At 50.0% G+C, this 136,553-nt stretch overlaps 10 protein-coding genes and 1 non-coding gene across 24 annotated transcripts; 7 read left to right on the top strand and 4 right to left on the bottom strand.

Moving 5' to 3' along the window:
- The first annotated feature begins 11,449 nt into the window (after positions 1 to 11,449).
- CTDSP2 (CTD small phosphatase 2) lies at positions 11,450 to 32,913 on the top strand. The gene is given in 8 exon segments (NM_001244547.1): positions 11,450 to 12,014; positions 25,994 to 26,142; positions 28,371 to 28,409; positions 28,818 to 28,919; positions 29,572 to 29,628; positions 31,832 to 31,924; positions 32,068 to 32,253; positions 32,461 to 32,913. Coding segments are annotated over 8 exon segments (816 nt in total). The 5' UTR covers positions 11,450 to 11,950; the 3' UTR covers positions 32,587 to 32,913.
- MIR26A (microRNA mir-26a) lies at positions 31,451 to 31,534 on the top strand. The gene has a single exon (NR_049165.1). It is a non-coding gene; the product is annotated as a microRNA mir-26a (primary transcript).
- Positions 32,914 to 36,944: 4,031 nt separating the features above from the next.
- On the top strand, positions 36,945 to 56,337 carry AVIL (advillin). Of its 5 annotated transcripts, XM_005658862.4 has the most exons (20): positions 36,945 to 37,065; positions 39,503 to 39,587; positions 41,263 to 41,337; positions 42,036 to 42,232; positions 44,230 to 44,338; positions 44,429 to 44,539; positions 44,807 to 45,009; positions 45,472 to 45,550; positions 45,679 to 45,777; positions 46,719 to 46,872; positions 46,975 to 47,075; positions 47,563 to 47,700; positions 47,806 to 47,964; positions 48,734 to 48,913; positions 50,584 to 50,729; positions 50,837 to 50,981; positions 52,440 to 52,628; positions 53,147 to 53,215; positions 54,255 to 54,371; positions 55,757 to 56,337. In XM_005658862.4, exons 2-20 carry the CDS (start codon positions 39,522 to 39,524, stop codon positions 55,868 to 55,870), a joined length of 2,451 nt encoding a protein of 816 aa, XP_005658919.2. In that variant the 5' UTR covers positions 36,945 to 37,065; positions 39,503 to 39,521; the 3' UTR covers positions 55,871 to 56,337. The 5 variants fall into 5 exon arrangements, 3 of the variants coding, with proteins under 3 accessions (XP_005658919.2, XP_020947556.2, XP_013847609.2); XR_014803430.1 differs by lacking the exon at positions 50,584 to 50,729; XM_021091897.2 differs by lacking the exon at positions 36,945 to 37,065 and having other exon boundaries at positions 39,500 to 39,725.
- Positions 56,338 to 57,273: 936 nt separating this feature from the next.
- On the bottom strand, positions 57,274 to 71,485 carry TSFM (Ts translation elongation factor, mitochondrial). Its single transcript, XM_021091898.2, has 6 exons — positions 71,361 to 71,485; positions 70,979 to 71,149; positions 69,815 to 69,943; positions 68,238 to 68,360; positions 59,933 to 60,020; positions 57,274 to 57,853 (listed from the first exon to the last, which is right to left on the bottom strand). The coding sequence occupies exons 1-6, from the start codon at positions 71,457 to 71,459 to the stop codon at positions 57,447 to 57,449; spliced, it is 1,017 nt and encodes a 338-aa protein (XP_020947557.1). The 5' UTR covers positions 71,460 to 71,485; the 3' UTR covers positions 57,274 to 57,446.
- A 256-nt stretch (positions 71,486 to 71,741) lies between these two features.
- On the bottom strand, positions 71,742 to 81,511 carry EEF1AKMT3 (EEF1A lysine methyltransferase 3). 4 transcript variants are annotated; one of them, XM_084956221.1, is made up of 4 exons: positions 81,467 to 81,511; positions 80,834 to 81,257; positions 80,610 to 80,721; positions 71,742 to 73,832 (listed from the first exon to the last, which is right to left on the bottom strand). In XM_084956221.1, the coding sequence occupies exons 2-4, from the start codon at positions 81,008 to 81,010 to the stop codon at positions 73,441 to 73,443; spliced, it is 681 nt and encodes a 226-aa protein (XP_084812347.1). In that variant the 5' UTR covers positions 81,011 to 81,257; positions 81,467 to 81,511; the 3' UTR covers positions 71,742 to 73,440. The 4 variants fall into 4 exon arrangements, with proteins under 4 accessions (XP_084812347.1, XP_084812346.1, XP_084812345.1 ...); XM_084956220.1 differs by having other exon boundaries at positions 81,376 to 81,485; XM_084956219.1 differs by having other exon boundaries at positions 80,834 to 81,485.
- Positions 81,512 to 81,611: 100 nt separating this feature from the next.
- Positions 81,612 to 85,600, top strand: METTL1 (methyltransferase 1, tRNA methylguanosine). The gene is made up of 6 exons (XM_003360738.5): positions 81,612 to 81,746; positions 82,604 to 82,767; positions 83,665 to 83,849; positions 83,942 to 84,055; positions 84,213 to 84,314; positions 84,463 to 85,600. The coding sequence occupies exons 1-6, from the start codon at positions 81,634 to 81,636 to the stop codon at positions 84,616 to 84,618; spliced, it is 834 nt and encodes a 277-aa protein (XP_003360786.3). The 5' UTR covers positions 81,612 to 81,633; the 3' UTR covers positions 84,619 to 85,600.
- A 528-nt stretch (positions 85,601 to 86,128) lies between these two features.
- On the top strand, positions 86,129 to 91,483 carry CYP27B1 (cytochrome P450 family 27 subfamily B member 1). Of its 2 annotated transcripts, NM_213995.1 has the most exons (9): positions 86,131 to 86,348; positions 86,979 to 87,169; positions 87,664 to 87,866; positions 87,948 to 88,148; positions 88,232 to 88,404; positions 88,598 to 88,770; positions 88,975 to 89,053; positions 89,340 to 89,537; positions 89,849 to 90,711. In NM_213995.1, the coding sequence occupies exons 1-9, from the start codon at positions 86,166 to 86,168 to the stop codon at positions 89,960 to 89,962; spliced, it is 1,515 nt and encodes a 504-aa protein (NP_999160.1). In that variant the 5' UTR covers positions 86,131 to 86,165; the 3' UTR covers positions 89,963 to 90,711. The 2 variants fall into 2 exon arrangements, 1 of the variants encoding a protein (NP_999160.1); XR_014845311.1 differs by lacking the exon at positions 88,598 to 88,770 and having other exon boundaries at positions 86,129 to 86,348; positions 89,849 to 91,483.
- Positions 91,484 to 93,563: 2,080 nt separating this feature from the next.
- On the bottom strand, positions 93,564 to 98,195 carry MARCHF9 (membrane associated ring-CH-type finger 9). Its single transcript, XM_021091899.2, has 4 exons — positions 97,696 to 98,195; positions 96,493 to 96,648; positions 95,630 to 95,822; positions 93,564 to 95,375 (listed from the first exon to the last, which is right to left on the bottom strand). Exons 1-4 carry the CDS (start codon positions 98,050 to 98,052, stop codon positions 95,041 to 95,043), a joined length of 1,041 nt encoding a protein of 346 aa, XP_020947558.2. The 5' UTR covers positions 98,053 to 98,195; the 3' UTR covers positions 93,564 to 95,040.
- Positions 98,196 to 102,653: 4,458 nt separating this feature from the next.
- CDK4 (cyclin dependent kinase 4) lies at positions 102,654 to 105,407 on the top strand. The gene is given in 8 exon segments (NM_001123097.1): positions 102,654 to 102,720; positions 103,166 to 103,402; positions 103,562 to 103,697; positions 103,815 to 103,982; positions 104,148 to 104,257; positions 104,506 to 104,556; positions 104,697 to 104,832; positions 105,072 to 105,407. Coding segments are annotated over 7 exon segments (912 nt in total). The 5' UTR covers positions 102,654 to 102,720; positions 103,166 to 103,184; the 3' UTR covers positions 105,165 to 105,407.
- Positions 105,408 to 105,640: 233 nt separating this feature from the next.
- Positions 105,641 to 108,271, bottom strand: TSPAN31 (tetraspanin 31). Its single transcript, NM_001444499.1, has 6 exons — positions 108,117 to 108,271; positions 107,434 to 107,601; positions 107,131 to 107,211; positions 106,680 to 106,811; positions 106,276 to 106,389; positions 105,641 to 106,174 (listed from the first exon to the last, which is right to left on the bottom strand). Exons 1-6 carry the CDS (start codon positions 108,177 to 108,179, stop codon positions 106,100 to 106,102), a joined length of 633 nt encoding a protein of 210 aa, NP_001431428.1. The 5' UTR covers positions 108,180 to 108,271; the 3' UTR covers positions 105,641 to 106,099.
- Positions 108,272 to 108,458: 187 nt separating this feature from the next.
- On the top strand, positions 108,459 to 128,837 carry AGAP2 (ArfGAP with GTPase domain, ankyrin repeat and PH domain 2). Of its 6 annotated transcripts, none has more exons than XM_021091895.2 (19): positions 108,459 to 108,801; positions 117,881 to 117,939; positions 118,577 to 118,664; positions 118,865 to 118,950; positions 119,098 to 119,245; positions 120,868 to 121,002; positions 121,329 to 121,438; positions 121,869 to 122,027; positions 122,167 to 122,253; positions 122,854 to 122,958; positions 123,381 to 123,543; positions 123,728 to 123,847; positions 124,588 to 124,716; positions 125,642 to 125,701; positions 125,933 to 126,081; positions 126,183 to 126,273; positions 126,390 to 126,612; positions 126,740 to 126,998; positions 127,177 to 128,837. In XM_021091895.2, the coding sequence occupies exons 4-19, from the start codon at positions 118,885 to 118,887 to the stop codon at positions 127,435 to 127,437; spliced, it is 2,265 nt and encodes a 754-aa protein (XP_020947554.1). In that variant the 5' UTR covers positions 108,459 to 108,801; positions 117,881 to 117,939; positions 118,577 to 118,664; positions 118,865 to 118,884; the 3' UTR covers positions 127,438 to 128,837. The 6 variants fall into 6 exon arrangements, with proteins under 6 accessions (XP_020947554.1, XP_084812317.1, XP_020947552.1 ...); XM_021091893.2 differs by lacking the exon at positions 108,459 to 108,801 and adding an exon at positions 111,126 to 111,375; XM_021091890.2 differs by lacking the exon at positions 108,459 to 108,801 and adding an exon at positions 114,673 to 116,251.
- Positions 128,838 to 136,553: the final 7,716 nt, after the last annotated feature.

Below are 136,553 nucleotides of genomic sequence, written 5' to 3'. Positions count from 1 at the left end.
GAACATGAAACCATTCAGAAAAGCAAAGGAAAAACAGAGAACATGAAAACACTCTTAAAAATTAAAAGAAACAAAGAAAGAAAAGAGGTCATAATAACATATTTAGTAAATAGATGGGGATATAACATCTCCCAAAATCCAGAAGAAAGAGATGGTCAATAAGAGAGAAATAATAAGAAAATTAGAGATCAGTCTTCTTGGATTGTATCCTCTTGTCCAGGATCCAAATCATAAGAGCTGTAAAAATTTGAAAAAAATAATAAAAAAAATTCCCAGAACTAAAGGATATAAATGTTACAATGCTTAAATATTAGCACGCGTCAGAATATGCAGAGGATTTGTTAAATTTTAGCAAATTATTACAACACATATGCACACACATAGAATATTATTCAGCCACAAAAAGAAGGAAATCTTGCCATCTGTGACAACATGAGTGGACCTCAAAGGCATAATGTTAAGTGAAATAAATCAGACAGAACAAGACAAATTCTGTACAATCGCACTTATACATGGACTCTACGAAACAAAAACAAAACAAAAACCCAAGCTCATACAGAGACTCAATTGGTAGTTGCTAGAGGCTGGGGGTAGAGGAGTGGCAGAAATGGAGAGAGGGGGTCAAAATGTAGAAATTTCCAGTTATAAAATAGTGATGGGGGGAGTTCCTGTTGTGGCTCCGCAGTAATGAATCCAACTAGTATCCATGAGGGTGCAGGTTCAATCCCCGGCCTTGCTCAGTGGGTTAATGATCTGGCATTGCTGTGAGCTTGGTGTGGGTGGCAGAAATGGCTTGGATCCCATGTTGCTGTGGCTGTGGCTGTGGTATAGGCTGGCAGCTGCAGCTCTGATTCGACCCCTGGCCTGGGAACTTCCATAGCCTGCCGGTGCTGCCCTGAAAAGCAAAATTAATTAAGTAATTAATTAAAATAGTGATGGGGATATAACATACAGCATGGTGACCGTAGTTATTAATACTGTGTTGCATATTTGAAAGTGACTGAGTCAATCTTTCTTTTTTTTTTTTTGTCTTTTGTCTTTTGAGGGCCACACCTGCGGCACACGGAGGTTCCCAGGCTAGGAGTCTAATCAGAGCTACAGCTGCCGGCCTATACCAGAGCCACAGCAACGCCAGATCCGAGCTGTGTCTGCGACCTACACCACAGCTCAGTGCAACGCCAGATCCTCAACTCACTGAGTGAGGCCAGGATCGAACCCGAAACCTCATGGTTCCTAGTTGGATTTGTTTCCGCTACACCACAACAGGAACGCCAGTCTTAAAAGTTCTCATCCAAGAAAAATAATCTGTAACTATGCATGGTGACTGATATTAACTAGACTCATTGTGGTGATCATTTCACAATGTATACAAATATTCAATCTTTATGTTGTACACTTGAAACTAATATAATGTTATATGTCAATTATACCTCAATAAAAACAACAACAATACACAGATTGCTGGGACCTATCACCAGAGTTTCTGATTCAGTAGATGTGAGGCGGAGCTCTGAATTTGCATTGCTAACATATTCTCACAGGTGATGCTGATGGTGCTGGTTTGGGGACCACACTTAGAAAACCACTGTTAGATTAAAAAGTCTTTTTTTTTTTTTTTTTTTTGTCTTTTTGCCATTTCTAGGGCCACTCCCACGGCATATGGAGGTTCCCAGGCTAGGGGTCTAATTGGATCTGTAGCTGCCGGCCCACACCAGAGCCTCAGCAACTCGGGATCCGGAGCCGCATCTGGCAACACCGGATCCTTAACCCACTGAGCAAGGCCAGGGATCAAACCTGCAACCTCATGGTTCCTAATCGGATTCATTAACTACTGAGCCACGACGGGAACTCCTAGATTTAAAAGTCTTAAGTGGATAAAAAATGATCCATGCTGATATATATTTTAATAAATCAGGGATAACAAAGAAAGTGCTAAAAGTGAGGGCAGGGGGAGGTGAACTCAAAGTCTCAGGAATCAAAACAGCAACTCCAAAATCAGAATCCGCAAGAAAAAGAAGCGATATTTTCAAAATTCTGAAGAAAAATGCTTTTCAATCTACATCCCCAGCCAAAACTATTCACCAAGAGTGAGGGTGGGATAAAGGCATTTGGGGTAGGCAAAAGTCTCTAAAATGCTACCTCCTAGTCATTCTTTCTCAGGAAGCTACTGGAGGATGTGCTTCATCCAAACAAGGAAATAAACTGAGAAAGAAGATGACACTGGGCCCCTGAAAGAGGAAAAAGGCCAAAGGGAATTCTTAATTGCTGGCCATGGGAAGTCCGAGGATGACAGGTGTGCCCATGAGCAATGCATCCAGAAGAAAGTAGGATAGAGCGCCCAGGACAAATGATTCCAAGAAAAACCAAAACAGAACCAATAAGATTATATGAGAGGTTTGGCCATATGCAAAATTGTACTGAGAAGGCGTTTTACAGAACTGTTGAAGGGTGTGGGAAGACAGAGCCAGAGATTCAAAGGAAACCGAGCAAATGAAAAATGAGGCAATTAACTCCAGGAAAAACAAAAAAGTTGTACAAGAAAGGAAATGTAAACAGAGCATACAACAAAAAGTTATATTAGAAAAGGAAATGGAACCAGCATACTTGCCTCAAAAGTAAACAATATTTTCAAAGTCAATAACGAGATCACTGAACGTGGATTTAACCATAAATTATGATATAAACATAATGGGGGAGGGGACTGGGGAAGAGGCAAGGAAGAGAATCAAAATCCTCATCTACCAAGACAAAAAAAAAAAATTCAACAAATTGGATAGAGGAACCCAGGATGGCAGCACATACATTTTTCAAAAGGAAGGAAGGAAATACCAGAAGAAATAGCTGAACGAGTTGAAAGTGGTTGCCCCAGGGGAGTAAGCTAAAGATTGGGAGAAAGGCCAGTGGGACTTCTGTTTTTATTACAAACCCTTTAGAACGATTTGATTTGTAAGCTATGTGGATGTATTAGCTTGATAAAAATAAATATTAATTTTATAAAGCAACTATAAAAGGAAGAGTCACATCCCCCACCACAGAATGCCTGTGGGACTCTGTGTGGACTCAATGGAGCAGGGGTCTCCCCACTCTCATCCCCTCCCAGTGGGCATTACTCATCATCAGCCCTCTTCTCCCAAATGCACTCTCTCCCCTCCTGTTTTGTCAGCCATCCACGGGTGGCTGTACTCCAGTCTTGTCAGTGTCCAGAATGTGCTTCTGGGACTTTGCATGCACTGTGCCCTCTGCCTGGAAGGCTATTCTTTTCTCTTCCATGCTCACTCCAACTGGTTAAGGATAGTTTATACTTCAGGCCTCAGCTTAGATAACACTTCCTCCATAGCCATCCTCCTTCCCAACTGTTGGGCTGCACTCCACAGGCCTACAAGGCCTGCAATTGCCCAGTTTTAAGACTGAAGAAAGAGCCCAGGGTGAGCAACTAGAATCAATGGTTAAATGCATGGGGGAAGCTTACATGTCTGAAGCAAGGGCCTGGAGCAACACCCCATCGTGTGCGGCTGAAGGTGGGCAGGACATGGTGGTAGCCTTTGCTCCCAGCAGTAAGGGGAGATGGCCAGTTATATGGGGAATTGACATCAGGTTGGCTCATTAGTTACCAAGGAAACCAGCAGAGGGGCACGCCCCCACAGCCCCGTTGACCAGGCACTAGCTGGGGCCTGGGGCCAGTATGTAGGAAGGTCTGTCAGGTGAGTAGGGTGTAGGTGAAGCAGGCACTGGTTGAGCAAGGGATGTACGGGGAGCAGGACAATAGCCATCTTGAGTGGCGTGACTATACACCAACCTAATCTGGGCGAAGTGCTCCTCCTCTGTTTTCCTACAGTTGTGCTTCCCCACTGTCTCTCTCTTAGCACGCAGACTGTAAATGCGCCTCACTTGTTTAACTTTGCCACTAGACTGTGAGCTTTATGAAGACAGGAACTCAGCCTCAGGCCTGTGCCTGCTAAAACAGTCAATGATCCTGCAAATGGCTGAACACAGGACTCACATTAAATAAGGGCTCAATAAAAAATAAAAATTAAAAATGAGGGTCAGGAGTTCCCATCGTTGGGCTCATTGGTAAGGAACTCGACTAGTATCCACAAAGAGGCAGGTTTGATCCCTGGCCTCGATCATTGGGTTAAGGATCAGGCGTTTCGGTGAGCTGTGGTGTAGGTACAGACGCGACTTGGATCTAGTATTGCTGTGGCATAGGCCAGCTGCTGCAGCTCCAATCAACCCCTGGCCTGGGAACTTCCATATGCCTCAGGTATAGCCCTAAAAAAAAAAAAAAAAAAGAGGGCTCAATAAATGTTTGAAAGAGTTAATAAATACTCAAACACAGACCTCCTCCTCCATCCAAGATAGGCCTCCCTTCTATCGTCTCCATTCTACCTTTACTCTCTCTGTTCTACAAGGTCACACTTCTCAAGCAAGTTGGCTGGGGCCAGTGCGTGCCTCTCACTCCTGCCTTGACTCCATGAAGTAGCCAAGACCTCTGCATGTGGCCAGGTTCAGCTTCAGTATAGGGCTTTCTGAGTTCACACTAGACTAGAATGAGCAGCTTAGGGACTATCTGACCAGCCCGGAAGAAATCAATCCCCTCTTAGTTTCCATGTCCCAAAGCCCAAAGTACAGCTCTGAGGTCTGGGACCAAGGCTAAACAGACCTGACTTTAGCCTGACTAACAAGAATCTGTTTGGAATAAATTTAGCGACTAATTTTACCCAGGCTTCTCACTTCTCTGGCCATTCTGCAGGGATTCTAGCTCTTGGAGCTGGCCTGCCTGGGTGACTCCCGGCCAGGGTCTTCCAATGAAAAAGGTATGCGGGCCCCTGCCCCGGTGCAGGGAGCGCGGGAGGTAAGAAGCGTGAGTGCTCACAGGCACACAGTAGGCTCTGGAGGGTAAAAATCCGCCTTGCATCACTCCCAAAACGAAGCTGGACTCCGCGAGGTCTGGGAAAAAGGCACCAGAATCTTCAGCACTGGAAAGCCTCTAGGTCGCCAGCCTGGGTCAGGGGCGTACTGCTGCCCCACCCCCATCGCGCCACGTGACCCCAAATTGCTGCCCGGGGTTTGGAATGCGGCGACCTGAGCATGGCCCCCAGAGGGGCCGGCGGAGCAGCGGTGGAGGAAAGGCGGGAGGGAGGAGGACTGGGCCGCAACTGGGCTGGGAGGACTGGAGGGGTGGGGGTGGGGCGCAGGAGAGGGGCCCTTCTTTCCTCTCCCCACTGCGCGCGCAGGGGGGAGCGAGGGGAGGTGGTTTGGCTTCGTCCAGGAAACCTGTAAATACGGGCGGCGAAGAAACTCGATCTGCTCCTGTCGCTTCCCTATTTAGGAGAAGGGACAGAGCCAGGCGATTAGTGGCTCCGAAGAGGACCAAGTTGGGGGAGGGGGAGGCTGTGCTCCCACGCTATCGGGATCGAGGGAGGCGAGGAGGCCGTCCAGCAAGGAATCGCAGGCCCGGCGGCCCCCCAGCCCAAATAGTTCCACTTATTCTTATCTTACAGGCTTGCACATTGATCGTAGGGTGGGAAAGTCGAGGGTCTGCCTTGCTGTGGGTTTGCCAACCCCACGCGCCCCTTATGAATGCCTGGGCGAGGTGTGTCTGTCGGTTTCACCAAGCCTCAAGGCTCTGGCCTTGTTTCCAAAGCCCGGGTTAGATGCAACAGGGTTCCCGAGTCCCAGATTCCTGTGCCTGTGAGGGCCATCAGGGTCCCAGGCTCCACTCCAGGTCTGAGTGGTGGAGAAAGTGTCTAGGAGGGTGGCATCTTGCCTGAGGGCTTCCCTGGCTCAGTGGCCTGAGAGATGGGCCCAACCCGGGAGGAAAGTCCCCGTTCCCCCCACCCCTCACCCACCGGCTTCCAACAGAGCCTACAGTGTGCCAGTCTCTGTGGGCATGAGAGGCTTGCATTGGAGTAGGGGGTAAAGCAGAATGAAAATACAAGAGTACAGAGAAGCATCTGACTATGGCCAGAATCCTGAGGATCTGAGGATGAGGTGGCACTTAAATTGTGTTTTAAAGGAAGAGGAGTCCTTACACGGGGAGGGGGCGGGGTATCCATGCAGAAGGAAGGGGACTGTGCAAAAGCTAGAACCACATGGTGCTAAAGACTCACAGGTGCCTAGTTCCTCTGGACAAAAACAAGGGGGCGAGTGTGGGGTGGTGTGGGAGACAGGGCGGGTAAGCCACCAGGAGCCAGAGCTAGGCATCTGAGCTTGTTCTGAAAGTTGTGGGGAACTGCTGAATCATTCCATATAGCCAGGATCAGATTTGCATCTTCTAGGAGAGCTGGGGATGGATTTGGATTTGGGCCCTAGAGAAGGAAAGAGGTTGATTAGGAGTCTGTTGCCAGCCTCCCCTGAGATAGTGGCAGTGGGAATGGAAAGAATGAAAGGGGCTAACAAATATTTGTAAGGGGAAGAGCCCCTTGGCTTCAGGATGGATTGGGGAATGAGTATGAGCGGGGAGGAAGGTCTTTTCCCTTGGGGACATGGGCAGCTGATGGATGCAGAAGCCAAGGTTGATGATGATGAGAGTAATATTTATTGAGCATCTCCAGTGTTTCAGGCACTCGGCATTTCACATATGATCTCATTTAATCCTTACGATAACCTGTGAAGTAGGTCCTATTGTTATCCCCATCTTAAGATGAGGAAACTAAATCAAGAGGTTTAATAACCTGTGGTGGTTATTTAATAACCCAAGTGATAGGGTTGGGATGATGAACATGCCTGCAGCTTGCCGAATGCATCATCCCACATCTAAAGCTTCAATGAATCCTGCCATATAGCACAGGGAACTATATCTAAGCACTTGTGATGGAACATGACAGAGGACAATATGAGAAAAAGAATGTATGTATAGGTATAAAACTGGGTCGCTTTGCCGTACAACAGAAATTGACAGAAAATTTTAAATCAACTATAATAAGAAAAGAATTTAAAATAAATAAATAAAGCTCCAAGGAGGTTTCCCAGGCTACTCTCAGAGAAGCTATACTCATCACCACGAGCTCCTCCTTTCCTCCCCATCTGGCACCCCTACATCTGTTCAGTCACCATCACCAGGTCTCTCTCTTTCAACCCACCCCACCTTACCCCCTGAACAGACAGGACAGGACCGCAGAAGCCTCGTGTTAGGAAGGCACAGAGGCTCCAGAAGCCTGGTGCTGAGACCTCGCCTTCTCAGTTACGATGCAAAATGGAACTGCGACTCTGCACAAACAACCAGAGAAAGCAAGAAAATGGATGTGTTCCCTTTGTAATAAAACATTTTAAGGAGTTCTCTGGTGGCCTAGTGGTTAAGGATCTGACATTGTCACTGCTGTGGCGTGGGTTTGATCCTTGGCCTGGGAACTTTGGCATGCCGTGGGTATGGCCAAAATAATCTTTAGGAGTTCCCGTCGTGGCTCTGTGGTTAATGAATCTGACTAGGAACCATGAGGTTGTGGGTTCGATCCCTGGCTCAGTGGGTTAAGGATCCGGCGTTGCTGTGAGCTGTGGTGTAGGCCAGCAGCTACAGCTCCGATTCAACCCCTAGTCTGGGAACCTCCATGTGCCATGGGTGTGACCCTAGAAAAGACAATAATAATAATAAATTTTCTAATTTTTAATAAAAAAATTTTAATGGAACATGTCAATGATGTCAGAGCATCGTGAAAAGTCTCCCTTGGCCCAAGGGAGACTGTGGGAAAAGGGGCAGGTTTCCAGAGCAAGTGTGTACCTCCCAGAGAGGAAGCTCCTGCAGCTCTGTTTTCCCTTCCCCAAACCTTGGCTCAGGAATACCCAGTCCAACCTGAGGAGCCATGGGAGACAGCAGGGATGGCTACTCCTTTGAGCCCCACCCTCACTACCTCATTGCTCGCCTTGGGCTCGGAATAGGGGCAGGAAGGTGCTATTGTTCCCAAAGTGCCTCTCACCAACCTTCCCACGGAGGTAAAGATGAGATAAAGGGGTGGAATGCGTAGGTGACTAGAGAGCCCATAAGCTTTCTCTTAGGAGAGTTGTTAGCCCTAGAGAGCCCTGGCTTCAGCTGTCACCCTTGAACCTAATGACGTGGGGCTGAACCAAAGTCACTCAGCCAGCAACTGACCCAGGGTCTGGAGGCGGGAGGTTATTTTCAAGGCTGCTTGAGGCAGAAGTTAGACTTCCCATCTCTGCCACCCCCCTTAACTGTAGGGAAGAGGCCTTTCATGACCCCAGAGAGCTTTCTGGAGTAGAGACCTGTAATCCGGAGAAAGAGCAATGAGAAGCCCATGGCATCAAGTCCAGCCCCTGCCTGTCTGTGTTTCAGGCCCCAGTGAAGCAGCCCCTGCCTTCATATTTTCTGGAGGCACAAAGGTTCTCACCAGGGCTCTCAAGGACCTTCCCTCATCTAACCCTTCTGCCCTGGGTTCTGTTTGCACCCTTGTGCCTCTGGTCCTGGAAGGATTTCTGTATGGTTTCTTATCAATGAACCCTTCTTTGACCTCAAAGCAAGAGGTACTTGAGGGCCATCTCCTCTGTATTTTTTAGGGACAGCTAGAGCCCTACATATAGAAAGTGTCCCCAGCATACAGAGGTGAAAATAGTGTGGTTCCAACCATCACAGTCAGCATCTTAAAAAAGTGAAATAGAATACAAGACACAGAAAGTATCAGAGTGCATGCACATAGCAAGGATAAATATTGTCCCATGAAACTTTTGTTTCATTTATCTCACAAGACAAAATGAGTTTCTTGCTGTGGGTCACTGAACCCCTGGTTCAGAACACTGGTTAAGACATAGAGTCAAGACGCATACAGCAAATACGTAAAGGAATGCTGCCTGTTCTGCATCAGGCACTATGCTAGATCCAAAATGAATAATATAGTCTCCATCCATTTCTGGTTAGGGAGCCAACACACAAACTATCTGCAAGACATGGTGCTCAGTGCTCCAAGAGAGTACGTAGAAGGCTATAAAGCCCTGATGTGAGAGTGGGTAGGTATCTGGGAGGGCTTCCCAAAGCAAGTGGTGCAGTCAGAGTTCTTCGCAAGAAAAGACCGTGGGAGTTCCCGTTGTGGCACAGCGGAAACGAATCTGACTAGTAACCATGAGGATGTGGGTTTGATCCCAGGCCTTGCTCAGTGGGTCGGGGATCCAGCATTGCCATGAGCTGTGGTGTAGTCGCAGACATGGCTTGGATCCCTCGTTGCTGTGAATGTGGCATAGGCCAGCAGCTCTGATTCAACCCCCAGTCTGGGAACTTCCATATGCCACGGGTGTGGCCCTAAAAGGCAAAAAAAAGAAAAGTTTGTGACTGGGTTCTAGTATCTCTTCCATCCTATAGATAGGAAAGGAACTACAGTAAAGTGTCAAGATTTAAGTCATAAAGTCTAAATACAATTCTAGTCTTCTTAACAGGCTGTGACCGAAAAAAATAATCATCATTATCATCAGGAGGTCCTGTTGTGGCTCAGCGAGTTACAAACCCTACTAGTAAACAAGAGGACGAAGGTTCAATCCCTGGCCCTGCTCAGTGGGTCCGGAATCCTGCGTTGCCGTGATCTGTGGTGTAGGCCAGCAGATGCAGCTCCCATTTGACCCCTAGCCTAAGAACTTCCATATGCCACAGGGCAGCCCTAAAAAGCAAAACAAACAAACAAACGAACAAACAAAAAAACAAGCTGTGAGACCTCAGGTGAGTCAGTTAATCTCTCTAGACTGTTTCTTCTTGTATAAAATGGGCATATCTGCTCTGTCAACCTTAAAGCAGTAAGAGAGCAAATGAGACAGAAAATGTATGTGAAAGTACTTTGTAAATTATCAAACAGAGAGGGATTGTCTTCATGGATGAAGACAGTGTGGAGAGGTGAGGTGTCCTGCCCAACACTGCAGAGCCGAGGAAGCAGGTACCCTCAATGCTTAGTCCTCAGCTCCTGCATCACTCCTCCTCCCACTGCAGTTGAACTACCTTTCAAGAGGGTGGGGGCAGGGCCCCCAAAGGCCCCCCAGCAACCTGACTCTGGAAGACTTACCTTAAGGAATCTTTTGGTTCCATGTTCTTTTGTCAATGATGGAAGGTAAGTACGTGAGAACGCCTCCCTTTCCCCTTCCGTTAGTGAATTAGGATCTACCCCAACTCAGTGTTTAAAGTTACATAAGCATCATTCAGATCTGTAACTGCTTTCATTTTGGAAAAACTGCACTTCCATTAAAAACGGTATTATATAAAAAGGTTTTCTGCATGTATGTGTAGGAACAGAAGGAACAGGTACGCATGAGCACTGTTACAGCATTCAGGAACGTACACATCACACCTCACCTGTCCCCTTGTCCTCATCTGATAGGGTGTATGTTTGGCAATGGGGACTGCAGCAGGAAGGTCATCAGCTGCCCCTGACTCCCACTCCAGGGACTAGAGAAGTCCTGACCTTCCTGAAAGTTCCTTCCTCAGCAGGATGAGTTCCATTGAATTACAGACTATTGGGGAGTCACCAACTGCAGTCGCACTGGACCTTACTCTCATCAGCCTTGACTTGAACAGCTCCCTTCCTCCCAATGCAGCTCATGTCACCTGTGGACAGACATAGCCAACTAGAAAAGACCCTATAGTGAGCTGAAACTTGCCTTTCTCCAGCTTCCACTTCTTGGCAAGAAATGTGTATCCCTCACCTATAATTTTGAGCAGGAGGCTCACGAATGTCCAGGAGCCATAGCCAGTGGATGGTGCCTGGGGCCCAAAAGCAAGGAGGGAAGGCAGCAAGAGTCCACAGAGCTGACGCTCTACCCTCAGAGACCTCTATCCATCTTAACACCTGGGCCTGTGGGGAAGGGGGAGGGGGAGGAGGAGGGAAGCCCTGAATGGAAATGAGTGGCTTTGAGCAAAGTCTGGCTTCTCATGTTTTATTTGAAGTATGGGGGTCACACCATCCCAAGGTCAGCTCCAGCTCTGATACTCAGGAGTCCTGAGTCCGCCTACACGCACACACACAGATCCCTTTCAGGGTTCGATGGTTGTACTCTTATTGTGAAACAGTGGGTCCAAGATTCGAGGGCCAAGCAGGAAGTAAGACAACTCCCCAAATCCTCTTTCAGCCTAGCCGGATTTGGGTTAGGCTTCACGGCTTGTGCTGGTTACCCGAAACGCGGAACCATTCCACCTTACCCAAATACAGCTACAGAGAAAGGAACACCCCAACACTGAGTAGGAAAACGTGAGCTTTGGAGTGTCCTTTTAAGTAGTTGGGGAGGGGGTGTGGCCGAGGGGCCTGGGCGGCCGCAGCCAGGCAAGGGGGGAGTGGCCAGGGGGCGTGGCCGTAGCGACTGGAATGTTGTTGGGTCCTCGGACCGCATAGTAAGGAGGGGCCACGCCCCTTTTCTCGGAGAGGGCCAATCGTAACGCCGGAGCTGTTTCAAGTCTCCCCCCGCCAGCCTGCCCGCCCGCCACCCCACCCCCCTCGGGGATTCGCTTTTTCCGTAACAAAATAGCAAAGCTCCGGATGTTCCGCAGCTCCGGCGGCTCGCAGGTGGAGGGCCCTGGAGCCTAGGACCGTGCTCCTGAGTAGGAGGCTGTAGAAAGTCCGGGTCCAGAACCCGGAGGCGCGCGGGGGTGGGCGCTGCTGCCGCGGGTTGTTTATCTGGAGTACGGAGGGGAGGGGGGAGCCTGGAAACCGCCCCGTGTCCCATTTCCTCCTCTTGTTTTCGCTCCGGATTCTCCATGTTGGACCCAAACTGAGGAGCCCGGAGCTGCCGCCGGGGGATCGGGGCCGGGGGCACCCGGGGGAGCCGCTGCCGGGGCCGCCCGCTCTCGGTACAGGCCGCCTCCCTTCCCGGCCCAGGGAGGGAACAAGAGCAGGCATGTGAACAGCAGTGGGAGTCGGAGTCTCGGGAGCCGGAGCCGGAGCGGGCCCCCGCCCAGGCCCCCCAGCCCAGCACAAGCCTGTGCGCCCGCGCGTCCTCCCGCCCAGCCAGCCCGGGCCCGTGGGATTGTTAGATGGAACACGGCTCCATCATCACCCAGGCGCGGAGGGAAGACGCCCTGGTGCTCACCAAGCAAGGTAAGGGCAGCAACTTCCCAAAACTTTGCGTCGCCCCCAGGCGGGAAGGGGGCTAGCACAGCCCCGAACCCGAGTCGCGGCCCCTGTCTTCTCTGGGCTCAGAGTGGGCGATTCCGACCAGACCCACTACTTCATCCGCCCCGGGTCTGGGTGAGCACTCAGACCCCTGTGAGGGTTGCGCGGGCCCGGGCTCCCAGCGGCGGAGGGGGAGGGGCGTCATCCGCGCAGCTGTCACCCTGTCCTGCACTCCCTCCCCCGCCCCGGGCCGAAAGACCAAGGGGTAAGCGCCTGAAGCGCGTGTCCACCCGCGGCGGTCCTCTCCAGAGTTGGGGGGTGGGGTCGTCACTTTCCCACACCACAGCGCGCGACTGCCCCAGGACCGTGGGGAGGGGAGGGGGGCAGAGGGGTCCCGGGCGGTCCTGAGCTGGAATGGAACCGAGACTAGAGTCCAGCGCTTCCCAGGCCCCACCTCCCCTCCTCCTCCCCCCCACCCCCGCCCAGCCCGAGGTCGCTTCGGCGGCGGGCGGTGACGCCGTCCGGCGGGACTTGGGACCAAGTTCACCGCCCGGAGGCGGGGGCGGCCGCGGTGGGGGAGGGGCCGAGCCCTGGCGGACCCAACCTGGCCGGCCGGCGGACCTGCACTGGGCCCAGGACCTGGGCGCGCCGGGCTCTCGCTGGGCTGCCTCCTGCTGTTTCCTTTAAGCCAACAAGCGCGACCCCGAGGCCCGGCCGGAGCCCCTCCTTGCCCCGGTACGCTTCCCCGGGGCCGCCACTGCACACACAGAGCCGCGTTTGTTTAGCCCGAGAACGGTGTCCCTGGTTACATAATTCGCCGGATGGCATCAGACCCGGCGTGTTTCTGAATCGCGCTGCGAAAAAGTGCGAGTTCTCCGTGGGCAGCGGCTCGCGGCCCCCGCCTTCCTGCGGGTCAGGTGGAGACACGAGGGGGATCGTAGGCTCTTTTTGGGGTGGGCTTGGGATCGGGATCGGGATGAGGTCGAGGCCTATGGGGGAGGGGGGCAGCAGGGAAAAGGTTGGGGTCCGAGGATGGGCTCTCTGAGTTTGGTCTCGGCCGAGGCCCCGAAACTCCCCCTCCCCCACGTTCCTCTTCGAGCCTTGAGGAATGTGTCTAAAATAGCAGGCAGAATTTCCGCGGAGAGTAAGGACTAGCGTCGTTTTGGTTTTTTTTTTTATTGGAGAACTTCCCGGACTGGGCCACCTGGCCTAAGGCTGGGGAGATCGCGCACTTGGGACAAAATTGGGAGTGTTCCAGCCCTTCCCTCGACCCCCTACTACAGGAGAAAAAGGGCCAGCACAGCAGTTGAACATATTGAGGCCTAGAGCCACGGTGTAGCCCCACATCCCCCTACTTAGCAACATTAGTCAGCAGATCACTTATTTCTGGGGTTTGTTGTCCCAAGAAGCTCCCCTAACTTGTGTAGGGGCAAAGAAACCAGGCTGGTGGTTTCAGCCATTCCTTAATTCCCGTGGTGGAAGGGGCTGCAGTGTGTGTGCTTCTTGCATCACTGGCCCTACTTTTAATAAGCCTTGCCTACCCAGAACCCAACCCCCGCCCCCAAGCCCCTGATTCCCTTCTCTCCTGGCTGCATACTAACCAGGCTGCAACTTCGCCCATCTGCTGGCTGCTCAGCCGTGTTGAGGACTGACGAGGGGAGGCTTTCTGTGTTTATAACTTCACTCCTGATTCTTCCCGCTCTCTTCTTAACCTCATCCCAGGCAAGTGCTAGCCAGAAATGAAGAAATGTGGATGTGGAAAGATTCCAGAGGGGGCAGTGTTGATGAGAGGGGGAAGGAATAGCCCTGAGCTTCCCCACTCTGGTCCTCTCCTCCTCTAGGGGCTCAGGAGGTACCTTCCCCTGCCCTCTCAAGGACCACACCAGGAGTGAGGGAGAGTTGGACTGCTGCAGGGACAGCTTACAAATCAGAGCTGAAAGTTTCATCTACCAGGGCAAGTGGCAGGGAACAGAATAGATGACAACAGAAGGCAAGCAGCTGACTTCCTGACAGTGTTGGTTGGATTTTCTTGGAGTTAATGTTTTTTTGGTTTTTTGTGTGGTTTTGTCCTTCAAACTTAATCTTCGAGGAATCGAAATTCTCAAACCTTCACTGGTGGGTCTCTCTCTCCCCATGTAATTTGACTACATTCCAGAGAAGACATTCTTTCTGGGCTGCTTGGGCACCCAGCAAGCCAACTTTCTGAGTCCCTCATCACTTACACACAAATCCTGCATTTTAAAAAAAAAGTGGAGGTGGGGAGCAGATGTTTTATTTACTCCTTTAGGAGTTCCATGCCCTTCCCTCTTCTCCACAGTGTCCCATCTCCAGGCTCTGCCTCCCTTTGGAGAAAGGGGAAGGAGGATTGAGGCTGTTGATTAATCCGTAAATTTCTGGAAAAATACAAATTGCTCCTAGCTTGGGTAGTCTTTTTAGTGAAGTTGTTTGCCATTGCAGGTTTGTTTGTTTGTTTTCCCCCCCTTTCTGTTCTCCGAGCTTTAAGCTTGGCTGGGTGTGTTGATGATTCAAAAGTAATTACAGTATGGGAAGTAGAACAAAGTTGCTGAAAGCATTGATGATAAAAGGACCAAAATTGGATCATCTTCCCAGACAGATGGATGAAATGGCTTCCTCGTACAGCAAAGACAGGGTTGTATGTAATATCCAAAGTAAAAAAGAAAAGTTAATATCAGCTTGGCCAGAAAATGGCCATTTATTGCAGCCCCCTATGAGGGTGTTACCCCATTGCTGGGAGATTGTGCCTTGGCTTTGAGGTTAGATGGGGAGAAGCCAAGGAAGCAAACCCACACTAACCTCCCATTGTAAAACAAGAGGTTGAAGGCATTCTTTTCCAGAGCCTGAGTGACCCACAGCCCCTTTAGGGGAGTTGGGACCTTTTTTACTTTGTTTTGTGAGACCTCACACCCCTTCCTTTCAGGGAGTGGATGATGCTGCCTTTGGTTGTCTCTTCATACACGGAACTGAACAACAGATTCTGGTCACTGACCATCCCTGAGGATTAGGATGGTGGCAGGTTTTTCTAGCTCTTACTTTCTCCCCATCAGGGAGAAATGTTGCCTTATCCTCTCATGTAAAAGCTCAGACACCTTTCACTTGAAAAGTTGTAGCTAAACCCTTAACTTGAAAAGCTTAGACCAAGACTCAGTGTCTCTGGGGCCTCCTTCATTCCTTAGCTTGCTCTGTGTGCGTCCAGGGGTTGTGTTCATAGCTGGCTTCTCCAGCCCCACTGGTTCTTCTTCCCTCCTTGCCCAGTCTCAGCCTTGGCCCCTGTGTGGCTGCTGAGGCTTGCTGCTGTGTCTCCTTTGGGATTGTTCCCCCATCTTGGAGTGAGGAAGGCTTAAGCCTGGTGGTGACTTAAGCTTGTGTTTGCTCTCTCCTAAAGGAACCTAGGGAGCCCTGCTAACTCAGCAATAAGATTTGAAAATGCCCACCACCCCGGGGCTAGGAGTTTGCAGTTCTGCTGCTGAGTTTGACTTGCAGAGCTTATAATGGAGCAGGACTCAGAAATTGCTTTGAAAAAACCCCTCTAGAGACAGCAGAGGTGGTGGTGTCCGTGACTCCTATCTCTCCCCCTTCTCAACTATAGGGGGTCTTAAAGAAACTGAGTGGAGGAGAGGTCCCTTTCGTCCTCTTGGTGGGACCTCCCAAATCCCTTATGATCACAGACTTTGTTAAAATGGTAAATACAATAGAAGGCGCATTTCTAGCCAAGGTGAGTTGATGCTTTCAGCCTGTCTATGTAGAGTTAATACTTGTGTTTGTGGCTAAGCATGGGAAAGAAAGACAACATGTATTTATAGACAAATACATATCCTTTCCTCTTCTCAACTCTCTTCCTCCTAGCATTTGGGTAAGTTGGGTTATTGTCTTTTATCCATCTTGGGAAAGTTCATCTCTAGGGATGGTAGTGGGGAGGCAGAGACTGCAGTTAAAGAGTTCATAAGAATTGCTCCCGGAGCAAAATTGGTTGCTTCAGGCCTGGATGCGCATCCCTGCTTACCCCCTTTTCACAGTGAGACTTAACAAATCACTTTTTGTATTCTGAATGACTTAATCTTTAAAATAGGGGTATTGGTCTCTACACTTCCATAATGCTCGGTACTCAGTAGATAATTGATCATTTCTTTTTTAGATAGCTAGACCACCACTCTGGCTCTCCTCCATTCTCCACGGACACAGTACAAACAGCACACAGTCATGTGGGTTTTATTGTTAAAGACAGGTGGCCAGGGGTCAGAGGGCACACTGATGTGGGGGCTTAGGCCTTCTGGAAGGATCAAACTCTGAGGCTTACAAACGGCCTTGCTGCACAGACCCCTTCTTTGTGCCCCTGTGACATGGCATGGGATTTTATCTGCACTAGTGTGAGAGTAGCATGTGCCTTGAGGCTTTTGCCATTCTGCCTGGTGCCTGAGCATCTGGGATGGGAGATGGCCAGGGAACCACACACCTTCTGTGAAGAGTCTCTGAAGTCTAAACCTTTTGCGCAGTTGCTCTGCCTCGCACAAGTGGATATAATGAAGACTTGAGACAACTGTGCGCTGCATTCTCTTACCCTCTGCATTTGCTTTGAGAATTAAGGGGGCCCAGGGAGATTCGTATTACTTTTAGGGAATTCTAGTTACAAGGGGAGAAAAAGAAACTGGATTTTTGAAGAGGAAAGATATCCTTAAGCTATATCTTTGCTGCCGTGGTTTTGGGGTACAACCTGAGAAAGCACAAAAGCAGCATTAAACTGCTGTTCTCCCTGTGTCAGGCTGGCCAGCTCAGGAAGCACAGAATTAACTCACTTTTCTTGGGGACGTGGAATTGGGTGTGGCCCTGTCATGATTCCCTCACTCCTCTGAAATGGAAGAATAGTTTTCAGCTGGGATGCAGATGAGTGTTTTAGCATGCAAATCTTATGAAGGAATTCAAAAATCCAAGCGGAGAAGGTGACTTAGAACTGGAAGCCTCTGTGGACCAGAGGCCAACTAGAACAGAGTTTCTTTGTCTGGCAAAGTGCCTGGTGCTTCAGGTCTGAGTGTGCCTGTACCAGGTCTGTTATTGGGTACCCTGAGCACATGGCCTCCTGGGCAGGAGGTACAAGTATGTTCTGTTTTATTTGTCAGCTATTCTAGGGGTTAGCCTTGAACCTGATCTCTCAGTGGACCTGCTGACATTTTCCTTCCCTTTCCAGGTGCTCCTAGTCCTCCCCTCCTACCCACCCTTCACCCCAAATCAGACTTTGCTCTTATTTACTCTTTTTATTCAATACCTTCTTTTTGTCTCTTGACATATGAATTCTGCATTCTGTAGGATTTGCTCTTTCCCACCAGCACAGTTCTCAGGGGACAAATGTGGCCCTAACCCCAGTGAGAGCCCAGCAGATTCATGGGAAAGCTAAAAGCACATACCACAGGCGTGCGGAAGCGCCTTCCCAGGACTGTGGATCCTGGCTCTTCTATCTCCATAGCAGAACAGGGCTAGGGCCCCTCCATCCCGGGAGTAGGGATCTGCAGGAAGAGACAGCGGGCTTCGGTCTTTTGACTCTGAGAGTAGAGCAAGTGCCCCTAGGAAGGAGAATCAGACTCTGGGGCACAAGTTCCCTGAGACCTGCAGAGACACTGAACCAGTGAGATGTGGTAGGGAAAAAGGGCCAGGGGGACTCTGGCTGAAATCACCCTCCAGTCCTGGAAGGGTTAGTCAAGGACCACTGGCAGCCTTTAGACATCAGCTCTCAGCCAGGGACATGCATCAGAATCTCCTGTGACACTTACTAAAAATACAGGCCCCACCTGGGTCCGACTGAATCAGAGCATGAGCAGGTGGGCCGGGTATACGTGTGTTCCAAATGCTCCCTGTGATTCTGACAGGTGTCCCTGGAGAAGAGCCAGATGAGCACAGCAGTGGCCCCAACTGCCTGTTTAGCCCTGAGCAGAAAGAGTCCCTGGAGGGATCCAGTTTTGCTGTTTGTTGAAGATCTTATGGCCCCTAAAGGGGAGTCCAAAAGTTTTCTGAGTGTCAGTGGACAGAGTAATGATCCCCTCTTACCAGTAATGATCACAGATGATATTTATAGAGCACTTACCTGGGGCAGGTACTATCCTAGCATTTTATATCTAGTATCTCACTTAAGCCTCCCAGTGACCTTGAGAGATGGCAATGATCCCTACTTGTCAGGTAAGGTAAACCTCCACTGAGAAACCCCAAGCACCTTGTCCATGGGAACATGGCTGGTTCCTGTCAGCCAGGGCTGGCTCAGAGTCAAGCCTAAACCTGACCTGCACTGCCTCGCATTTGCATTGTGCATTCCATCTGTTCAAGCTTCAGATGACTGGAAACCAGCTTGTAAGGGATCATGCAGTGTAGACCTTTCCTGACTGGCCTGCAAGGAAATTGAATGCAGAGTGGTATAGCGCCTTAGGTAAGATCACCAGGCTATTTGAGAGGCTGAAGCAGGTGGGGCAAGAGCCAGATTTCCTGACGTCCAGCTCAGTACTCTCTCGGTGGACACACCTATACTGGTGGGCTGGTCCCTGGTGCAGCCTGGGATGTGGGAGGAGCAGGTGAGTAACCCTGAAGGTGGAACAGACTCCTTGGCAGACTCCCAGCCCTTCTGCAGAGGCCAGCTATGAGAGGAAGGAAGGAAGGAACTGGTTGGCTAACCTCAATGAATATGTGTATGTGTGTGTGTGACTGACGGATTGCTTTTGGTGGAGTCCCGGGAAAGGCCATTTCCCAGGGTTGGCCCTACTCCTACCTCTGTGTGACCTCTCGAATGGGAAGAAATCTCTGTGGTCTCTTTCACTGTGAACTTTTTGAGGTTGAGATTGAGATAAGGGTATGGAAGTGCTTTGTACCAGATGACCAGCAGCCAAGACTTACTGAGCATTTTACTAGGGCCAGGACACATCCTGAGTGCCCTGTAATTCTCCAGCTGTATGAAATGGGAAGTGTTAGTCTTCCCATTTTAGAGATGGAGAAAGTGAGGTCCAGGGCCACATAGCTTGTACCTGGCAGAGCCAGGATTTAAGCCCAAGTCCATGGCGCCTGTGTAACCACTGTGTTGTTCACTGGTCAGAGGAGAGACGGTTGAGGGCCCCTTGCTTTGTCCTGGGCCTTTGTTCCTCTTTTTCTGTCTCACGCTCATGAAGATGTCATCTAAAGCAGACTCCATAGCTGGAGGGGAAGGAGGCAGTAGGTTCTTCAAGTTCTTCACCAAATCCAAGCATTCTAGAAATCATACAAAGAGCCAAGATAGGGGCTGAAACAGCCACTAAGAGGGTGCTTGTGTCCTGTTGGCAAGTTTCTTTTAGCCTCCCAGCTTCCCATAAGAGCTTGCTCAGCACCTCCTTAGGGGGAGAGGAGGCTTGAGGTAGGTAAGTGTGGCTCCCGGCCTCCCACAATGACATCTCTGCTGAAGCGGGCACTGCATACAATAAAAGTGGGGTAGGGTCCAGCCCTTTGGGTTTTCCTGGATGGCATCTCAGTTCCATCCCTGCTGCTGCTGTGGGTCATCACATCACTTCCTGACATCCACCAAGAGCACTCTGCCAAGGGGCTGGGGGCTGAGCCTGCTGCTGACACTTCTGTTAGGAAATCGCTCTGGTCCAGGACCTGTTGCTTCTTCTGGAAACTCTTACCACAACCCCAGTATATTTTAAGGTATGTTAGAGCTGCCCAGGAGGGTGTTTAGCCAGTAACTTTTAAAGGCTGATTCTGAAATTGACGAGTATCTTGATCCTGTTTCCAGAAGTCTCCTGCTCCCAAAACTGAGTCCTTATGTTGAGAAAGGAGCAGGGAAAAGGCAGGCAAGGTAGCAGGTGAACTGGGTCCCCCTACTCTCACCCCACAGTTGGCATCACAGACCCAGGACTGAGAGAAGTCCTCCTTAGAGAGGGAGAGGCAGGGAGCCCTCCCGCCTGGGGAAGGGGAATTCATGGAAAAGGCTGCTTAGGTAGGACAGCCTGGTTGCTGGCTTCGGGGAGGGCACTGGTGTAGATAGAACATGCTGGTATGAGCCAAACAGCATGGCTTAAACTACTTTTTTTTCCCTTTTCCATTTTTTTTGAAGGGGGGGGCTGCCCCCACAGCATGTGGAAGTGCCCTGAGCCAGGGATCGAACCTGTCCCACAACGGTGACCCCAGACAGAGCAGTGACAATGCCAGATCCTTAACATACTGAGCCACTGGGGAGCTCCTAAAACTACTATTTAAAAGTCTCTGTCATCAGCTTCACAGCTGCTCTTTGGAACTTTGGGAACTGGTGCTGAGCTAGGTGAGGCCCTCCTGCCTTGTCACCTGAAGAGAGCAGTGTCAGCAGGTGAGCACTGTGGAAACTGGTACACCCTCCCTATTGTTTCCAGTCTTTTCTGTGTGGGAGATGTCTAGGCATCTCTTACCTTCTTGTTCCCCTGCCAGCTCACCTGATGGTCTAAGAACCCTTCCGTCCACCTGGCACTCGAGGGCCAGTCTTTAGCCAAGGCACGGATGCCCCTTACCGAGGACCTGGGAAGACTCCTCTCCATGGGGAGCCCCACTCAGATGCATCTTGGCTGCAAGGCCCAGGCAGCCGGCCAAGAAAGGCCGGAAATGCTCCAAATACTCTCCTTCCTCCAATAGCTAAGGGGAGGGAGGCCCCTCCGAGAGGCCATTTTATAGTGATAGCCAGGCTAAATCCTTTGCTGTGGGGGGATAAGAGATGGTGGAGAAGCAAGTACTTTTGAGGGATGAACCAAGAAAGCATCCTTCTACATGAATGGGCTTGTTAAAATCCGACAGCCCAAGAGTTTGCCTTCTGCAAAATCCCAGGTGGATGTGTAAGGAGTTTCTTTGCTGGGACACGAAGCTATGTTGTTGGCAATGGTGATATCTGAACCTGACCTTCAGAAGATGGTTAAAAATAGTGTTGCCCTGGCAGAGCCAGTCTTCACCTGCACATGCGCGTGCGTGTGTGTGTACACACACTTGCACGTATGTACACAAGCTTCTTAAGAGGCAGAGGTAAACAGGCAAATAGTGTCCCCACCTGGTGCTTCTTGAGGGCAGTGGTGGTGGACATAGGGGAGAGGGCATTGTGTGTCGAAGGGAACAGCCTCCCCTGCTTTCCTGTTATTTGAAGATACCAGCCAGGGAGACTGTAACTAGAAAACAACTTTTGTAGTGAGTTTGGGAGAAAGTGTAGGGGTAGTTTTGACTTTTCAAAGTCTGCTCATGATTGGAGTTCCTCTGGCACCTTTCTCTTCTCTTCTTGAGTTTCAGCCACGTGCTAGGGGTGAGAGAGCTCCTGATCTCCTGTTCCTTCCCTCCTGGAATGGGGTCCACAGTGTTGCCAAGGAGTGGTCACCTCCCCTTAGATAGCTTACTATAACAAATGCGGCATTTAGTGTTAGTCCACACAGCGCATTGCTGTGCTTAGTAAGTTTCGTTTTCCTCTCAGTCAGGAGAGGGGTCTTGCTGTTAGCCCAGTTAATGGATGAGGAAACTTGGGCTCAAAGAGGCTGTGTGGCTAAGTCAGTAACTGGCAGAGCCTGGACCCCAGCCCAGATGATCCTGGGAGTGGGGGAGGGGTGATGCCTCTCGTGTCCCCCCTTCTCTTCACACCCTGCCCCAGTGAGAAGCCTCTCAGCAGTGAGCTGGAGGGGTTGCCTGGCTTCCCTGTTCTCAGCCACCTATGCACTTTCACAGACCCTGTTAGGTCTGTGCTCATCCTCTTTGACAATCAGCCCCAAACCAGATGTTTGGAGCAAGGAGAGGAGTGCACATTAGCAATTAGGAAGGAGAGAAGGGCTGGGTGTTCACAAAGTGCAGGAGGATTAAAGAGGAAGAAGAGGAGTTCCCGTCATGGTGCAGTGGTTAATGAATCCGACTAGGAACCATGAGGTTGCGGGTTCGGTCCCTGCCCTTGCTCAGTGGGTTAACGACCCGGCGTTGCCGTGAGCTGTGGTGTAGGTCGCAGACGCGGCTCGGATCCTGCGTTGCTGTGGCTCTGGTGTAGGCTGGTGGCTGCAGCTCCGATTCAACCCCTAGCCTGGGAACCTCCATATGCCGTGAAAGTGGCCCAAGAAAATAGCAAAAAGACAAAAAAATAAATAAATAAATAAAAATAAAGAGGAAGAAGAGCAGCTGGTTATGGGGCTACATGACACCCACTGGAGTCCTGCCCTCCCTCGTTGGATAACTGTGCAATGCAGTTCTCACTGCCCTGTAAATCTTGCACCAGGAGAGCAGAGCCAGTGTCCCTTCCAGCCTGCACCTGGCTGTCAGGGACACAACGCTGAGTGCTGGCTGAAAAGAATCCTTTGAAAGACACTCTGACACGAGTCTCTGATCCCACTCTGCTATGTGTTTCCCCTCACCCTTAAACCTGCTCAACAGTGGATCTTGGACCAAAGCTCCTGGCTTTACCTCCTCCTCCCGCCTCATTGTTCTTTTGATCTCCTAGAGGTATCTGCTGGTCAGAGCAGGTGCAGGGCCGGGGAGGGGGTGCTGAAGTGGGCCCTGGAGTGTAGTCCCAGAGCCTTGTATTATTTTACCCCTTGCACCTTTCATGGACTGCCCAAGAGGACAGCAAAGAAGGGAGGCTGGACCCCAAACCGATGCTTTACAGCGCAGCCTAGGGAGGGTTAGAGCAAACACTTAAGAGATACCAAGAGTACCCCACCACCTCCCAGTTGTTGGAGGAGTAAACGCACATGATCCCACCCAAGTTGTTGGGGACCCTGTAGAGGAGTTGTTAAGAGCCCTGGCTCTGAATACAAATCCTGGCTCTGCTGTCTTACTTCCTCTGTAACCTTGAGCAGGTTCCTTAACCTCTCTGTGCCTCAGTTTCCCTTCTGTAAAATGGGGGATGGGATTAGTGCCTACGAATGGGTTTGTAGTGAGGATTAAATGAAACGATGATGTCAAGTGTTCTAACACAGGCCTGGCCTATCATCAGTGCTCAGTAAACATGCCAGTGGCCTAGAAATACCAATTGGTTTGTCTCAGGTGCTCAGCCCCTTAGAGCCCACCTCATAAGTGTGCCTTTTCTGTTTCTCACTCCTCTGGGCAGTTGCAAACCAGTGAAGGGTTCCACAGGTTCTGGCTCTGTAGAAGTGACAAAGGTCCTGGAGGGCCCTGGAGTTATTCATTCAGCCAAAGCTACTGAGCACCTACTACTCAGCAGGCTGGAGGCCGATGAACATACCCAGCTGAGGCCATTGCAGGCCCTGCCAGGAGGCAGCCATGTTGGGGGCAGGCCAAGGAGGCTCTGATATGTTTTCAGTGGCAGTGCTTGTAAAGGTAAGGAGGACAGACAGCCTGGAGAAGGGCTGAGGGCAGTAGGGCCTCATTAGGGGAGGAGATGGTGAGGGATGTTTGGGGTATTGACCTTGCTGTTGTGGTTCTGGGGTACCTTCCCCAGGCGCTGCAGCTCTGCTCTGCTCTGCTCAGAGCGCCTGCCCCTGAGGTCAAGGCATTTGTGATCTCTGAGGGCCAGGGGCTGCCTGGTCACATTGTCTTCTTGAGAAGACCCTCATCCCCTGCAGAGTCCAAACCCAGCTTGAGCAGCCCCCACCCCCTCCCCACCAAGCTCCCTGTCTGAGACCAAAGCGCTTCTGCCTGTTGGGCCTCCCGCAGTGGGCTCCAGCGAGTCCTCTCCGTGGCCCCAGCCAGCTGCCCCTTTCACCCCCCTGCCTCTCAGGATTACTCAGCCTTCACAGCGTCTGTCACTAAGATGCAGAGTGCGTTCATGATGGCCTCTCTTCAGGAAAAGCTTGGGCTGTATGGCCTTTTAAGAAAGGCTCAGTCCCCGGGGTTAAGCCTCTGATTGTGGTTCTGCGTGAAGAAACCATAAACCAAAGGAAAAGCGATGGTTCAGCTTTGGTCTTGGAGCTTTGTGTCAGCGTCTCCTTGAGTCCCTAGGCTTGGAATTGAATGTGGGCCATACAGGCAGGTGGAGAAGCTGTCCTTTCCCGCCAGTTTCTGCATAGATTATTCAGGGAAGAAAAAAATCCAAGGACCCTCTCATCTTTCTGTTTTTAAGTGCTGGGCTCTGCTCTTGTCTGTCTTCTGGACTCAGGGGCCTTGGGCAAGTTCTCCAATGAAACTTCTTCCTTCAGGGCAAAATCCCCAGTCTCTGGAAATCTTGTTTCCTCCACCAGGGCCTGAAACTTGAGAATGATATCCAGGTTTTTAGGCTAATTGTTGGGGAAGTATGAACATTTTCTAAAAGGTTTCTAATGGTCTCTCCTCCCTGAGACGAAGGATCTGCGTGGAGGCGGGGGGGAGGGGGGGGGTGCTGGTCTTGACCTGCCAGGGGGCCCTCAACCTTTCTCTTGAGCCAGAGCTTAGTCCGTTGTCCTGGGGCGGTGCTGACTGCCACTTGACTGGCGGTCAGCAGCCATTTCCTTACCCTTGGTTCTGGGGAACAGAGTTTGGTTTTTCTCTCCTTTCCAGGGGCTCAGGCAGCCTAGTAACTGGGTGTTAAATGGCTCTCCCATCACCTCTTCTGCAGAAGCCACCTCTGTGCAGGTGCAGTGTGTGCTCTAAGGACTGTGCCGAGGGAGTTTGGCCTTGCTTTGGGGGGTGGGGGTACCACATTGCCACTTCTTTACTTTCTCAAACCCAGTAACAGTTCTCCTCAGGGCCACGTTCTGTTGTCTTCACCACCACCCCACCCCCAAAGATAGGCGTTTCCTGCGCTTATTTTCCTGCAGAGTAGAGTGGGGTAGATTTCATCCTAAGGCCAGTCTCCCACCCTGGTGCCAGGAGAGGAGACCTGTGGCTGAGGACCATTCTGGTAGCAGTTGTGTGGCGCCACCTCCTGGCCACAGTACCCATCCTGGCTTCCTACTCTTGCTCATCAACAGTTGCCAGTTCACCTAAAATAAAAGCTTGAAAAAGATATTCCAAAGTCCATTTCTGATTGATCCTGTAATGCCCATAGATCTTTTTTTTTTTTTTGTCTTTTTGTCTTTCCAGGGCCACACTCGCAGCATGTGGAGGTTCCTAGGTTAGGGGTCTAATTGGAGCTGTAGCCGCTGGCCTACGCCACAGCCACAGCAATGCCAGATTCAAGCCGCATCTGCAAACTACAACACAACTCACAGCAACCCACTGAGCAAGGCCAGGGATCAAACCCACAACCTTGTGGTTCCTAATCGGATTTGTTTCCGCTGTGCCACCACAGAAACTCTGCCCATGGCTTTTTGTATCATCTTGGCCTTTCTGGAGCTGCTTTTCCAAGTCTCCTATTAAAATGGCTTTGTATTTCCAAAACCCAAATTGTCAAGGTGGGACTTAGCAGCTGTAGCCTGGAAGCAGGGGCGTCAACTCAGAACCCAACACTGGAGGTGTGTGTCCCAAGAGTAATATGCCTTTGGTTTTTGAGGGAAAAGAGTGTTAAGGTGAGTGGCTGGAGTGGGGAGGACAAACGGGTGTGAACGAAGCATGTAGCTTCTTCTTGGGGCTGAAGCTCTTCCATTTCCTAGTCTGTTTTAGTCTGGGCTCAGTGGTACCACTGATCCAGAATTGAAGAAAGCCGACTCCAGAACAAGACTGCAGCTCCACAAACTTGAAAGGGTCTAGCCTGCTCCCTTCTCTAGAATGGATAGTGTTCTGGGAACTAGTGGTAGGGAGGATTTTTGTTTTTGTGAACTAATTGGAGGATTCCCTCAGTGTGCTACCAGAGTGGATTCTATACCTGGCCTGTCGTTCAGTGCCCCTCTCCCACCATGGAATAAAGAGCATATTTTCTGCAGCATATTTCCCAAACCAGGGACTGGGGATTCCTGCTGTTTCTTCTTTATAGAGAAAATGTTGGAATAAACAAGTACGTTTCACCGTTGACTGTATTTAGTTGTTCGCCAAGCATGTGCCATGTGCCCTGATAGAGCGTACAGACTAGTGGGGATATGGCACATGGGTACCTGTAGACAGATACCCTGTAGCTAATGCCTGTGTCATTCCCTCCACTCTAGGCCTGGTCTCCAAGTCCTCTCCTAAGAAGCCTCGTGGACGTAATATCTTCAAGGCCCTTTTCTGCTGTTTCGGAGCCCAGCATGTTGGCCAGTCCAGCTCCTCCACTGAGCTCTCCGCGTATAAGGAGGAAGCCAACACCATTGCTAAGGTAGCTGGATTCAGGCTGGTGTCATGCAAGGATGGGACTGCTAATGGGCAAGTGGGGGTCCCTACGACCATAGCAGTTGGGCAAGTCAGCCTTGGCTTGAGTCAGAAGATCTCTGGCCCAGAGGAGGCCCTTTTCTGTCCTTCCCATGGTCCATCTTCTTCCTATTGATTCCCATTTGTGTTGTTGGCCATCCAGATGTCCCTGTGGTTTCTGAGGGCCTCTTCCGTCCAGATCCTTCCAGGTTCTGGGAACTGTGCAGGTGCTTTGCACATGTTGTCTCATGTGACCCTCAGCAGTCCTGCAAGGAGAGTCACAGGATTCCTACTCACAGACATGGAAACTGAGACCCAGAAGGTTAATGAAGAGTTAATGGTTAATAAATGGTAGTACAGGAGTTTGAACTCAGATCTCTATGGCTGTAAGTCCTATGATTGTTGTGGGGTGGGGTTTTGATTTGTTTAGTTTTGTTTAGACTCTGCAAAAAATCCTTCTAAGTTACTTGGCTTTTAAGGAACCAAAGAAGTGAAATTCTATCACACTTTTTTTTTTCTCTTTTTTCTTTTTTGGCCACCCTGTGGCACACAGAGTTCCCAGGCCAGGGATCAGATCTGAGCTGCAGTTACGGCCTTTGCCACAACTGTGGCAATGCCAGGCCCTTGACCCACTGTGCCGGGCTGGGGATCGAACCTGCATCCCAGCGTTCCCAAGATGCCACCAATCCCATCATGCCACAGCAGCAACTCCAGAATTCTCTCACACTCTTGATACTCCTTCCAGCACTGTACCTATGAGAGACATCTGGAAATGTGTGCATGTCTTTGATTCTCACAATGACCAAAAAAATGCTCTGGCGTTTCAAAGGTGGAGACAGAAATCATTCTTTCCCCAATGCAACTGGTGGTACTCTCTAAAATACCAAGGGTTAGCTATCCTTCCTCTCTTTTAAAGCCAAGCTAAAGACATGCACATCAGTGAAAATCACTTCATTATCCAAAAGGAGGAAATGGTTAAATGAGGTATAACATGGCAGTGTTATCATTCCTCTGCGTATAAGGAGGAAGCCAACACCATTGCTAAGGTAGCTGGATTCAGGCTAGTGTCATGCAAGGATGGAACCGCTATGGGCAAGTGGGGGTCCCTACAACCACAGCAGTTGGGCAAGTCAGCCTTGGCTTGAGTCAGAAGATCTCTGGCCCAGAGGAGGCCAGAGACGGGGGAAAGATTGTCTTTTTAGGGCCACACCCATGGCATATTAAAGTTCCCAGGCTAGGGGTTGAATCGGAGTTGTAGCTGCTGGCCTACGCCACAGAGACACCAGAACCAAGCCATGTCTGTGACCTATACCACAGCTCATAGCAACGCCAGATCCTTAACCCACTGAGTATAGCAGGGATTGAACCCCCATCCTCATGGATACTAGTCAGATTCTTAACCTGCAGAGCCACAACAGGAACTCCTGAACTAAGAGCTCACAATGATGTAAAAAAGTATTGACTTACAACATTAAGTCAAAAAGCAAAATAAAAAATTATGTATCTTGGAGGGTGGAGAAGACTGCTAAAACAAGCTTGAAGGAAAGGCCCTAAAATGCCAACGTTATGTTCTTCTGAGTGCTAGGATATTAATTTTTCTTCAGGATTTTCATTAAGATCACTTATGTTTTATAACAGTAACATTTTTATTATTAGCAAAAGGTGGGAAACGCCTTTCTGATCTGTCTGCACTCCACCTCCCCTCGCGTTTCAGGGCCCATAATGTGAGTTCATGTTGGCTTACTTAGGTTTTGTAGGGGCTCAGCACCCACCCCATCCAATGTATCCTCCCAAGGAGGATGTAGAAAACACATTTAAAGAGAAGCCTGGTTTCTAGGACTAAACAAGAGGCTAAACACAGGGAGGAGTTCCAATTTGGTTCTGCCTCTGACTCTGCATCCCGCATCAGTTCCTGTTCCTCAGGGGAGCTGAGAAGCTGTGGCAGCTGAGAGCCAGGATGCTGCCTTCTCCCTCCTTCATAAGGCCTAGTGTGGAAAGGAGGCTTTGGTCTTTTCCCTTTCCTGCCTAGCTCTTAAGGAATGCCACTTTTGTCATATCAGGGCATTCCAGGATGCTGGGGTTTGGGGGAGAGAGTATCCGCCCACCATCCCCCGCCCCGCCCCCGCTTGAGTGGGCTTTAGACAGCTAGGAAAGGCTTTGCTGGGTTGGTGCTAACTGCCTCCTTTTCTCCCGCAGTCGGATCTGCTCCAGTGTCTCCAGTACCAGTTTTATCAGGTATGTGAATCTGACAGGATATGTGCTCAGAAGCCCCAAGACCCAGTGATCCCTCCTAATAACTGTATGCCACAATACCTTCATTCCTCTGTCTGACTGGCTGCCCTGGGAAGGTACTTGTCCCAGATACTTGTTGATGGCCCAGAACATGCAAGGCATTGTTGAAGGGACGGCTAGCTGGCCTCCATCCCTAATATCCGGATCACTTCATGGTCCCAGTGGGAGGCTGAAGCGAGGAGCCAACTCTGTCTCTTCTTTCTCTACCTACTTGGCCTTCAAGTGTGCCTCTCTTGGGTTAAGGGGGGGGGGTGCCTTCCATCTCCTTGATGCGCCCAGCTCTTCCCAGAGTTCTGCTAAGAGAATTAGGCTTCCTTGGTGGCAGATTTAGCAGTCTGGCTCTGCTTTTAGATCCCAGGGACCTGCCTGCTCCCAGAGGTGACAGAGGAAGATCAAGGAAGAATCTGTGTGGTCATTGACTTGGATGAAACTCTTGTGCATAGCTCCTTTAAGGTAACTTGACATCTGGAGCCCTCCTACACCCATCTTGAGCTGTCTTGGGCACCTGACAGGCATGGTGGGCATGGGCAGGTGCATGAAGCGGTCTAAAATTGATGATGGAAAAGAGATCAGAAGGGGCAGGGCCAGCCTCTGGCATTTGGCCACACTGACATCACAGATATCTGGAGAGCCCACCAGAGCACTCCCCAGTCACTGCCAAAAGGCTTCAGCCGCACACCACTCCCCAGTCACTGCCAAAAGGCTTCAGCCGCACACCACACCCCACACAAGCCCCCCACCCCGCCCTGTCATGCAGCACAGGAGCCACCAGGGCTCTGTAGAGGGCCCCACAAGAGGGGTTGAGTTAGCCTGGTGCCATGCCCCTGTCCATTTTATCAGAATGTTGTTAACTAAGAAAACCCAGAAACTCTCTCAGTTCAGGTATTATTTGGGGGTGGTAGTAAGTAGGGAGAACTAGAAGGAGTGTCACACCCTAGGGTGGGGTTAGAACCATTTAGTGGGGTGGCACAAGCTTTCTGGAACCTCTGAGATCTGTCGCTCCTCACCCCTCCCAGGGGATGGGGCAGTAGCCATGGCAGGGACTGGGGTGTGGCCAGGCTTGTCCCTTTCTACGAGCTGACTCATTAACTCCTCTGCCTTCCAGCCGATCAACAACGCTGACTTCATAGTGCCTGTAGAGATCGAGGGGACCACTCACCAGGTGAGCTGCCTGCCAGGCCACGCCCAGCCCAGAGGCCCTGGGCTCATCTGCCCCATGGGGCTTGCATCCCATTAGTTGATCCTTCCCTGTAACTTCAGCATCTCCATTTTAATCTGTACCTTTCACACTTGAGGCTTTTTCATCTTAAAAAATTCAACCCCTCATCCCCCTCTAGCTGTTACCTTTTTTCTCTCTGCAGCCAAGCTGTTTAAAATTAAATGTTATTTAATAATATAATAGCTATTGTTTCTCTCCCCCACCTCCACTGAATGTGGCCAGCATTGTTGTATGATATATTACATTTTCTCTAATCCTGAGGAATTGGTGTTTCTACCTGTTCCAGGCAAGGAAGCGAGTACTAGCTTTTCTCTCCTCCCCTGCCCACCTCTTCCATCTAGCTGGTGAATTTCTTCCTCCCAGCTCAGGCATCTCCTCCTCTATAAAGCTTTCTCTAATTGCCCTCCCCTTGGAGTCCCAACACTGGATTCTGCCACAATAACTGCTCCATATGCATCTCTCAAAGAGCACTTGAGGAGTTTCCGTCGTGGCCCCATGGAAACGAATCTGACTAGTATCCATGAGGACGCAGGTTCGATCCCTGGCCTCACTCAGTAGGTTGACATGAGCTGAGGTGTGGGTCGAAGATGTGGCTCGGATCCAGTTTTGCTGTGGCTACAATGTAGGCTGCAGCTATAGCTCCGATTCAGCCCCTACCCTGGGAAACTGTGCTGCAGGTGCAACCTTAAAAAAAAAAAAAAAAAAAGAGCACTTGAATCTAAGATTGGGCTCTGGCTTCATATAACCTGCTCAGGTTAAGGATCCTGTGGTGTTGATCATGAAGAATCATTTACTCCAATGCTTGCCCAGAGGCCTGCAAACTGGCCGGAGAGTCAGGGGCCATCAGGAACAATGTCCTGGTAATCCTGATGCTTGTTTGCATGTCCTGGTCAAACAGAAGAGTTACTGGTAGGGAAGTGGGGTTTGAGGCTTCTGTGGGTGGTCAGCACTATCCCAGCAGAGGTGCCCTGCCAGGCCCAGTGCCGGCCTCTGCACAGCAGCCCTTTATGCTCTGGTTGAGGGTATACAGATGTACAGAACCCACAGGGAAAAGACAAAGGCACGACTTCAAACAGGCAAATTTCACAGTATGTTTCGGTGAAACCTGGTTAACAAGGAGAGGTGTGAATAACGGAAAAGGGATGAGATTAAAATGAGCGATGGGGGGAGTGTCTGTCTGCAGAAGGTGGGTTTTCTGCAAAGAATGATGAGAGGATGCCAAGTTGATGAATAGCCAGGAAGAGGGAAGGGCTTCTTGAAGGTTGTGGTTCCTACTGCAGAGCTGGGAGGGGTCTAGTGAATAGATGGCCAATCCAGGCCCCCTCCAGGAGGAGGGTCATGGCAGCATGTGCTCTTTGAGCAGGGAGTAACCTGGATAAAAAGAAGGAATGGTTCTGGTAGCACCTGTGCAGACTGGATGAGAGGGGAACACCTGGTTGGAGACAGGGACGGAGTAGACAGCAGACCCACAAGGGACAGGCAGCCAGTGAACTTTCTAGGTCTTAATGTGCAAGGTTATGAAAGGTGGACGTAAGTGATGGGGTGGCTGGCAGGAGCAAGCACAAAATGGGTGGGGATCACTAGAGCAAGATGCTGCAGGGTGTCTGCAGCATCTTGGCGGTCATTGAGGGGAAAATGTCACTTTCCCCTGGTGCCTTTCAGAGCTCTGTGAGGACATGAGGTTTCAGGAAGTATCTGCGACCTTGCCTGATGGGGACTTGGACTGACTGTCCTGCCAGAGCCAAGGACAGGAAACACCCACAGAGGCTGTGGCTGGATTCAAGTAATCCAGGATAGGCTGTTTCCATCTGTGAGGCCTATTCTTGATTACTTGTTTCTGGAGGCAGCTAAATGGTTCACCGCCGGAAACAGAGATGGCTCCTGAGACATAGGTGTTTTGTGTTTCTTCCTGAGCTGGGTCAAGGTTGGGGCCACTGAGCCAGCAAAAGCCTGGTGAGGAGGTGATCCTAGTGCCCTAGTCTGTGGGGCAGAAGCCTTCCACCCAGGTGGTCCCAGAGGCTGGGGCGTGAGAGTCTGCACAGAGTAAGGTCTGAACCTGCTTGCTGTGTAAGTGCTTCGGTAAGTGAGTGATGCTGTGATGATTCACCATAGGGATGCCTCCAACAAGCTCTCTGCCTTTCCTCAGGTGTATGTGCTCAAGAGGCCTTATGTGGATGAGTTCCTGAGACGAATGGGGGAACTCTTTGAATGTGTTCTCTTCACTGCCAGCCTGGCCAAGGTACCTGGGGGCAGGAGGGGAGTAAAGAACTGGGAGCAGGCGTGGCAGCTACAGGAGTGGTCCAGCAGCTCCTTGCTGGTCCACAGGATGCCAAAGGGAAACCAGAACTGCATCCAAACAAAAAGCATCTTCTCTTCTCGCAGTATGCCGACCCTGTGACAGATCTGCTGGACAGGTGTGGGGTATTCCGGGCCCGCCTGTTCCGTGAGTCCTGCGTGTTTCACCAGGGCTGCTATGTCAAGGACCTCAGCCGCCTGGGAAGGGACCTGAGGAAAACCCTCATTCTGGACAACTCGCCTGCTTCTTATATCTTCCACCCAGAGAATGCAGTGAGTGGCCCAGATAGGCCCACAGTGCAGGGATGGATCGGGAGTCCCTGCCTTGGGAGGGAGGAGGAGAGGGTGGTGGGAGCACGGGCTTGACCAGAGGAGCGTACCATCCCCGGGTGGACGCAGCCAGCCTCCACGGGCTCTGGGGCAGGGGAGGGGAGAACTGGAAAAGGTGGGGAAGACTTACACGACCTTTTCCTGCCCCAGGTGCCTGTGCAGTCTTGGTTTGATGACATGGCGGACACTGAGCTGCTGAACCTGATCCCAATCTTTGAGGAGCTGAGCGGAGCAGAGGATGTCTACACCAGCCTTGGGCAGCTGCGGGCCCCTTAGCTTTTTCCCTGCTGCCAAGCAACGGCCATCCCAGTAGGGGACTTTCCTACACTGTGCCTTTATGATCAGCCTGACAGAGTAGAAGCTGGAGCATCTCACCAGATGAGGCCTGGAAATAGAAGTGATTGGAAAGAGCTTTAGGACAGGTTAGATGCCAAGTGGGCAAGTACCAGACCAGCGATACCCAGAGCTGCCTGCTCCCTGAGACGGGTTCCCGAGGTTTGTGTGTGCGTGTGTCTATGTGTGTGTGTCTTGCCTTGACCTGTGGTCCTGGGATATAAGTGTTTCAGGTTCGGGGAGAAGCTGAATGATCAAAACTCTTCCCAAGTTGGTCTCCTCTCCTGTCACGCTGAACGCCATCGCTCTCTGTAGGGATGAAGACTTGGAGGTCCTATTGCCAACCCCTTGGCCTCTCCTCAGTGTTGTAAGGCTTATGCCAAGGAGAAAGGAAGGGTCAGAGGCTGCCTTCAGGTGCCCCTGGCACACACCTTTCTGAAACCTTTCTCCAGCCAGCTGCTGCAGACAGAAGACATCTCTGGGAAGATGAAAGAAAGCTTGTTTCCAGAACTGGTAGCCCAAGCACTGCGCTTGCCTCCAGCCAAGGAGTGCCTGGCGCAGGCCCTTTCTATATCTCCCCAAGGCTTGGGCAGTGGGCCTGCCTTCCTCACCACCTAGCCATAGTCTTGAACCTGTGTGGAAGGAGGTCTTCTCCCTGTCCTGGAAGAGGACAGATAACTGGTTTCCGTTCTTTTGACTCTTTTAAAATTCTCTTTCTAAGTATGGCGTGTTGGGCCTGTTTTGTTTCTTGCAATCCTGGGCCTGAGATGAATGTGGGAGGCCCTGGAGGTGCAGGGAAGACGAAAATCCGCGAAGCATGAATGTGTGTGTCCCCTTGGCTGTGTCCCTGAGTCTGCTCTTTACGGATTCTCTGCTGGTGCTGGCACATGGGCTTTGTTCCCAAGTTTAGGAAGAGTGCTCTGGTCCCATCCTCCTGTCTCTAGGGCAGGGCTCTTTCCTCTTGTCTTCCCCCAGGGCCTGGCCTGGCTGAGCACACTCTTCATCCTTCCTGACTGTTGCTTTTTCTCCCCAGGGCCTCAGGCACTCCTGCATTTCCTGGGCTGAGGGGTAGGTGTTCTCAACGTTTAGTTTGCCAGCCTAACGCACATGCTCCCTGCTGATGGTAACAGGTGTGAGTGAGCCCTTCACACACCTGCGCTTTGTGTGTGTGTCTCTGCTCTCAGTTTCTTAATAGTGAATGCTGTTAAAAATAGGCACAAAATGGAAGTTTCCCCAGGATGGAAAACAAAAGGGGAAGTGCTCCTGTAATTGGGAGCACAGGGGGCCCCGCCAGAAGGACCCCCGCCTCAGCATCACTGCCTTAACCATGGCCTCCCCTCCCTCTCTCTGGGGTGGGAGGGAGTTCCTATCCCCATCTTTGTTTTCCCTGGAGGCAGGTGTCACAAAGCATCAGTAAACTGCTTCAGGTGCGAGAACACCACCCACTCAGGAGTGACCCCTGTTATCCTTTTCAATTTCCACCCACTAGCCAGTTTGCTTACACCAGGTGGTGAGGCAGCAGCTTGGTGTTCTGACGGGCTAGCATCTTTCCCTGGTATTGTGACACCACCTCCCTTCCTTGTCCCAAGGTTGTGAGGCCTTGTCTTTACCTTTGGTGTCACATGAGTGGAACAGGGTCCGCAAAGCCCAGTGTGGTCATTTCCCCGACATCATTCCCTGGTGCCTGCGGGATCCTGCCGCACGCAGGTGGGGCCAGGGGTCTTGCCAAGAACAATGTCTCCAGAAGGAAAATGGGAGCTTCTGATTCGAAGGCCCTGGCAGCTAGGCCTCTCTCCCAAACCACACCCTGAGGGTTAGCCCTTGGGCCAAACCATCTGCCATGGAGTCCAGCCAAGCTTTTCTGGCTAAATAAGCAATAAGAGGCTCTAAGCTGATTCAGTTCCTAGGACCCTTTCTGTCTTCCTTTGACTCTCCTTGTCTCCAGGTGAAGGAAGAGCCTGTGCCACCCGCTTTCCTATTAGGCTTGTCCAAGTGTTCCAAGGGACTCATGTCCAGAGCCCAGGGTAATGTGGTGGGAATGTCCCCGCTGCTTCTGCATGAAGCCCTGCTCTACAGGCCTGGTTTCTGCCAGAACCCTGCCCCCTGCCCCCTGCACTTCCTCACCAGAAATGCCACATTCCCTCTCACTCCCTCCTCTCTTCCCCAGAGAAGCAGCTCAGCCAAATAAGTCTAAGCAGGGTCCATCCTTGTGGACCAGAGCCAGCCTGGAGTCATTAAGTGCTTTCTGGTCTCCAGTTTCGGCGTGTGTTAGGGGCAGGAGGTGACTGCAAAACTTGTTCCGTAGAGGAATCAGGCCAGACTCAATTTTGGAGGAGGGTGAGATTGAGAGGGAACCAGTTCACCCCAGGTTCTGTTCTGGGGTTTCCCACCAACCCTTCCTGTTTGAGGCTGGTCTCTGGGAAGCAGTAGGCCACCGTGCCTGGTCAGCCCCAATTCAAGCCATGCCAGGAATCTGCCCACCTGCCAGGTTCAGTTCTATAAGGTGCCTCTTCAGGGACACAGTGTGTCTCTCTGATTGGGCTTCTAAATCAAAAGCCTGATGTTCGTGTCCCTCTCATAGGGGGAGCTTTGGACACAGGACCAGTTTGGACAGGGTCAAGGAAGAGTTTCCACTCTGCACATTGTAGAGAGGACACTCTGTAGGCCCATGGGTCCCTTACTATAGAGGTTGAGTAAACTTGCCTTCAGTTAACCTGGGACCTCCTGTTTATTTCTCTTTTGCCTCCCAAAGATTTTGACCATTTTATAAGTGTATGAATTCACCTCTGTTAACAGTGGCCTAGAAGCTTCTTTGTGCTAGAAGCATGGGTAATCTAAAGGCATTCCCGTGGAAATGGAGCTTATTCTATTTTGCTACCCTTAACCCTGTTCCTGAGGCCTCACTCAGTAAGGCAACCCCCTTGGAAGGCTGTCCTGCATCCCAAGTCCCAGCCAGGTCAAGTGTCTGAGGAAGGTAAGCCTGTTTGCCCCTTCAGGTCCTCAGCTGGTTACTTACCACTGTTGTCCTTCAGTTACCTTTTTTGTAAAATGGGGTTTTAAGTTTTGTCCTTTTTTTTTTTAATGCTGGTAAGTACTTGCATTCAAGCAGGGGAGGGGAAGCGGAGGTCTGGCCCCTACCCCATTCCTTTAATGCTGTGGGGACCTGCCTCTTGAGCTGACCCTTCTCTTTGAGCCCCAGGAACTTCTTTGCTTGTAGTTTCTCCAGCCTGACATGTCCCATGTCGTGCCACTTTCAAGATGCCGCTTGGAGGGTGGGGGAGATCTACTTCCCTCTGTGACTGGGCTATGGGGTTCTGACTACCTTGCTTACAGATTCATGGTTTGATAAATTTGTTGTATTCAAAAACTTGAAATATAGGACGCCATTAAGTGTCTGTTTATATTTTTGGAATATTTGTATTACTTACAATTAATTAATAAAAGTGGGTTTAAAAAACCCATCCATGAATGAGAGCTGCCTCCTGATCCTGCTGTTGTTCATTTGGGCACTTAACCCCTTCTTCCCTCAAAAGCCCTCTGTGGTGATGAATGATGAAGCCAGAGCGCCCAGGCTGGGAGGCCAGCTACGGACTCAGCACAGGGGTTGTGCTCCAGGTTACAGAAGTCTGGCTATGTTAGCTCTTCCCTGGCCTCCATGTGGAACCAAGCCCAGTGCCATCCAGGTGCTTAATAAGCATATGCTTGGGGTCTTAACTGACTTCTAGGGAGGAACCAGAAGCCCCAAGGGACTTGGACTCTTCTTTCTTCTGTGCTCCTCACTGATTTTCCCAAACTAGGAGCCCTGAAACTCAGCCCAGGGTAGTTCCTGGTACTTAGTAGGCACTGAGATACTGATTGGATGGTTTTGCCCAAGGGGCAAAACAGGATGATGTAATAACATACTCCTGGCCCCTCTCCCAGACTGCCCCTCCGAGAAATGCCCAGCTGGGAGGGGCTTGCCAGCCTGGACATCCCAGGTGCTCAGGGGGCAGCCCCAGCCCCTGCCTCCTGTCATCAGTGTAATGTGTCTACATCTCCAATATGGCAAATTTCATATCCTCCCACCCTCTTTCTGCATTATTGATGGCCTGTGCACTTTTAAAAAAATCAATTAGATCAGGGCGTGGAGCTGGAGTTAAAAGAAGCCTTTAAAAGTCTGCACTTCTTGTTTTGCTGTTTTGAATAGGAACAGATAAAGCTTTCCCTCTGGTTTGAATAAGTCAAGCCCAGGGCTAGGTTGGCTGTGATTGGTCAGGACTAAGAAAATGCGGTTAAGATGCAAACCCAAGCAAATATAACCCAGTGTCTGAGCAGCCATTACTGAGCTAAGGCAGCAGGACCGGAAGCCTCCCGCTTTTGGGTGGTTCCTCAACACTAATTATCCGCCAAAAAACTGGGAAGACTGGTGAGAGAGAAAACAAGGTAAGGTCTTTTTGGTTTATGGGTGCATGTCAGTAGAGCAGTTTTACTGAATGAGGAAGAAAAGAGGAGATGAAAATTTCCTTAGCTTTGTCTTCTTCGATGAAGCTTTTAAAGGGTTGAACCAGGAGTTTGTGACGAGGTTTACAAACTTCATGCTGAGAATCCGAGGTGGTTTTTAGAGACCGCTAAACATTAGGACACATTTTCAAAACAAAGATGGGAAAGACCCCCTCCACCCATCTCAGAAAGATTGTATGGGGCAAGGCAAAAGTTAAAGCCAGCTTCCTCTGCTTGGCGTCTGTTCATAGACATATTGGTAAGAATTAAGAGCCACTGACTTTTAACCTGGGATTTCAAAACTGCACCCCACCCCAGGGGCTTGTGCTGTGGTCTCAAAAGGAGGAGGGAGGGAGAGACTGAGCTTTGGGGCCTTGGGTGTCACAGACGGAATCACATTTTCTGGGTGTTCTGGTATGGCAGAGTCCCTTCTTTGAGCATGTCCTTTGCTGCATTTCGAGGACCCTCACCCAATGAGTGTCTCGACTGCTAGTTCCTGCTGGGAACTGGGACTGCTTTTGGCCTCTGGACTCAGTACTAATTAGTGCCAATCAGTTTGACTTTTACCAGGTTAATACTTCTCCATTTCCAAGGAATGAGTTCATTGGCCCTTGTCCCCTTCCCCTAGCTGGGTCATGGCATTTTCTTTTAATACCTGGAATTCAGGGTCTGAGGAAAACCTGAATAAGTATTTCCTGGCAACTCTGAGCAGCACAGGGTGGGGCACCAGTTATCAAATTAAATCCTCAAACACCGGCTGCGCTGCCTCACTGCTCTGCTTTAGTCCTGCTATAGCAGTTACACAAAGGCAGTTTTTTGTTTGTCTTTTGTGGGGTTTTTGCCAATGTCCATGCTAGATAATGGCACACATTCTCCAAACCTAGCATCATCCACCAAGCCTCAAGGAAAGAATGGCCAGACATGCTCTTCTTAACAAGCACAATATGCCTCCAAAGAGCAATAACCCTCCCTCTTTAAAAAAAAAAAACAAACAAAAAACTTATGCAAATCTATCAAGCCCATCCTTTGCCTCTTGAGAAGAAAACTCAGTGACGGGTATCATCAGCTTGCAAGCCCCTTGAAAGCAAGAACCAGGTGGGCATTTTCATTATATAAAGCCTGTGTGGCCATGGACGTGTGAGGGGCTTGACAACCCCGACACACCTCAAACAGAGATAGGGCACAATCCACACTTCTCTTTACCTCCTCCTCCCTCTCCCCACCCTGCCTTGAGGGCAGCCACAGCACTGCTGGCTGGGTCTGTGAGAGGGGGTGTGGAAGGCCGTCCGCCCATAGGCCCCGACCAAGCCATGCCCACCTGCCCCAGCTGGCACCCTGAACACTTTGTCCCAGTTCCACCCCTGCCACTGTACTTTCCCTTTAATCCAGTCAGGCACAGGGAGTATATTAGTCATATGACAAAAGCAGGATGGGTAGTCTTGAGGTTTAGGATAGTTAAAGTCTGGAAAGTAAAAGCTCAAGGAGTTGACTGTGAAAGGACCTGGCAAGCAGGGAGTCTGGAGAGAGTCAGAGGGAACGAGCAGGAGAAAAAGAAACCCAGTTTAGAAATATTATGATGTAACGTTTTCAGCTGCATGCACCACTGAATTTAGGTAAGTTAGGAAGGATTGCAGACGTCAGAGTAACTGAGTAACTCAAAAAGAGCACAGGTTTTAAGATCAGACACGGATTTCATTCTAATGTGTGATACAGAGCAAATTATTTAACCTCTCTGCACCTCAATTTTCCCACAATGTAAGATGAAGAAAATGGGGAGTTCCTGTTGCAGCATAGCAGTAACAAACCCGCATGGGATTCGGATTTGATCCCTGACCTCACTTAGTGGGTTAAGGATCCGGCATTGCTGTGAGCTGTGGTGTAGGTCGCAGGCATGGCTCCGATCCCGCACTGCTGTGGCAGTGGCATAGGCCAGAGGCTACAGCTCCAATTTGACCCCTAGCCTGGGACCCTCCATATACCATGGGTGTGCCCCTAAAAAGCAGGAAAAAGAAAGAAAGAAAGAAAGAAAGAAAATGTACTCAGCTCATAAGAAAGAAATGAGATACCTAAAGTGAATCAACACAGGGCTTAACATACTTGTCATCCCTTCAGTAAATAATCATGGCTGTCACCAGAGCTCTTAACAAGGGAAGTGGCAAGTGGAAAGCAGAATTTCCTGTGGGGACACCCAGGCGAGCCAGGCTTACAGCGTGAGGTTGGACAAGTCATTTCCCTCATCACTGTGAGACAGTGTAGGGATGCACCACAAGGATGTGGTAGGAAGGCTGACAAGAGATTGGGAAGTGACTTAGGAGGAAAGCTGGCTGCATATCTGCTGCAAGAGAGGCATCATCTCTCCACTCGCTCTGTGATGTTTCAGTCCTGGGAAGACAAGCACCATGTCTCTGAGCAGCGCCTTTCGGGCTGTGGGCAACGACCCTGGAATCATCACCTGGAGGATAGAGGTGAGCTGGGCTGGATGGGGGCAGACTCCCATCTGCTGAATGAAGGCACTTCACGCTCCTTAGTCTCCTGCCTGCGGTTCGGCAACACCAGAGAGCATGTTTTCCTATCCTTGACCCCTCCTGGGTGGCTCAGAGCAGGTGGGTGACAGGTGAAGGAAATGTCCTTTGCCTTGGGGAGCAGGGTTCCAAGCAAAAATACGCTTCCCCATTATCCAGCCATCTGGTCAGTGAACCTGCACTTCCAGTAAATACCCTGGAGAGATGGGTGGGGCCTGAGCTTCCACAGGGCACTCTGGCTCCCGCAAAGTGGTAGGGAGGGTTGGAGGGTTTTGCATAGATGGGGCCCTGCTGATCTATTCTCCCACTCAGGCTTGAGCCCCTCTGGCTGACCTCGAGCTCCAGCAGTCCATAGCTGGGAATCACCCTGGCCTGGGCAGTACTACCTGCCAGATATGAGGACCCTCAGCCCCACCCCCACCTCCCCGCTTTAGGCCCAGTGAGTGGCTGCCCCAGAAAACCCAGAGGTGATGCCCCACCTCACCATCCTCCATCAGGAAGGGAGCCATAGCTCTCTAGCAAGCCGCTCAGAGCTTGTGAGGGTACAGGTCACTCCCACTGTTTTAAGGCTCCCAGTTCATTTGAAAACTAGGAAGTACTGGAGTTCCTGTCATGGCTCAGTGGAAATGAATCTGACTAGCATCCATGAGGATGCAGGTTCGATCCCTAGTCTCACTCTGGATTAAGAATCTGGCGTGGCCATGAGCTGTGGTGGTGTAGGTGGCACACGCAACTCGGATCCTGCGTTGCTGTGGCTGTGGTATAGGCCAGCAACTGCAGCTCCGATCCCTAGCCTGGGAACCTCCATATGCCGTGGGTACGGCCCTAAAAAAAAAAAAAAGAAAAAAGAAAAAAAAGAAAACTAGTAAGTACTAAAAGAGTTATGCAGGGGCACAGTCTTTAAGGCATTAGCCTGCTGTGGCCTCCTTTGCCTAGCAAAGCAATAAAGTTTTTTCTCCTTCACCCCCCACCCCAAAAAAAGTGTTATGCAAATTGTGAGATATTTAACATACATATTTTATACAGAATACACTCAAATATGACTGCAGATGTACCTAATTGGAGACAGTTATGAAAGTCCACATCTGAGGCCACATGAATGGCCCTCCTGGAACAAGCCAGACACGCAGGTGACAGACACATCAGGGCTCTAACCCAGACTCTAGAAATATGGACCCCTCAGCATGGAGCCCCACACACTGCTGGCATGCACCCCCCACCCCCAAGCCCCACAGAACCCCGGCACGCTGTTCTTTCAGAACTCGGCCAGCACTGGGTGGCTGGAGTCAGCGCTGGAGGCACTGGTACAGTGGCTCAGAGGCAGCACTCTTGTCCCTGCAAAGGACTGAGGTGGCTCCTAAGACTCCTCAGGGTAGCAAGATGACACCAAGCAGGGAGTGGGAGGGGAACGGGGTGAGGAGAGGCACACAGACTCACATCCACAGCAGAAGCCAGAGGGATGGCTGTGCTAATCCTGTGGCTGGCTGCTGTGCCCCATGGGGTCATCTCCCCACCTCTCTCAGCTGCCGGTGCCAGTGATGGAGAGGAGAGGAGGCTTGGTGGAGGATGGAGAGGAGGGAGGGAATGCAGCCTATATACACACTCCTTGTCCTTCCAGAAAATGGAGCTGGCGCTGGTGCCCCTGAGCGCCCATGGCAACTTCTATGAGGGGGATTGCTACGTCATCCTATCGGTGAGCACCACCTCCCCCATTTCCATGAGCCCCTCCCCTGAAAGCCAGTTCTGGGGCTCCACTGGGAGATCTCATGAGGTTAATCAGGACCTTGGTATCTGTCTTGACAACTTCCCCAGTGTTACATGGAACAGGTCTCCAGTTTGACTATCAAAGGCCATTCTTAGGCCCGGGTTTTAATTTAACTTTTGCACCAGAGGGTAGGGGTGTGGCCCTCAGCCTGAATCTCAGCAAGGATCCCAAATAGCACTTCTCCCTCCTGGGCCCAGACCCCAGCTCTAAGCTTCGGAGGAAAGCCAAATAGATACAAGGCTGCCTGTGGCCTCAAAGTGCCCACACTAGGTGAGGAAACCATCTCCCACGTGGACAGTGCTGACAGTGCTGCCGATGGACGGCAGCTACACCAGCTGTGTAAATGCAGGGGCACAAAGGAGTGCCAAGAAAAGTCTGCGGTCCCATCTAGAAAAGATCCCTGCTGGGGCCCATTTATTTTGGGAACAATAAACTGTCAACATCCCCCAAATGTGGGGAAGGATTTGGGCTGCTAGGCCTTAAGCCATGGAGCAGGTCTGCACAGGGCACCACAAGGAGGGACACGACATAAGCCACAGTGGGCCACATTCTTCCCACACCAGAAGGGCCAGCAGTGAAGGGGAGGCAAGCTAGCCCCTAACCTGACCCCTCTGGCTATCTCCCAGACCCGGAGAGCGGGCAGTCTCCTCTCCCAGGACATCCACTTCTGGATTGGGAAGGACTCCTCCCAGGACGAGCAGAGCTGCGCGGCCATCTACACCACGCAGCTGGATGACTACCTGGGGGGCAGCCCTGTGCAGCACCGGGAGGTCCAGTACCACGAGTCCGACACCTTCCGCGGCTACTTCAAGCAGGGCATCATGTGAGTAGCTATGCACAGAGCAAGGATGCAAACGCAGTTTACTGAAGGGGAAACCCCCAGCAGGACCAATACATATATGGAGAAACTAGTCAGAGAAATGCAAATCAAAACAAAGCTATCATTTCCTCCTACCAGAGCAGCATCAATTAGAGCCGAGTGGTACCAAGCGATGGCGCAGGTTGTGGGGAGACAGCTGCCCTCGTGCCCTGCTGGCGGGAGTCAGGACTGGCCTGGCACTCCCAAGAGTAGTCTGCTGCCACTGAGGCACATCCCACCTCTGGGGTAGAACCCAAAGGAATTCTCACCTTCCCAGGAGGTCCACAAGGGCACAGGAACCAGAAAGTTCACAGCAGTATCATTAGTGACGGTGGGAAGCTGCGGGCAATGTGGAGTGCCTACCGCAGGGAGACTGGACAGGAAAAATACTCCATGCTACCAACAAGTACTATGCCACAGCTGGAAGCAACAGATCAGACCCACATCTGACATGTGGACAGACCTTAAAAACATGGGGCTTAGGGAACACAGCAAGAAACAGGCTTGAAATATAGAACAGAATGCCAATTTCTGTTTAAAAAAATACACAAATACAAAACAACGGACCACAGTTCACTAGGATAAAAACTACAAGAGAGATGTTAAACTGTTAGGATGGGACATTTCCTTGTGGCACAGCAGGTTAAAGAGCTGGCATGGCCACAAGAACTAGCCCAGGAACTTCCACCTGCCAAGGGCACAGCAGCAAATAAATAAATATATACCACTGTTAGGATGGATGCCTTTGGCAGGGAGAGGAAGCAGAGTAGCATATACATATAAAAGGGAATACATTCTTACTACAAGAGAGGGGTCTCATAAAGGCCAATGATAACTTTCCCTGGATTAAGGAGCTTGATTACCTCAAAACTTTGCACTTGAGATTGAAAACAAAAGAAATTCCACTGAGGAGGAGGGTTCTGAGGCTGGCCCAAGGCCAGTTTTTTGCAGGTCAGCAGTCCCCACTGACTGAGGACCTACTGGGCACAGAGCACCATACTGAGTCACCAGGGAGCCCAGAGACAAAGGCCCTCTGCTCTCAGTGGCTTTCTGTGCACCCTTCATGTGCCAGATGCCTGGAGGATGCTGGGCTGGGGTGAGTGCCAGGGGTGAGACAGCTGATTCCTGGACTGAGTTGGTCTTGAGGCACGGTGTCATTAATGCTTCTGTTCCTGCCTGACTTGTGCTCCTCTCCCCATCACATATGATACACAGTTCGTAGAACAAAACAAGTTCTTCTGTGCTGCAGGGACTTTATCACTGATACATCCTCTATCTGAAGAACTAGTCCTCCGATTGCTGGTTCCTACTCTTTAATATCTCAGCTCAAATGTCACTCCTTCAGAGAAGACTGCCCTGACCACTCTCAAAAAGCACGTCACTGAGTCCACCTCTGTGGCCGTGGTGACCACCAACTATATTTACCTTGCTCATTTACTGTTGTCACCTACATAGGCAGAGGCTGCATCTGTATAATCCACAACTGTCTTCCTAATACCTGGCGCACAGCAGGTGCTCAATAAATAACCAAATGGGAGTTCCCTGATGGCTCAGCAGATTAAGGATCTGGCAGAGTTCCCATCGTGGCGCAGTGGTTAACGAATCTGACTAGGAACCATGAGGTTGCAGGTTCGATCCCTGGCCTTGCTCAGTGGGCTAAAGATCCGGCGTTGCCGTGAGTTGTGGTGTAGGTCGCAGATATGGCTCGGATCTGGCGTTGCTATGGCTGTGGCATAGGCCGGTGGCTACAGTTCCGATTAGACCCCTAGCATGGGAACCTCCATATGCTGAGGGAGGGGACCTAGAAAAGGCAAAAAGACCAAAAAAAAAAAAGGAAGGATCTGGCATTGTCATTGCAGTGGCTCAGGTCGCTGCTGTGGCGCAGGTTTGATCCACACGCAGCAAGTGTGGCCAGAAAAGAAAGAATGAATGAGTGAATAACCAAATGGATGTTCCCTCAGCTACAAGAAGGGGGGCGTGGCCTCTGGGATGAAGCACGTGGAGACCAACACCTATGATGTGAAGCGGCTGCTACACGTGAAGGGGAAGAGAAACATCAGGGCCACTGAGGTAAGTCTTGCCCCATCTGCCCTGGGCCCAGGGCCTCTCTGCCTGGCACCTAAGAATTCCTCCTGAACAACGTCTGTCTCTCATCTGCAGGTGGAAGTGAGCTGGGACAGCTTTAACCAGGGTGATGTCTTCTTGCTGGACCTTGGGAAGGTCATCATCCAGTGGAACGGCCCGGAGAGCAGCAGCGGGGAGCGCCTAAAGGTGCAGCTGAAGGGGCTCAGCGCTCCCTCCTCTCCCCCAGCCTCAGGGGCTTGTGCTCCCGCAGGTGCCCTTTCCTCCTTCCTTCCTCACTGGCTCTTCCCTGCCCTTCAAACCAGACGCCTGCCTTTGAGCGGCATCTGTTTCAGAGACAGGCCATGTGTGCGAGGCTGGGACTCAGCCCGGACTCTTCAGCATTGGGGTAACTCCTGTGTCTGGGATCCAGGCTGCTTCTCCTGAAGCTGAGAGCTTCCTCGGGCTTCTCTACAGGCTATGCTTCTGGCAAAGGATATTCGGGACAGGGAGCGAGGGGGCCGTGCTGAAATAGGAGTGATCGAGGGTGACAAGGAGGCAGCCAGCCCAGAGCTGATGAAGGTCCTTCAGGACACCCTTGGCCGACGCTCCATTATCAAGCCTGCCATCCCTGATGAGATCACAGATCAGCAGCAGAAATCAAATATCACGTTGTATCAGTGAGTAGCTAAGCCTGACTACTAGTTGGAAGCTGGGGAAGGGGAAGGTATCCCCTAGAAACGGAGGCACTTCTGCTCTGCTCCTCTACTGGGGTGCAGGAGCCTGGCTTTTTTTCAGTCTTTTGCACATGCAGCTTTTACAAGGAGCTCCCTGTTCCCTGAGCAGCTACCATCTGCTCTTGTTAGCAACTCTTTCTTCCTGGTCTCTGGGGGCGACTGTTCCTTTATTCTGGTCTATATGTGCCCAAGGGTAGGGATGGATAACGTTCGGGAGAAAGATGCACAGAAGTCTCCTCCAGGGAACAGAGTGCATCACATTCTTCTCTGCATTCAAGCTGTGCCTGTCACAGGAAGTCAAACTCTACCCAGGACCTCCATAAGACAGAGCCAGGAAATACTGAATTGACCATACGATGCTTTGAAGAAGAGAAGGCACAGGTTAATCTCTCTCTTTTTCTCTAGTGTCTCAGACTCAGCTGGGCAACTGGCAGTCACAGAGGTAGCAACAAGGCCTCTAGTCCAGGAGTTACTGAACCATGATGTAAGTAGAGCTTGGATGGGCTTGGCTTGGGGTACCCAGACCTGGCTTTAGAGGCAGACCCTGAAGAAAGGTTTTCCTTGTGGTTTGTCTCAGTAGTAACCACTTTTATCCCCATCTATCTGCTTCAGGACTGCTACATCCTGGACCAAAGTGGAACCAAGATCTATGTGTGGAAAGGAAGAGGAGCCACAAAGGTTGAGAAACAGATGGCCATGTCTAAAGCCCTGGTAGGAGCTACGGTCACGCAATGTTGTTCAAAAAAAATTTTATCCGTAACACCTCAGATGTGCTCAGAGAGCCATACTAGGCACTAGAACACAGAACACTGCAGTTATATACACAGACTTGGAAGTCAAATCAGGGTTCAAATCCAGGTTGGTTTTTTTTCAGGACCACACCATGGCATATGGAGGTTCCCAGGCTAGCGGTTGAATTGGAGCTATAGTTGCTGGCCTATGCCACAGCCACAGCAATGCCAGGTCCAAGCCACACTGGCGACCTATACCACAGCTCATGGCAACGCCGGATCCCCGACCCACTGAGCAAGGCCAGGGATCAAGCCTGCGTCCTCATGGTTACTAGTCAGATTCATTTCCACTAAGCCATGACGGGAACCTCCAAATCCAGGTTTAATGCCATCTCATGGGGTCGTTAAGAGGATTAAATAACATGTGTAATGCACTCAGAACAGTACCAGGTACACACATCTGCTCAATAAAAGGTGGCTATTATTCTTGAAGGAGATATCACATATCAAGGTCAAGGACTGTGTCCTCAAGGAGCTTATGATATTGTGCAAACCCACGCAGCTGAAACAAACAGGATGTACTTATAAAGCAAAAAATGTGCAAGCGAAGGTGGTACAAAGTCAGCAGAGTATGAGAGTGCTGGAAGAACACAGTATAGAGGATCTTGCAAAAAAAAAAAGAAAAATCGGTAACAATCTTGACAGGCTAATGAAGAGATGTCAAACTGTTCCGCTCAGTCCTTCCCTTAAGGCAGGTGACTTGGTCCCTAGGCAGAAATGAGTTAGAATTGGACTCTGATTCCCAGAAGGGTGCAGTCCTACTAACTGGCCTCTCCAGGGTACATCACGGCCAACAGAACCCAGTGCATTCCCTGACTGATCTGCCCTTGGGTTCGGGGGGGGGGGGGCTGGTTTCTGCAGAATTTCATCAAGATGAAGGGCTACCCTAGCAGCACCAACGTGGAGACGGTCAACGATGGTGCCGAGTCGGCCATGTTCAAGCAGCTGTTCCAGAAGTGGTCGGTGAAGGAACAGACCGTGGGCCTGGGGAAAACGTTCAGCATTGGTAAAATTGGTGAGATTGCCCCCCAGATCGTCTTCTCACTGCTGGGACTCTAGGAATGCAAGCACAGATGCCTTTCACTCACTTGGCTTCTCCCGACCCTTTTCTGTGCAGCTCAAGTTTTCCAGGATAAATTTGATGTGACTCTGCTGCACACCAAACCAGAGATAGCGGCCCAGGAAAGAATGGTCGATGACGGCAATGGAAAAGTTGAGGTAAGCCCAGTGATTCACATCTCAGGGCGGGCAGGCAGCACTGGCCCTCTGGGCTGCTCTGCTGTAAAGGAGAGGGCAGGTGATTCTGTATCTGCTTCGCTGTCTTTTTCTTTCGCTGTCTCTGGTGCCTTGGAAGTATTCTCTAAGAGGTGTCTGAGTTTTCCCACAATTCTTCAGGGAAGTGCAAGGTAGATTCCCCAGTGTGTTGAAAACAACTCACTTCGCAGATATATTCAAATCATCTCTGAGCATGATGAGGATGCAGCTGATTAGGGATGGTCCAGTTCTCGGGATTCAAATCATGCAAATGTGATAAGGCCTCACCACTGGGAAAGAGGCACCAGAGGGGGAAGGGGTACTCTCAGTGGATGTTAGCGCCTCACCCAGCTGGAATCTGCTAAGCATGGCCCAGTTCCCTTCAGGTAGCTAGCTGTCTCTTCAAAGAGGACTCCCATCTCTGGGGAATTTTGTCTCCTTTTATGCCCAGGTCTGGAGAATTGAAAACCTGGAGCTGGTCCCCGTGGAGCATCAGTGGTATGGCTTCTTTTACGGGGGAGACTGCTATCTGGTCCTCTATACGTACGAGATGAATGGAAAACCACACTACATCTTGTACATCTGGCAGGTAGGTCAGAGGCAGGCTCTCAGCTTTGGGTCCTGGTGCTACCTCTGGCCACTGAGCTGGGGCCAGGGGTAGCAGCGACCCATCTCGACCCTCTCACCATGGCAGGGCCGCCACGCCTCTCAGGATGAGCTGGCAGCCTCGGCATACCAAGCAGTGGAAGTGGACCGGCAGTTTGACGGGGCCCCTGTGCAGGTTCGGGTTACCATGGGGAAGGAGCCACACCACTTCATGGCCATCTTCAAAGGGAAGCTGGTTATCTTTGAGGTGAGAGCCCTCAGATAACATTCTAAGCAGAATGCTCAGAACCAGCAAGCCAGCAGGGAGCTGCAGGAGAGGAGAGGAGGCCTGGGGAGGGGGGCTTGGGGTCGACACAGATAGACAAGAAGGAGGTGAATCTCTCTAAGATGCTGAGGTGAATCCCGACTGCCTAGGGCTTCAAATCCAAACCGCTGCCCAATTCATGTGGAGGGTCTTTTATTACCTGGCCCATGTTACCTGTGCAGGCACATGACCCTCAACTCCTAACCTACACACTCCACTCCAGCCAGATGGGTCTCATTAGACCTCACATCTGCCACATCATTCCAGATCCACCTGGCCCAGTGAACGTGCTCCCTCAAGTTCAAGTCCTACTTCTTCCATGAAGCCCTGGCTGAAGCACTACCAGGAACATATAATGTCATGCTTGATATACACATGTCCTAGTCTTGTCACTTATTAGCCAGGTTTCTAAGCCTCAGTTTCCCCTTCTGTACTGTGGAATAATACCTACCTCACAGAATTATTATGAGGATCAATAAAATGATGTAGACAAGGTACCAGCACAGAGCCTGGCATATAACCAAGGTCTCAAAGTGAAAGCTAATATTATTGGTACCATAACTCCAGCTCACCTCAACCTCTCCCAGTTAGCCTAGAAGCTCCTCAAGGGCAAAGACAGTATTGAATCCATTCACGTCCTCCACAGCACAAGCCCAACACTCAGCATACCAGGTGCACCTTAGATCCAGACTCTGCTTTTCTCTCTCTCTAGGGTGGGACTTCTAGGAAGGGAAACGCTGAGCCTGATCCTCCCGTAAGGCTTTTCCAAATTCAAGGAAATGACAAATCTAACACCAAAGCGGTGGAAGTTCCAGCCTTCACCTCCTCTCTAAACTCCAATGATGTTTTTCTGCTGCGGACCCAGGCAGAACACTACCTGTGGTATGGCAAGGTAGGATGGCTAGCCCGGCGCTCATACCAGCCCCTCAGAGGCCAGCCCTGCGCCCACCCTCCTGTCAGCTAAGGCACAGGAATGAAAGAATAGGCTGGAGCAGTCCTCAAAAAGAGGAGCCTTCTCTTAAAGGATCTTTAAAGGGACCAACAAGGTTCCCCCCAAGCAGGCCTGCGATTAGAAACTAACAGCACTGCCCACACCAGGAGACCATCCATAAACTTCTAGAGAGATGCGAGTTGAAAAAGTCAATCTTTCCACACCAACCTGGTGGACTGTAATAGGACAGGCATTATTAACACTGAACAAAAACATTAAAAATGTGACTTTTGTCAACTGAGATTGCACCTGCATTAAAATGCACTAAAACTGTTTTACAAAAGAGAACTGAACAGGAAAAGATGCTCAATATCATTAGTCATTAAGGAAATGCAAATGAACACCCATGAGATACCACCAACACATCTATCTGAATGACTAAAAATTAGAGTTCCTGTTGTGGTTCAGCGGGTTATGAACCCAGCTAGTATCCATGAGTATGTGGATTCAATCCCTGGCCTCACTCAGTGGGTTAAGGATCTGACATCTCTGTGAACTATGGTGTAGGTTGTAGATGTAGCTCGGATCCCATGTTGCTGTGGCTGTGGTGGAGGCCAGTAGCTGCATCTCCGATTCAAGCCCTAGCCTGGGAACTTCCATGTACCACACGTGCAGCCCTAAAAAGAAAAAAAAAGAATGACTAAAAATTGATGATATCAAGTGCTGGTGAGGATGAGAGCAATAGGAATTCTCGCACACTGCTGGGAGGGATGCAGATAAGGCCTTTGACCCAGAAATCCCACACCCTGGGCATTTACCCATGTGAAATAAAAAGTTATCTTCACACACAAACCTGTACACAAATGCGAAGAGCAGCTTTACATGTAGTCACTAAAAACTGGAAGCAAATCAACTGAGGAACAGCTAACAAACAGTGGTGCATCCATATAATGGGATACTACTCAGTGAGCGACACACAGGAAAAAGCTATTGATACCCACAACTGCAAGGATGAGTCAAATGCATTATGCTAAGTGACAGAAGCTAGACTCAAAGCCTACATAGTGTATGAAAAGGCAAAATTACTGTGATAGAGAACAGACCAGTGGTTGCCAGAGGTTAAGGATTCAGGGAGGGTTTGACTACAAAGGGGTAGGTAGCCTGAGGAAATTTTCTGCAGGAGTGAGACAAGTGGTCTGTTTTTGTTGGTGGTGGTGGTAGTAGGATTCTATGCATTCATCAAGAGTCATAGAACTGTACGGCAAAAAGTGAATTTTCCATATATAATTTTTAATTTTAAATTTCCTCTTAAAAATTTATCAAAAATTGGTGCTAAAATTCCAACTGAAGGTGAAACAAAGGTGACTTGTCAATATCTAATGTGGGTTTCAGAGTCCAGACCTGTCCTTTGCCACCACACTGGGTTGAATAACCCTCCCCACTCCCACCCCACCCCTACCACCCCTGCCCTTCCCAGCACTGAACAAACCCATCAAGCTCCCTGTCGTGCGGTACTCTGATACTGTGGCACTGTGGCTTGGTAGCTGATCCTGGCTGCACTGAGCTATTAGTCTCCGATGCTCTTTTCCTATATCAACGTGCCTGTGTGTGACTAACATCTGTGTTCTCAGGGGTCTAGTGGGGATGAGCGGGCGATGGCTAAGGAGCTGGCCAGGTTTCTCTGTGATGGCACCGAGAACACCGTGGCCGAGGGCCAGGAGCCGGCTGAGTTCTGGGATCTGCTGGGAGGGAAAACTCCCTGTGCCAATGACAAAAGGTACAGGATCACAGCATCCCCTCCTCTTGGCTCCCCCTGCCGCCCAGACTTGTGAACTGCACATGATTTCTACACAGCTCAGTTCCTCTGAATGAACTGTATTGCAGATTACAGCAGGAAATCCTAGATGTCCAGCCCCGTCTCTTTGAATGTTCCAATAAGACTGGCCGGTTCATTGTCACTGAGATCACAGACTTCACCCAGGATGACCTGAACCCAGGCGATGTGATGCTCCTGGACACCTGGGACCAGGTAAGACATGGCCAGAGAGCTTGGGACAACTGACAAAGACCCTCAAAGTTTAGGCTATTTTTTGTGTAGTCTCTCTTCCCCACCCCTCAGATAAAGCCAGGGTAGCCCTGGACCACCCCCAAGTCAATCAAACATTTGTCAGTGGGAAGCAAAGGAAGAGCCTGCTGTTTGCCAGGGCTGGAGAGAACAGAATGTCGTTTAAACTTACTCTCTCAGGATAGTGTCCTGGGAATTTTCCCACCTTGCTCTGGGGAAATCAGACCATCCTATCGTCATGTACTCCATTCTCTCAGGACCAAGAGCGGCAGGCTCTACATCCAAAGATGTGGGTCTTTTAGAGAATAAAGGGATACGAGAGGGAGATCTTCAAGGCAACCCCTCTGCCACATCCCATTTTCTTCAATTCGGCCCAGCAAACATACTCAACACCTCCTCCATTCTAATCACGGTGCTGGGTGTGGTGTCACCAAGGCAAAGGGCCTCATCCCACTCTCAGTTTAGAGGCTGATGGGGGATGGAGGAGACCAGACATAAAAACACCACTTTATTACGATGCAGATGTGTACGAGGTGACATGGGAGCACAAATTAGGGGCACTCAACACAGTTTAGGGACTCAGAGAGGACATTCGGGAGGAAATGGCTCCCAGACGGAATCTCAAAGGATAAACAGGCATTAATCAGGTAAAGAAGGCATCTCAGGCAAATGAAAAGCAAGGCTTGAAATAGTCTAATATGTAGGGAACTAAAAATAGTATTATCAGAGAGTAAGACAGAGCTTTACCCAAGAGATGAAGCTAAAGAAGTAGGTGTGGGCCTTACCTCTGACGTCAAGAAGTTTGAAACTTACCCTGGAAAGCTACTGAAATTTAAGCAGATGAGTGACATGGTCAGATGTCACTTTAGATCACTCTGCTAGTGTAGGAGAGGAGGGACGGGCATGAAGGGAAAAAGACGACTGCACGTTGGGAGGCCAGTTGGCCGACTGCAGTCGAAATCCAGTAAGAGCAGAGGAGCAGTGGGGCAGGGGTGGAGGGATGGTGCGACTTGACGAAAGCGGAGGAGATAAACTGGCTAGGTTCTGGCGGTATGGAAGGCATTTAGGGTGACTCCCAGTTACGGTCTTAGGTGATTAAATGGACTCCATTCACCAAGAAGGGAGATGGATACAAGTTTAGAACAGAAGAGCTACATTTTGGGGATGTTACAGTTGAGGTACTTGGAGACAGCCAAAAGGAGGTGTTTTTCAAGAAGCTGGAGCCAGGAAGCTGAAGTTCAGAGAGAGTTCAGACCTGGAGACGTAGATTTGGGAGACACACAAACCACACATCAAAATGGTCCTGAGAAATCCTCTCTGCCGAGGCAGTGAAGTGCTGATGGGGAAAGACAGGGCAGCTCCTGGGATCTAGAACTCAGTCCTTGCTATGAGCACATTAACACTTGAGCTCTGCCACACCAGGTGTTCTTGTGGATCGGGGCTGAAGCCAATGCCGAGGAGAAGGAGCGAGCTCTTGCCACAGCCCAGGAGTACCTGCACACTCACCCCAGTGGCCGAGACGCCAGCACACCCGTCCTGATCATTAAACAGGGCTATGAGCCTCCCACCTTCACAGGCTGGTTCCTGGCCTGGGACTCTCACATTTGGAGCGTAAGAACAGAGGGAACGGGGAAGCTGTTCTTATGGCGGGGTGCTCGAGGGCTGTGTTCCCCCTGACTCCTTCACCCCTCCGCACTTCCTACGTTTCTCTTTCACTGGCACCACAACGCTAAGTCCATTAGAGAAATCACAGCTTGTCTCAGGAACTAGCAGTATGTGAAGTGATAAAGTTTATAAAGCATGTCCACACACTTTACTTTTTGGGTTTCTCATCCCGATAGAGAACATTGTTTCCGTGTTAGAGAGGAGGAAACGTGGGGGAGATGTTATTCGGAGGACTGAGGGGCCACCAGCAAAGAATGCAGATCATGTTTAAGTGCTCACCTTCCAAGCCTGCATGGACCCTGAAGAGGGGATTTTCATTTTTGCTTATCCCTGAAATGTCTTCTGATTTCCCTGGCTCCTTTTTTTTTTTTTTTTTTGCATCTCTCGAGGGTACAGACCAGGCCTAAGACATCCTTCCCCTCTGAGAAGCATCTCATCCTGTGTTTTCTACCCCTTCTTTTCAGGCAGGGAAATCATATGAACAGTTAAAAGAAGAGCTGGGAGATGCTGCTGCTATCACCAGAATCACTGCTGTGAGTTTCTCGAGGAGCAAGTAACACAGGCAACCAGAGCCAGAGAGAAACAGCAAACGCCACAGTTGCCATGTGACCAAAAGTTCTATTACGTCCTTCTTAGTATCACACTGGTGGTCTATTTTGATATGAAGATTGTTTTAATCGGTAGAAAAGCAGGTCCTAGAGCCAACTTCCTTATTTTACTGCCTTCCAGAATTTAGAACAGACACGCTGTTTAAAAAACAACAAAAACACAAATTTTATTATTCGACAACTCTGTCATTCAGGACAGACTAAATTTATTGGCAGTATTTTTCAGAAATAATAAGCTTCTGGAGTTCCCTGTGATGCAGTGGGTTAAGGCTCCTGCATTGTCATGCAAAAACTCAGGTTGCTGCTATGGCACAGGTTCAGTCCCTGGCCTGGGAACTTCCACTGCTGTGGGCATGGCCAAAAAAGTAAATAATAAGCTTCTAATCTAAAGGGCATGTTTATCAGTTTCTGACAGTGGCGCCCAGAGAAACTCAGGCCACTGCCTCTATGTTAATGGCCAAAACAAAGATAACTTCTGGCCAGGAATCCAACAACTCATTAACATCAGAACAAGTGCATGGCACCACTGTCCCAACCACCTCGCAATTTTGTCTTTGTGCTCCACAAACTCAAGATTTCAAAGCTAACAGCAAGTAGCAGCTTTAAAATATATTTAAGTGTGACTTTAATTTGAAGTAATTTGAAGGCTGGAAATGTAGAGCCTAAGTAAAAGAAGGGATGGATTACAGTATTTAAATGAGGTTTAAGCACAACATTTATGCCAAACTAGCTAAACAGGATGTGCCTTAGACTTACTGAATCAGCTTCCCAAGAAGGAACCCCAAATCTGAATATTTTAGATTCTCAGATGATTCTGACATGCAGCCGGTTTAGAGGACCATTACCCTAAAAGATGATTATATTTAATGGTAAAAGCCAAAATGTTAAATATCATACACAGAGAACTTCAACTGCACAGACCTGAACAGTCTTTTAGCCTGTGTCTATGTTCTTTCTTCCACAGGACATGAGGGACACAACCATCCCCCTGGATTCTGAGCCAAAATATTACCCCATAGAAGTTCTATTGAAAAATCAGAATCAGGAGTTGCCTGAGGATGTGAACCCTGCCAAAAAGGAGGTAAGTGGCTGAAGGAACTGTGTGATGTTAGTGGAGCCTTCCAGGAGGAAAGCACCATCTTGGTATATGGCCCAGGACAGATCTGGAGCGTTGTCAACACTCAACAGACATCTGAACTACCCAGGAGCTCAAGCCAAAAACCCAGGGCTCCTTCTTGATTCTTTTTTCTCACCGCCCACATCAATCCATCCATCAGCTAGCCTCCATCCACTACTTTCCATCTCTCTGCTGCTCAAACGATCACGGACCCCTACAACAGTCCCCGCTGCCGGTTTCTATGCATCCCTAAAATCTGTTCCCCACATAACAACCAACAGGCCTCTACTACAACAGATGACACTCTTCTATATAAGCACCTCAATGCTTCCCACTGCACTTTGAAAAGAAGCCAAAGTCCTTTTAATGGCCTCTAAGCCCCTATACAGTCTGGCCCCTGCCCACCTCTAATTTCATCTCACAGACCACTATACCCTCTTCACTGACTGCCCTTCAGCCAGTGGCGGCTTCTCTATTCCTTGAACATGTGCATTCCAGCCTTTGAGCCTTTGTGCTCGCTACTGCTCCTGCCTAAAAAAAAAAAAATGTTTCTCCCAGATCATCAGAGAGCCAGCTCCTCAGCCGCAGCGTCACCTCCCTGGAAAGGTCTTCCCCATCCACTCTGACACTGCCTCCCTCGCCCACTCCAGGCCTTTACACTTGGTCGCTTTATCTGCTTTGTTCACCATCACATTCTCAGCTTTTCAGCACTTAAAATGGTCCCTGGCAGATCACACACAGGCCTGAAGGTATGGTTGATTGCATTAACATATGTACGTTGAATGAATTCATTTATCTTCCCCTCGAAGGGGAAGAGCCTCTGGGTTTTCCACAATGTATTATCTAAGTTCTTAAGTATCTGGACCACAGCTTCCTTGAAAACAGAGACCATAACTTAATAATTTTACTTGGACATCATTAATAAATAAATGTTAGGAGAACTTTATGCTCTCAACAAGATCCACCTGATCTTGCATTTGAAAATGTCTAGATGAAAATGGCAGACAGGGGTATAAAGCAAGATCACTCGATTTTGTTCTCCATTCAGCCAAAGCCTAATATTTAGAATTCATACATAATATATAACCCAGTTCTTGTCCTTCTGACAAGACACTGGTGCCAGGTGGGACTGTGAGAGCTGCAAGTCGTTGGCACTTCCATTGGCCAAAGTGCAACCCCGCAAGCTAAAGAACTCTCCAATGAATAATTTAAGTCTATTACAGACCTCCTGAAAAATTCATCCTACTTCTCTTTTTAAGAAACTACCTAGGACTCTCTTGGCCCCACTCTCCCCACCCCATGAGCATGGACAGGGGCCTCCTAACTAGAAACTCTGTTTTCTCTCTTAGAATTACCTCTCTGAACAGGACTTTGTCTCTGTGTTTGGCATCACAAGAGGGCAATTTGCTGCTCTGCCTGCCTGGAAACAGCTCCAGATGAAGAAAGAAAAGGGGCTTTTCTGAGGCAAACACACACATCTAGATATTGCAAGACCCCGCAAGAGAGCCAACAGTGCCAATGTCAAGAAAGAATTTATCTACTGATTTCTGCCCAACACCCAGCTACTCACCATAGATACAGTAGGGTCTTCAAATCACAGCATGTTCTCCATTTTCTCATCCCTGCATTCCTTAGTTGTTACACGCCTAAAATGCTAACTACCCACTTTTTAATTTTTGTGGCCTTCTGGCTAAAACTGCATGAATCTGGAGAAGTCAAAAATAACAGAACAAAAAACCTAAGTTTAAAGTATTTAATGTTGGGGCAAGGACCTAAGTTTGTTTTAAAATTTAAGATGGGTATTTCCTGTTTAACCCACAAATCATTGAAGTTATTCACGTATACACCTTAAAGTCAAAATCTAAATGCTCAGATCCGTATGTGCCAGAGATTTTTTAAATTTTCAAATAAAGATACCCGAATGAGCAAATGGGAGTTCTTTTCAGTAGTTTTGGGCTGCTTGTTATGGTAACCATTTTGTTATCCTGGGAGAAATGTCTCAGTACTGGGGAAGTAAGGAGGCACTGCTAAGCAAGCTCTCTGGGTAACCAGAATTCCTGTTTCTGGCACAAGAATGCCAAAATCTGCCTTACAGCTGTCCAGGAAACCTCAGTCCCCACCCATCCACACCCCATTATCCGGAAGAGAAACAGGGCCGTGTGTTATTGATTTTAGGAACGAGGCCAAAACCAGTGTGTCTACCACCACGGAGCCTTCAAAGCACACTACAGACAACAATAAATGAACCACATTTTCCAGACAATTCCAAGTTTGAATCAACAATTCCAAAGTAACCCATGTGGCAAAAGTCATGTAACTGGGGAAGTTCCAGGAGCGAAGCATAGTCCAGAGCATCACAAAGCCAAACTGAACACGGGAGTTCTATGCCACAGGAGGAGGAGGATGGAATGAGTTACACATTTTAGGGACACCTTAATAAGTCTGGTTGAAGGGAGCAGCAGCACAGCTGGAGATGCCTGTTCCCCAGACACTGTCAGTTACTTCACCAAAGCCCACCGGGGGAATTCACGTCATGGTGCAGAGGTTAACGAACCCGACTAATATCCATGAGGATAAGGGTTCAATCCCTGGCCTCACTCAGTGGGTTAAGGATCGAGCGTGGCCATGAGCTGTGGTGTAGGTCGCAGACGTGGCTCGGATCCCGAGGTTGCTGTGACTGTGGCATAGGCCTGCAGCCACAGCTCCGATTCGACCCTGAGCCTGGGAACGTCCATGTGCCCCATGTGCGGCCCTGAAAAGACAAAAGACAAATATAAATAAATAAAGCCCACCTGTTGCTTTCTAAAACCTGCCACAAGCAAGGCACAAAAAAGCTAGACCCAGCATTACGAAAACAAGGAAAAAATTCTACTCTATTAATTTTATTTAATAACTCTACCCATGAAGTATATAATTTCATTATGAACTCAAATGAAAAACAAATTCTGGGTTTGAAGATGCTTAGGAAATAACTTCTTTTTGTAATAATGTCCACGGTTAAGAATAAATGTTTTCCCATGGGCCAAAAGTCTCTGGAAGCTATTCGGCCTCTGCTAGTTCTTCGCCTTCTCCACATTCGAACCGCACAAAGTCTACTACAGATACCCCTTGGGGCTGCACATACTGTCCAAGTGTGATGGAGGGATCCAGCAAGTATGGCTGGGACAGCATCCTGGTTTCTGCCTCTCCCCCAGGCTCATCGTCCAGGGAGCCAACAGAGAGAGGAGCCATGCCCACCACGTGCTGCCCAAGGCGGCGGCCAAGGTCTTCAAGGTTTGCTTTCCGCTCAGACGTCTCGCAGATGACCAGGGCCCCATACTTCCCCAGCACCAGGTTGTGGAGTGAGGGACTCTGCATTGTCCCATGGACATAAGAGCCCACATAGAACCCAGCTGGCACCTTCACCCATGCAGCTCGTTTAAGAGTCATGTTTTCTCCCAGTTTCCCTATAAAAGAGCAAAAACAAAAAATACGATTCCAGAATATGATGCCTGTGGTAGTACCAAAATATGTGCAGAGGCGGCCAAGTGTGGGAATTTATGCTGTGGATATGCTGTAAGATGGAGACATACCATTTTCAGTGTAAAGAGGAAAAAAGGGTGGGAGAAATGGAGAGTCCTTTGTGGAGCACCAACTCTGTGCCACGCTGGCATTTAAAATCACAGCCCCGGCTGCACACAGACCCTGGCATACACGACCTTAGGCAAGGAACTTAATGACAGAACCCCACTTAATTCATCAAGCCTTCATTTCCTCATCTGTAAAACGGAGATGATACCACTTCAAGTAACCTGAAAGCAGGGTTACTGGGAGAAATAAATAGGATGTGTAAAAGAACTTATTACAGTATCTGGCACACAGTGAGCACTCTAATCTGGCTCTCGTTACTACATTAAACTCAGGCTTAGAGAGCTTAAGGAACCTTCCCAAGGCTACAGACCTACTATACAGCAGAGCTGGAATTAAAACTCCCATCTGGAGTTCCTGTCGTGGCACAGGGGTAATGAATCCGACGAGGAACCATGAAGTTGTGGGTTTGATCCCTGGCCTCACTCAGCGGGTTAAAGATCCGGTGTTGCAGAGAGCTGTAGTGTAGGCTGAGGACTCGGCTTGGATCTGGCGTTGCTGTGGCCCTGGCGTAGGCCAACAGCAACAGCTCCGATTAGACCCCTAGCCTGGGAACCTCCATATGCTGCACATGCAGCGCTAAAAAGACAAAAAAAAACCAAACAAACAAACAAAAAAAACACCTCGCATCTGACTCCAAACCAATTAAGTGTTTTTTGGCCACTGAATCACTATCCCTCCCCAAAACCACCAAAACTGTCCCAGACAACTCCTAATCATCCACTCTATCAGGAAAAAGTCCACAACTAAAAGCCCCAGAAAACCCAAAATTCCATGTCATCTGATGGTTTCAACTTCCCCTCATCAAAAATAAAAAGAGAATATCTTCAGAGTTGTTTATAAGAACCAAAAACAGATTCTACTTTCCACCTTTCTCGAAAGCTGCCATCCCCTCTACCAGGAGTCCAAATAAGCCAAAAGGTAGGGAGAGGTAGGAGAATAAACAAAGGGGTCTGGCGAAATATCCGTGAATTAGCCATGTAACTGTCAAAGAAGGAGAGTATCCAGAAAACAAAAGGAATCTTCAAACAGCTTAAAGCATCTACCCAATAGTTAATTCCCAGAAATTGACAAGGATGAAACACCCAGTTCTTCCAGAATTTCTTAATAAGTCCCATACACAGCTGTCTGCCTGGTTTCTCAACCATGACTCACTGAAACATCACACATACTTCAAGATGACCTGATAAAAACAGAACTGATGCCTTGACTGGAAACATGAGATGAGCAGTAAATTCCCAGCAAGCTCCAACCCCAGTCCTACTTCCCTCCTTTCATCAAGGACACGTGTGAAGAAGGCAAAATCCCTACTACTCCCACCAGATCCAGATATGGGTCCTGTAGCCAGCGGGTTCTGAAAGAACATACCTTCACAAATTCAGGATCAGATTTTCTACAAAAGATGAATTCCTAGAAATGATGCCCTGAAATATTCCTGGATCCCTTGATAAAAAGATGAAATGACTTCTGATGGACTACTTCCTCCATAATATATAGAGAGGGAGTCAACCAGAGGTCAAAAGGTCATCTCTGCCTAAAGACACTCTCTGATCAGCATAGTGATGTCTGCTAAATTTAATTACGTGCAAGTAGCTAAAAACTAAGATTTTCATACAAATCAAAATTCTTTTCAAGGAATCTAAAAAAATTATGACACAGGGATCCCATTTATCCCAAGGTAATAGATGGCTTGGTAGTGGCATCCTTCAGCAGAGTGTGAGCTTTTCAGGGTGCCCACTGCTCATTAACATCTAACACACAACCCACCTCTCACATTCATATTATCTGGTCCTTGAAAGAACATGAGCTTGCAATCTTGATCTAGATTTGGAGGATACCAAAGATTCCAGGAGCTGTAGTTCTTAATTTCCAATTTCCAGATCCTTACAAATACTCACCAATTGCTAAGGCCAGCCAATCTTTGAGAGACCCTTCTCTCTCAGGGCCCGCTGGAAGTTCAGAAAGCTCGGAAGAATTCAAGAAGCCCTAAATGCACAAAGAAAATGAACATGAGTCAGTCTGTACAATTCAAATTATCAAAAGACTAAGCAAAAATATAGCTTATTTCTCAGAAAATGATTTAAGACACTAAGTATAAATAGATAATGTTTTCCTTAAGCCAAGAACATTAAAAATTGATAACAGGTCCATCTTTATAAATATTTTGTCACCACACCACCCCCAATTCTATCCCAGTTTCTCACCTAACTTCTAAGAATGCAGTTTCCTAGAAACCAGGAACAGTATTTTCATACAATCATAAAATGTTAACGCTAAAAGGTTTATAGACTATTGGAAGGAATGAAAAATGGTGCAAATACAATGGCAGGGAATTGGACAATAGCTAACAAAACTACATAAACATTTATCCTTTGACCCTGCAATCCTATTTCTAGGAATTTACCCTAATACACTTCCAACAATACAAAAGTAAATATGCAGAAAGTTATTCACTAAGCAATTATTTCTAATCATAAAATAATGGAAAGTCTAATCCCCAAACATAGGCTGAGATTAGCTGAATAAACCACATTACAGTAATACAATGGAATACTATGCAGCAGGAAAAAAAAAGGGTCTCCATGAACTGCTATGGAGTATTTCCAGGATGTATTAAGAGAAAAAAGCAAATTAAAAAATACATACATGTTATACCACCATTTGTGTAATAAAGTATTTGTATAAATATGCTTATTTCTGCAAAAAGGATAACCAGAAACCAATGAAGTTGGTTATCCACAGGAGTGGAGAGGAATGGGGTAGAAGGAAGAGAAGAAGGAGTAAGATGTGTGTTTGCGTATTAATAGTTTTAACTTTCAGAACCTTGTTAATGTTTTACATATTCAAAAATAAGGAGTTCCCGTCGTGGCGCAGTGGTTAACGAATCCGACTAGGAACCATGAGGTCACGGGTTCGGTCCCTGCCCTTGCTCAGTGGGTTAACGATCCGGCGTTGCCGTGAGCTGTGGTGTAGGTTGCAGACGCAGCTCAGATCCCGCGTTGCTGTGGCTCTGGCATAGGCCGGTGGCTACAGCTCCGATTCAACCCCTAGCCTGGGAACTTCCATATGCCGCAGGAGCGGCCCAAGAAATAGCAACAACAACAACAAAAGACAAAAAAAAAAAAAAAACTATCAGGAGTTCCCGTCGTGGCGCAGTGGTTAAGGAATCCGACTAGGAACCATGAGGTTGCGGGTTCGGTCCCTGCCCTTGCTCAGTGGGTTAACGATCCGGTGTTGCCATGAGCTGTGGTGTAGGTTGCAGACGCAGCTCGAATGCCGCGTTGCTGTGGCTCCGGCGTAGGCCGGTGGCTACAGCTCCGATTCAACCCCTAGCCTGGGAACCTCCATATGCCGCGGGAGCGGCCCAAGAAATAGCAACAACAAAAGACAAAAAGACCAAAAAAAAAAAAAAAACTATCAAAAATAAAACTAACAAGGATTCGGGGTGAAAATACACATTGACTAAACAGAAATAAGGATTCTAACTGTATTTGAAAGGAAAAAAACTAATCCAAGTTACTTCTGATACAATCTTTTCACCATATAACTTCAACATAAAGACAAAAAGAACATCAAAGAAATCTTGAATTCCGGGAGTTCCCGTCGTGGTGCAGTGGTTAACGAATCCGACTAGGAACCATGAGGTTGCGGGTTCGGTCCCTGCCCTTGCTCAGTGGGTTAACAATCCGGCGTTGCCGTGAGCTGTGGTGTAGGCTGCAGATGCGGCTCGGATCCCGTGTTGCTGTGGCTCTGGTGTAGGCCGGTGGCTGCAGCTCCGATTCGACCCCTAGCCTGGGAACCTCCCATATGCCGTGGGAACGGCCCAAGAAATGGCAAAAAGACCAAAAAAAAAAAAAAAAGAAATCTTGAATTCCTTAGCAGGTTTGTTAATTTGCAGTGATCAGGGATACTAAGTCTGAAACAAAGTATGTAGTGAACATCGAGTAAATTAAGCAAATAAAATGAAGTTTCTAGGAGCCAGGGTATTCACTATGAGAGAAGGAAGGTACAAACAGAATGGGGGAAGGAAAGGAAGGCCTATGGTGCAGGATTAGAACTGAAACACACAGAACTTCCTAACTCTGCTGAAAGAGCAGAGTGGCAATGGCACCTTAGAAGAAGTAAGCATACCTAATGACCAGCTCTTGCTAAGACCAAGATCTTGGTTTCTTAAAGCCATTTTCCCACCGGAAAGAATCAGGACTCCTTGGAGAAGTGGCCAGTTTGGTGACTGGAGCAGGGAAAGTATGACATATGCCCAGAATGTTTTGTTATGCCAAAAAGCAAGAAAATTACTCAGAAAATAATGAAGCTATATCAAAAGGACAGCGGAGCCAGCTTGCAGAGGCTTGGCTTATACTAGCCAAATCTAGGGATAATCTGAACATTAAAATGTCTAATAGCTAAAAAAAAAAAAAAAAAAAAAAGGTACAATGAACTTCTTTGCAGAAGAGATACTGACTCACAGACTTTGAAAAACTTATGGTGTCCAAAGGGGACAGGTTGAGGGGTGGCAGGAATGGGCTGGGGGTTTGGGCTGGAAATGCTATAAAACTGGGTTGTTGGGTTGTGATGATCTACGGACAAGAATATGCTTAGTCTCCTAAACTGGGCATTTCCCGGTATCTGTATTTAAAAAATCTTCCTCAGGCCATTCTATATTTCAGAATACAAAGTTTCACTTGATTTGATGGACTCTATCCCATGGCATTCATTCATTCGTTCATTCATTCCACATCGATTTAATGAGCCCCAACCAAGTTCTGGGCCCAATTCTCTTTCACCAGAGACACACTAGTGAAAAAACAAATGCCCTACTTTGTGAAGTTACATTCAACTGGGGTGAGCAGACAAGTTATAAATAAAAATGTACTGTAAAACACTACAGGCCAGGAGGGAATGGCAAGAGATATTTAAAGTGATAAAAGGAAAAAATATGCAACCTAGAATACTCTTATCCAGCAAGAATATCATTTAAAATAGAAGGGGAAATAAAAATTTTTCCCAACAAACAAAAACTTAAAGAATACAGCAACACAAAACCCAGGTTAAAGGAAATATTGAAAGGGCTTCTCTAAACCAAAAAGAAAGGAAGGAAAGGGAAGAAAAAAGAAAAGAAAAAAAAAAAAGAAGAAGAAGAGGAAGAACTAGGACTGAGGAAACCGCAATCAGAGAGCAGTCACTCAAATAAGCCAGCATACAGATTTAATCATGAACACTCTTCAAACAAAATAAAATTAAAAAGAAAAAAATAAAAAAGAGTCATCAAAACCATAAAATGTGGGCAAGGGATGTTAGGAAGTAAATAACCCTTTTTGTTTGTATGTATGTCTCTCTTCTTAATTTTAATATAGTAATGAAGTGTTTGAACTTACAGGACCATCAGGCTAAAACACACAATTATGGGAAGGGGTTAGCATACTTAAAAAACAGGGCAACCACAAGCCAAAACCAAATATTGCATTTGCAAAAAATGAAAAAAAAAATACACTCAAGCAGATAATAACAGGAGACCATCCAACCAAAAAAAAAAAAAAAGAAAGGAAGAACGGAGAACCATAGAATCAACTGGAACACGAGGTTCAAATGACAATAAATAATCATCTATCAATTATCACCTTAAATGTCAATGGGCTGAATGCCCCAATCAAAAGACACAGAGTGGCTGAGTGGATAAAAAGGCAAAAACCTTCAATATGCTGCCTACAAGAAACTCACCTTAGGAAAAAAGATACATATAGATTGAAAGTGAAAGGGTGGGGAAAAATATTTCACGCCAATAGACATGACAGAAAAGCAGGAGTCACAATGCTCATATCAGACAAAATAGACTTTAAAACAAAAGACATAAAGAAAGACAAAGAAGGACACTATTTAATGATTAAGGGATCCATCCAAGGAGAGGATGTTACTATCATCAACATATATGCCCCAAATATAGGAGCACCCAGATACATACAACAAATATTAACAGACATAAAGGGAGATATTGATGAGAATACAATCATAGTAGGAGACCTAAATACGCCCCTCACATCAATGGACAGATCCTCTAGACAGAAAACCAATAAAGCAACAGAGATCCTAAAGGAAACAATAGAAAAGTGAGACTTAATTGATATCTTCAGGACACTACATCCAAAAAAATCAGAATACACATTCTTCTCAAATGCTCATGGAACATTCTCAAGAATCGACCACATATTGGGACACAAAGCGAATCTCAATAAATTTAGGAGCATAGAAATTATCTCAAGTATCTTCTCTGACCACAATGCCATGAAATTAGAAACCAACCATGGGAAAAGCAGAGAGAAAAAACCTACTCCATGGAGACTAAACAACATGCTACTAAAAAACCAATGGGTTAAAAACTACCTTGAAACAAATGATAATGAAGACACAACCTCTCAAAATCTATGGGATGCTGCGAAAGCAGTGCTCAGAGGGAAATTTATAGCAATCCAGGCCTTTCTCAAAAAAGAAGAAAGAGCCCAAATTGACAACTTAACCCTCCACCTAAGTGAATTAGAAAAAGAAGAACAAAAAAGTCCGAAAGTCAGCAGAAGGAAGGAAATTATAAAGATCAAAGAAGAAATCAATAAAATAGAGACTCAAAAAACAATAGAGAAAATTAATAAAACCAAGAGCTGGTTCTTTGAAAAGGTGAACAAAATTGACAAACCCCTGGCCAGACTCACTAAAAAGAGGAGAGAAAGAACCCAAATAACCAAAATTAGAAATGAAAAAGGAGAAATCACAACGGATACAGCAGAAATACAAAAAACCATAAGAGAATACTATGAACAACTGTATGGCAACAAGTTTGACAATCTGGAAGAAATGGACAATTTTCTAGAATCTTACAGCCTGCCAAAACTGAATCAAGCAGAAACAGACCAACTGAACAGACCGATCACTAGAAATGAAATTGAAGAGGTCATAAAATCACTCCCTACAAATAAAAGTCCAGGACCAGATGGCTTCACAGGTGAATTTTATCAAACATATAAAGAGGAATTGGTGCCCATCCTCCTTAAACTCTTTCAAAAGGTAGAAGAAGAAGGAATACTCCCAAAGACATTCTATGAGGCCACCATCACCCTCATTCCAAAACCAGACAGAGATACCACCAAAAAAGAAAACTATCGGCCAATACCATTGATGAATATAGATGCAAAAATTCTCAACAAAATCTTAGCCAACCGAATCCAACAACATACCAAAAAAATTATACACCATGACCAGGTTGGGTTCATCCCAGGTTCACAAGGATGGTTCAACATACGCAAATCAATCAGCATCATACACCACATTAACAAAAAAAAAGTCAAAAATCATATGATCATCTCAATAGATGCAGAAAAAGCATTTGACAAAGTTCAACATCCATTCATGATCAAGACCCTCGCCAAAGTGGGTATAGAGGGAACATTCCTGAATATAATCAAAGCCATTTATGATAAACCCACAGCAAATGTAATACTCAATGGGGAAAAACTGAAAGCCTTCTCACTCAAATCTGGAACAAGACAGGGATGCCCACTCTCACCACTGCTCTTCAACATCGTTTTGGAAGTCTTAGCCACAGCAATTAGACAAACAAAAGAAATAAAAGGCATCCAGGAGTTCCCGTCGTGGCGCAGTGGTTAACGAATCCGACTAGGAACCATGAGGTTGCGGGTTCGGTCCCTGCCCTTGCTCAGTGGGTTAACGATCCGGCGTTGCCGTGAGCTGTGGTGTAGGTTGCAGACACGGCTCGGATCCCGCGTTGCTGTGGCTCTGGCGTAGGCCGGTGGCTACAGCTCCGATTCAACCCCTAGCCTGGGAACCTCCATATGCCGCGGGAGCGGCCCAAGAAATAGCAACAACAACAACAACAAAAGACAAAAAGACAAAAAAAAAAAAAAAAAAAAAAAAAAAAAAAAAAAAAAAAAAAAAAAGGCATCCATATAGGAAGAGAAGAGATCAAACTGTCACTGTATGCAGATGACATGATACTATACCTAGAAAACCCTAAGGACTCAACCCCAAAACTCCTTGAACTGATTAATAAATTCAGCAAAGTAGCAGGATCTAAGATTAACATTCAGAAGTCAGTTGCATTTCTGTATACCAGCAATGAAACATTAGAAAAGGAATACAAAAATACGATACTTTTTAAAATTGTACCTCACAAAATCAAATACCTCGGAATACACCTGACCAAAGAGGTAAAGGACCTATATGCCGAGAACTATAAAACTTTAATCAAAGAAATCAAAGAAGATGTAAAGAAATGGAAAGATAATTCCATGTTCCTGGATTGGGAAAATTAATATTGTAAAAATGGCCATACTACCCAAAGCAATATACAGATTCAATGCAATCCCTATCAAATTACCCATGACATTTTTCACAGAACTAGAACAAACAATCCAAACATTTATATGGAACCACAAAAGACCCAGAATCGCCAAAGCAATCCTGAGAAACAAAAACCAAGCAGGAGGCATAACTCTCCCAGACTTCAAGAAATACTACAAAGCCACAGTCATCAAAACAGTGTGGTACTGGTATCAAAACAGACAGACAGACCAATGGAACAGAATAGAGAATCCGGAAATAAACCCTGACACCTATGGTCAATTAATCTTTGACAAGGGAGGCAAGAACATAAAATGGGAAAAGGAAAGTCTATTCAGCAAGCATTGCTGGGAAACCTGGACAGCTGCATGCAAAGCAATGAAACTAGAACACACCCTCACACCATGCACAAAAATAAACTCCAAGTGGCTGAAAGACTTAAATATAAGACAGGACGCCATCAAACTCCTAGAAGAAAACATAGGCAAAACACTCTCTGACATCAACATCATGAGTATTTTCTCAGGTCAGTCTCCCAAAGCAATAGAAATTAGAGCAAAAATAAACCCATGGGACCTCATCAAACTGAAAAGCTTTTGCACAGCAAAGGAAACCCAAAAGAAAACAAAAAGACAACTTACAGAATGGGAGAAAATAGTTTCAAATGATGCAACTGACAAGGGCTTAATCTCTAGAATATATAAGCAACTTATACAACTCAACAGCAAAAAAACCAATCAATCAATGGAAAAATGGGCAAAAGACCTGAATAGACATTTCTCCAAAGAAGATATACAGATGGCCAACAAACACATGAAAAAATGCTCAACATCGCTGGTTATAAGAGAAATGCAAATCAAAACTACCATGAGATACCACCTCACACCAGTCAGAATGGCCATCATTCATAAGTCCACAAATAACAAGTGCTGGAGGGGGTGTGGAGAAAAGGGAACCATCCTGCACTGCTGGTGGGAATGTAAACTGGTACAGCCACTATGGAGAAGAGTTTGGAGATACCTTAGAAATCTATACATAGAACTTCCATATGACTCTGCAATCCCACTCTTGGGCATCTATCCAGACAAAGCTCTACTTAAAAGAGACACATGCACCCGCATGTTCATTGCAGCACTATTCACAATAGCCAGGACATGGAAACAATCCAAATGTCCATCGACAGATGATTGGATTCGGAAGATGTGGTATATATACACAATGGAATACTACTCAGCCATAAAAAAAGGATGACACAATGCCATTTGCAGCAACATGGATGGAACTAGAGAATCTCATCCTGAGTGAAATGAGCCAGAAAGACAAAGACAAATACCATATGATATCACTTCTAACTGGAATCTAATATCCAGCACAAATGAACATCTCCTCAGAAAAGAAAATCATGGACTTGGAGAAGAGACTTGTGGCTGCCTGATGGGAGGGGGAGGGAGTGGGAGGGATCGGGAGCTTGGGCTTATCAGACACAACTTAGAATAGATTTACAAGGAGATCCTGCTGAATAGCATTGAGAACTATGTTTAGATACTCATGTTGCAACAGAAGAAAGGGTGGGGGAAAAACTGTAATTGCAATGTATACATGTAAGGATAACCTGACCCCCTTGCTGTACAGTGGGAAAATAAAAAAAAAAAAAATGTACTGTAACAAAAACTATATAAGCACTATAACAAAAAATTTCACATGAAGCAAGATAAGGGGATAAAACAATAGAAAGGTACTCCTCTCCAGAGAGGTAACATTTAAGTAGAGACATGAAATAAGAAAGTAAGACATGACGATGTCTGAAAAACTGGAATAGGAACAAATCCAGCATGTTGGAGACAACTCCAAACTCACTTTACTATACGTGGAGAGTGGATCCTTTAGGCTCTGACAGTGCAACAGGGTTCCCAGGGCTACTTGCTGGACCAATTGTTGAAATTTTAAGTTTCTGGAAACAAAATCTGTCTCACAGTTTACCTGTGGGAAGAAATTCATATTGCTGTGTAAGCTGTTTAATCACCATTTCCAAAAATGTCTTAAACCAAAGTATTGACAGAACAAGCAGCAGACTCAACAAAACAGAAATAAATGTCTCTAGGATTCTAAAGCTACAGTCCCTCTGCTAACGTGAGGCCAGAAACTGAATGAAGTAATTCCTGCGTGCCAATGAGCTAGCAATAAACTGCACATTGAGAGGATGGTTCTATAATGTCCCCAAAGGATTCACTATAAGCTCAACACTTGCCTGTGACCACATGCCATAAGCACCTCGTTCTCCAAACTCCTCCAGTGCGGTCTGACACAGGGCAAACCACTTTTGTCATTAGCTTGTTTGTCTCTTCTCTCACTCTAATCCACACCTGATTCTTCACCAACAGGGCCCTTAAATCTCTTCTAAAACAGCCATTCACTGTCCATCAGCTAATTAGTATAATTCCTAGCTTTAAAAATCTAACTGTTCAAGAAAACTATCAGTGACAAGATGTAAAGCCACAATGGACTTACACTTAGGAAAAATATTCTAGACTACTAGGCCTTTACTCATCAACAACCTGTGCATTTCTATACTTCAATAAATCCATAGCTAATAACCAGGGTCTCCGAGTTCTCTTGTAGTGCTGTTGGTTAAGGACCTGGTGTTGCCACAGCAGCAACCCAAGCCCAGGTTTGATCCCTGGCCCAGAAACTTCCGTGTGCCCCAGGTATGGCCAAAAATAAGTAAATAAATTAATTTAATTAAAAAAATAGCAGTTCCTGTCATGGCACAGAGGAAATGAATCTGACTAGAAACCAGGAGGTTTTGGGTTCAATCCCTGGCCTCACTCAGTGGGTTAAGGATCCAATGTTGTCCTGAACTGTAGTGTAGGTCGCAGATGCAGCTCAGATCTGGCATTGCTGTGGCTGTGGTATAGACTGAAGGCTACAGATCCAATTCAACCCCTAGCCTGGGAACCTTCATATGCTGTGGGTGCAGCTCTAAAAAATAATAATAATAATGAAATAATAACTGCAGTCTCATGGGCTTATTTCTAACTAGCTTTTATGGTTCTCAAACACCACTTCTTTTTTTTTTTTTTTTTTTTGTCTTTTCTAGGGCTGCACCTGCGGCATATGGAGGTTCCCAGGCTAGGGGTCGAATCGGAGCCACAGCTGCTGGCCTACACCACAGCCACAGCAACGCCAGATCCGAGCCTTGTCTTCGATCTACACCACAGCTCACGGCAATGCCAGATCCTTAACCCACTGAGCGAGGCCAAGGATCGAACCTGAAACCTCACAGTTCCTAGTTGGGTTTGTTTCCACTGTGCCACAGAGGGAACTCCTCAAAAACCACTTCTTTAAGGTGGTGTGGGTGTAAGGTGCAGAGTCTACCACAGCACCTTACACCCAAGGGACAGCTGTTCCTAGTACCTGGAACTCTGACAACTCACCTCTACCAACACACTTGTGTTTCCTTCCTGCAGCAGCCCAATCAGACCTTCTTTAGTCTTCCTCCCATGGAGCCTGGCAGCTTTACTCCAGCCCTCCTTCTGGGCCTGCTTGTGGAGCCAGCTCTCTGCCTATAAATAAAAAAGAAAAAGGGTAGATGACAAAGCACAGAATTTAGAATAGAATAGGGCTCCAAAGTATCTTCAGATTCCCCAATTCTTTCTCCTTCCCCTCAACCATACAATAGAAACTAAAGCCTTCTATTGTTTATTGGCAGCCTACCACTAAATGCCAAATAATAGGCACTGTGCCTGGTACCTTGGGTAGGTTTAATCTTCACAGTAACCCTACAGGGCAGATAGTAGTTGGTTTTTTTGTTTGTTGTTAGGTTTATTTTTTTATTTTTTTCCTTTCTCAGCTGACCAGCAGGATATGAAAATTGCTGCACCAGGGATCAAATCCAAGCTGGAGCTGCAACCTACACCATATCTGTGGCAACGCGGGATCCTCAACCCCCTGCCCAAGGCAAGGATCCAACCGGCACCTCCACAGAGACAAATCCATCATGAACCCACAGCGAGAATTCCTCAGATAGTAGTGTTTTTGTTATATAAAAAAGAACAATGTGGAGTTCCCGTCGTGGCTCTGAGGAAACCAACTGGCTACTATTCAGAGGACGCAGGTTCAATCCCTGGCCTTGCTCAGTGGGTTAAGGATCCGGCATTGCGGTGTGCTGTGGTGTAGGTCGCAGATGCAGCTCGGTTCTGGCGTTGCTGTGGCTGTGGTGTAACCAGTGGCTACAGCTCCGATTAGACCCCTAGCCTGGGAACTTCCATATGACGCGGGTGCGTCCCTACAAAGAAAAAAAAAAAAAAGAACAATGCAACTCTGAAAGATTAAGTAAGGTGTCCAAGGTCACAGAATTAGTGTGAAGGAACCACGATCTGAGTCTTGGTCTTCCTCTAACTCCAAAGCTGCCACAAGCCCTTTCAGCCTCGAGCAGAAGGAAACCTCATTGCCATCTTGCAAGGAATAGTTTGCTAACCCTGGAACCCTGAGTCAACTGCTTTCAAGGGGTCAGAGTCAGTGCCCGAAAGCACTGGGGTCAGGCCCTAGTACTCCCCACCGCGGCGCCAGAGCTTTCCCCTTTACTTCCTCCCCCACACCTGTTTGAGATCCCCACCGCAAGTCTCCAGAGCTTTCTTGCAGTTTACAAAGGAGTAGCCCGTCTTCCGCCGCAGCTTCATGAGGAGCTCCTTGCTGGAGGCGGAGGACAGGCATGGCCCTGCGTGAAACGTATGCCCCGGCTGCGGCGACTGAAGCAGAAGGGGCCCCGCCTGGAAGGGTTAAGAACAAGGGATGAGACACGGGAAACAGCGAGGAGTTCGAGGGATGGGAGGCAACCTTAGGAGAGACTGAGGCCCAGGGGAATGGGGGGGAAGGAAGTGCCCAGACGCTAGACCGCGAGCAGGCACCAAGGTGGGGGGAAAGGTGGAACCGAGCCGAACAGAGGAGAAGCGAAGGGCACGTTCACGGCGCACGGGAGACCTGCGAGGAAGGCAGAACGGGGCTGGGGCCAAGAGCCCTCACTGGGCAGCTCGCAGCCCGCGCAACCAGGGACAGGCGCAGCGACCACAGGAGCGACATCTTCCTCAGGGCCGTGCACTGCCGCTGGCCAGCGCACCGGTGAGGCCCCGAGCCTACGGCGTGGCGATGGGGCCAAAACTCTCCACAGAAACGCGCCAAGCGGGGATGGCGCCACCTGCTGGCCGGAGGGCGCATTCGTTTCTCTTACTTGGCTTTTGGAGATGGCATTTCACGAGGAAATTGCTACTACCCCACTCCCCGCAAACCGCCACCGCCGCCATCCAGGCAAAATAATGGAAAGCCTGAGACAGAGTTGTCACAAAATAACAATACAATATAAGACACGTGGTAAGACTTTATGTTTATTTCCAATGCGCTTTCATATTCAATGTCCATTTATGATTCATGACAAATTTGTGAGGTAGTTAGGCGGGTTCAAAAGTTTGGCCAAGGACACCTAGAGAGGAAGGGGTGGAGTCCCTCCAACAAACCAAGTAAATATTGTTGAAGGAACAGACAAATCATATATATATATTACATATTTTTTTTTATGGAGGTTCCCAGGCTAGGGGTCCAATGGGTGCTATAGCTGCCAGCCTATACCACAGCCACAGCAACGCTGGATTCTTAACTCAAGAGTGAGGCCACGGATCGAACCTGCATCCTCATGAATACTAGTCAGATTCATTTCTGCTGAGCCACGATGGGAACTCCCGAACAAAAATATTTGTTGAACACCAATTGTGTGCCAGGAACCACAGCCCTACCCTCCAAGGTAATCTAATGGGGAGAAAATAGGGAACAGACAAATGATCATACAAGACAAGGTAAGCCCCACAAGAGGAACAGTTAAAGGGTCTCAAGGGAGAAAGAAATCATATTCAAACAGGAAGCTAAGGAAAAGCTTTTTTCAGGAACGAGGTTAAGTGTAATGAAGATTTTTCACAGGCAGAAACAGCCCTTCCAGGCAAGGAATCATCAAAAAGAGTGAAGGAAGAAGTCAGAAAATCTTGGTGTGGATTTAGGGCACAAAGAATAGACCTTTTGTAGGAGGCTGCAACACATGTGGGAAACCAGTAGGAAATGAAGTAGAAGGGTAATTTGGGATCATATGGGATAGACTGAGTACAGAGCAGAAGAGTTTATTCTTGCTTCTCTTGGCAGCAGCAGAAGCTAATCAGAACTGATTCTGGAAACTCAAGAGAGTTTACAAAATGGTTTAAAGGGGAATGAAAGGAGGCCAGAGGAGGTGATATGTGGCCCAAGGTGAAGTAAAGAGAGCCCCAACCAGAGGTCCCACAGTGGGAGGAGAAAAGAAGTGAAGGCAAAACACATTAGGAAGGAAGGGCAGACAGGGCTTGGAAACCTAAAGAAAAATAAGAGAACCTAGTACATGGTGATCAGGGCTCCAACTCTGCAAAGAGTGAAGGAGCTACAGTCCAAAGGACACCTCTGCTGCCTATCCCCAACTTCAGCGCTGGGAGGACTTTGACCCAGTTACAGCCATGGGACCACCAGACTGTCTCTAGAAGCAAGAAGTGGGTGGTCTGAGGTTTCTTGCTTCCCAGGACCCCAGCAAAAGTCTGAGTCCTTTAGATGCAGAAATCTTTAATGCTCATTTCTCTCTCTTTAAAAAAAAACAAAAAACAAAAACAAAACTCTAGTAGAATCTAAAAAAATAATCCATTCTGCATAAAAAAGACAATAGCAGGACTAGACGGGAGCATGTCTGTCTCTGCAGCCATTCTTCTCACATCCTACTTACCTTTCCTTCGCCTAAAGTCCTGGATACCCTCCATCTTCCTCTGCTGAGAATGGGAACCGGGAACTTCCTTTGCACTCTAACCCAGTACAACTAGGGCTCCGGTATCCCTAACAGCACCTCCTGCACCTGCCCAAGAGTACCTCAAGAAACAAAGAGGGAAGGAGGAAAGACAGAGGCAAGGGAAATCCATCTGTTTTTGGTCCTTATGTTTATGGCTTTGAAGATTTGGCAGTTTCTTCATTAGAACAAGGGGTTCAGAGGAGCAGAAGTGTGACGTCAAGCAGGTCTTGGTCCCCTGTGCCTGGCCCTATAGATGTTGACATTCTCATCCTCATCCCGCTGGGCCAGCTCCAGTTGGAAATGCTGGGGCAGGAGGTGCTGAAAGAAGCTCTCTGTCCCGTGCTCCTTTCTCATCTTGGAAGCCAGATAGATGGTGCCATGGGGCCCGCACAGGTGTCGGAGGGTCCCCAGCAGCAGTGGGAAGGTGGGCTCCAGATACACGATATCCGCCCCCAGCACCAGGTCATAGTCTCCAGGGAAGACATGCTGGTCAATCCCCCAGGACAAGGCTCGGACCTGGGCCCGGCCTCCAGTTGGCACATTGGCCTGGACGTTTCCCTGGATCTGTTCTAGGACCAGGGGCAGGTCAGTGATGGTAACATCCCCCCCTGAGAGAGAGGAAGGAGGAGAAATGCAAGTCAGAGGGACCAAACAAGGGGATTCAACTCCTGCCCAGACAGTTCAGGGACCTGAGGGCCTAAGAGGATAATGTTTTGACAGCCCAAAGTCCACACTTTGGATTGTAGTTGCCCTAACCTCAGCCTCATCCACTGCCATCTCATTACTCTACATTCTACAACATCGACATTCTCTCTGAGCTAATCTTCAACCTCTCTGCCCAACACACAACAAATAGAGGTCAACAGAAGCCTGGGCAGGACTAGGCTGGAGGTGGGCTGTGCACCCACCCCCTACTGACACAAACCAGCCTTCATGGGTCTGGAAAGCTTCCCAGAAGACATGACCTCAGCAAGCCTTAAAGGACAGGAGGGAGTGAGTCAGGTGGAGCTTCCCAAGCAGAGAACAGAGGGTACAAAGGCCTGGTAGTGAGAGCACGGCATATGCAAAGAAGGCTGGATCTTGGAAGATGTGGAAAGGAAAGTATCAAGACATGAGAGTAAAGAGGAAAATGATTATGACATGCTGGGCGATTTGGGCTTGACCTCGAGGGCAACAGGTTTTAAGGGTAGAGTGGAGAGTAAGGATGATTAGATTAGAACTTCAGAAAGCTTTATTCATGCAGTAAATATATGTACTGAGCCTAAGCTCTGGGGGTACAGTGGTGAGCAACACAAATTCTTGGCCTGCCTTGAGTTTCATTATGGAGTATTAGGTACTGCCAAGTATTTAATCATAATCATAATGATTATTACAGGAACAGAATTCACTCGATTATTAATATCCATTATGTGCCTATATGCCAGGTGCTGAGAATACAGCAGTGAACCAATCAGACAAGAATCCTTCCACTCCTGCACTTAGAGTCTAGTGGCAAGAAACATAAACTAAGGGAGTTCCTGTCGTGGCTCAGTGGTTAATGAATCTGACTAGCATCCATGAGGACACAGATTCAGATTCAATCCCTGCCTTGCTCAGTGGATTAAGGATCCGGCATTGCCATGAGCTGTGGTGTAGGTCGAAGATGTGGCTTGGATCTTGCGTTGCTGTGGCTGTGGTATAGGCTGGCAGCTATAGCTCTAATTCGACCCCTACCCTGGGAACCTCCATATGCCACAAGTGCAGCCCTAAAAAGCAAAAAAAAAAGAGGAAAGAAGAAAAAGAAACAAGACACACTGCAAGTCAGATGGTGAGAAGTGCTGTGCTGAAGCTTAATGCCTCAGGGAAGGAAAATAAGAATTACACAAGGGACAGAGCAGGGAATATCATTTTAAGTTGGGTAGCTAGGGAAAGCTTTGTGGAGCAGATTATGTTTGGGCAGAGATCTGAAGGAAGTGATAGAGCAAACTGTGTGGGCCTCTCAGGTTAAACTGTACCAACTGAGGGACTAGCAAGTGTAAAGTCCTTGAGACAGGAGTGGCTAACAAGTCTGAGGACCGGCAGGAAGGCCAGTAGCTGGAGCAGAGTAACTGAGAGGGATAATAGTAAGGGCCAAATCCTAGCCAGGGCCTTGCAAGGAGACTGAGAAATCTGGCTTTTCATTTGAGTGAGATGGGAAGCTACTGGAAAATTTTATTTTATGTATGTACTTTTTTTTTTTTTTTTTTTTTTTTGCAACATCCATGGCATATGGAAGTTCCCAGGCCAGGGATCAAATCCAAGCCACAGCTGTAACCTATGCCACACCTGTGGCAACTCCAGATCCTTAACCCACTGAGCGAGGCCAGGGATCAAACCCGCATCTTCATGATATGTTGGGTTCTTAATCTGCTGAGCCACAACAGGAACTCCATCCTGAAGAATTTTAGATGGAAGAAGGGCATAAACTTTATTGCTTTAAGAATTTAAGAAGAATGGCTTTAAAGAAATCACTCTGGCTACTGTGACAAGAAAATACTGCAGACGGGCAAGGTCAGAATAAGACCAGTTGGGAGGTGACTACCATAACCCAGATGAGAGGTGATGGTGGTTTAAACCAGGGCAGCAGCAATGTCAAGAAAGTGGTCGGATCCTGGAGTTCCCGTCATGGCTCAGCAGAAATGAATCTGACTAGTATCCATGAGGATGCAGGTTCAATCCCCGGCCTCGCTCAGTGGGTTAAGGATCCAGCATTGCCGTGAGCTGTGGTTTAGGTCACAGGCATGGCTCGGATCCCACGTTGCCAAGGCTGTGGTGTAGACTGGCAGCTACAGCTCCGATTCGACCCCTAGCCTGGGCACCTCCATATGCCACAGGTGTGGCCCTGAAATTAAAAATTTAAAAAAGTGTTCAGATCCTGAGTATATTTTGGAGGTAGAGTCAATAGGATTTGTTGACAGATTAGATAGGAAATATTAGCGGAAAAGAAGTTAAGGATGGCAGATGGCTCCAGGATATTTGGGCTAAACAACTAGAAGACCAAAGTGTCATGTATTTAGGTAAGGAAGGCTGCAGGAGGAGCAGATATTGACAGGAAGATCCTAAGTCCGTTTCTGGACATATTAAGTTTGAGATGTCCATCAGACAACCACAGGAAGATATCGAGCACACAGCAGGTTATACAAACCAGTCGAGACATAACTGAAGGAGTCATCGGCATGGACAGGGTATTTAAAGCACGAGGTGATAAGATCGCTTGGGAGGGAGTGTAGACTGCAAAGAGGGGAGCAGGGGTGGGTGTCGGGGTGTCAAAGGACTGCACCTGAGCCCTGAAGTACTCAGACTTTCAGTTGCAAAGAAGAAAAGGAATCAATAGAGGAGAATGGAAAAAGTGCCATGGAGGTGGGTAGAAACGAGAAGTGTGGTGCCCTGGAAGCCAAAGGAGGTGTTTCGAGGAGAAGGAAGTGACAAATGCTGCAAAGACAGTGAGGTGGGCTCATAACTGACTCCTGTACATAACAATATGGAGTCAGAAATGATGCTCATTGGAGTTCCCATTGTGGCGCAGTGGTTACCGAATCCGACTAGGAACCATGAGATTGCGGGTTCGATCCCTGGCCTTGCTCAGTGGGTTAAGGACCTGGCATTGCCGTGAGCTGTGGTGCAAGTTGCAGACGTGGCTCGGATCTTGCGTTGCTATGGCTGTGTCATAGGTTGGCGGGCTACAGCTCTGATTAGACCCCTAGCCTGGGAACCTCCATATGCCACAGGAGTGGCCCTAGAAAAGGCAAAAAGACAAAAAAAAAAAAAAGAAAGAAAGAAAGAAATGACGCTCACAACCTTGACTAGAGCAACTGAAGTGGAGGGGATGGGTGGGGAGGGGGTGCAGTCGGGAATGGAGTTGAGGAAAGAATAGGAGGAGAGGAACAACAGTGAGCATTCACTCTTTTGAGTTTTGTTATACAGCAGGGCAGAGAAATGGAGCAGTAACTGGAGGGATGTGTAAGATCCAGAGTTTTTTCTGAGATAGGAGAAATTACAGCCTATTTATTTATATGCATAATACACACACAGACACATCTGGAATGGTCCAGAGGGAAAGGAAAAGGGATAATGCAGGAGAGGCGGGGGAGTGAGGTGTTTGCTGGAACAATGTCTTTGAGTAGATGAGAAGGCTTGGGGTCTCATGACACATGGAGGGCCTGACCCTAACTAGGAGCACAGCACGTTTATCCACAGTAACGGGGAGAGAGCAGGGCAGACAGACACGGACACAGCTGAGTGAGTAGACACTGTGAGAGGAACATCTGGACATTTTCTATGAGAAAATAGAGATCAGAAGAGATAAATCATCAACTGAAGAGACATCTGGCAGTTTGAAGGGCAAAGAGGTAAAAAACAAGATGTTTAGGAGAGCGGGAGAATAAACAAATAAGGGAAGGGTAATAGGCTACCTGGGCAATGCATCTGAGGTTAGTGACAAATTTAAAATGAAACCAAAAGGGAGTTCCCGTCGTGGCTCAGTGGTTAATGAATCCAACTAGGGACCATGAGGTTTTGGGTTCGATCCCTGGCCTTGCTCAGTGGGTTAAGGACCAGCATTGCCATGAGCTGAGGTTTAAGTTGCAGACGAAACTCGGATCCCGTGTTGCTGTAGCTCTGGCATAGGCCAGCAGCTACAGCTCCGATCAGACCTCTAGCCTGGAAACCTCCATATGCTGCGGGAGGGGCCCAAGAAATGGCAAAAGGACCAAAAAAAAAAAAAAAAAAAAATTTAAACCAAAAAAAAAGAGAAAGAAGAAACCAGTTGGCACAGTTGTATATATAGTACTAGGAGGACATAAGATAGCCTGGGGGCAGGCGTGTCAAGGAGGCCTTCCCTTGAAAATGATGTTTGAGCTGAGCACCAAAGAAGGTGCATTATCAGGTGGTACAAGGATTCCAGACACAGAGTATACCCCCTGTGTGAAGGCTCCAAGGAAGGGGTCATTGACACAGGCTTGAGAAACTGACAGGAGGGCACTAGGTAGCATAAGGAGCCCAAGAGGGAGAGGGAGAGGCACAGAAAGAAGCTAAGAGGGGAAGCCAAAGCCTTGGAGGCCATGCTAAAGGGGTTGGTTCTACCCTGAAAGGAACAAGAAGCCATTGAAAGATGGGGGAGGGATTTGATCTGGGTAGAGTGGGCGGACGTCTAGGTGGGGGCAAGGAGTAGAAGCTGGAAAATCAGTTTGGCTAATTGAATTCCATCCAGGAAAGTGGAGCCATCGGTGTGGATGGAAAAACAGGAGATTCCAGAGATTTTTAAGAGCTAAATCAGTAGGACTCGGATAATGGAGATGAGGGTGAGAAAAAGGGACATGTCAAAGATGGTTTTCCTACTGGGTGGATGGTGGTTTGATTCACTGGGATGGGAAAGCCTGAGGGAGAAACAGGTTTGGTGGTGGAAGCTGACGAGATCTAGTTTGGGCATGCCAAATGTCCCCCCTAGGGAAGCTCGAAGATGCCTGTGAAAATCCAGGGGAAAGATGGCAGTGGCCTGAACTACAGATGGAGGGAAGAGGAACAGACAACTGGGGAAATATGAGGGACATATGACCCACAGGACTTGCTGATTGGCAGGATGTGAGGGGAGAGGGCAATGGACGAGAATAACACCAGATTTCTGACTTGGCAGCAGAATAGGGAGCAAAAGAAGAAGCCAGTCTAGGAGCAAGTGAAAAATGTTTCCATCCATGTCACATGCCTTTTCTCACATTTCAGCCTAGCTACCCACTTCTCATCCACCCATCCTTCATGGAAAGCTGCTGTTGACACTCCCTCCATTTTTTCTAAGCCTGGGGTGTTCACGCTCCTCCTCTGGACAGAGCGTCTCTTTGATGGACTCCCAGAGAGTCAAGGAAGACATGGCCAGAGCATGTCCACTAGCTCTGCACATACCCCAACATAGTTCTCATGCTGTAACATCTTTCCCCATCTTCACCACTAGACCATAAACTCCCTGGGGAGAGGAAATCTGTGTTACTCATTGCTGTATCCCAGCACCTAGCATGAGTCTTGGCACATAGGAGATTCTATATACATGCTGGTTGAATGAATGGAAAGACTTCCCTGAATGTGTTTTGTGTTACGTCCCTGTGAACAAGGACATGTTAATTTGCATTCCTAGGGAGATGGCATCATAAGTGGGGGTTTTTTGTTTGTTTGTTTTTGCTTGTTAGGGCCCCACTTGCAGCATATGGAAATTCCCAGGCTAGAAGTAAAATCAGAGCTGCAGCTGCCAGCCTGAGCCACAGCCACAGCAACTTGGGATCCGAGCCAAGCCTGCAGCCTACACCACAGCTCGTAGCAACACGCAATGCTGGATCCTTAACTGAATGAGCAAGGCCAGGGATGGAATGTGAATCCTCATGGATACTAGTTGGATTCTTAACTTGCTGAGCCACAATGGGAACTCCACATCATAAGTGTCATTTTAATTTCAATTTAATTAATTTATTTATTTATTTTGCTTGTTAGGGCCACACTTATGGCATATGGAAGTTCCCAGGCTAGGGGTCAAATTGGAGCTACAGCTGCTGGTCTGCACCACAGTCACAGCAATTTGGTATCTGAGCTGTGGCTGCGACCCACACCACAGCTCAGAGCAACACCGGATCCTTAACCCACTAAGCAAGGCCGGGGATCAAACCTGCATCCTCATCAATACTAGGATTGTTTCCTCTGTGACACAACAGGAACTCCCATAAGTGTTTTTAAAGGAATCTTTTCAGTGTGAAGTTTTGCCTGCCCATTAGATTATAAACCAAGGAACTGTTTCCTTTGTAGTTTTTGGTTCTTGACAAAAATGAAGCAAAATTTTCCTTACCATTTCCTTTCCTGAGTCTGAAGTGCCTAATTTCTACCCTGCTTCCCACAAAACACATTTTAACCCTCAGAAACTCATAAGCTTGCTCCTCCCAAGCAATCAAAACCTAAAGAATCAAAAATATACTCGCAATGAAGTTACAAAGTACTTATGAGATTTAATACCTGCAGACTGCTCCCCCTACAGGGTACCCCCATATATGCGCTTTGACAGAAGACCATAACCAAAGCAAAGATTTTACATGACAGCATAGTCCACAAAAAATCACAAAGAGCAAAAACGCAGGAAAAATTCCTTCTGCTAAGGCCTGCCGGATTTTTGTTTCCTGCCTCCAAATCAACCACCTTGGGTGCTATTACAGCCAACCAGCGCTGTCTGGCCACACAAGAGCAGGTGGAGGTGGGCTGGGGGTGGGGGAAGATTCGTTAAAAAGAAGAGACTGGGCTGGTCCCAAAATACTCCCCTCTCCCAAGAATTCAGGAAGAAAACTTCATATCCCTGTCCCGTACCCCCTCCACCATCTCCCACCGCAAAGCTCACGCACCCTGCAGTGCTGCCAGGATACCCACGATGCCCGTCCCCGCTCCCAGTTCGATCACTTTCTTGCCTCGGAAATCCACATTTTGACTCTCGAAATAGTTGCACAGGCTCAGAGCCTACAGAAGAAAAAAGAGAAAAGACTGTAGCGGGGATGGCTCCATATGGAAGGAGGCAAGTCCGGGGTCTGGACCTCCCGCGGACCCTAGCCCAGAGCCGCCCACTCCTCACCGCGTCCCACACGCGCGCTGCCACGCCAAGGCGGGATCCGAAGTTCTCTGTGATGCTCAGCTCGTGCCCACAGAAGCAGAACCGGCTCTTCTCCGAGTAAGAGTCGGCGAAGAGCCCGACCTCCCGTGGGAACACCGATTCGGGCTCTGATTCAGGATCTGGGCGGGGGTCTGCCATCTGGCAAAGAGAGTGCAGGGACGCCGGTGGGCACTCGGATCCCAGAGCTGAAGCGGGGTGGGGGTTGGGGGGCCGTGGGCAGTCTCGGCTGCCCCGTGGCACCGAGCCCCGCCTCCGCGAGTTTGCCTTCTTTCCTCCAGTTTGACTTCCTGGACGTGGAATGAGGAGCGGCCTCTCTGGCTCAGGGCTCCAGCGCACACCGGACGGGACTCACGCGGGACCGCGAGGGTCAGATCCAGCTGAATGCCTGGAGACCAGGGGGAGGGGAGAGGAGCGAGGATTAATTCACCATAGGAAGCGGGGTCCTCGGACCCCTCTCACCAGCGAGGGGCACAGGGGCCTGCAACCAAGAGTGTAACCCAGACCAAGTAGAAGCAGGCTAAGGAAAGAGGCTCGGTGCAGATCTAGCCTTGCCAGTGTGTTGAAGACCAGCGGCGCGGAGGAGCCCTCCCGTACCGGCCCCCTGCGGCCCCCTGCGGCCCCGCCCTGCCAGGCCCAGCCGAATTCGCTCTTGGGACTTTAAGGGGCGGGCTCTGCTCGCAACGTGTCTGATTGCGTCATTATCCTGCGCCCAGAACCTCTGTCTCCACGTGGGTTCCGTAGAGAAACTGCCGCTAGGGATCATGGCGGGTGCCGAGACTCGGGACGCGGCAGAAGCCGAAGCCTCGCAGCCTCAGAAGCGCTACTATCGACAGCGGGCTCACTCCAACCCCATGGCAGACCATACACTGTGCTAGTGAGTGAGCAGGGCGGGGGGCGGGGAGGGAAAGGAAGGTAGGACCCCCAAAATAGCGCGGTGCAGCGCGGAAGAGCTATTGTGCTGGGACGGTTGGAAGGTTTAGGTTAGACTCGGAGAAATCAACTGGGTGACGTCATTTTGGAGGTGGGTCAGGGAGATTTGGCAGAGCGCGGAGTTGGCACGTTGGGAGGGGGCGTGGCGTTCTGGCCGAAGTCTGGGTAGCGGTGCAAGTCTGGAAAGTGAAAAAAAATTGTTGCAAAAGAGTTACCTTGCGGCACAGCGGGGTAAGGATCCAGCATTTTCACTGCAGTGGCTCAGGTCGCTGCTGTGGCGCGGGTTCGATCCCTGGCCCGGGAACTTCCGCATGCCGCAAGTGAGGAGAAAAAAAAATTGTTATCGAAACTAGACTTATGGAAGAGTCTGTCTTTCAGTTTCATTTATAGAATTTAACAAAAAGACAGACGTATATACAATCCCGCCCACTTTCCTCTTCCCACAGAACATTTCAATAGCAAAGTAAGGTCCCACTGTCTTAGGCAGCCAGTCTCTGGGACAAAGGGAACTTGTGCCCCGGAAAGGAGAGGTGCCTGGCTAGAGTTACATCAACCCCTGGAAATGGAGATGGGCAAATCAGCAATTAATGGGCCTCATGATGGGTCTATGATTCACACTGGGAGTTAAGGGTAGTTTCCATTGTGAGTCCTAGATGCCACAGGACCCGCTCTTACAGAATTTTTGAGAAACACTCCTTTAACCTACTTCCTACCCTCATCCATCCACCCACACACATGTTGTATCACTTCTGCAACGACATGACCATCCTTCTCATGTTTCTCACGTCTTCTCTCCAATAGCCCTGTGAAGCCAGAGGACATGGACTGGTCTGAGCTATATCCAGAGTTCTTCACTCCACCGACTCAAAATCAGAGCCACGATGACCCAAAAGATGAGAAAGAAAAGAGAGCTCAGGCCCAAGTGGAGTTTGCAGACATAGGCTGTGGTTATGGTGGCCTGTTAGGTAACACTCTGGCCCTTTCTCTGTGGCAAAGAGAGGCAATGCCTAGGTTCTGCCACCTCAGCAGGTTTGGTGGGGGCTGGTAGTTGGCCTTTCCCCTTCAGACCAGACGCTGGTGCTGTGACATCAGTGTGGAGAACCTCCACCTTCTCTCCACTCCGGGTCTGTGGCCTTTGCCCTGGAGAAGGGAGGGGGCTGCCTTAAAAACTCTTAAACTTGGCTTGTCCTGTCTAGTCCCGCCCCGGCCCCAGTCCCTACATGAGCCATTTCACCTGCGAGGTGCCGGGTCAGTGAGCTGGTCAGCACAAGCGTCAGAGATTAGTCACTGTGGCCAGTGATCCTGAACTGTCTTTCTCAGGGATTCCACCACCACCCCTCCCCCGCCCCCATTCCTCACCAGAACTCATTCCTTCTCTGAGCTCATATTGTCAAATTTCTCTTGTATTGTCTGTATCATCCCAGTCATGCATGCTGGACCCACTTCTCCATAGACTTAACGGCACAACAGAGAGGAAGAGCATGGTACTTGGTGGCAGGAAACCTTGGTTCGAGTTCCAGTTCTCCCTCTTCTTAGCTCTGTGATTTTGGGCATTTCAGACAGTCAGTTTTCTCATCTTTGCAATTTACCACATAGTATGTGAAGATTAAATGAAACAATGTGTGAAAACTTTAAAGCACTTGCAAAGATACATGTATTCCCTGGCCCTCCCTCTTCCAGTCCTTGTGAGTCTCCCCCAGCCCACTTCTCCAGCACAGGGCCAACTGCGCAGGTAGCTGGCTGGCCACACTTCCCATTACTGATTTTGGTACTTGCAGATTGAGGCTTCCTTTCCTGTGTTGACCCCTTTGCACATCTCGCAAGTATGAGGTTGATGATTCCATTCCTATGTCTGTGTTCAGTGGCACTGTCACCGCTGTTCCCAGACACACTGATGCTGGGTCTGGAGATCCGGGTGAAAGTCTCAGACTATGTACAAGATCGGATTCGGGCCCTACGAGCAGCTCCTGGAGGTGGCTTCCAGAACATCGCCTGTCTCCGTAGCAATGCCATGAAACATCTTCCTAACTTCTTCCGCAAAGGCCAGGTGGGGAGGGGCCCTGGTGGTTTGGGCTGGTAGGCAGGTAGGGCATGGAGGCCAGGCTCTCACAACCCTGTTGGTGCACGTCTGTCTCACAGCTGACAAAGATGTTCTTCCTCTTCCCTGACCCACATTTCAAGCGGACAAAGCACAAGTGGCGAATCATCAGCCCCACACTGCTGGCAGAATATGCCTATGTGCTGAGTGTTGGGGTGAGTTGGGAGTGGGAGGGAAGATGGGATGGGTGGCCTATTCAGGGGCCTTCCACTAAGAATTCAGTGGGGTTGCCTTTGATACTCACCACCACTCCTATCATCCTGCTGCTCAATGGCGTACAGCCCCCTGTCTCGGGTGATTCTGCCTGTGCAGGGGCTGGTATATACCATAACTGACGTGCTGGAGCTACATGACTGGATGTGCACCCATTTTGAAGGGCACCCCCTGTTTGAGCGTGTGCCTTTGGAGGAGCTGGTAAGCAGAGATTTCTGGAAAGACCTTTTCCAGAATGGTTCTATGTTTTTTGAATTCAATTTCATGCCAGGAGGGTGGGACAGGAGTCTTGGGGTCAGGGGCGGCCTGAACAGTGGGTGAAGATTCATTGGACCCTTCCTTCTCCCAGAGTGAAGACCCCATTGTGGGACATCTGGGCACCTCAACCGAGGAGGGAAAGAAAGTTCTACGCAATGGAGGGAAGAATTTCCCAGCCATCTTCCGAAGGATACAGGATCCCACCCTCCAGGCAGTGACCCCTAGTCCCACCCCTCCTGGTCACTGACTTTGCCTTTGCTGACCTGGCCTTAGCTGGACCCCATCTTCCAGGGACTGGAAAGAAGACTGGGCCCCTGGACCTTCCCTGCTGAGCCTGCTAGGGCTGAGAGGCAGCAGTCTCTCAAAGAAGTTGAAGAATTACCCCGGGCAGAACCCTGAAGTACATGACTACCCCTGACTCCTCTCACCTTGCCTTTCCAATAACAGCAGAAAGCAAAAGCAGCTGACTGGGAAGGTCAAAAGACCTTGGACCAGAAGGGGATCCTTGGAAGAGAGCGGGGTCTTGCTCTCCCTTAGCACTCCCTTCTCCTTCTAGGATCTCTCCTCAGCTAGAGTGAGCAATGCAATTCTCCACTCTCCATCTAAACTGCCTGCTAGGCTCACATCACCTGCCCACTATATTTACTTTGTTATTCTGGGGTAACATGTATATATGTGCATGTGCCCATGCTGCTATTACCCAGGCAAGGCTAGAGCGTGTATCATTCCTGTCCTCTCCCTGCGTAAGACTTGACCTGGGGAACCTGTGCTCTCTTTATTGTTGCTGTCTCTGGAGAGACCCTGGGGAGGGTGTGATGGTGGAGACCCTCTCCTTTTCCTTGTTAACATTCACTTTGATTGCAGAACCTGAGAGCTGACTGGCTGGCACAGAGCCTGCTTGGGGGTAGGGGTAGGGTAAGGTGGTGAGGAGCAGAAAGCTGAACCTGGGAGGATTCTGAAGCTAAAAGTGGAAAGGGGCTGCTGACTAGAAAGCCCCGGCAAAGGGGATGAGTCGGCTGGAGATTCAGAGCACTCGCCTAGCCCTTCCTCCATACGGGAGCCCAGACAAATCTCTGAACTTGTCTAATTTGCAAAAAAGTTCTTTCATTGCTGTTACTCAAGCCCCAAATTCCCATGGCTGGAGGACAGGGCTTGTTAACCCAAAAAACCAACCTGCCTCTCCGCAAGGAATAAAGACGAAGGCTCCTGGAGCCATTTTAACTCATTAACCCATCTGCCTTCTGTCCAGTGTCAGCTACAGGGGAAGGGGGAGATGTGGTAGTGCAGGAAAACTCTGCTCACATGGAGACAATGTGCAGCCCAGGGAGTCAAGAATCTGAGGACGCCTACAGCTCTGCCTCTTTGCTTCTCCCCCAGAGGAGCTGGAGGCTGGGGAATTCCTGAAGATGGGTTCCTGGGGCCCCAGCTCCCTGCAGATGTGTCAGGAATACCAGGGATCAACTGCATCTTGGTCACTTAAGCCTCATCAAATAGCCTTCCCGAGGAAGAGACCTTTCAGCTCTTAAGCTTGGGCACCAGCCCAGAAGGAGAAACTGAGGCAAGCTTCCCCTCCCAAGAGGGTCATTGCAGCATGAGACCCAAGGGAGCCCTGTTGGCAGCTCCTGTCCAGCCTACTGTTCCTGGGTGCTAATTCCCAGCACCGACCACTCAGAAGAGGGGATTGGCTGTGGAGCTTGAAAAGGGGGCGTTGCCACTACCTAGCCAAGGGTTAAATAAGGGCTCAGGGAAAATTCTCCGGAGAAGCGCGCTTTCGCGGGTTCCCTCAGCCAGACCATGACCCAAACCCTCAAGCTCGCTTCCAGAGTGTTCCATCGCGTCTGCCGTGCTCCTGAGCTGGGTTCCAGAGGCTCCGACTCAGCGCCTCGGGGATTGGCCGACCTCCCAGGCCCCTCCACGCCTGGTTTCCTTGCCGAACTTTTCTGCAAGGGGGGTCTGTCACGGCTGCACGAGCTACAGGTAGAAGGGGACCCCGTTCCTGGGACTGAATGCTGGGGAACCTGGCTGTCACAAAATTCTACTTGCAGGACGTGGGAGAGAGGGCCAGTGAGAATGGATGCCCATGAATTATGGAAAAGACAAGTTGGGACTGGGGGCGGTGGCTCACTGGGCGCGGAGTCCATCCCCACACCCAGCAGAGCAGTGCGTTCAAAAAACGCCTTCTCCCTATGCAGAAGCCTGGAGGCCGGGTAGGTTCAGGACAAGTGTGCGGGAGGCGGAGTACTTTCCCCGCGCAGGAAGCTAGTGCGCCCCTATACATTTGAGGGGGGGGTCCTCCTGAGATGGAAAGTCTATGTGAGGAACATTTAGAGATTTCTCCGCCTCAGCTCGGCCCAGGTGACCAAAGAGAGATCCCGAACGTCAGCTTTGCGCAAAGCTCCTCCGTTTTGCCCATCACACTCAAACTTTCTAGGGATAGGAAGTGGGGAAAAAGAGAAGGAGGGGTTTACAGCATCAAAGCCATACGCTGGTTGGGAGCAGAAGCTTCCCCCTTTCAAAGCTCAGTAGCCAAGTCCCTTGGCATTGGCACGGTCCTAGCTGGGAGTCCCCAGCCCGAGTCTCCAGTGTCCGCTGCTCTGGTTCTCCCAGGTGCAGGGTGCCGCGCGCTTTGGCCCAGTGTGGTTGGCCAGTTTCGGGAAGGTGCGCACGGTGTACGTGGCGGCCCCTACGCTCGTCGAGCAGCTGCTACGACAGGAGGGACCCTTGCCCGAGCGCTGCAGCTTCTCACCCTGGACGGAGCACCGTCGCCGACGCCAGCGGTCTTGCGGACTGCTCACCGCGTGAGTGCTTTGGCCCCAAAGCCCCGACTGCCTTCCTTTCTTGTGGGGGGTCTGGAGACAGTCTGGGGGTGTGGAGGGAGGTCGGTCGTTTCTTCTGGCAAATCGGGGTTCCCACCCCAGTCTGATTTCGTCCAATCTCGGGTAGAGTCCGGCTTCCGCCCGCCCGCCCGCTTCCCCCTGCGTTCACCTCTTATCTTTTGAGGCTAGAAACTTGAGAAACTGCAGAAGGGGCTAAGGTACCATAGTCGTAAGATTCTGTGACTCAGCTTACCTAGGAACCCAGGCCCCTCCGGGGCAGGAAATGAGTAACGAGGAGGGGGGTTGGAAAGTGGGCACAAGCAGGGGCAGATTTCTGTAACACCAAGGGAGCAGACGCAGTCCCTCTCCGGGCCACCCCAGCCAAACACGCTCCTTCTCCAGAGCAACCTGCCCGGTCGGGCCACCTCTGCATACCACTGTCTGCCCTGATGCACCCCTTCTCCTCGCCCTTGCAGGGAAGGTGAAGAATGGCAGAGGCTCCGCAGTCTCCTGGCCCCGTTGCTCCTCCGGCCTCAAGCGGCAGCCCGCTATGCCGGGACCCTGCATGACGTGGTCCAGGACCTTGTGCGGCGACTGCGGAGCCAGCGGGGACTGGGCGCTGGGCCTCCCGCCCTGGTTCGGGACGTGGCAGGAGAGTTTTATAAGTTTGGACTAGAAGGTGAGTCCCCAGGCAGGGACCAGCAAAGGAGGCACCCGGCCAGGGTCTCTTGGTGCCCTGACAGCGCCCCCTCCCGGCCAGGCATTGCGGCGGTGCTGTTGGGTTCCCGCCTGGGCTGCCTGGAACCCGAAGTGCCGCCAGACACAGAGACCTTCATCCGCGCGGTGGGATCGGTGTTTGTGTCCACGCTCCTGACCATGGCGATGCCCAGCTGGCTGCACCGCCTCGTGCCGGGACCCTGGGCCCGCCTCTGCCGCGACTGGGACCAGATGTTTGCATTTGGTAAGGGACAGAAATGAAGTACGCGTGGGGGAACATAAAGCTGTTCAGGAGTAGTGAGGCATCCCTGTAACTTGTCCCCATAGCCCAGGAGCACGTGGAGCGGCGAGAGGCCGAGGCTGCCATGAAGAGCCAGGGAAAGCCTGAGGAGGACTTGGGATCTGGGGCGCACCTGACCTACTTCCTCTTCCGGGAAGAGCTGCCAGCCCCGTCCATCCTGGGGAATGTGACAGAGTTGCTACTGGCTGGAGTGGACACGGTGAGGTTCCCCTTCCATGTCAGGAGCCCCACTTCCGCAGCTTAATCTCCCCACTCTCAGGGGGCATTTTCCTGCTGCAGAAGATCCACTATGGTCCCTAGGTCAGCTTGGTTTAGCACTCCCTGGATTCCAGCCTACTTCATATTCTGCCTCCTATGCTGGGTCCCCACTCTCACACCTCCGATGCTTCCAGGTGTCCAACACACTCTCCTGGGCTCTCTATGAACTCTCTCGGCACCCTGAAGTCCAGATGGCACTCCATTCTGAGATCAAAACTGCTTTGGGCCCCAGCTCCAGTGCCCACCCATCAGCCACTGTTCTATCCCAGCTGCCCCTGCTTAAGGCAGTGGTCAAGGAAGTGCTAAGGTGAGGGGGCAGGAGAGGAGGAGCTAGAGAAAATGCTAGGGAAGGGGTGGAAAAGCAGATAATGGAAGGGAGTAGGGAGAAAGAGCAGAGGAAAATGGTACTCTACGCCGGGCCAAGAATAGGTTTGGAAGGTGAGGGACATGAGAAGTTGGCTACAGCCCCCAGCCTCACCTTGTTGTCTCCTTTTCATGCTCTGCTGTCCAGACTGTACCCTGTGGTACCTGGAAACTCCCGTGTGCCAGACAAAGACATTTGTGTGGGTGACTACATTATCCCCAAAAATGTGAGTAGAGCCTATGGGCCCCCTTTGCTAAGCCATCCCTCACCATCTTGGGACTGGTTCTCTTCTCAAATACTCCCCATAAGCCCTTCAAACACTCTCCTTGGCCTGAATGTCTCTCTAGGTTGTAATGGGGCAGTGGAGAAATCTTTCCAAAAGTAGCCCCAGAAAATTTCCCCACCACAACCAACCAGTGTCTGCCTTTGTCCCAGTGCATAGATCCCATTCCCCACTTCCCTCCTGGCATTCCTGGGACCAAACTGACAAGTTTGTGTTTTTCCCTCACCAGACACTGGTCACTCTGTGTCACTATGCCACTTCAAGGGACCCTGCCCAGTTCCCAGAGCCAAATTCTTTTCGTCCAGCTCGCTGGCTGGGGGAATGTCCAGCCCCCCACCCATTTGCATCTCTCCCCTTTGGCTTTGGCAAGCGCAGCTGCATGGGGAGACGCCTGGCAGAGCTTGAGCTGCAAATGGCTTTGGCCCAGGTGAGTGATCAAGATCTTCTACCTTCCCCATACCTTAGAGATCTAAAGCCATGAGCTCTTTTCCTGACAGGCATAGAAAAATATATAAGATTTGGGAGTCTTTATCCTCAAATATGTCAATCCCACCATATGCCTGGTGGATGAGTGAGAGTATTTGGACTTTGTACCTACTGTCAATAACCAAGATGTCCCCTACCAGTCGCAGGTGCCATTCCAACATTGACTATCCTAACAGTAGTAATGTCCACTACCAATCAAGCCCACCATTGTAGATCCCTCCCATAGTAATAGCTTTTTTCCTCCCTTTCCAGATCTTGATCCACTTTGAGGTGCAGCCTGAGCCAGGTTCTGCCCCAATCAGACCCATGACCCGGACTGTTCTGGTACCTGAGAGAAGCATCAATCTACAGTTTGTGGACAGATAGTCCTGTGGAAGGAGGCTGTCATCATCACCATTTCTCTCATCATAGGGGTTTATTAGGCATAAGACCAAGGGATGTATATTCCCTGAGGCTCAGCTCTCTGTCCAAACGGGTTGGAATGACCATAGCAAAGTACTTGAGGCAGCCCTGACCAAGGAGTGAAGTATGCACTTGGCCTGACCCAGCAGGCCCTGAGAAAACCATGGTCCATTTGCCTGTTTAGCCCTTCTGGTTATATCGTATGCATTCTTCAAGGGCCAACTCAGTTTTTTGTTTTTTGTTTTTTTGTCTTTTTGCTATTTCTTTGGGCCGCTCCCAGGCTAGGGGTTGAATCGGAGCTGTAGCCACTGGCCTACGCCAGAGCCACAGCAACGCAGGATCCGAGCCGCATCTGCAACCTACACTACAGCTCACGGCAATGCCGGATCGTCAACCCACTGAGCAAGGGCAGGGACCGAACCCGCAACCTCATGGTTCCTAGTCGGATTCGTTAACCACTGCGCCACGACGGGAACTCCCCCAACTCAGATTTTAACTAATAATCATGGGTGGCTGAGGAAGAATTCAACTACTGACCTTTTGGGGCTTCACAGTGTTCACTGGCTGGTGCTGCTGGCTAAACAGTTATCACAGCATGAGCTAAGTAATTGTACTTCTGATCTGCACTTGGTTGATCCTCTCTCCTTGCATGTGACTTCTTTGAGAGGAAGGATGGGGACTTATTATCTTTAAAATGAGAATTGCAACATTTATTTCAGGTTCTCTCACTTTTTTTTTTTGTATTTTTTTTTCTTTTTTGCCACACAGGCAGTATGTGGAAGTTCCTGGGCCAGAGATCAAACTTAGGCCACACAGCAGCAACCAGAGCCACAGTGGTGAGAACGCAGGAGCCTCAACCCATTAGACCCTCAGAGAACCGCCCCCCGTTGTCTTTATATCCCTTGCCAGGGCCTACCCTCGACTGGGTGACACCATACATATTTTCACATTGTATCTGGACCATGTGGCAGAAGGGATAGGCAGCTACCAGGCGCTGCCTTTTCCTCATCTTGCCCATAGGAAAGTGAGTCTACTCTCACCTGTTTATGACTTTTTACAAAATGCTCCTTGGCTATCTGGTCACTATTAGGTTGGCCTGCCCCACCACTTAGGTATCAGGCAGAGATGTCTTTGGGGCTGTCCCTGCCCAATCCTTTTATATATTGAAATATTTTATTTTATTTTATTTTGCTTTTCAGGGCTGCACCTGTGGCATATGGAAGGTCCCAGACTAGGGGTCAAATAGGAGCTATAGCTGCTGGCTTATGCTACAGTTACAGTGATGCCAGATCCCAGCTGCATCTTTAAGATACACCACAGTTCCCGGCAATACCAGATCCTTAACCCACTGAGTGAGGTGAAGAATTGAACCTGAGTCCTCATAGATACCAGTTGGGTTCATTACCACACTAAGCCATGACAGGAACTCCTGAAGTTTTTAAATATTGTTTTTAAATTTAAAAATATTAAATGTTCCAACCTAGACTTTTGACTTCTTTCCCACTCTTACTTCCTACAAGACCTGGAGGCGAGATCCTTACCCAAATCTTCCACCTTGGTTTCTCAGGTCCTGGGAGTGACCCCCATAACAATGGGAGGTCTAGACACCTAGAAGAATGGTTTACGTTGCAAACCCAGACATGTTTCTGTCTGTAGTTGGGAACAGAAAAATCCGGCTCCCTGTAAGAGATTAAGGGGGTGGTGTTGAAAAGTAGCTTCAACCGCTAGGCTGTAATGGGTGGGGGAGCCAGGAACTTGCTGAGATGCCTAGAGGCAGCTGACTCTGGTAGAAGAGTGTTTTTGGAGTCTGGACTGCTGGAACCGAAGGATGCATTAGGATGGCCACTCTCCCCTCTCTAGCAAAGTTGCTCCGAGGTAATTTTCTTCAGAGAAAGACAAGGATACAGGCAGAGGAACAAACAGACAGACAGGATGAAAGCCGAATGTGGGGGTGGCCAGAAGCCCTAGGGCACCAAGGCAGGAAAAAAGGGGTGGGCAGCAGGAGCCTCTGTTTTCCTGAGTCAGCACCCTCTGGCCCCCCAGAGGATGGGCTGACTTCTCCTCTTGTGATGTATATAGATTAACTCATCTCCCACAAAAATAAATCTCTCAGCACACTCCCCAGTTCCATTGTAGCCTAGATTACCCTCCTCTTGTCAGGACTTGCCCCCCTTCCTCCTGCTCCCCTCCATTCCAATTAGTGGATGGAGACAGATTTCACTTCATGCTTCCTCCTCCTCCCACCACCTCAGTCCTGGCCCTAGACATGGCTCCCTGACTACAGAAACTCCATTAGCCATCAGCCTTCTGGGGGGTATCTGTTTTATGTTAAGATCTACAGGGGGACAGGGTAGACCCAAGGCCCTGTGCAGAGACCAAGGTTTTCGTGCTTTTACTCCCCCTCCTCTCAACTTCTCCTCTGCTGGGTTTTCAATCTCCACCCCCACTCCCTATCACTGAACTCGACTTGAACCTAAGTAACCTGATTTTTTTTTTTTTTTTTTTTTTGGCTGCACCTGAGGCATGTGGATTTTCCCAGGCCAGGGGTGAAACCCACGCCACAGCAGTGACCCAGGCTGCTACAGCGAAATGCCAGATACTTAACTGGCTGTGCCACAGGGAACTCCGTATGTGACCTGATTTTTAGCAGTTTTGAGCTTGGAGGTTGAGTAAAGCCCTTCTCCCTCTCAGACCCTTTCCCTGGAATCAGTGGTGAGGGTTTTGCACACTCCTCATTGGGCAAATAGGACTGCTCACCTGAAGAGGGCAGCAGTTTCTATGACCCCTTTCTTGGACAAGAAGGCCACCTCCATACTTGGCTTTCATCCTTTCTTGGACAAGAATCTCTTAAAGGTGGAAAAAGGGAAGGAGAGAGGACCATGCTGAGTGCTGGTCCCAACCTTCGTACCAAGCCCCCCCACACTGGAGGAGGAGGAGAATGTCCTGTCTCACTCAGCTTGGTTTTAGGACCCAGACTGGAGATGGAGACACTGTGTCTGTAAGTGTGCCTATGTCCTTTGGTATGGCTACGCCTCCATGCGGAGTCCTCCCTGGGGACAGCCCAGGCTTGGCCCAGGAAACCCCACCTGTGTCTTACCTACCTAACCCCTATTTGCCAAGATAGGTACTGGTAGTCGCTTGGAGTTGCTGTCTCCCTTCTGGCCCACCAGCTATTCTGCAAATGGCAAATCAGTGACGTCTGGCCTTTCTGTCTCCCTAGGTGGGGAAAGTGGCAGATTCTCTCTCTAGGGAAACGATTTCCCACTGGAAAAACGGGGAGGCTTAGCCACTTTGATCCCCTCTGAGGTTGGAAGTGATGCACTTCAACACTTCCAGGTAACTCAAAACCAAATACAGCTTTGGTTCCTATATTCCCAGGCAGGTCTGAGTGCCAGCACCATGGACAGCGGCCAAGACCCCTTTTGGATAGGGATGGGGGAGACCATGCCCTGGGCAAGGATATGTGATCTTTAATAGTGAAGCATTGTCCCCAAAACATCCCCAAGGAGGAGACAGAGCAGAACTTTCCCTGAGAGAAAGACCAATAATAGGAAAGGCCTCTGGATCTGACTTAAGCAATGTTATGAATTATTTTAATTGCTGATGAATAGTTCACGTAAAAGATACCATCACTCATAATACACAGCCCAAGGCCTCAGGAGGGACCTTGGCTTTAGGCTGACATTTTAACAGTCCTTCCCAAACCTTTTCCCTATAAACAACAGTCCTCTATGCTGCTGCCTTCAAGCACAATATCTTCCAGTTACTATCACTAGCTGGGGTACACTAGGATCAGACCTGTGATCCTGAACTGCCATCAGAGTAGCTTAAACTGAGGTTGGAGACTCATAACCCTGGGAAATCCTGTCTCACTCCAAATAAGTCCAATTCACTTTATACCCCTTCTCTGGGTGAGCACATTTCCTGGTAGGGATTAATAGAAGCCACAAGATCCTGAGAGCAAGAAGGATAGCTCCAGCCTTTCCCAGCTCCCGGTGTTTAGGGGGCTGGAGAAGCTCTTATTCTTGCAAATAACCACCATCCTTAACATTTGCAATGTCTATTTCCCCTCGTATTTTCCATTATCTATTATGATACTCGACACAAATTTCCCAGGCTCTGTGCAATTCCAGACGAAAAACACATTCTGGAATTTGTTAACCAGCTATTATTTGAAACAAATGGACCATCAACTAGTCTAGAAATCTTTTTATGCCATCACTGATCTTCTTTGCAGTGGCATTCAACCTGTCCCTCATTTATCCTCAATCCTACCCTGTGTGGTAGACAGGAAAACCACAATGGAAGGATTTTTTTTCTAAATCACACAACACGCAGGTATCAGGTCCACCCCTTAGATACTTCTGAGCACTGCCACCTAGCAGTCAATGTGAATTATTCACCACCAAGTGGGAGTCACACCTCCAACTCAGAATCCATGGTTGCATTTGGGATTTGCAACCCCTGCAGAGAAACCTCCCCACATCTCCCAAAAAAGCCCCACATGAGAAAGGAGTCTCCACGTGCATATAAATGATTCTTTATGCCCTCCCCCCATGCAATGGGGGGTGGAGCAGGGGGAAGTACCCCCGCCCTCATGCAGGGAACGGGAGGTCAATGTATACTAGTCTTATTGCCAGCTGCCCTGTGGCCATAGGGTGGGGAATGGGGGGGGTCTACAGCCCCTTTCTTCTGGCATTGGTCCCCCTTCACCAAGTCACCGTGGAGGAGCTGGGGGGCTGGAGGCCCTAGGAGCTGAGGTAAGGACGGTTCTCTAGGGAAGAAAAGATGTTCTTCCCACCTGCCCACTGGCACCAGGACGAGTGTGAGGAGCTTGAGTGGGGCTGGAATGTCATCCAGGTGTCTCTACCCAGTGGGCAGTAGAGGCCAGACAATGTCTCCAGCTTGAGGCTGCCCACAGAGATCCTCAGTGGTGAGGGCAGTGTGCCCCAAACACCTTGTCCAGGTAGTACCTCCAGCAGCCATGACAGCTTATCTCTGGCCGACGCATTGACTCAAGATCCCCGCTCCTGGGGTTCAGTTCAGACCGTGGTGACCCTCATGACAACCTCACGGCCAGAATGAGAACTGGAACGGGCATCTGGTGGCCGCAGCTGTCCAAGGAGATGCAGGATTGTGTAACCACAGCGCTGAGGCAAGAGCGTCCGCATGCGCTGGGTAGCTGGAGGGCGGCTAGTGGCCCCAGAGGGGGGGCCCGTCCGTGAGGTCCTGGGGCCCGGCTTCCCTGCCGTCCCTCCCCCTGCATCTCCTCCTATGTCCTTGGTCTTATCGTAATTCAGGACCTTCCACTGCTGGTTCACTGCCTGCCAGCGCTTGAAGATACGGTAGACAGAGGAGCCTTCATGGACGATGAGGCCTGAGCAAGAGGGATAAGAAATCCAGGGTCAATTGCTGCCCAGACCTAGGCCAGAGGTACTTAAACATTTCTTCAGGGTGAGAAGATAGGACTGCAAAGGGCCTGAAGAAGCAGGGAAGGGAGAGGCACCAAGACAGCCCTAAAGGCTCCCAATGGTAGAAAATGTGACTATGAAACTGTGGGAATGGCAGGAAGTTAAGTGTGTGAATTAGAGGAAGATGAGGAGCAAATAAGGTTAAGAGAGGTACCCTTACCTATGCAGACGACATCCATGAAGCCATACATGCCGTAGCAGATCTGAAAGAGCAGATCTTGCCGTTGCCACTTGGCTGAAGGGCTGAGTGAGGACCAGATGAGCCAGGAGATGCTGGCAACGAGGAAGAGAGAGCCCAGAACTATGGCTGCAATCTGGACCTTCTCAATGACCGTCAGGGAGATGGCCTGCCACTGTATGGGAGAAAAGGCTCCAAAAAGTCACGGAAAGAGGTGGAGGGCAAGGTTAGGGTGGCCCTGAATAGGAGAATGCTCCAAGAGATTTCCTGAAATCCTTAAGGCAGGATTAATAATCTGTCTTCTCTGTGCCTTGATCAAATCCAGAATATGGCACTTCTCACATTGTTTGAGACTGTTTTTTGTTTTATTTTAGAGAGGCAGGGTCAGCCAAGTGCTCTGAAGCCAGACCATCCATCACTTACTGGCACAGTAACTTTGAGCAAGTTTTAAAATCTCTTTGTGCATCAATGGTCTCCTATTTAAAATGGAGATACTAATGGTACATAACTATTAGGATTAGATTAGAAGAGTTAATGCACACCAAGAGCTTGACACATAGAAAACCACATATCTCTATCAATAGTAGCAGCAGCACTACCATCTTTCCCTCTTTTATTGTCCCAATGCCTAGAACAGTGCCCGGAACACAAGGGGCACCCAGTGACTGACTCTGTAAGTAAATGAAGGAGGGAAGGATTTACAGACAGTCAGGAAATTATGGTAACCATGGGGAGCACAACTTGAAGCAAGAGTAAATGGATGAAATAGGCTCCCTGAAGGGGCCCTGATTCTAACTGCTGAAAGGCCTCTGCCCCAATCTCAGAGTTCTCCCCTTGCACCTCACCTGCAGGGGATTCTTGGTGCTGATCGCCAGGACCTGGTACTTGAAGTAGCAGAGCTCACAGCTCCAGGAGCCCCTCTCGCTGATCCAGCGGATGAGGCAGGGCTGGTGCGTGCAGCGCACAGAGCCGTCGCAGCGGCAGGGGCTCAGGAGCTCCCCCTGGAGGAAGAGTAAGGTGGGTCCCTGTCAGCTATTGCCACCTGACCCCAGTCCTTTTCATTCAGGGAGAGGGAAACCTCTTCTTCAATTCACTCAGTCTCCCACGTTAAAAAAAGGACTCAGGCCTTTCAACCAAAACAGGGCAAGAGACTAAAGCTGCAGCCTAAAAAAAAAAGTTAGAGCTCAAGGTAAAGTTTCCTGACACAACAGAAGAGAGGTAGAGAGGCAGGGGGGAGTGTGGTTAGCCGGTGAGTACTGGGTCTTCGCCCGTGACTAGATTTTGAGGAGGGTGCTCTTTAAGGTTTCCCAAAAGGAAGCCCACTTCTTAGGATCTGGAGAGACAGGAGAGGTCAGAGCTTCTGAGCCATGCCTTTCTAACCCACTCCAACACTGAAAAGTACTTCCCAGATGTGGTGCAGACAGGGATGGCTTACTGTCCTAGGTTTCCAAGTATCAAAAGGGGAGGTAAATCCTAAAGGAGGGAATACCCTTTAATGAAAGAGTAATTCCTCACGACATAGAGACACCCCCCTGGTACTGTCCCGGGACAACTTTGTCTATAACATTAAAACAAGGAATAGTCTTTGGAAGGAGAAGGAAAGTTGTGGAATGGGAAGTGAAGAAAAGTGCCCCACTGAGAGAACTATTGAGTAAGGCAAGGGCTGTGGCTGCACCCCTCTTTTCAAGGTGGTAACCAAAGCATTCTCCTCTCTGCCCACCTCCCAAAGAATAGGTCTTCTTAGCCTACAGAGACTCTGGCGTGGAGAGAAGTGGGGGAGAAAGGCTGTCCTGGTTAAGGCGTGAGAGGGATTTTGAGCCCTTCTAGAATAAAGCCCACTCCTTCCTGGGGCCCCTGATCCCCTCCACCCCACACCTGGCACTGCAGGCGTCTCCAGCCAAGTCCTCACCCTATTTCCACCTGGGGTCCTGGGTCCCGCCCAGCTTCCTCAGGCCCCGCCCCCCTGTCCGCCGTCTCTCCGGGAGCCCCAGGTGCGCGCCCCCACCCCTCCCCTCCCCGCCCCGCCCCGCCGGGTGCCCAGGCCTGACCTGCTCCGGGCCCTGAAAGCAGATTCGGCACTGGGGGGTTCGGAGCCCGCTGTCCAGGCTGCTGCTGAGCGATAGGGCGTCCAGCGCGCCCGGGGGCGGAGGCGGCGGAGCGGGAGGCGGCGGGGGTCCTGCCCGCGGCTCCTTGTCTCCAGCCAGGCCCCGGGCCCGCGGCTCCGACCCGTAGTACTCTTCTTCGTCGCCGTCGCCGTCCGGGGTCGAGCAGCCAGCGAAGGGCGCCCAGCCGCAGCCGCCTCCCCCGCCCCCCCGGGGCTGCGGCTCGGCCCGGGGCCGCCCCCCGCCCGTCAGCACCAGCAGCTTCAGCTCGTTCAGGAACATGCGGAGCCGAGACTTGAGCATCGTCCGGGCGCCGGGGGGCGGGGGGCGGCGTGCAAGGGGGGGCTCTCAGGCGGCGGGGGAAGGGAGAGGACAAGGCCGGGAAGGGGGCGAGCGCTGGAGAGCCGAGCCCGGTCGGGGTCTTCGGGGCCTGCGAGCGCCGTTCACTGCTGCCGCTGCCGGGGCTCCGGGGCTTGCGGGGCCGAGAGGGCTGGCGGCCCGGGGGCGGTGGGGCGGGCAGCCATGGCCGGGGCAGGGGGCGGGGAGGGGGGGCTCAGGGTGCCGCGCCCCGCGGGTCCGGGTCCGGAGCCGGCCGGGCCTCCGGGGTTACGCGACCCGGTCCTCCTGCGGCGGGGCCGCTCCCCATCGCTGTCCTACTGGCCCCAGTCCCGCTCAGGCTCCGGGCTCGGCTCGGCCTGTGCGCTCGGCGGTGGCAAATGGCGGCTCCTTCCGGCGGCGGCGGCGGCGGAGACCCCCCCGGAGCGGCGGGCGGGCGGGGCGGGCGGGGCGGGAGCCGGGGAGCCGGTGAGGGACGGAGGGAGGGGCGGGGCGGGGAGGGGGAGAGAAGTGGCCGCGGCTGCGCATCCCCGCCCTGCCCCGCGCGAGCAGGTGTCCCCAGAGGCGGGGGCGAGTGTGCGAGCCTGGGGAAGGGTGGAGGGAGGGGAGTGGCCAAGGAAGGGGGGTGTGCACACGGGTAGAAGAATAGATGTGTGAATGAGGGTGTTGGGGGGGGTGAGCGGGTGAGGATAGAAGGTGAGTGGTCAAAGACGCAGGTGCATCAGGGAGGAAGAGACTTGTGCAAAATAGGAGTGTGCAAAGAAAGGGCTATGCAACGGTCTGAGGTGAAGTGAGTGAGCAAGAGATTGACTCGACCAATAAACACTTTTACACAAAAGACTGAAAAGTATGCACAGTGTGGGACTGTGGAAAAGAGAGGAGTGTGTAAGGGATGAAATTGGTATGAGAAACAGAAGTGTGTAATTGTAATCTGTGAAGAAGGTGAGTGAGCAAAGGAGACCAGAGTGCTAAAGGGATGAATGTCTTTCCAGGGACTCTTTTTCCCCACCACCACTGCACTGAAGTGAACAACACACACACACACACACTTAGCTCTTTGCTTTTTTTTTTTTTTTTTTTTTTTAATCTTTTTGGCCACCTCAGAGGCAGGTGAAAGTTCCCCAGCCAGGGACTGAACCAGCGCCACAGCAGCAACCTGAGCTGCTCCAGTGACAATGCTGGATCCTTAACCTGCTGCGTCACAAGGAAACTCAGCTCTTTGCTTTGATGGGGGTCTTGACTCAGAACCAGTTGTACCTCCTCATCACATTATTTGTGCCTTAAACTTACATCTTCTCTTTTCCAGTTCTGAGGGAAAAGGAATTACAGGGGAGCCCATTGGATCAAACACACAGGGAAAAAATTAATTAGTAAAAGAGTAATTAACAGGAGAAGGGAGGGTACAGAATCAGGAACAGACTGCCAAATTAAGGCTCCTCGATAGAAAGTGATTAAAGGGGGGTAATGCTCTTATGAGGCATTCATATATTTTGGATGGATGAATGAATGAATCAGAAAAATGGGCTAGAGGAGTTCAGAGTTCCCACTGTGGCGCAGTGGGATTGGTGGTGTTTTGGGAGTGCTGGGATGAGGTTTCAATCCCTGGCCCAGCACAGTGGTTAAGGATTTAGTGTTACCACAGCTAAGTTTTAGGTCTCGACTGTGGCTTGGATCTGATCTCTGGCACAGGAACTCCATATTCTTGGGCGGCCAAAAGGAGACAAAAAAAGGGGGGGGGAACCCAACTAGTATCCAGGAAAATGCCAGTTTGATCCCTGGCCTTGCTCAGTGGGTTAAGGATCTAGCTTTGATACATGCTGTGATACAGGTCACAGGTGTGACTTGATGTGGCATTCCTGTGGCTGTGGCATAGGCCCTAGCCTGGGAAGTTCCATACCCACAGATGAAGCCCTTAAAAAAAAAAAAAAAAAGAGTTCTTGGAGTGCCCGTCGTAGCTCAATGGTTAATGAATCCAACTAGGAACCATGTGGTTGTGGGTTTGATCCCTGGTCTGGCATTGCTGTGAACTGTGGTGTAGGTGGCAGACTTGGCTCAGATTCGGCATTGCTATGGCTGTGGCATAGGCCAGTGGCTACAGCTCCATTTCCACCCCTATTCTGGGAGCCTCCATATGCCATGGGTGCAGCCCTAAAAAGACAAAAAAAAAAAAAAAAAAAGATGAAAAAGGGGCTGGAACCCAAGCCAACATAGAGAATGACTTCTATCTGTTTTGTTGTTGTTGTTTAGGGCTGTACTTGCAGCACATGGAAGTTCCCAGGCTAGGGGGTCTAATCAGAGCTAAAGCTGCCAGCCTACGAAGTGTCTTCGACTTATATCATAGATTGCCGAAACGCCAGATCCTTAACCCACTGAGGGAGGCCAGGGATAGAATCTGCATCCTTGTGGTTGCTAGTCAGGATCGTGACCACTGAGCCACAACAGGGAACTCCCAGAGAATGAGTTCTATTTTAAAGACAGTGAGTTGTAGGGGGGCTTCATTGGAAGGTGAGGCTAAAATGAACCCTGCTGGTATGGGAAGGGAGTTCGGCACACTCAGAGACAGACTTCAGGAACGTTCCTAGCAAAACAGCCAATGGAGCAATTTAGCCAGTTTAGACCTTGAGATGTTTCTTACTAGTATCCCAGCTGCCCTTGCCAGCAAGGGCCCAGAGCTAGAACTTTCAGAATGCAACATGGAGTTCCAGCCATGGCTCGGTGGTTAATGAACCTGACTAGTATCCATGAGGACTCAGGTTAGATCCCTGGCTCCGCTCAGTGGGTTAAGGATCCAGCATTGCTGTGGCTGTGGTGTAGGCTGGCAGCTACAGCTCTGATTCGAACCCTAGCCTGGGAACCTCCATATGCTACAGGTGTGGCCCTAAAAAAAAACAAAAGACAAAAAAAAAAAGAATGCAACACAATTTATGTTCATCTCAAGCTTGACATCCTCAGCCAGATGGTTAAGGAGAACAGAAGTTAGGGTGCAAGGAGAGCAAATAGACTAATAGAATGGTTTCAGATATTAGACAGTTTATCATTAATGAGACACTGATCCTTACGTTTCCTTATCCCCATTCCCCCAAAGGGTTGGGAGATAAAGAAGTTGGAGCCAGTAAGACAAGAGAAGCCAGAGAAACCTGCCTATTGCCTACCTAGATGTCTGTGAGTGGGGAACATTTGTTCTGTGGAGGGACAAAGGCTAAGGAAGCTTGCACTGGTGGAAGAGAAGGCCACTCAATGGCCCCATATAAAAAGTTAGAAGGTTTGGACAAGGGCATAGTCATTTTTATGCAATGTGGTGGTAACTTCCTTGCACACACTCATTCCTATATCCATCTGTATATGATGTATATAATAGCGTGCGCGCGCGCGTGCACACACACACACACACACACACCATCTTAGTGCAGAAAAGAAACTTTTTTTTTGGCCCCACCTGTGGCATATGGAAGTTCCCGGCCAGGAACTGAATCCGAGCTGCAGATGTATCAACGTGGGATCGCTAACCCCCTGCGCCTGGTAGGGTTGAACCTGTGCCACCACAGAGACAACTAACTCAACGGATCTCACCCCGCTGCACCACAGCAGGAACTCTGGAAAAGAACCTTAAAGGTCAAGTATTCCTGTTTCCAGCTCATTAATAACCTCTCTGCCAGGAGGTATCTAGATTCTGCTTTAACACTCCCAGGGAGAAATGGAAGTTCTGAAGAGGTGAAGGCACACTACCTTGCCACGCTTCCTGTTGGATTACTGTATTTATCTGCCTTCCATCAGTCCTTTAATGCTAGTTTTGCCCTAAAACGGGTATTGTGTCCTCTCTATTTTATATGATCACGCTGCCGGCTATATCTTTACATATAGCCTTTTCACTACCTTAAAGGGCTAGTGCCTGAGACACCAAAAAAACTCATGTAGCAAAAACCGTACATTTACACAGGAAGTAAGCGTTCGGTAAAAATTTGTTGAATGAGTGAATGAAACAAAGACACAAATGAGAATATGTTTTCCGATGGCGGTGGTACATAAAGGCGACAGCACCTCCTCACGTCCCCAGGCCCCCCACTCTGCATATAGAGTGACAGACGCATAGTGACACTGGAGTTGGCGCTCCGGCTCGGCCTGCAATGGGGAATTGGGATCTGGGTGGCCCAGGTTGCCATGGCACCGTATTGGACTCCACCTTCTCTAGGCTCCCGCCCCCCCCTCGCCAGAGTTACGGCAGCCAGTCACGTGCCCTACAGCGTAACCACACCTCTGCTCCTCCAAGCAGTCAAGCGGTCACGTGTGATAGCAACAGATCACGTGGCTGCCATCGCCCCTCCGCCCCTTTCCCTTCCCCGCCCCCTTCCCGGTCAAATAGGCTCCAAGCTGCCTTTCTGCGCACGCGTACTCTGGTCACGTGTTCCGAACGTCCGGCACATTCGCCCCGCCCTGCCAGTTTCCGCGCGCCTCTTTGGCAGCTGGTCACATGGTGAGGGTGGGGGCAAAGGGGGCCGCTCTAGCCTGCGGCCTATGTCTATGGTCGGGCCCGTAGAGTCCAGCTGCCCCAGACAGAGCTCGAGTGCATGGCGCTGCAAGAACCGGCTCCGGGGCCCCGATAACGGGCCGCCCCCGCAGCTCCTGACACGGGGCGAGGTAAGTGTAGCCCCCTTCCAGGAATAGGGACCATTCTAGTCCTCCCCGGCTTCCTACGCGGGCTGGTCTGGAAGGGTCGCTCGAGGGCGGGAAGTGGTGCAGGGTGTAGTATGTTCCTTTGTGGTCATAGGGAGGTGTAATTTAAAGGACTAGGTGAAGGGTCTTCAATGCAGGGGGTGTGTCGTGTGGGATTTCCCTTGTACAGGGCTTGATAGTCCCAAAGAAGAAGGAATTTTTTAATTCTAGGGCCTCACGTGGCTGGAGGGCTTTTGGTTAATCATTGTGTTACCTAGGGGGGTCGGCCTTATGGAAATTTGGGGAAGGGACGGGATGCTGCTCTTGTTGTCTTTGGGATATGTTTTGTGCGAGACACTTTGTTGCCGCAGGCTCATAACTATTTGAACTCTGGAAGGGAATTTGGTGGCAGGAGTCTCTGTGATTGTAGGGTCTCATCTGGTCTGAGAATGGCTACCTCCCGGTATGAACCAGTGGCGGAGATTGGTGTTGGTGCCTATGGGACCGTGTACAAAGCACGGGATCCCCACAGTGGCCACTTTGTGGCCCTCAAGAGCGTAAGAGTCCCCAATGGAGGAGGTGCTGGAGGGGGCCTGCCCATCAGCACGGTTCGTGAAGTGGCCTTACTGCGCCGGCTGGAGGCTTTCGAGCATCCCAATGTTGTCCGGTGAGAAGAAGGTGGAGGGTTGGGAGTGGGTAGTAAAAAGGAATAGACAACCTGTAGGTGGGGAGTGGTGGTTGAAAGAAGTGGGGACCCTGAAGGAATAGGGGAAGCCATGTTAGGTCAAAGATGATTGATCACTGAGTGACCTTTTGTTCTGGCCAGGCTGATGGATGTCTGTGCCACTGCCCGAACTGATCGAGAGACCAAAGTGACCCTGGTGTTTGAGCATGTGGACCAAGATCTAAGGACATATCTGGACAAGGCACCCCCACCAGGCTTGCCGGTGGAGACCATCAAGGTGAGTAGGATGGACATATACTGAGAAGTAAACTGGGATCTTTGTAGTAGCATCTGTTGTGGCTTCCAGTATGATGCCTAGTTTCCAGTTTCTCTGTACCTCCCCCTTCTAAACCAGGATCTGATGCGTCAGTTTCTAAGAGGCCTAGATTTCCTTCATGCCAACTGCATCGTTCATCGAGACCTGAAGCCAGAGAACATTCTGGTTACAAGTGGTGGGACAGTCAAGCTGGCTGACTTTGGCCTGGCCAGAATCTACAGCTACCAGATGGCACTTACACCTGTGGTCAGTAGAAAGATGGTAGCCAAAATGGCTTCTGGTTAGTGGGAGGAGAATGCTTGCTCGTAGCAGTTGGGAAGTCACGTGTTTTTTACGTGCTTGACTTCAGTGAAGCAGTTGTGCTTCATGGTAAGGAGTAGGGACCTCATCGACCCTTCTTATTCCTATTAGGTGGTTACACTCTGGTACCGTGCTCCAGAAGTTCTTTTGCAGTCTACGTATGCAACACCTGTGGACATGTGGAGCGTTGGCTGTATCTTCGCAGAGATGTTTCGTCGAAAGTATGGGGCCCAAATAACCCATAATTTCCCAAATCTCTTATTCATAAACCACATCCATGTCATGGCCACTCTTCTACTTGAGTACTCCTGACCATCTGGTCTATAACCAGAAGCTCTGAAATATCCTGGAATTAGGAATTCCATAGCTCTTTATTCTACATACCCGATGTTCTGAGCTACTAAGCTGTAATCATTCTTCCACCATATGTTTGAAAATGACTGCTGTCTTATGTCTTTTCTCACCTCAGGCCTCTCTTCTGTGGAAACTCTGAAGCTGACCAGTTAGGCAAAATCTTTGAGTAAGTGATTGGGAAGGGAAAAGAGTTTTCCATTCTTAGTCGTCCTCTTTCTGCTGAGCCCTGGTTGGAAACTGGCTCTGCCCCTGGGGGTGGGGGCTAGAGACGGGCCCTCCTGACCAGAGTTCTCCTGTTTCCCATAGCCTGATTGGGCTGCCCCCAGAGGATGACTGGCCCCGAGATGTGTCTCTACCCCGAGGAGCCTTTTCCCCCAGAGGGCCCCGCCCAGTGCAGTCGGTGGTACCTGAGATGGAGGAGTCTGGAGCACAGCTGCTACTGGTACTGGGCTTGGGTATGGGCACAGGGTGAGATTGGGGTGAAAAAACAGCAGTATAAAAGGGACCCAAACACATTGTGATCACTGAGACTCATTAGTGGATGGGCTAGTTTTCTCTTGCTGCTTTGAATGGCAGTCCACAAAGAGAGATAGAAAAGAACCCATTCTAGATATTGTTAAGGGTGAGTAGAAGTCTATTTTGTTTTCTTCACAGTTTTCTGACCTTTGCCTCCCTTCTTAGGAGATGCTGACTTTTAACCCACACAAGCGAATCTCTGCCTTCCGAGCCCTGCAGCACTCTTATCTACATAAGGCAGAAGGTAACCCAGAGTGAGCAATGGAATGGTTGCAACAGAACCAAGAGAAGAGAAGCCAACACTTCCCTTCCTTTGAACACTTGAGAGTCCCTTGCCGAGAAGTCGATCTCTGCCTTCATCTCTGGGGTGTGGAGACGACTGCCTCTGTCTTTTTACAGAGAATATTTTGCTGCCTTAATGACATTCCCCTCCCTCCCCTCCTTTTGAGACTTACCCCCCCCCATTTCCTTACACCAAGGGGTATGTTCCTTGCTCTCCCCTTCCCTGTACCTTGATACTAGAATCCTTTTTTATACAGGAGAAACAAAACAAAGAAATACGGTCTTTTTTCTGGGAATGTTTTTTCCTCTGATTTAGGGATTTGAAAAAAAAAAAAAGAAAAAAAAAACATTTGGAAGATGGCACTTCCCCACAGAATCATAGAGTCTATAGAGTCAGTGGAGCTCCTTAACTGGCAAAAGAAGAAAAGGCACTTATGTTGCTTTTTTGAATATAGAGTTTAAATGGCTTTTATTTTTATATTTACTGAACTTCTTCAAACTGGGTCCAGCTTATTACAAGAGTTCTTGGTGGTTTTCTCCCTGGCTTTGTCCCTGATTTACCCTTGGAGCCAGGATGTGTTGAGGCAGTCCAGCACATGGAAGGGAGAAGAGGGGAAACAGAGCCAGGAGTTCCTCCGACCTCTATCCCATCTCATGCACTTTCAGGAGCTTTCCATATCCACTTAGGGAGAGAGGAAGGAAGGTTTTTTTATTCTTTATAATCTTGTTCCCAACAAAACATGTCAAGGCATAAAGCCTAGCTATTCAGTCATCTAGGGAACATGGCAAAAGACCTTTCCTTTTTCCTCAAACAAAAAGGGCTGTAAACCCCAGGTTTTCCCTAAGGGAGGGGGAAAAAAAAGGCTTAGGGAGAGCAAACAGCGGGAGAAAAGTCAGAAGGATTCAGCATCTCATAGAAAGGCACTAGGGTTGGCTCGAGGGTCCTTCTGATTCCGAAATCTCATTGCTAGCCAAACACCAAGGATCTGTAGAAGCAGAGGGGAAGAGGTGAGCAACAATTTTGAATCTCTGGGACTAAGACTTAACAGATGTAGAGAAAGGACATTAGGCAACTGGAGAATGTTACCTCTGTAAAGCTAAAGAAGAGTCCAACACCTCCCAGGATTTTCAGGGCTTCATCTGAATGCCTAAGAAACTTCTCTCCACACATCTGACATGAGGGGCTCCGGCTCTTGCAGATCTGAGGATAAACATATGGGAGTTAGGAGAATGCAGAGTTGCTATGCTGCTCTAGTCTAATACCTAGTGGTGAATGGCCCTAGAAATTATATTCCCACTTCCTGATCAGCATCCTACAGCCTGGAATCCCATGTGGATGATTCCTTGGCCTCTGTATCCACCCCCACTCCTACCAGCACACAGCCCTCAATAAAACTGAGCTGCCAGTCACAAACTCAAATCTGCCAATATGGCACTGTCCTTAACCCAGTTTTCCTACCCTCTCCCCCCACTTTTTCTGCACCAACTCACTGCAGTGCAGAAAGCATAATCTTGTTGATCCAGGGTTGTGAGGTTGAACAAGCCACAGCAATCAAAACTTCTTTCCAGTTCATTCCGAGTCTTGTTGCTCATGACCCGCCAAGAAGCATTGATGATATCTGTCTGGAGAATATATCAGGCAGAAAGAAATTATTGCTATTGCTAACCTTAATTAAGAATCTCCTTACATCCTGATCTCAGTTCAAGTGCCTCAGTTTTCCCTGTTCGAGTAAAGGGAGTTTTCCTTCAGAAGTAAAGGTGCACATAGGGATAACTACCCACTTTCTCCTGGATCATCCTCATGGACAATTAGCCAGACATCCCAGAGGAAGGATATGGCTCAAGGGTCTGAAGGTAGTGGGCCTAGTAATAGTTTTTGTTGCCCGACTGAGTAAGGAGTTAGTGCGGGGGGGAATAAGTACCTGAAGGGGTGCCACCTTACCTGTTTGCTTAGGTTAATAGCCAGACATGAGCAAGAGATTCCAAACTGGAAGATGAAGACCAAGCCAAGGATGATCATGTACTGAGAGGACGAGTTAAGGGAAAAAAAGTCCCAACAGATTCCTTTATGTTCTATCTGAGCTTACCTATTCATAGAACTTACACAACCAAGTCAGTTGAAAACAATACAGTTAATCAGCTTTATAGAGTATGGTATGGAGGGGGCTCGACCCTTCTAACTTTTTCCTAGCTGATTCAGCCCTCCCAAGAGCTCCAGGGGCCCCATCACTTCAGGTCAGGATACAAAGAATAGCAGTACTTGATGGTGGTTGACAGCACCCACCAGTCCAGCCACCGCAATGAGAAGAAGGAAGACTCCCACGGCTATGACTCCTCCGATGATGTGGATGCTGGACACCAGACCCAGGCCTTTAGCCCAAGCAGCCACTCCAATGAGCAACAAGCCTACCAGCTATGGGAAACAGAGCAGGATGCATCTCAAATAGTTTCAGTATGCACCACAGCCAAAGGCTTTAGGGGAGAGGGGCAGGGGTTGGACCACAAAGGAAAATTGTGGGAATGAGAGAGAGGAGGTGCTACTATCAGGGCCAGGAGCCTCCCTGGCACTCTGCCCCCCTCCCATCGGAAGTCAGAATGGCTGGGTTGGGAGGTGGTAGAGATAGGAGAGTCTATTAATATAGAACGGAGCATTTAGCTCATCCATCACTTCTGTTTGGGAGAAACTGAAGGAGGGCTGGGCCTTTGTGCCCACAGCCTTCACTTCATTACCCCCACCCCCAGACAAACCCTCTGATCACCGGAAGTCTCCTCTCTTCCCACGGAAGTCCCCAGGAATTCCCTCTTCGCCGGAAGTTCCCAGGAATCTTCCCGGAACCCCCAGTACACCCCTCTCCCCACCGGAAGTCCCCTAGAGATTCTCCTCACTCGCCTTTCCGCCCGTAGCTTCCCCCACCACCAAAACCTCACCATGTAGACCACGTTGAGCGCACACAGCGCATTCTTGGAGCAGGCAAAGCCTCCGCAGACCATCTCCCCAGCTTTGGGGACCCAAGTGGTCCCAAGGACTTGGGGGGAGGGTCGCGGGGACCGTCTTCTTGGACTCCGACAGCTTCTGTCTCTTTAAATCGAGTCTAGCCAAACCTAATCCTTTGCGCCTGCACCGTCCCACCCCTGCCTTTGCATTGGCTAAACTCGGGGCTAATCCAGAATTTCGATGGTTTGAATGCCAATCAATCTGCATTGCGTCACTGACCCGCCTGCCAGCTCCTCCTTTAGGTTCTTTATTGGATGAAATTTAACACTGGGGGCAGGGCTTCTAGAGATTCTCATAGGGAACAGAGCGTAAACTTCAAAACCCCGGATTGAAAACGGAGCTTTCTGTGGCGGCGGCTGGAAGAGAGCTAATCCGAGGGAGGAGGCACCTGGTGAAACTCCGGTGTAGCGAGGAAATGTGCCGCTTCGAGGTCCGGGTGAAAGGGCTCCTCCCCTCAAGCGAGAGCCCTCCCCGCCCCTTTCTCCTCGCCCCGCAGTGACCTCATGATGATGCCTTCGTTTGCTGCTATTGCGTCACACTCGGGAACACCCAGAGAAGCAAAATATTGACCTGTTTAGCCTGGTCACTGAGTCCGCGATTGGGCACAGCAACATGTTTGTAAGTGTGTCCACTAGTACACGTAATCTGTTATATCTCCCCTCCTAACGGTGTGAAAATGCTGGAAGTTGAATATGAAAAACACCAGCTTGGGGTTGGCGCCTTGCTGTAGGTTACAAAGCCACAGGTACAAACAAGAGTGTGCGGGCGTCTTCAGAGCACATGCCTGAAGCTTGGGCTTATAAAAAAGTGACAAAGGGAAAAGTTTGAAATATGAATAAGTATGAGGGTAAGAAGGAGTTTCCATATTTTCACTCTGGAGGCGGGCATAGTGGTTGATTAGTATCTGTTTATTACTGAATAAGTGCTTTGACACACTGCTCTCTTCCTGGGGATGAGAAGATATAGTTCTTCCTTCCCCCAAGAGAAGGAGGCAGAGTAGGACACAAGTGAAAAACCTCCCTTCAACCCCAGTGAATGATTTACATTTTAGGAGAAGTCTATGACTGCATAAGTGGCATCATCTAAATGCTAGAGTCACTTTACATGGGTCCCAGCTTTGCCACTTACTACCTGTGTAACCTTTAGCCAGTTAAACTCCCTGTGCCTGTTTCCTCATCTGTGAAATGGAGATAAATAACAATACATCCACCTGTTTGGTTGTGAAACTGAATGAGTTAGTATATACAGAATGCTTAGAGCAGAGCCTGGCACATAGTAAACACTTGTTGTTAGTTATTATTGTTCAAGCTATTTTACAGGTTCCAGTGGGTAATCTCAACTCTCTTATCTCCAATTATAAATTCACATATTAAACCTCCCTATCCTTCACAAATTAATATCAATAACACATGCAGAGGAGTTCCCGTCGTGGCTCAGTGGTTAACGAATCCGACTAGGAACCATGAGGTTGCGGGTTCGATCCCTGGCCTCGCTCAGTGGGTTAAGGATCTGGCATTGCCGTGAGCTGTGGTGTAGGTTGCAGACGTGGCTCCTGCATTGCTGTGGTTGTGGTGTAGGCCGGCAGCTGTAGCTTCGATTGGACCCCTAGCCTGGGAACTTCCATGTGCCGTGGGTGCAGCCCTAGAAAAGACAAAAAGACAAAAAAAAAAAAAAAAAAAAAAAAGCATGTAGGAGAAGCGACATTTGGCAGGGCCAGAAAGGTTTGAGTCCTGAAACAAAGTGATTACATCAAACTATCCACTATTTCCAGGAGTTCCCATTGTGGCTCAGTGGGTTAAGAACCTGATATAGGATGAGAAGGATGCGGGTTCAGTCCCTGGCCTTGCTCAATGGGTAAGGATTCGGCGTTGACGCAAGCTGCGGCATGGGTCACAGATGTGGCTTGGATCTGGTGTGGCTGTGGTGTAGACCCCTAGACTGGGAACTGCCATATGCTGCAGGTGCAGCCCTAGAAAGAAAGAAAAAAAAAATCCACTCTTTCCACCCTCAGATCCTCCTGCCTCTTCATTCTGTCCTTCCATTCCTCATCCACTCTTCTCTCTTTCAGGTCCTAAATCAAGGCCAAAGACAAGGCTGTTAGGGATAAGGGAAACCAGTTGGCGGGCATCTTAGTTGGATGGTATAGTGAGAAGAGTATCAGAATTATAATCAGAAGACCCAGATAGATATCTTTGTTTCACCTTCTACTGGCCTCTTTGAGCTTCAGCTTCCTTTTTTTTTTTTTTCTTTCTTTAGAATAGATATAAAAATCCTACCCCTCAGGCCTGTCATGATGATACATCTGTGAAAGTGTGTTGTAAACTATTAAGTGTTATAGAAAAGTTAATTATTATGAAAGTAGTTGAACGTGGAGCATGATGGTTTTGTCTGGTTATAGGTTACTGTCCTCCATAACCTGTTCTCCCTGTAACTACTTGGTCCTTTTAAGCAGGAGGTGGTTGCAGTGGGGTAGGAAGTAACCAACTAAGGAAGGTTACACTGCAAGATGTAAGTTTGAGAGCTCTTTGGATGTAACAAGTGGGTGGGGAGGACAACTGTAAGCTGGAATGCAGGGCATGAAGGTGCCAGTCCAACTGTGTACAGATTCCTGTGAGAGTCTGAGACTAAACACAAACCTGGATCACCAAGAGTTTGGGATTGCACCTGGGACCTGGTGTGCCACATTCTTCCAGCACCAACACCCATCTTAATTAGCCACCTCCCGCAGGAAGCCCTAGGATACTTATTAAGGTTTCTTCAGCCACCTGGCTGGAGAACTGAGCAGGGGTTGGCTGGCAGAGGTGATGGGTCAACACTAGAGGGGGTGGGAGGTGCAGAAGGTAGTGCTGACCCAGGCTGTGGGTTTGAAACTCACCAGTCAGGAAGTGAAGTCGACAGACAGACGGAAGGGCGGGCAGGGGCGGGGAGTTCTGGGGAACAGCAGAAGAGGCCTTCGGGGGTTTAGGGGCTGCAGGGCCATGGGCTTCAGGGCCAGAGGTTGCTGTTAGCCCAACAAGACAGGTCTGGGCAACATGCAGTCCCAGAGGCAATTGACTGTAGCTGCAGTGAGAGCAGAAGTCAGAAGACATGAGGTAGCCAGGCAGGCTCTAAGCCGCCTCAGGAAGCTGACAGAGAGGGTGAGCGACCTTGAACTTCGGAACAGTATTCAGGCCTCACTGGACAGCATACGAGGTAAGAGAAGCGTTCGCTCCCAACTTGGGGGTACTGGGGACCAGCAAGGAGCATAGAAGGGCTTGGGGGGGTCACACATCACTTCCCAATCAGCTACTTTCTAGTCGCCAAGATGGAGCTGGGACTGAGGGGAAGAAATACATTTAGAAAAGATGGAAAAAGACGTGGGAGGTGTTCTTCTTTTTCTTTCCCCAACTCTGGTCCTTCTCCCAGGGGATCAAAATACAGATCACTGCTGAGCTGACCTTGGCAATGAAGACGTGGGTGAGCTCTGGGAAGACAGGCTGTGATAGACCCATGGTAGGCTTGGACCCTGCCTGGGGAGTCTGGGGCAGGAAGCAGTCTGGGACAGGAGGTTCTGGGACTGGATAATGTGATCATTCCCAGGACCCACGCAGGATCAGTGACCTCTTGTTCCAGCTGTAGAGAGAACACGCGCGTGAACGTGTGCGTATGTGTGTGTGCATGTGCGTGCACACACACACCACACTGAAATACACCACGAAGAGAATCTCAGGCTCCCAGGCACATGCAAACACTCACATAGCATGCTCTGCACAGCCTAAGTACAGAGAAGTCCCCAGGACTCTTCTCAGTTCCCTCTCCTCCCCATGCTCCTGTTCCTATCCCCCCCACCACCCCCCCACACCTTCCGCTCTACCTCCTTAGTGCCATTAGAGCAAGTGATGACAACACAGGGAGGAAGTGCTGCCATGGTAACACCATCCGCCACATCCTCCTGCCAACCCTGGCCTTCAGTCCTGTGGTGGGGCCCTGACAGGAACAGCTTCTCTCTATCTACAAGGCCCTACCACTAAAGAACGGGTGGAACTGGAGGTCATCTCCAGTCTGCTCTCATCTCATTTGCCTCTGAGGCTGCAAAGAGCCAATAAAAACGAGCTACTTTGCTCATGAGAGATGTTTGAGAGAAACACCTCCTCCATCATATCCTGGTCTCCTCCAGCTGCTCCGTTCTTAGCTGCCGACCTGGGGGGCTGTGGAGGAGGGAGGGGCAAGAGGCCATTCTTCCCATCAAGGATACCCCCTGGCAGACCCATCTGATGGCAGAGGCCATGAGAGCGCAACGGTGGAAGGAACAGTTTGGTTTGAGTTCTTAAGGGAACAGCCTTACCCGCTTTCCATTGCCTTTCTTTGGCTAGTACCCCCCTCACCTCCTGTCCTCCACCCTTTGCCAAGAACTACAGCTGATAACGTTCCCTACAGTCAGAACCATTGGAAAGGCAGACCTAGGGGAAGCGGCTCCATAGGGCCTCTGAAGTGAACTCCAAGCCCTCCTGTAGGAAAAAAAAGTCGGGGTGGGGGCCACGTAGAGGAACTCAGCTTAGCTCTGGAGAGGAGACAGTGAGAAGGGGTGAAGGCTGAACTCTCTGAGAAGACCACTCTTCATAAGTGATCTGTTCTACTCTTTCTCTCAGAGTCAGGATTCTGTTCCCATTGAACACAAAGGAAAACTGAGGCCACCAAAGGAAGGAAGGAAAATTAAGCCAGAATCTTCACCCTCTCTTTCAGGAAAGGCTACTTGAAGGGTCTCCTGTTTTGGGGATGGTGTCATCCTGAACCTTGAGAGGTCGGGGGGAGGGGCTGATGAGGGGGTTGCAGACCTTGGGACAGGACCACAGAGGGTTTGGGTACAAGTCTCAGGGAGAACAAAGGGCACCCAGCATCCTGGTACCACCCCCCCCCAACCCTCACCCCCTACCAGGCAGAGCATGCCTCTGGCTCCTGCCTCCAAGAGCCGCCCACGACAGCACTTATTATAGTCTCCGCTGCGTCAGGAGGGTGGGACGCCAAATTAGGGGAAGGCTGAGACTTTCCGAGTCCCAGGGAGGGGTCTCCAAGGCTGAGGAGAGGCGACCCCTACTCATGCCCCACAGATGTCGGTGTCAGACTCCATTCCCCATCGGCCTAACCCCTTCAACCTTCTGCCTCAGCTGGAGGAGAGTGAGCCTTCCATTCCAGGGTCTCTAGAGGGGTGGGTGGGGGGACAGAGCAGGCATTTTTTTCGTTCTCTCTGTCTGTCCCTTCTTTAACCTTCTAAAAGAGCCCCACCCTGAAAACCTCAGGAGATTGAATGGAAATCCAGAAGAGGCTGCCTCAACTGAAGGGGGTCTTTATATGGGTGGGGGGGCTAAATACCCACACATGGGTGGGTAACCAGGTGTGAAAGTTGTACCTCCATTAACGGCAAATCCCCTTGTGGGTCCCCCCACCCACCATACACAGGGATCCTCCTCTCTGCTTATCCCCGCTGTTTCTGAGGCACTCTTGAAGCTACGGTTGCTATGGAGACAGGATGCATTTTGGTATGGGGGGTGGTGTCAGTCTGTAGACATATTCCTCCTTCTTCCACCCCAGCTGAAGCCTTTTGACTCACTTTTTGACCTGGGCTCCTCGACCCCACAGATCTCTCCCCTCCTGAGGCACCCCTCTCCTTCCACCCACTCTCCTAAGTTCTATATTTGTCCCCATCCCCAGGGAAAGCACTTTCCAAGTTCACTTTGGGACAGTAGGGCTCAAGTCGTGGCCCAGTCAATGCACCGGCGAGTGGAGGGTGGGGGTGGGCGAGGGAGTTGGGTCATGGGGGAAGGAAAATGCGCAAGTACCTGGGGGAAACGAGGGGTCCTGGGAATGGGATTTCAGGGCTCCCTACTTTCCCCTGTCAGCTTCCCCTGAATTGTCAGTGAACCCAATTTGCTCCGTTTTCGCCGAGGATTGTTCGCCACAGACCAGTTTTTACTCTCGTACCTAAGTGCCACACCTAACAGTAGCGCTCCCTAACCGCGGTGTGCTAGGGGAGGGGGCTGGTGTGTTGGAGTAGGTGAGTCCAAGTTCCAGGAAATCCAGCCCAGGATTTGGGAGGGAAATCCAGTCCTGGATTTTGCACCGCCTTCGCAGACAACCGTGCTGTTGGAGAGAAGGTGGGGGGGAGATAGGGTGGGGGGGCGGGGGGCCGCCTCCTCCTCACTGTGAGGGGAGCGCCCGGACACAGCGCGCATCCGGACCGAGCCAAGCCCGGCGAGCCCCCGGACTCTGCGCTCGGATCTCACGCCCCTCCCCTACCAGACCCCAGACCCGTGGGTTCCCACCCCCTCCGGCTTCCCTCCTTTCTCCCCCGCCGGCGCCTGCATCTCCATCCCCAGCATCCTCCCTGTGCCCCTGCGAATCCCCCGCACGACTAGCCCCATTAGCTCCCCACCCTCCTAAAGACCCCCTCTCCGACCCCCATCCGCGGCCCCCATCCCTTGAGTCCCTATTCCCCGCCCCTGCCTCCCCCGCACCGGTTCTTCTCCTTCAGCCTCGGATTCCTCTCTTCTGCCCCCTTTTCCTCCCTCTCCCCTATTTGCCCCCACTACAGTCCTCCCCGCCCTCCCCTGTCCATCTCAGCGCCCCCACCCAGGCCGGGGTGCAGGGTCCGGCGCGCCTCCCTGGAGCAGCACCAAGGTCCCGGGGCTCCAACGGGGTGGGGGCGCAGGGTGGGGAGCATGGGGAGGGGGCGCCCCGTGTGATGGGAGGGGGGCGCAAGCGGAGGCGGCGGAGGCGGCGGCGACAGCGGAGCCGGGCCGGGGGCTCAGCGGGGTCCGGGGGCTGGGGGCAGCGAGCAGGGCGGCCCCATGGCCGGGCCCCCCTGAGGCAGTCCGGGGGAGTCCCCTCCCCTCCCCAGCTCGGGGGTCTCGGGGCCCCATGAGCCGGGGCGCGGGCGCGCTTCAGCGCCGGACAACGACCTACCTCATCTCGCTGACCCTGGTCAAGCTCGAGTCGGTGCCTCCGCCGCCGCCTTCACCGTCTGCGGCCGCAGCCGGCGCCCCGGGGACCAGAGGTGCCGAGACCGGGGATCCTGGCAGCCCCCGAGGCGCGGAGGAGCCGGGCAAGAAGCGGCACGAACGTCTCTTCCACCGACAGGATGCGCTGTGGATCAGCACGAGCAGCGCGGGCGCCGGGGGCGCCGAGCCCCCCGCCCTGTCCCCGGCTCCGGCCAGTCCGGCCCGCCCCGTCTCCCCTGCTCCCGGCCGCCGCCTCTCCCTCTGGGCCGCTCCTCCCGGGCCCCCGCTCTCCGGGGGGTTAAGTCCCGACCCCAAGCCTGGGGGCGCCCCCACCTCCTCCCGACGCCCCCTGCTCAGCAGTCCCAGCTGGGGGGGCCCGGAACCAGAAGGCCGGGCGGGCGGCGGCGTCCCCGGCTCTTCCTCCCCGCACCCGGGCACCGGCAGCCGGAGGCTCAAGGTGGCGCCTCCTCCGCCGGCTCCCAAGCCTTGCAAGACCGTGACCACGAGTGGCGCCAAAGCCGGCGGGGGCAAGGGCGCCGGTAGCCGCCTGTCATGGCCCGAAAGCGAGGGCAAGCCCAGGGTCAAGGGGTCAAAGAGCAGCGCCGGGACTGGAGCTTCTGCCGCTGCCGCTGCTGCCACCGCCGCCGCCGCCGCCGGGGGAGGGGGAGCGGCAGCCACGACCTCTGGTGGGGTCGGGGCTGGGCCTGGAGCCCGAGGGAAGTTGTCCCCTCGGAAAGGCAAGAGTAAGACCTTGGACAACAGTGACTTGCACCCAGGACCGCCGGCCGGCTCTCCTCCTCCGCTAACAGTCCCAGCAACTCTGACTCCAGCTACCGCTGTCACCGCCGCCTCCGCGATGCCCACTGGGCCTGCACCTCCAATCACTCTGGAGCCTCCAGCTCCCGGGCTGAAACGGGGCCGGGAGGGGGGCCGTGCATCCACTCGAGATCGCAAGATGCTCAAGTTTATCAGCGGCATCTTTACCAAGAGCACAGGGGGGCCTCCTGGCTCCGGGCCCCCTCCCGGACCCTCGATCTTGTCTTCTGGCAGCGGGTCCAGGGAGCTGTTGGGCGCAGAGCTCCGCGCCTCCCCTAGTGAGTAGGACCAGGGCCTGAGAACAGGGAGGGGAGGGCACCTGGAATGCTCAGCCTGGGTTAGGGGAGCACTGTGAAGGTTTGACTTCGAAAAGCTTCTTTCTTGGGTGGGTGGCTGAACCAGACTCACTGACAAGGACTGGGGCGAAGGGTAAGAGGTCTTGGAGGGGGTGAGTTGACCTGGTGCCACATAAGAGAAGACCTGATTTCAGAGGGACTCTGAGCTTTCTGGGAGAATAGTGCCCTTGGTCAGAGTGACTGTAGGAAATTGCTCCCAGAGAAACCCCAGACCCTACTTCCGACCTCAACTGGACTCTGGGAGCCTGGGGAAAGGGCTTTGCCTGCCCAGAGAAACACTGAAGGTGAAAGGGATGAGGAAGCCTCAGTTTCTCCTGAGCACTTGGGGTAGGTGGTATGAGAGTGACCTTGCAGGCAGCTCCTCACCAGGGACAGGTCTTTCCCTGGGCTGAGAGCAGGCTAGTGAGGCAGCAGGGAGGGACCGTGTTTCTTTCCTTGCAGTAGCAGAGAGCTTGGGGGCTGGAACGTGCTGAATACTTGAATGTGAAGTGAGAGGGGGCGATAGAAAGTTTCACTTCCCCCACCGCCCACCCCAGCCGCAGAGGCATTGAAACCCCCAGGGGGCTGACGGAGAGTGACTCAGGGGGGGCGGAACTGCTGCAAAGGCAATTCTTCCCCCTGGAGACTTCGGAGGGGGTTCAGAGAAGGTAGTGTTTTCTCGGGGGGCGAGGGGGGGAAGTGGTAAATTCATTTTCTGGAAGAAAGAGGCGAGGGCCTCTTGATTCAGCTCACACTCCCGGGAGCGCAGGCGGCCCCCGGGGTTTGGCTCTGGAGCGGGTGGGAGCAGATGGCTCCGGATCCCAGAGTTCCCGCCGCAGCTGCGGCGCCCCGGGAACGTCCGGCCAGTGTCAGGCGCGGGGGCTGGACCCGGCGGGCGGAAGGAGCATCCTTCCCTCCCCTGCCCCCCTCATCCCTCCCCAGGCCTATGGTTTGTCTTCGCCGGGGAATGGAGCCCATCCTGCTCTTTTGGAGGGTGCTTGTGGGGAGGGCAAGGGAGAGGGAGGCCTAGAAAAATCCAGGCTCCTCCATTCCTTGGGCTGTGGGGAGGGGTCAGGACCACCTCGCCCGTTGACCTTGAAAAGGGGCAAGGATAGCCCTCACCTCAGTTACTCTCCTGTGAAATGGAGACTGCGGAAGACTCACTCCCTTCTATGTCCCAGCCCCTCTTCCCAGAATCTGCCCTGGGAATCAGTCAGGCTGGTGAGGAGGAGACCTTCTCTTTTCCTTCCAGAGGGAAGAACCCGCCACTGTCAGAGCCCTGGTCCTCTGGTCTGGGGCAGGGACCTACTCTAGGGGATGTGCTTTAAGGGAGATGCCAAGTGAAGTATTTTTGTCTCGCTGGTTTCGTTGCTAAGCAACCACTGAGCGGCAGCAACAGCTGTGGGGAGAGTGGCTAGGATGGGAAGACTGAGGACCACTCTCTAACCTAGCCTTTCCACACAGCTCTCCAGCCCAGGCAGGGCAGCTGCAAAAGGAGGGGGCGGATAGCTGAGGGTTGGGAGCCCTCCTGGGCCTGAAGTATCCCCTCTTATGTCTCCTTTCCCATTACAGAGGCTGTGGTCAATAGCCAGGAATGGACTTTGAGCCGCTCCATTCCTGAACTGCGCCTGGTAGGTAACCCAGTCCCCTTGTCTGTAAGAAGGCTGACCGCCACTGCCCACCCACCACACTTTCAGTTCTCCCCTGTTCACCTCTTCCCTTCCCCCTCCCTGTGAGAATGGAGAATAGTTTTCTAGTTCTCCTGAGAGTCTACCTGCATAGCACATTCTTTGGGGCTTGAAACATCCTCACAACTTTTTCTTCTCTAATGTTCCCTTTCCTGCTCATCCATGGTCTTTTTCCAGGCTTTTCCTCATTTCTAATATCTCCCTTTTAGACCTTCATGTTCTGTTTCCTAGAATTGGGTAAAACTTTCCAACCAGTGCCTAGAGCTGTGATATGCCCCCTTCCACTCATACATTTAGTATGTTTCCTAAACAATATAACACGGGGGTGGGGGGAGGGAGGTGCTGAGTTGCTGACATTCTTCAGCTTGTGGTCCACTTTGAACTTGGGATCCTTTCTTAAGACACGGATGGCCTGAATCTCCCCAATGCTCTCTCCTGACTGACGGTCATCGAGGCCCTGTAGGCCCCTACGTGGATGAGGGTTAACTGCCAGTTCCTTTGCATCCTCTGGAGGGTCCAGACCTAAGCATCCTGCCTCCTCTTAATTCCCACAACCTCTGCTCTGCAACCTTGTCCTCAGGGTGTGCTGGGTGATGCCAGGAGTGGGAAGTCATCGCTCATCCACCGGTTCCTGACTGGCTCATACCAGGTGCTGGAGAAGACAGAGAGTAAGTGCTCAGGAGTCATAGTGAACTAAGGATTGGGGTCTGGGATCCAAGATCAAGGTCTAGGCTGTTGGATCAATGATTATGCAATTATGGAGACCAGAAGGAAGGATGAGGCCACCATGGCTAAAGTACAAGGAACATAGGGAGGCTTGGCGACCTGTAACTTCTGATCTCCTACCGCTTGCAACTCTTCTGGACAGGTGAGCAGCACAAGAAGGAAATGCTGGTGGATGGACAGACTCATCTGGTGTTGATCCGAGAGGAAGCTGGGGCGCCTGATGCCAAGGTGAGGGGTGAGATGATGGGGTGGGTAGGTGGGCTGGGGTCAGCACTGGCCAAGGGGGAGGGCTCTGGATTCCCAGGTCTCCTTGGGAATAGAATCCAGAGGAGTAGACATGTCTGACCATTCATTTGCTCCCTCACCCTCCGCAAGTTCTCAGGCTGGGCAGATGCTGTGATCTTGGTCTTCAGCCTGGAGGATGAGAACAGTTTCCAGGCCGTGAGCCGTCTCCATGGGCAGCTGAGCTCCCTCCGGGGGGAGGGACGAGGAGGCCTGGCCCTGGCACTGGTGGGGACACAAGGTAAGAAGAGGATGGGAAGTTCTGCTTTCAAGGGAGTTCCCCCTGGGTATCGCCCAATATAGGTGAGAGCTTGGTAAGGTGTGGACATGTGGGGTTCCCTGGTGGCTCAGCAGGTTAAACATCTAGCATTGTCACTACTATGGCTTGGGTTGCTTCTGTAGGGCAGGTTCAATCTCTGGCCCAGGAACTTCCACCTGCCACAGGTGTGGCCGGCGGGGGGGGAAGGTGTGGACATTGCCATTTGGATTTCAGTAACTCTCTGGAAGGAGCCTGGTCTCCAAATAAGGGAGTCATTAAACCAAACACAAATATCCCAAGGTCTGCGAGAGAAAAGGGGAAGGAAGGAAGAGACAGCTACAGTGGTGGTAGTCTTCATTCCTCTGAGATGTCACCTACCTTGTGTTCTCATGCTGCCATTTCCCAATGTTACCACCATGGGACATACAGAAAATCTCAGGCCCTAGTGTGGATAGAAAGCTTTCTCCATCTTCCCCTTGCTATAGCTGTGTCAGGCTGACACCTTTCAAAGGAACTTATCTAAAAACAAAGAGAAGTAGTTCCTGCTGTGGCTGGAATACAACTGCAGTGGCTTGAGTCCCTGTGGAGGTGTGGGTTTGATCCCCAGCCCAGCACAGTGGGTTAAAGGATCTGGCGTAGCTGCAGCTGCAGTGTAGGTCACTGCTGTGGCTCAGATTCAATCCCTAGCCTGAGAACTTCCATGTGCCTCGGGCGCAGCCATAAAAATAAATGAATAAATAAATGAATAAAAACCGAGAGAAGACATTAATGCAATGATGGAGAAAACAGAGTGGGCCACTAGGCTCTCTTCCACCAGAAGCAGGAAAAGCCTCTCTAGTAGCCACCTGTATGAAACTGGCAGGACTTTCTGTCTGGATGCCTATCCTGCAGGTGGCTGCTTCCACCTGTCGCTGGCCTCCTGGTTTCTTGCTGCAGATGAACGGACCACCTTTTTCTTTTTCTTTTCTTTTTTTACAGCCTGTGGCATATGGAAATTCCCAGGCTAGGGGTTGAATTGGAGCTGCAGCTGCCAGCCTACACAGCCACAGCCATGCCCAATCCAAGTCGTGTCTGCGGTCCACGCCACATCTTGTGGCAATTCTGGATCCTTAACCCACTGAGTGAGGCCAGGGATCAAACTTGCATCCTCATGGATACTAGTTGGGTTCTTAACCTGCCGAGCTACAACGGAATAGCTACAATCCACCTATTGTCTGTGGACACTCAACCTCTTCCTAGTTCATATGCCAAGTGTTTCTCCCACTCAGTTCAGGGTTCATCGAATTTGCAGGGCAGGGTGATTGTCTCTCATGGATCTCAGCTATTCTAGACCTTATCAGGATGTTCCATTCACCTCTGGAGTATTCTTTGAAGACATACACACAGAGCTCACTAAGCTTACTCATGCTGCCGCTGGGCATGTGTGCTGGGCCCAGCATTCATAAAAGGCATATTCCCTGACATTCCACCAGGTCACTGGAGGGATATTCTCTCATACGCCGTCCCTAATGGGCCCTGCCTGAGACTGGAGACCAAGAGAAAGGAAAGCAGCAAAGTGGGCATGGGCCCCCTCATCCAATCCTGCCCCTCTCTTGTCCCCTCAGATAGGATCAGCGCATCCTCCCCTCGGGTTGTGGGCGATGCTCGTGCCAGGGCTCTGTGTGCCGACATGAAGCGCTGCAGCTACTATGAGACCTGTGCGACCTATGGGCTCAACGTGGACCGAGTCTTCCAGGAGGGTGAGTGTGGCGGTCCCCCGCATGTGTGGGAGTCAGGGAGTTGGGGACCAGGATGTTCTTAGAGGTCACACATCCAGGCCTTTCTCTGTGAGCAACAGGAAAATAGCTTGTATGAGAGGGAGGAGGGAGATCAGAGAAGGTTTGCTGAATAGCCACAAGGTCCTTCTGAGCAGGAGGATCTGGCAAGGCCACAGTGACATGAAGTCCACAGTAATCAGGAACTTGGGGTCTATGTTATCTCTTGGCGATTTCTCAAAGCTGAGTACCCAAAGGTGGTCTTGGGTATTTTCCCTGCTCATGCCTCCTTCCCTTCTCCATCCCCTCAGTGGCCCAGAAAGTGGTGACCTTGCGCAAACAGCAACAGCTTCTGGCTGCCTGCAAGTCTCTACCCAGCTCCCCAAGCCACTCTGCTGCTTCCACTCCTGTAGCTGGGCAGGTGAGTTGGGGTTTTGCAGTCCACAGAAGAGCTGGTAGGACTCGGACAGGCTGGTGATCCAAGGACAGGTACAGAGAACCCAAGGAGGCTGGGGGGAAGGGGCAGATGGAAATGGCAGTGACACCATTTGTAGGAAGGGCATTGGACTGGAAATCAACCAGGTTTGAAACACCATTTGCAATGTCCTTGAGTGACTCACCTAAATGTCCCAAGGTTGTCAGGAAAATTGTATGGCATAATACTTGTGAAGTCAACCTTTGCGAAATCTAAAGCACTGTGACAAGGCTAGTGAGCAGTTTTATTATTAATGATAATAAAAATAAATGGTGATGAGGTGAAGGAATATTTCTAAGTTCTCATAACTAGATGTAACTATAGCTTGGTGGGATGGGGGCATCTCAGCTGTCCTGACCCCTTCATCCGCCTATAGGCTAGTAATGGAGGCCACACTAGCGACTACTCTTCATCCCTCCCATCCTCACCCAATGTTGGTCACCGGGAGCTCCGAGCTGAGGCAGTTGCGGTGGCTGGATTGAGCACCCCAGGGTCCCTGCACCGGGCAGCCAAGCGCAGGACCAGCCTCTTTGCGGTACTGGACCTTCTGATCGCCCATCCTCCTATCCCTTGTTACCTGTCCATCTTCCCTGTTCCTAGCCCTCTTTGTTGGGCCCTTCTTCATCTGCATATCCCTCTCTGCATCCTCTAACTGATGCCAATAACCATTCCAGAATCGTCGGGGCAGCGACTCTGAGAAGAGGAGCTTGGATAGTCGGGGAGAGACAACAGGGAGTGGGCGAGCCATCCCCATCAAACAGGTGGGTGGTCCAGGGACTGGGGGCAGGCTGGGAGTAGCTGGTCTTTTTTTTTTTTTTTTTTTTTGTCTTTTTGCCTTTTTCTAGGGCCGCACCCACGGCATATGGAGGTTCTCAGGCTAGGGGTCATATCGGAGCTGTAGCTGCCAACCTACGCCACAGCCACAGCAACGCGGGATCTGAACCGCATCTGCACCCTACACCACAGCTCACGGCAACGCCAAATCCCTAGACCACTGAGCAAGGCCAGGGATCGAATCTGCAACCTCATGGTTCCTTTATTTATTTATTTATTTTTGTCTTTTTGCTATTTCTTGGGCCGCCCCTGCGGCATATGGAGGTTCCCAGGCTAGGGGTCAAATCGGAGTCATAGCCACCGGCCTATGCCAGAGCCACAGCAACGCGGGATCCGAGCCGCGTCTGCAACCTACACCACAGCTCACGGCAACGCCGGATCGTTAACCCACTGAGCGAGGGCAGGGACCGAACCTGCAACCTCATGGTTCCTAGTCAGATTCGTTAACCACTGAGCCATGATAGGGAACTCCTGGGGGTAGCTGGTCTTAACTGGTTTTCTCTCACATGTCTCTTTCCATTCTCTAGAGCTTCCTCCTAAAGCGAAGCGGCAACTCCTTGAACAAAGAGTGGAAGAAGAAATACGTGACCCTGTCCAGTAACGGCTTCCTACTCTACCACCCCAGCATTAATGTGAGTGGCAGAGACCGGCTGGCCTTGGATGCACTTCTAGCTCTTCCAGTCTGTGCCTTTGACAGACACCAACATTGTTTCTGGGAAGCATTAGTCCCAGTCTCTTCAGTTTAGCAAACATCTGTTAGGCATCTGCCATGTGCCCATATTGGAGGGGGAAATGTAAACACATCTCCCTAGGACTTGCAGTCTAGTGGAAGAGCCTGAAGGAAGACCTCTAGATGGCCTGTCATTCAGGGATGCTTTCTGGAAGAGACAGTGCTAGTTCCAGTCTGTTGGGCTCATCTCCTAGAGCTTATCCCCACCTAGTCAGCTCCCAGGGCCTCCTCTCCCGTCCCTCTCTTGCCCATATTATTGGCCGCTTCCCAGAATCTCCAAGGACCCCAACCTTCCCTACACTTTCAACCCCTATACTCCTGTAGGATTACATCCACAGTACCCATGGCAAGGAGATGGACTTGCTACGAACAACAGTCAAAGTCCCTGGCAAGCGGCCCCCACGGGCCATCTCTGCTTTTGGCCCCTCCGCCAGCATCAACGGGCTGGTAAAGGACATGAGCACTGTCCAGATGGGGGAAGGTCCTGGTGAGTGGAACTTATGACAAAGGGGCAGGAGAGGGGTCAGGGCTGGGAAAAAGGATGGGTAGTAGGGAAGGGAGTGCTGGGACTGATTAAGTGGGAAGGTGGGTGATAAAGAGGGACCAGGTAAGGAATGGGGCCTAGAGCGGGAGTGGCTCACTGAGGAATTATCTTCTTCTTCTTCTGACAGAAGCCACCACTCCCACCCCAAGCCCGAGCCCCAGCCCCAGTTCCCTGCAGCCACCACCAGACCAGACGTCCAAGCACCTCCTGAAGCCAGACCGGAATTTGGCCCGAGCCCTCAGCACTGGTCAGTGAGGCCTCACCCTCCACCCACTGTCTTCTAGATCCAGATGGGATGCGGTAGGAAATGAAATTGGGGTGGGAGCTTGGAGGCTGGACTGGGTGCCATGAGCATTGACTGGGTGCCAGGCACCAAGCTCAATCATACCACGTTTAGCATAATGGTTCAAACAAGTAGGTTCTAGAGCTAAGCTGCCTGAACTTGAACTTGAATCCTGGCTTACCACTTGGGCAAATTATTTTACCTCTCCATGCCTCGGTTTCCTCATCTGTAAAATGGAGGTAATAGTTTCTACCTCAGAGGGTTGCTTTGAGGCTTAACCTGAGAACATTGTCCAGCACATAGCCAGCCATCGCTGTTTGGAATGTTTGGAAATATATACATATAATTTTAAAATAGCAATAGCATTGTGACAAGTGGTCCTCACAACAACCTTGTCAGGTCAAGATTATTATCCCCATTTTAGGGATGAAGAAACTGAGGCTCAGAAGATTAAGTGACTTGCTCAAGGTCTCAAGGCCAGTAAGTGGCAGAGCCAGGATCTGAGTGCAGGTCTGACTCTAAACCACTCATCTGCCTCCCCCCCGCCCCTGGTCCCCAGGAATGATCAGGGAGACCTCCTCGAGGGGACTGGCTGAGGAGGAGGACCCTAATATGCCAAATCTAGTTCAGGGGGAGACAGGCTATAGAGAAAACAGGAAGTATGTGGAGAGGGCATCTGAGACAGCTCTGTCCCCCTCCCCAAGACTGTACCCCGTCCGGAGACCTGAGCCCCCTGAGTCGGGAACCCCCTCCTTCTCCCATGGTGAAGAAGCAGCGGAGGAAAAAGTTGACAACGCCATCTAAGACTGAAGGCTCGGCCGGGCAGGCTGAAGGTGAGGCCCTGGTGGACAGCTCCACTCCCACCCTGGACCCTCCCCCCAGCTCCAGATCCCTGGCCTCACTCCTGCAGGAGGAGGAAAAGTGCCTGAGCTGAGTGCTTGACTATCATTATCACTCTGCGAATAATTTAGTGGAGAAGGGATGGATGCTCCTCAGCCCCTGTCCTTCCTCCCCTTCCCCAGCCAATGCTTTTTACCCCAGTAGCCCCAGTCCCTGTTCTCAATGAGCCCCATAAGGCTGTAGGTCCTGCTCCCTCTTCTGATGACCCTCTAGTTTCTGTTCCTGCCCTCAACTCTGCTTGCCACCCCAGCCCCTGCACCCAGAAGGCCTCATGAACCCCCTGGGGACTCAGCCCCTGACCTCAGTGTCCTCCACTGACTCGTCAGCTCCTGAGTTCAGATCACCCAGCCCCCATTCTCAATAACTTCCTGTGATTGCCATGCTCCCCCACCAACCTTGGACCATGGTGATTTCCATCCCTGACCACAGCGACATCCCCAGACCCTCGAGATTCCTCCCAAACCCCAGGGATCCCTCACCCCAGGTCTGTGAGCTCCTTCTCTCCCATTTCCCCATGTTCCCTCAGATCCTGACCATCCCTTCCCCTCCCGGAGACCCGGCTTCTCATTGGTCGTGATAACCAGTCCCCACTGCCCCTGCTCTCTGCCGGGTCTCAGACCCAGGTTCCAGATCTGCCTACTCTCATGGCTCTTGGCTTCCGCTCTACTCTGCTCCGGGGCCACTGACTTTAGTTCTGCTTTCTCTCCCCATCTGTCTGTCCTGCTTTGTCTCTGGCACTTTCTGTCACTATCTCTCTCTCCATCTCTCCATCTGCCTCTCCTTTTCTCCTTCTTTCTTGGTCTCTTTCTCTGCTCTGCTCTCCATTCTATCTCTATCTCCTTTGCTTCGGGAAACCAGCCAAGCGCAAAATGTGGAAACTAAAATCCTTTGGTAGTTTAAGAAATATTTATAAAGCAGGTAACAAGCGGGGAGCTGGGTGGGATGCTCAGCTGGGGTGCAGAGGGGTGGGGGTGCCCCTGCCTTCCCCTGCATGTGCTCGGGCTTCCTGCTCTCCCCCACCCTCTGCTTCCCCAACCACTCTGCCCCACTCCCAGGGGCTTGGGATGGATATTAGGGAGGAAGGGTTTGGGGAAGGCAGATCCTGTTTGAACTCTGTCCCTCATGACTCCATCCCATCCCCCCACCCAGAGGAAAACTTCGAGTTCCTGATCGTGTCCAGCACTGGTCAGACGTGGCACTTTGAGGCAGCCAGTTTTGAGGAGCGGGACGCCTGGGTTCAGGCCATCGAAAGTCAGATCCTAGCCAGTCTGCAATGCTGTGAGAGCAGCAAGGTCAAGGTAATGGGTCGGAGGTTGGGTGGAGAGCAGAGGTGAGTGTCTGAGAAGTCCGGAGAAGGGCTCAGAGGGAGAGTCAATACTAATCCTAGTCCTTTTTGCAGCTACGCACAGACAGCCAAAGCGAAGCGGTGGCCATCCAGGCGATCCGGAACGCCAAGGGGAACTCTATCTGCGTGGACTGCGGGGCCCCCAGTGAGCACAAGGGGGCAGTGGAGGGGCTTGGGAGGGAGTGTGGTTCTCTGGAATTGGTGAATGCGGAGATGCCCCTGCGGCTCGGCCTGGAGCTGAGCTCTACACTCTGTCCCCAGACCCCACGTGGGCCAGCTTGAACCTGGGCGCACTCATCTGCATCGAGTGTTCTGGCATTCACCGGAACCTGGGCACACACCTGTCCCGCGTTCGCTCGCTCGACTTGGACGACTGGCCGCGGGAGCTGACCCTGGTGCTGACAGCTATTGGCAACGACATGGCCAACAGCGTGTGGGAGAGTGACACGCGGGGCCGCGCCAAACCCACACGGGACTCTTCGCGGTACATGTGCAGGAGAGGGGTGGGGGAGACTCAGTGTGTGCGGCTCCTGAGAGGGTGTCCTGGGTAGGGAGCAGGGGTCCTGGGCGTGGGTCCCTAGAGCCCTTTCCGTTGATCTCTGGTCCTGCAGAGAGGAGCGTGAGTCATGGATTCGCGCCAAGTACGAGCAACTGCTGTTCCTGGCGCCTCTGGGCACTCCCGAGGAGCCGCTGGGCCGCCAGCTGTGGGCTGCAGTGCAGGCCCAGGACGTGGCCGCCGTTCTCCTGCTCCTGGCCCATGCGAGACACGGGCCTCTTGACACCAGCCCCGTAGAGGACCCGCAACTTCGCTCCCCACTTCACCTGGCTGCTGAGCTCGCCCACGTCGTCATCACACAACTGCTGCTGTGGGTAAGTGAGCGGGGAACCGTAAAGGGGTCTTTGAGGGCTCCGGCTGGGAAACAACCACGCGCGGGGAAGCCCGAGATCCTCAAAGAAACCCTGGAAGTGGGCCTGGTGATCCCGCGGAGCCGGCGGGCGGGGATTGGCCCCTGGGACGCAAGGTAACGAGGCCGTCTCCGCCCTCTAGTACGGCGCCGACGTTTCCGCCCGCGACGCGCAGGGCCGGACAGCGCTGTTCTACGCCCGCCAGGGTGGAAGTCAGCTGTGTGCCGACATCCTTCTCCAGCACGGCTGCCCGGGTGAGGGCGGCAGCACAGCCACCACCCCCAGCGCGGCCACCACCCCCAGCGCGGCCACCACTCCCAGCATTACCGCCACGCCCAGCCCCCGCCGCCGGAGCAGCGCCGCCAGCATGGGCCGAGCCGACGCCCCAGTCGCGCTGGTATAGTTGCGCCGCGGGAGAGACACCCCCACTCCCACACAGGCCGGGCACGACCCCACCGGGTGGACCGCTGGACAGATGCACCCACGCACCTCTCCAACCCGCACCCTGCCCCCCGGGAGCACTTCTTCCCTCCACAAGGGCACAGCCCCCACGCCTCCCGGAAGACACAAACTCACCTCCCTCTCCCCAACGAGGCATGGAGACCCCAGCTTGACACGCCCCCCCGCGTCCCTCCCCCCCTCCACCGTTTCCACACTCGGATTGCTCTGGGTCTACCGGCTGGGTGTTTGCGGGAGGGGACGGCCCTGCTGCGGTCCTGGCTCCTAGCCATTTGGCTGTGCCCGCTCGCGCCCCCTAGGGGCGGGGGAAAGGACCCAGGCCCGCCTGTGCTGACGATCCCACGGCGGCGGGAGCATTTACCCAGGCTGGCTCCTGGGGCGACGCCACGCCACAGGGAGGGGTTAGTACGTGGGAGGGCTGGCCCTGGGACTTGGCGCCAATAAGGGGGACCCTACCCCTTCCACGCTAATCTCACTGCCCAGTGAAGGGGGAAGGGCAGCGAGGGGCAGGACCCCTGCTGCCCATGGGGGTAGGGGGGTCCCCAACCCTTTCCGTGAAAGGGACCATGAGGAGTGGAAATAAGGACGTCCCCCCCACATCCACCCATGGATGGAAGCTAAAGGGTCGGGGGAGCCAAAAGCCTGGGTCCCTCCTCACGACTATCTTGGGAGGGAGAAGGGATGGAGCAGAAGTGGGCTAAGGGGACTGGGGAGGGGACTTGTAATTTATTGCTTTGTACCCCAACAAGGGGGCCGGGGGGGCGGGCAGGGGCTTGGGGAGGGCGTTTCAGGGTAGGGGAAGCCAAGGGTGGGCAGAGGGTGGGGTGGGGTGGGGTGGGGGTGCTCTCGGGTTGTGAGTGTCTGTGACCGTGACTGCGTACCTGTGACTGTGCAGCGCCCGTGGTGATCTGGGGTAGGGGGCACCCCTACAGTGGGACCCCTCCCCCACTATTCTTCCTGTCTAGCCCTTCCCTTCCAGTGGAGCAGCTCCAGACCCATCCCTCAACCCCGTGATCCCTCCCAGCTAGGGTTGTGAGGATGCGAGGTGGCTGGGAGGGTTTCCAGGCCCCCTGTCCCATCCCCAGAACCGGGATGGTTGGGTGGATTTACCTGACCCAGCCCTGCCTCCAGTCAACCCAGCCCTTGGGCCGTCTGTGTCAGTGGTTTCTGGTCTTTTTTTTTTCCCACCCCCTCCCCCTTGGGCTAAAATATTTTGCAAAGGATCAGGTAATTGGGGAGAGGAGAGGGGCGGGGGCGGAGGGGGGGGACACCCCCCTCATCTCCTCCGAGGCAGGTGGTGTGAATCTTCTTCAACAGCAATTAAAGAGGAAGTGATTTTGTCTAGGGGGTGAGCTGCTGGTCTGTTCTTGAAGAGGTGGGTCAGGGAATGGCCTTGGTCAAGGTGGGGGACTGGAGGTGGGAGAGGGCCAGGGAGGGTGCCTCCTGCTGGGGCTGGCGGCATGGTGCCTGGGGGCAGGGCACGGAGGTGGCAAGTCAAATACTCCATCATGTACAACAGTTGCAGGTTCATTTAGTGGAAGGAGACAGGCAGGTCAGAGCAACAGTGGGGATCCCGGGAGCAGAGACGTCACTGACTCCCAAGATGGCTCCTGTTCTGGGAAGGAGTTGGGGGGTGAAGCTTAGAGAAGAAGACAGGGGAGGGGGCTGCTTGAACAGCTGAGAAGCTAGGATAGTTTTGGATCTGAAGTATCCGTTCAGAGGGCACCTGGTAAGGGCTCCAGCATCAGCCCCGGAGGACTGCTCCAGGCCAGCCTCCACACTTTGAGCACCTGGTACCAGAGGCAGAGCTTGTAGGGGTCCCTCTCCTGGCCGGGAGGGAAGAGGTTGGAGATCTCCCAGCCATGAGGTTCCTCCAGCTAACGCCAGCATCAGCTGCAGATGTGCTAATGAAGTGTGGTTGCAAAATCCATGTCCAGCTAAGGCCAACCTCTGCCCACCCATCCTATTCACAGGACTGTGAAGTCACAGCAGCCTGAGGCTAGCGCCGCTGCCAAGAGCTGCATGCAGCATTTGGTGGTTCAGCACGTAGCCGGTCTTGCTGTTGCTTGTGTGGAGCTGAAAGCATTTGACCTGGTAGGGGGGCCAGGTGGGGTAGTGTTGGGCCAGCGGCCTGTGCAGGCTGGGCACAGCCACGTGTGTGTTGTTAGCCACCTTGACAAACCAGTCTGTGGTCCAGCGTCTTCCAGTAGAGTTGGTTCCAGCCCTCTGCACCCCTCAGCCCCACAAGGGACATTCAGGTGCAGATGCACCACTGAGCTAATGAGGTGTGGTTGCAGGAATGGGCCCAGGTCCTCCTCACTACAGGGTCCTAGGCTGGGTGACCACCCAGCACAGCAGTCTGACTCAGGAAAAGGTGGATTCAAGGGTGCAGGTGCAGTGACAGGTGCACATGCAGGTGTGTGGTCTGGGAGGGCAAAGCAAGAGGAGGAGGGAAGTAGCAAAGAAGATTCAACTGGAAGACCCAGCCACCCCTCCTCCCTTTCATCAAAGACCCTGCAATCCCCTTGTGCATCCCCACACTTTCCTTCTTGATGGCAAAATCTCACTCCTTTACTCAGAAGTTCGAGAATGTGAGAGCCTGTGGGAGGAAATAAGAACCCTGGAGAGAATAAAATGACCACAGTCCAGTCGGAAGTTCCTTTCAGTTCCCAGTGGTGAAAGGTGGTCAAGGTGTCCGCACCCCCACATCAAATCCCGACACTAAGTGTTCCACTGGCTTATTTTTTTATCACGGGCTGCATCTTGGCCTGTGGAAAATATAAAGGGTGGCTGTGGATGGGGTGACAGAACATAGGGTCCTCCAGACTGTGCAGAATAGGACTCTAGAAGGGGATGCCCTGGGGGCTGAAGGAGAGCTGCTACCACCACCTCTCCCTTGGTGTCCTCACCCAGATTCCCACACTGCCATCTGCCATCCCCTCTTCCTCATCCCCTCCTGGTTCCATCTGCCACACACCCTGCTTCCCTCTTTGTCTTAGCACAGCTGGGGTAGATCAACCTTCTCCATGAGAGTTTTTACCAGAAACCAAAGGAAAGTAAAAAGGAGTGTATTACTGAAAGTACAAAATGATTGAACCTAGCGATCCCATGGCATATGAAAATTCCTGGGCCAGGGATTGAGTCTGAGCTGCAGCTGTGGCAATGCCAGATCCTTTAACCCACTGCACTGGGCCGGAAATCAAACCCATGCCTCAGCAGCGACCTAAGCCACTGCAGTCAGATTCTTAACCTACTATGTTGCTGCAGGAACTCCTCAAAAATTTTGATTTTTGGGGGGAGTATAGTTGCTTTACAATGTTGTGTTAGTTACTGGTGTACAGCAAAGTGATTCAGTTAAACATGTATATATTCTTTTTCATATTTTCCTTTATGGTTTATTACAGGATATATATATATATAGTTCCCTATGATATACAGTAAGACCTTGTTGTTTATCTCTTTTGTACATAGAAGTTTGTATCTAGTAAACCAAAATGCCGAATTTGTCCTTCCCTCACCCCCTTTCCCCTTTGGTGACCATAAGTTTGTTTTCTGTCTGTGAGTCTGTTTCTGTAAGTTCATTTGTACCATATTTTAAATTCCACATATAAGTAATACCATACAATATCTTTCTCATTCTGACTTATGCAAATGACTTTAGTTCATTCTTTTTTATGGCAGAATAATATTCGTGTGTGTGTGTGTGTGTGTGTGTGTGTGTGTGTGTGTGTGTGTATCTTTATCCAGTCATCTGTTGATGGATATTTAGGTTGCTTCCATGACTTGGCTATTATACATAGTACTGCTGTGAACATTGGGGTGCGTGTATCTTTTTTTTTTTTTTGGCTCTTTAGGGCTGCACCCAAGGCATATGGAAGTTGCCAGGTTAGGGGTCTAATCAGAGCTGTTTCTGCTGGCCTTCGCCAGAGCCACAGCAATGTCAGATCTGAGCCTCATCTGTGACTTTATACCACAGCTCACAGCAATGCCGGATCCTTAACCCACTGAAGGAGACCAGGGATGGAACCTGCGTCTTCATGGATGCTGGTTAGATTTGTTTCTGCTGAGCCACAATAGGAACTCCTGCATGTATCTTTTTGAATTAGCGTTCTCTGCAGATACATGCCCAGGAGTGGGATTGTTAGGTCGTTTGGCAATTCTCTTTTTAGATTTTTGAGAAACCTCTATACTATTTTCTATAGTGGCTGCACCAACAGTGTAGGAGGGTTCCCTTTTCTCCACACCCTTTTCAGCATTTATTATTTGTAGTCTTTATTTTATTTTGTTTTATTTTATTTTATTTATCTTTTGTCTTTCTAGGGCCACACCCGCAGCATATGGAGGTTGCCAGGCTAGGGGTTGAATCAGAGCTGTGTCTCCCAGCCTACGCCACAGCCACAGCAATGGGGGATCCTTAACCTGCTGAGCAAGGCCAGGGATCAAACTGGTATCCTCATGGATACTAGTCTGGTTCATTAACCACTGAACCACGACGGGAACTCCTATTTGTAGACTTTTAAATGATGGCCATTCTGGGAGTTCCTGCCATGCCTCCGTGGTTAACAAACCCCGACTAGTATCCATGAGGATGTGGATCTTCGCTCAGTGGGTTAAGGATCCAGTGTTACTGGGAGCTGTGTTGTAGGTTGTAGACTTGGCTCAGACCCCACGTTGCTGTGGCTGTGGTGTAGGCCAGCAGGTGTAGCTCCAATTCAACCCCTAGCCTGGGAACTTCCATATGCTTCACATGGGGCCATAAAAAGCAAAAACAAAAAAACACCCGATGGCCATTCTGACTGGTTTGACGTGATACTTCATTGTAGTTTTGATTTGCATTTCTTTAATAATTAGGGATTTTGAGCATCTTTTCAGGTACATATTGGTCATCGGTAATGTCTTCTTTGGAGAAATGTCTATTTAAGTCTTCTGCCTACTTTTCTTTTTTTAAATTTTTTTTCTTTTTTTTAATTAAAGTATAGTTGACTTACAATGTTGTGCTAATTTCTGTTACACAGACAAATGACCCCATCATATTTATATATACATTCCTTTTCTTATGTTCTCTTACATCATGGTCTGCCCCAAGAGACTGGATGTAGTTTCCTGTGCAATATAGCAGGACCTCATTGCTTATCCATTCTACATATAATAGTTTGTATCTACTAACCTCAAACTCCTGGTCTATCCCACTCCCTGCACCCTCCACTTTGGCAACCACAAGTCTGTTCTCCATGTCTATGAGTCTGTTTCTCTTTTGTAGATGGTTCGCTTGTGCCATATTTTAGATTCCACATATAAATTATATCATATGACATTTGTCTTTTTCTTTCAGACTTTCCATAGTAGTTATACCAATTTACATTCCCATCAACAGTGAAGGAGGGTTCCTTTTCTCCACTATCCTCTCCAGCAATTTTTTTTTTTTGTCTTTTTGCCATTTCTAGGGCCTCTCCTGTGGCATATGGAGGTTCCCAGGCTAAGGGTCCAATCGGAAATGTAGCTGCCGGCCTACACGAGAGCCACAGCAATGCCAGATCTGAGCTGCATCTGTGACCTACACCACAGCTCATGGCAACACCAGATCCTTAACCCACTGAGCAAGGCTAGGGATCGAACCTGCAACCTCATAGTTCCTAGTCGGATTCGTTAACCACTGAGCCACAACGGGAACTCCAGTCTCCAGCAATTGTTATTTGTAGACATGTTAATGATGGCCATTCTAACCTGTGTGAAGTGATACTTCATTGTAGCTTTTATTTGTATTTCTCTAATAATTAGTGATGTTGAGCATTTTCCCATGTGGCTTCTTCTGCCTACTTTTCAATTTTTTTTGAGGTTTATGAGCTATTTGTATAATATGGAAATTAAGCCATTGTCAGTTGCATCTTTGCAAATATTTTCTTCCATTTCTTAGGTTGTCTTTTCATTTTGTTTATGATTTTCTTTGCTGTGCAAAAGCTTGTAAGTTTGATTAGATCCTATTAGTTTCGCTTTTATTTCTATTGCTTTGGGAGAATGACATAAGAAACATTTCCATGATTTATTTATGTCAGAGTATTTTGTCTATGTTCTCTTCTAGGAGATTTTTTTTTTTTTTTTTTTTTTTTTGGTCTTTTTTGCTATTTCTTTGGGCTGCTCCCAGGGCATATGGAGGTTCCCAGGCTAGGGGTCAAATTGGAGCTGTAGCCACTGGCCTATGCCAGAGCCACAACAATGCGGGATCCGAGCCACGTCTGCAACCTACACCACAGCTCACGGCAACGCCGGATCGTTAACCCACTGAGCAAGGGCAGGGACTGAACCCGCAACCTCATGGTTCCTAGTCGGATTCGTTAACCACTGCGCCACGACAGGAACTCCTCTTCTAGGAGTTTTATGGTGTCATATCTGTTTAAGTCTTAAAGTCATTTTGACTTTATTTCTATGTATAGTGTGAGGGTATGTGCTAACTTCATTGTTTAGGTGCAGCTGTCCATGTTTCCTAACACCACTTGCTAAAGAGACTGTCTTTTCTCCATTGCATATTCTTGTCTCCTTTGTCAAACATTAATTAACCGTAGGTATGGGTTTATTTCTGGGCTCTTCTCTTCCATTGATCCATATGTCTGTTTTTGTGGCAATAAAATGCTGTTTTTTTCTTTTAAAAATTTTATTGAAGTATAGTTGATTTACAATATTGTGTTAATTTCTGCTGTACAGCAGAATGATTCATTTATATATGTTCTTTTTCATATTCTTTTCTGTTATGATTTATCACAGGATATTGAATATAGTTCCCTGTGTTACATGGTAGGACCTTGTTGTTTATCATGCTGTTTTGGTTATTGTAGTTTTGTGGTATTATCTGAAGTCTGGGAGGATTATACAGTGCCACCTGCTTTGTTCTCTTTTCTTTAGGATTGCTTTGGCCATTCTGGATCTTTTATAGTTCCATATACATTTTAGGATTGTTTTTTCTAGTTCTGTGAAAAATGTCATGAGGAAGTTCCGTGGTGGTCCAGTGGGTTAAGGATCTGGCATTGTCACTGCTGTGGTTCATGTTGCTGCTGTGACATGGATTTGAACCCTGGCCCGTGAAATTCTGCATGCTGTGGGTGTGGCCAAAGAAAGAAGAAAGAAAAATGTCATGGGTACTTCGATAGGAATCACATTAAAATCTGTAGATTGCTTTGGGTAGTCTGGCCATGTTAACAATATTAATTCTTCCAATCCAAGATATCATTCCATTTCTTCAAGTAATCTTTAATTTTTCCATCAATATTTTATAGTTCTCAGCATATAAGTTTTTCAACTCCTTGGTCAGGTTTATTCCTAAGTATTTTTTAAAATGTGATTTTAAAAGGAATTGGTTTTTTACTTTGCTGATATTTCATTTTTAGTGTAAAGAAATGCAACAGATTTATGTATGTTAATCTTGTATCCTCAGAATTCCCATTGTGGCTCAGTGGGTTAAGAACCCAACACAGTGTTCATGAGGATTTCTGTCCTTGCTCAGTGGGTTAAGCATCTGGTGTTGACACCAGCTGCTTGGATCCAACATGTATGTGGTGTAGGCTGGCAGCTGCAGCTCGGATTTGACCACTAGCTAGGGAACTTCCATATGCTGCAGGTGCACGTGCTGCCTCCCCCGACAAAAAAAGAAAAAAATATCTTGTATCCTGCTACCTTGCTGAATTTGTTTATCAGTTCTAGTAGTTTTTGTGTGGAGTCTTTATGGTTTTTCATATGTAGTATCATGCTATCTGCATATAATGGCAATTTTATCTCTTCCTTTCCAATTTGGATATCTTTTATTTCTTTTCCTTGTCTGATTGCTGTAGCTAGGACTTCCAGTACTATGCTGAATACAAGTAGTGAGAGTGAGCATCTTTGTCTTCTTCCAGATTTTAACCTGGAAAGCTTTCAGCTTTTCACTATTGAACTTTGTGTTAGCTGTGAGTTTGTCATAAATAGCTTTTATTGGTTGAGATATGTTCCCTATAAACCTATTTTGCTAAGAGTTTTTATCACAAATGGATATTGAATTTTATCAAGTACTTTAAATTTTTTATTGTAGTTGATTTACAATGTTCCGTTAATTTTTGCTATACAGCAAAGTGACTCAGATATACATATATATTCTTCATATTCTTTTCTATTTTGGATTATCACAGGATATTGAATATAGTTCCTTGTGCTGTATAGTAGGAACTTTTTTGTCCGTCATATATATATATATATATATATATATACACACACACACACACACATATACATACATACTATTTTGCACCTGCTAATTCTAAACTCTCAATCCTTCTTCTCTGCCACTGCCTCTCCCCTATGGTGACCACAAGTCTGTTCTCTATGTCTGTGAGTCTGTTTCTGTTTTGTAGATATGTTCATTTGTCATATTTTAGATTCCACATGCAAGTGATAACCTATAGTATTTGTCCTTCTCTTTCTGACTTACTTTGCTTACTTTATTCTAGGTCCATCCATGTTGCTGCAAATGGTATTAGTCTATTCTTTTTAATGGCCGAGTAATATTCCAATGTGTCTGTATACTACATCTTCTATATCCATTCATCTATCGATGGATATGTGGATTGTTTCCTTTGTTCTTGGCTGTTGTAAATAGTGCTGCCATGAACATAGGGTTATGTATATCTTTTCAAATTACAGTTTTGTCTAGATATTTGCCCAAGAGTGGGATTGCTGGGACATATGGCAACTACATTTTTAGTTTTTTGAGGAACCTTCATACTGTTCTCCACAGTGGCTGCACCAATTTACATTCCCACCAACAGTGTAAGAAGATTCTCTTTTCTCCATATCCTCTCCAAAATTTATTATTATTTGTCTTTTTAGGGCTGCACCTGCAGAATATGGATGTTCCTATGCTAGGGGTCAAATCGGAGCTGTAGCCTCTGGCCTGCACCACAGCCACAGCAATGCCAGATCTGAGCTCTGTCTGCAAACTACACCACAGCTCACAACAATGCCAGATCCTTAACCACTAAGCAAGGCCAGGGATCACACCTGTGTCCTGATGGATACTAGTCAGATTCATTTCCACTG

The sequence above is a fragment of the Sus scrofa genome, chromosome 5 (assembly GCF_054392235.1).
Source record: "Sus scrofa isolate SSC_HxYL_T2T_F1_AM1 chromosome 5, Sscrofa_HxYL_maternal_Yorkshire_Landrace_v2.0, whole genome shotgun sequence".
NCBI classification, from domain to species: domain Eukaryota; kingdom Metazoa; phylum Chordata; class Mammalia; order Artiodactyla; family Suidae; genus Sus; species Sus scrofa.
This window is presented reverse-complemented; position numbering and strand designations above follow the sequence as displayed.

What these genes read in the sequence shown, in the direction of transcription:
- AGAP2 (XM_021091890.2), top strand. Translation starts at nt 115,078, where the DNA reads ATGAGCCGGGGCGCGGGCGCGCTTCAGCGCCGGACAACGACCTACCTC. An exon ending in CTGGGGCGCCTGATGCCAAG is followed by an intron (nt 118,951 to 119,097) that starts GTGAGGGGTGAG and finishes ACCCTCCGCAAG; the next exon opens with TTCTCAGGCTGGGCAGATGC. An exon ending in GGCCCGAGCCCTCAGCACTG is followed by an intron (nt 123,848 to 124,587) that starts GTCAGTGAGGCC and finishes CCCCTCCCCAAG; the next exon opens with ACTGTACCCCGTCCGGAGAC.
- AVIL (XM_013992155.3), top strand. Translation starts at nt 41,104, where the DNA reads ATGGCTGTGCTAATCCTGTGGCTGGCTGCTGTGCCCCATGGGGTCATC. An exon ending in GCAGCGGGGAGCGCCTAAAG is followed by an intron (nt 44,540 to 44,806) that starts GTGCAGCTGAAG and finishes GCTTCTCTACAG; the next exon opens with GCTATGCTTCTGGCAAAGGA. An exon ending in ACATCTTGTACATCTGGCAG is followed by an intron (nt 47,701 to 47,805) that starts GTAGGTCAGAGG and finishes TCACCATGGCAG; the next exon opens with GGCCGCCACGCCTCTCAGGA.
- MARCHF9 (XM_021091899.2), bottom strand. Translation starts at nt 98,052, where the DNA reads ATGCTCAAGTCTCGGCTCCGCATGTTCCTGAACGAGCTGAAGCTGCTG. An exon ending in GCACCAAGAATCCCCTGCAG is followed by an intron (nt 95,823 to 96,492) that starts GTGAGGTGCAAG and finishes TCTCCCATACAG; the next exon opens with TGGCAGGCCATCTCCCTGAC. An exon ending in CATGGATGTCGTCTGCATAG is followed by an intron (nt 95,376 to 95,629) that starts GTAAGGGTACCT and finishes CCTCTTGCTCAG; the next exon opens with GCCTCATCGTCCATGAAGGC.
- TSPAN31 (NM_001444499.1), bottom strand. Translation starts at nt 108,179, where the DNA reads ATGGTCTGCGGAGGCTTTGCCTGCTCCAAGAATGCGCTGTGTGCGCTC. An exon ending in CTATTAACCTAAGCAAACAG is followed by an intron (nt 106,812 to 107,130) that starts GTAAGGTGGCAC and finishes TATATTCTCCAG; the next exon opens with ACAGATATCATCAATGCTTC. An exon ending in ATTATGCTTTCTGCACTGCA is followed by an intron (nt 106,390 to 106,679) that starts GTGAGTTGGTGC and finishes GTTTATCCTCAG; the next exon opens with ATCTGCAAGAGCCGGAGCCC.
- CYP27B1 (NM_213995.1), top strand. Translation starts at nt 86,166, where the DNA reads ATGACCCAAACCCTCAAGCTCGCTTCCAGAGTGTTCCATCGCGTCTGC. An exon ending in TACTGGCTGGAGTGGACACG is followed by an intron (nt 88,405 to 88,597) that starts GTGAGGTTCCCC and finishes CGATGCTTCCAG; the next exon opens with GTGTCCAACACACTCTCCTG. An exon ending in GTGGTCAAGGAAGTGCTAAG is followed by an intron (nt 88,771 to 88,974) that starts GTGAGGGGGCAG and finishes TCTGCTGTCCAG; the next exon opens with ACTGTACCCTGTGGTACCTG.
- EEF1AKMT3 (XM_084956221.1), bottom strand. Translation starts at nt 81,010, where the DNA reads ATGGCAGACCCCCGCCCAGATCCTGAATCAGAGCCCGAATCGGTGTTC. An exon ending in CAGCGCGCGTGTGGGACGCG is followed by an intron (nt 80,722 to 80,833) that starts GTGAGGAGTGGG and finishes TTTCTTCTGTAG; the next exon opens with GCTCTGAGCCTGTGCAACTA. An exon ending in TATCCTGGCAGCACTGCAGG is followed by an intron (nt 73,833 to 80,609) that starts GTGCGTGAGCTT and finishes CCTCTCTCTCAG; the next exon opens with GGGGGGATGTTACCATCACT.
- METTL1 (XM_003360738.5), top strand. Translation starts at nt 81,634, where the DNA reads ATGGCGGGTGCCGAGACTCGGGACGCGGCAGAAGCCGAAGCCTCGCAG. An exon ending in CCTATGTGCTGAGTGTTGGG is followed by an intron (nt 84,056 to 84,212) that starts GTGAGTTGGGAG and finishes CTGCCTGTGCAG; the next exon opens with GGGCTGGTATATACCATAAC. An exon ending in GTGTGCCTTTGGAGGAGCTG is followed by an intron (nt 84,315 to 84,462) that starts GTAAGCAGAGAT and finishes TCCTTCTCCCAG; the next exon opens with AGTGAAGACCCCATTGTGGG.
- TSFM (XM_021091898.2), bottom strand. Translation starts at nt 71,459, where the DNA reads ATGTCGCTCCTGTGGTCGCTGCGCCTGTCCCTGGTTGCGCGGGCTGCG. An exon ending in CCGTTCTGCCTTCCTCGCAG is followed by an intron (nt 71,150 to 71,360) that starts GTCTCCCGTGCG and finishes TAACCCTTCCAG; the next exon opens with GCGGGGCCCCTTCTGCTTCA. An exon ending in GCGGTGGGGATCTCAAACAG is followed by an intron (nt 69,944 to 70,978) that starts GTGTGGGGGAGG and finishes TTTTATTTATAG; the next exon opens with GCAGAGAGCTGGCTCCACAA.